The sequence below is a fragment of the Prunus persica genome, chromosome G3, assembly GCF_000346465.2.
Source record: "Prunus persica cultivar Lovell chromosome G3, Prunus_persica_NCBIv2, whole genome shotgun sequence".
NCBI classification, from domain to species: Eukaryota; Viridiplantae; Streptophyta; class Magnoliopsida; order Rosales; family Rosaceae; genus Prunus; species Prunus persica.
In genome coordinates this window covers 11,147,251-11,291,429 of record NC_034011.1, presented here as the reverse complement: position 1 = coordinate 11,291,429, position 144,179 = coordinate 11,147,251, and the positions used below count along the sequence as shown (strand labels likewise).

At 38.3% G+C, this 144,179-nt stretch overlaps 8 protein-coding genes and 1 pseudogene across 17 annotated transcripts; 7 read left to right on the top strand and 2 right to left on the bottom strand.

The window, feature by feature from the left end:
• On the bottom strand, nt 11,960-13,093 carry LOC109948015. The gene has a single exon (XM_020559908.1). The coding sequence runs from the start codon at nt 13,091-13,093 to the stop codon at nt 11,960-11,962; it is 1,134 nt and encodes a 377-aa protein (XP_020415497.1).
• LOC18779603 (transcription factor GTE4) lies at nt 51,190-57,661 on the top strand. 5 transcript variants are annotated; one of them, XR_002270662.1, is made up of 6 exons: nt 51,223-53,855; nt 53,942-53,987; nt 54,078-54,194; nt 54,324-54,397; nt 56,249-56,357; nt 57,208-57,661. XR_002270662.1 is itself a non-coding variant. In XM_007211299.2 (5 exons), the coding sequence occupies exons 1-4, from the start codon at nt 52,026-52,028 to the stop codon at nt 54,380-54,382; spliced, it is 2,049 nt and encodes a 682-aa protein (XP_007211361.1). In that variant the 5' UTR covers nt 51,190-52,025; the 3' UTR covers nt 54,383-54,397; nt 57,208-57,661. The 5 variants fall into 5 exon arrangements, 2 of the variants coding, with proteins under 2 accessions (XP_007211361.1, XP_020414883.1); XR_002270661.1 differs by having other exon boundaries at nt 56,249-56,368; XR_002270663.1 differs by lacking the exon at nt 56,249-56,357 and adding an exon at nt 54,940-55,152.
• On the top strand, nt 65,080-68,939 carry LOC18779715 (uncharacterized protein HI_0077). Of its 5 annotated transcripts, XM_020561118.1 has the most exons (8): nt 65,085-65,549; nt 65,729-65,970; nt 66,049-66,145; nt 67,624-67,807; nt 67,916-67,997; nt 68,194-68,260; nt 68,369-68,474; nt 68,578-68,883. In XM_020561118.1, exons 1-7 carry the CDS (start codon nt 65,109-65,111, stop codon nt 68,432-68,434), a joined length of 1,179 nt encoding a protein of 392 aa, XP_020416707.1. In that variant the 5' UTR covers nt 65,085-65,108; the 3' UTR covers nt 68,435-68,474; nt 68,578-68,883. The 5 variants fall into 5 exon arrangements, 3 of the variants coding, with proteins under 3 accessions (XP_007211493.1, XP_020416708.1, XP_020416707.1); XR_002270991.1 differs by lacking the exon at nt 68,578-68,883 and having other exon boundaries at nt 65,081-65,549; nt 67,916-68,034; nt 68,369-68,391; XR_002270992.1 differs by lacking the exon at nt 67,916-67,997 and having other exon boundaries at nt 65,083-65,549.
• LOC18778294 lies at nt 70,321-73,021 on the top strand. 2 transcript variants are annotated; one of them, XR_002270545.1, is made up of 3 exons: nt 70,321-70,644; nt 70,898-72,916; nt 73,007-73,021. XR_002270545.1 is itself a non-coding variant. In XM_007213069.2 (2 exons), the coding sequence occupies exons 1-2, from the start codon at nt 70,535-70,537 to the stop codon at nt 71,019-71,021; spliced, it is 234 nt and encodes a 77-aa protein (XP_007213131.1). In that variant the 5' UTR covers nt 70,393-70,534; the 3' UTR covers nt 71,022-71,198. The 2 variants fall into 2 exon arrangements, 1 of the variants encoding a protein (XP_007213131.1); XM_007213069.2 differs by lacking the exon at nt 73,007-73,021 and having other exon boundaries at nt 70,393-70,644; nt 70,898-71,198.
• LOC18779881 lies at nt 79,086-82,821 on the top strand (annotated as a pseudogene).
• On the top strand, nt 86,214-86,834 carry LOC109948014. The gene has a single exon (XM_020559907.1). It carries the CDS (start codon nt 86,214-86,216, stop codon nt 86,832-86,834), a length of 621 nt encoding a protein of 206 aa, XP_020415496.1.
• On the top strand, nt 120,256-121,479 carry LOC18780502 (receptor kinase-like protein Xa21). Its single transcript, XM_020559906.1, has 2 exons — nt 120,256-120,632; nt 120,789-121,479. The coding sequence occupies exons 1-2, from the start codon at nt 120,256-120,258 to the stop codon at nt 121,477-121,479; spliced, it is 1,068 nt and encodes a 355-aa protein (XP_020415495.1).
• On the top strand, nt 124,229-130,284 carry LOC109948013. The gene is made up of 4 exons (XM_020559905.1): nt 124,229-126,169; nt 129,241-129,470; nt 129,655-129,927; nt 129,991-130,284. Exons 1-4 carry the CDS (start codon nt 125,155-125,157, stop codon nt 130,282-130,284), a joined length of 1,812 nt encoding a protein of 603 aa, XP_020415494.1. The 5' UTR covers nt 124,229-125,154.
• Nucleotides 137,485-138,852, bottom strand: LOC109948012 (bromodomain adjacent to zinc finger domain protein 1A-like). The gene is made up of 3 exons (XM_020559904.1): nt 138,334-138,852; nt 138,086-138,217; nt 137,485-137,847 (listed from the first exon to the last, which is right to left on the bottom strand). The coding sequence occupies exons 1-3, from the start codon at nt 138,850-138,852 to the stop codon at nt 137,485-137,487; spliced, it is 1,014 nt and encodes a 337-aa protein (XP_020415493.1).

The window sequence follows — 144,179 nt, the reverse complement described above, 5'->3', positions numbered from 1 at the left end:
TAAATTAAAACGTCAGTCCATGAAAAAAACCGTCATTTATTTGACATCAGAGATAAAAACACTTAACCAAAATATTTAGGGAAATATGCTGATATAATCAGTTTTCACAAGTGGTGTTCTGAAATGATCAGGTTACAAATTGTGTTCTGATATAATCACTTGTGAACGTGAAATGACCAAACTGCCCTCCATATAAAAGCACATGTATTGGGGAGCTCTCTGTCATGGTTCTCTTCCTCTCTCGGCAGTTTCTGTGTCCATCGACCACCACCACTCTATTTCTCCCGCTGTCACGAAAACCTAAGCAGCACTCTGTCGTTCTCTCTCTGCAGGCAATGTTAGGGTTTGGTGAGGGGGTTCTTGACGGTGTCTCAGTTCCCTCTAGTTTCGAGTCTTGAATCGACGTCGGTCTCTTCTCCTCTGCTCCTTCTAGGCCTAAAAAAACCCTAAATTTTGGTTTCGGTTATGACTTTGTTCACAACGTCCTCCTCCTTCTCAATCCTGTGACAGACAAAAGTCGCGATTTGCTGTAGGTGTTGCTGGGATTTCGAATTGGGTTCTGTGCAGAGAAGGAGTGATTCTAAGGTGGGTTTTGTATTTGTTATTGACTAGTTTGTGTTTTTGTATGGTTATCATTTGAGAAGGAAAATTTCACTAACTTGTGACTGAATTTGTGAAGTTTAGTAATTAGAGAGATTGCAATAATAATGTAATTTAACTGTGAATTAGATCATGCTGGGATCAAACTTGTATTGGTGTATTGAGTTTGCTCTATGGACGATGAAGTGCCTCAAATTGCTATTTGTCATCTAGGATTGGTTCGTTTGTGATGCTTGGACTTCCATTTTATGAGTCATATTTAGTGTGGGAAAATATTCTGGTGGCAATGGCTATTCCATTATAACACACCATTACCTCAGTAGGCCTTGAATTAGCTGTTGAGTAATAATGCAGAAGTAAAATTGTTGGTATCATTGGTGTTTCAGCACGTAGTAGCATATTTTGCACCCTTCCAGTGTTAATGGTTAATTATGTGATTTTGAAATACTAAAGTTAGTTGGCGTGGAAATTTTCTCTTCACTGTGGTATAAAACCTGCTAAATTGTGTTGTTATTCCTTGCTTGCAGCTTGTGATATATGTCTGAAAATGGTATTTTATGGGGCTTCAGTATCTGTTTAGAAATTGCATGTTCATCCATCTAGGTTTAGCAGTTGCAGTTGCAGTAACATTTTGACGTGTCTAGTTTGCACACAGTCCATAACTGTGAATACTGATGTTCCATGTGTGGTACTGTATTGCATATGACTAGACATGTATATAACTATGGTCATGAGTAGATTGTAGTAGGCATTGATGCATTTGGAGTAATTATTGTAGCCATTTCGCCCAAACCCTGTATGAAGTGGATCCGTGGTTGATGAAATTGTTTTCAGACTTGGTGGTATTTGGTTTTTGGATGGAATGGGATGTACATTTGGTAGAAGGGAATGTAGATAAGAGGAGAGTGTGGAGAGAGTTGGAGAGTAGAAAAGAGGCTTACAAACATTTATGGTTTTGTCATATGTATATACATATATCAAAATGGGTTGAAAGTATTAGTTTGAGTAATGTACGTATGAAATATGGGTAACCAATGATCCATATGTATGATGTTGTTGTGCAGGGAACTTGAGAATGGCTTGTAAAGCAAAGCTTATGATTCCTGAGGATGAGAAGTACGAAGGAAAGCCATTTGCCCTTTCACACACAAGGACCGCCATTACAACAATAAAGGCGAAGTTCAATACGCAGCAGTTACAGAGGTTCGAGGGAAGTTGTTTTGGTCATCTATTACTGATAGAGGACCTCAAGTGGAATTCACAAATTGTCCACGGCCTGTTGATGAGGAAGGCTGATCCTAAGACAGTTACACAGGTGAACGGGATAAAATTCATTGTGGGTAACAAGTTGATACAATTCACAGCCCAACAATTTTGCCTCATCACGGGGCTAAGGTTCGGACAGCTCCCTTTCATTCCGAAGGCGACAAATGAAAATTGCTCGTTGAAGCGAAAATACTTCAGCAGCAATAAACCTGCCACCCTTTCGGACCTACACACCGTCTTCATCGAGTGCACAGATGATGAGGATGCGTTAAAGCTTGGAATGGTCTATTTTGCCATTTTTGTTCTATTGGGTAGTGAAAAGCATGTGCTTATTGACATGCGCTATTTGAAGTTGGCTGAAGACCTAGAGGAGTTTGACAAGTATCCATGGGGCGCAGTGTCATATGCAATGACAAATGCTTCACTGTTGAGGGCAGTTTGTGCTGAATACCAACGAGTGAAAGTGCCCCAAAAAAGAAAAATGCCCAAACAAAGTGGAAAGAGAGCGCAGACAAGAATGCGAAGTGGTAGACCAAGAGAGTACATCATAAGGGGGTTTGGCTTCGCTCTTCAGGTGAACACATATCTAGCAATTAACTATTTTATGTAAATACATTTACAGATATTGATGTTTCATTGTTGTGAACAGATTTGGGCTTTTGAAGTGTTCCCAGCATTGGAAGCATTACATTTCACGGTCCATGAAGACAATAGTCACATCCCTCGAATATTACATTGGAGGAGCAACACGGTGGCCCGTTTTCGGGAGGTTATGAGTCAGGTTTTTGAAAACTTTGAGGTTAGATCTGTTTGTATTAGTCACGTTATGATTAGAAAAAAGTACAAAGTTCACTGATTTTTTTTTTTATGTGTTTCAATTGGAGGTTGATGTGCAACTTCTCCGGCCAACAGATATTGAGAAGCAACAACCTTACTGGAGTTGGGGTGATGATGACAACGAAGAAGAAATTGTTGAATTATTTGGGGATGAGGCCGAAGAAAAAACTGGCACTTCTAGTGAAGAAAAAGACGCGGATGTTGAGGAAACAGCTACCCTTCCCTCCTCTTCTAAGGTGAGCATGACCTCTTTCCAATGTTGTGAAAATATTACGAATACGATAGGAATGAAGTGGAAATAGTTTCCTGGTTTTTTGTAAGCTTTCTAACTGTTGCAGTATAACTGTATGCAGGGCAAAAGGTCTGTTAATGACGTTCGCAGTTTGAAGCATCAATTACGAAGCACTAAGGATAAGTTGGAAAAGCTACATAGTTCAAATCGGGGGCTTAGGAACAGAGTTCGTGACTTGGAAGCTATTGTACAGAAGAACTGTTTCAAGCATGAGAACGAGTGTGACAGAAATAAAAACGCTATTCGGGATTTGACCCTAAAAATTGCTTCAGTCGAACATTATTTTAAGTTGGAGATGGAGGAGTTAAAAAAAAATTATGGTGGAGAAGGGCATGAGGAAGTCTGTACTGCTCAGATGAATGAAGGAGGGCAGAATGAAGTGTCACCCTTCAATGAACCTACTAGTCCGACTACAGCAGCACCTAAAATGGACACTCAAGTTCCAGCTGATGGAGTAGAAGCCTTCCCAGGCATGCATACAGAACGGGGTGAAATGGAAGCAGCAGTCTGTGGTGATGGAGTGGAAGGCTTTCCAGCCATGCATATAGAAGGGGCTGCAAGGGAAGCGGAAGTCCCTGCTGATGGAGTGGAACCCTTCCCAGCCATGGAAGTCATAGACACTGAAATTGAAACTTCAGTTCGTGAGAGGCAAGTGGACCAACAACCTTACAAGGTTCCTACCTCTGAAGATGTGAAGCTTCCTAGTGTTGAAGATGCCCTCCTTCCTACTCCGGAAGATGGGAATGGGTATAGAGTTATTTGTAAAACAATGTTACATTTGTTAGAGGATTGGAAGAAGACAGAAATTGAGGGGGTGGGATGCAAGGTCAGGCCTCCCATGAAATGTAACATAAGTCTGGTTGGTGATGAAGGGGACAACGAGGCTACTGCCACGGTTCGGAAACCAGATGCTGAAGGCAAAGGGTGCAAACTTAAGCGGGCTGCGACACCATTGTTGAGTCCATTCACCGACCCCTCCAGGAAAAAGAGGAAGGTTACTGATTTGCATGCACAGACACCTCAGCCCCGTTTTGATCCGACAAAACTCGTGGCCATGGACGATGTGAAGGCTATCATACAAGTTTGCAGGGCTTGGAAAACTGATATCAGGTTAGGATTTGTATCTTGGCAAAACCAATATACTTGTTTTTTGATGTATGCAAACAATTTATACGCAGCTATACTATACATGTGTGTGTCATTGTCATATTATACAAGGTGTTCCACTTGTCTATTATATTTCAATTTACCTTTGCAAGTGTTGTTTTTGTAGTGCGGAGTTGGAGCTCGAACCATTTGAAGTTGGGGCAGATTTTTTTTACAAACTGATAGATGAAACTGCATGGATGAGCTCGAGGGTAACAATTTGAACCCGGCTTTATTTCGATCAATCTCTTATTTGATGACATTGACTATGTGTCATTTGTTGTCATCTTGACACCGTTGTTGTGTTCTGAAATAGCAGCACCTTGACATGGCTATGTTTCTAATACGCAAAAGACAACTCTCTCATCCTCAACTATTTGGAAGGGAGTGGACAACTGCCGAGTTTTGTCTGCAGGTATGATTGTATCCATATTATGTGTCACTGCAGTTCTTGCATTGGTAGGAGTCATGTAGATCTCTCCTTTTGGTGCTTTGGTTCGGGTTTATGTAACGTGTCTTTCACACTTGGTTGCAGCAATTTTTACAGCCGTTTGCAATGCCAAGTGGCAAACGAGTCACGAGGAAACAATATGCTTCAACGACCGTTGACCCTCCACCTAACTACCTCAAAAATGTACACCACTTTGTCAATGGGTCATGGCACCATGGGTATGCGCAAGCATGGACGAAAGTGCGCAAGGTCTATCTCCCGTATAATGTTCGACAGTCCCATTGGGTGGCAGTAGAAGTCGACTTTGTGCGACATACTGTCACTGTCTATGACTCGCATTCTGATTTTACCTCCAACAGTATGCTTGTCCAATTCATGGAGCCTATTACCCATACGCTTGCAAAGGTGCTGCATGAAATGAGGTTTTATGAGAAATTGGAGGTTGAAGCGGTGAAGAGAAAGGGGACTGACATGTCAAACTTTAACCCATTCACAATTTGCAGAATTTCCGATGTTCCTCAACAAAGTGATGGGTAAGCTGTGTTCTTTTAAAGCACTATAATCGGATGTTATCAATATGTGCACTTCTAACTTGTCTACTGCTCGGGTGGACAGTACTTCATGTGGCATTATGACAATCAAATATATTGAGTACCTTAGTGCTGGCATTCCTTTACATACCATTGACCCATCGAAGTTTGGCTACTACCGATTGAAGCTTGCAATCGAGGCTTTCAGCGGGGAGGCCTATGTATGAGGTAAAAGTCCTAATCTGACCTCATTGCTGCTTTATTGTTAACTATTGCCTTTGGAATTGCGTTGTTATTTACTTCATTGTAGTTACGTCGTACGTACTCACCTGTGACGTCAGTGTTCATTTAAGATAACTTACATTATGTTCGGAACTTGTCCAACTGTGATGAATAAAAATGGCTACTTTTGTGCATCAAAGTTTAGGGTATTGGGGATTTGAACACTATAGATGGTAATGTCAATGTTTCGCAACTGGCATCTGATTTACGTATGTCATATGTTCTAAACTCCGATTGTGTCTAATCCAAAACTTGTTTCATGTTCTTTATGAAAGGTTCAAACAATTACTTCTTCAAATTGAACATGTCTTATGACATCTCATTTTCCCTTTATATGAATGCTGAAGTGGCACATATGTCCTCCTTCTGCAGGTGGTCCTTCGAGCTTCATACCCATATTGACATCTCAGATTCTGTACACATATGTGAAAGAAGTTGTAGGCTGTTTTGTCGTATTGTGAATTTTGAAACTGAATATGAGTTTTTGCGTAACATGGCACAATTTTTGACATTTTGCTCACCACGCGATAAAGTGGGGTGATTTTGTAGTTTGTTGCAGGGTGTTCATTTATGTAACGGAATTCAACTGTACTTGTCTTCCATGGTAGAAGGGCTGTATTCACTTTCCTTTGTTACAACTAATTGTTGACATTCTGTGCTTAACAGAGATTGTAAATCCATCATTTGGCACAAGTTGCAGCGAAATGCAATTTTTTGGGGCCACCCACATTGTAGCCTTTTTTCATTATTTTATCACCACTATAGCGAAATATTCGACTCTCATTTGGCAATATATTAGGGTGTTCATTTTCGTGACAGTTGAAAGTATATATTGGGTGGCTATGTCATGGACCTGTAAACATGAGACGACAGTGCATTGTCGACTGTTTAGTTTAGTTTAGTTAGGTTGAATACTTTGTTTTGTATATGCATTTTTTAAATCCGATCCGCACGAAAATGTCGGGGTTGGTTAGCACAAACATTTTCATTAACGCTCGGCTGGGCCAATTAGAAGCTCAAATTTGACGTCATTGAGTTGTAGTTTTGGGAGGTCCCTCACCGTCAAATATTTAGTTCTTTCTCATGTTTTACGTGGAATAATTGGTCTGACGATTGAGGCTGCATAAGAGTTGATACCAAAATACCTGAGCCTGGGGTTATTGGCTATACCTTTTGTGTTTGCCTTTTCAACCCAATATGAAATAGAAAACGACCATGTCTGCCATCACTGATTTATAATAAATCAAACCTGTTCCATTACATCCATAACCTAACCAACTTTAACCTGCCAACTGTAGATGACCAGGAGTCCTATTACATTTGGAAAACAACAAATAAATGACCATTCCAACCAAGAAAACAGAGACCCAAAACCATGGGTTTTTCATCTTCCCTTTTCCAGCGTTTTGTTCTTCTTCCAAGCAGTTTATTTTCCTAAGCAAGCCTGGAATGATGTGCTTCGATCTGTCACACATCTCTGGGTCAGCCCATTCCCAAAATGTACATCCATTCCTCTGCAGAAACGGAATCAATGTTTTCAAACAAAGACAGCCAGCATCAGATTTGGAATACAGACAATTCCCAAATGTCAGCTCAAACTTACACAGAAATAAACTTACCCTTGCACATACTTGAAACCTCCTTCCAGGATGAGCAACCGTCCACGATGTATGCGTTTTGACAACGTTCCCACAGTAGCACAGCCGTGAACACACTGAACTTGCGGCTTCCATTTCCTAGCGAGATCTTGAAGTCGCCTCTTGACCGGGCAACCGAGACGTCACTGACTCACCCTCACCGGTACGGAGGCTCCTCCTACTCATCTTCTTGTTTTGGAAGGTATGAATTGTTGTTCACGTTGTGCGATATTTAGGGTGCTGAAGAGGGTCATCCCAAATTCAAAGGGTTACACTTGCATGTGCACAATGTTTCAGTTACATGGTGTGAGTGCACAAACATGAAACCTGGACTTAATGGGGTGTTTTACCATTGCCTACAGTAAGTATATATTGGGCCTAATGTTATTCATAGCCTTGGTTTATGACAGATACGGCATGGTATACACTTGCATATACAGTAGATGCCATTCTTCGTTGTCTATATATTGGTGTATGATTGACGTATTGATAGAATAGTGGCACTATATTGGTATCGTATTGCACATTTATTGTATCGATATTGATTTGTATTGGTTTTATAATGCCCGATATTGGTGTTATATTGGCATTCCAATGTAACCTATGCATGATCTGCAATTGGTACAGCTATTATAAATGTTTTTATATTGTCTTACGTATTGGTTTTGCATTGTCATTTAACAAGTCTACAAATCTGAACTATGCGGAAGGTAATTACGTTATATCGAATATGAAATGAATGCAGCCAAACTACATCAACTGCAATTATCAAACCTCATGCATACAACACAAAAGAAAGGCACCTGAAACATACATATAATACGAAGGCCACCTCAACCTGGCAGCATACAAAATAAAATAACAAGCCAGGTGAAACTTACTAAAGACAAAATTTACAAAGAGGTGACCTCAAACTTACATAATACAATATTAACAAAGACGGCACCTGCAGCTTACATTATACATATGTACGAACGAGGCCCCCTCAAACTTACAGAAAACAAACGAAATAAATAAAAAGGGCACCTCATACGTATATATTACAAAAAGAGGGCACGTCAAAAATTCCACTGTACTGGGTTTGTCCCCAATAGTAGCCATGGTAATATTACAAGGCAAACCCTCTGGTTGTGGCCGAATTTCGAGTTGCATACCCATCAAATGCAGCGACTGCGACCTATTAAGTTCATGACCCCTCCCACAGTGATGTCCCACTTTCCTTCTGCATCCACAATTTGTGCATACTTCCTAAATAGTTCGAAGCCGGATTCTAGTTGTTGTTGCTTCAGCTGAGCCATTTCGTCTGATTTTTTGAATGCAATAACTGCACCGGCAGGGGCATTTTCAATTCTAGCTCTGACAGCCTTCATATGTAGGAGATGCATTCGGGCTTGATAACGCGCCCGAATTGTGCGTTTTTTTATGACACCCCACCTAGCTTGGCCCTCTTTAATTTTGCTAACTATGTCTGCATGGAGATTTTTCCAGAACATGGTATTGGCTCGACATTGCTGCAGTCCATGGACCCAGTCTTCAGTGTCTTCTGTTGCTGCTTTGGCAGGTGTTTTAGTGTCCCTTCCTTCAGTAATGGCAAGGGTTGGGTTTGGTGTGGGGTTGGGGTCCATGGGTGTTGGGTATTTACTGTGGGTTGGTGTGGCCATTAGTTTGCCCAAACTGCCATTCATTGTGATGTAGGTGAAATAGCTGCGCAGGCAGGGGGGTTTGGTTGCAGTAAGTGTGATGGAAATGTTGGGTGGATGCAGCTGGGTTACAATTAAATAGTAGGAGGTATTAATGACCAGGAGTAAATGACTGTGATGAAGAGGCGGGAGTTATTGGCGGCAGTTGTTGGGTCCAATTTTAGGCGGGAGTTATTGGCGGGAGTTGTTGGGCAACACGTTTGACTTGGGCTTTGCATGATAACAGCTGTATATAACTATCATTTACCATTGGTTGGTGGTTGTTGTATGGGACCCTTGTTGAATTTGCAATTGATTCCTTTTGTCATCTTTCCCCAATTTCCGTCCTGTACCAAAACTACAAATTGTCCCAAATATATTAGTACAGTAATTTGACAATGAATGGGCCAATTACAAAAATGGACCATGAAACTATTTGTGTTTCCAATTTCCTTTTTGCTGTCTTCTAAATTCCTTCATATGAGTTCCATTTTTGTATATAACGGTGAATTCCTAACTCTGATTTTTTTCCATTTGCAAATATTTGTAGGTGTATTCATCCCACCTGACGTTTTATTCGCCTTAACATTTTGGTCGGGACTGTATATGACTGATTTGGTGGTATTAATTTGTTTTTAGATGGACTTGCCTATTGTCGTCATTTGTAGGGGATACTTTCTCATTTATGAACAAGTCTGTACAGTTGGTAAAATGAGTTCATGAGGAACTTGCTACTAAGCTATTATTCATATGGCAGCACCTTCAATATTAATATAGTATAGAATTGTGATGAAGATTGTGTGTAATTTGTGTAGTCACTGTTGTTCAGGTGTGTATATTGGTACGGCTGAGTATTCCAACGTTGACAGGTGTGTATATTCGTATTTGGTCCGACTGTAATGGGCATATTACAATGCTGTCAGTGACAGAGAGGAGTAATGACTGAGGACTGATTTTGTAATGTAGTCATTGAAAGCAATATAAAACACACAACTTCCTCTATATAAGAGGGTCTAACCTACTCATTCAATTCTATATATATTAGACACGATAGCTGTACTAAAGCTCACCCTATTGTTGGTAACGAAAACGATGCTCCAGATTCAACCTAACGTTAACTGTTTTTCAGGGTGCATGTGTGCATTATCCCCATTTGAAGTTGAAGATGTCAGACGTAATCCCTCCAAACGAGGTTGTTAGTTACCCAGGAGACCAGCCATGGCATGTCCCTTTCCCATCTCCACCTGGGACTCCAAATAACGATCCCACGTCATCCGGAAGTGAGGCTGACAACATTGATCCGCTAAAGAAAATAGCTGAAGTGAAGCATCACCTCCAATATTTGTGTACGGCAATGGATTGGTGAGAAACCAAATGCGATATTCATGGTCAGGTGATGGGCAACTTGACGAACAAGCTGAACAAAGCATTTGCTAGAGAAGTTAAGCAAACAATGAAAGCCCAAAGTCGAAGCGCGAAGTTAGCCTCGTTGACGTTACAATTGGAAGAAACAAAGAAAGATGCTGTCCAAAAATTCACTGAATCTGAAGAATTTAACCATGAACTGGTTGAATGTTTTAACAATGGGTTCGAGATGTTCTGGGATTATGCTTCCATCGTGTCACCTGACTACAATTGGAGCAAAATAGATGTTGGTGGTGTCTGGCAGGTGCTGAATAAGGGTGGCCAGGGAATGGCTGATCATAGCCTTGTGCATGCAGCGAGGAAGAAGACCAAAGAATTGGATCTATTCATGGACCTGTAAACATGGTGATTTTGTGGAAGGGTTTCTGTAGCTGGGTCAGGGTAAGTACTGGTGGAATCATTTTGTATGTATTTGGTGGCTTTTGTATGAATGTGGTGCCTTGTTTACGCCTTCCTCTTATTCTCACCGTCGAGTGGGAAATTACTTAGTTTGTATAAATTTGAAGTGCTGTAACGTGGAGGTGTGCTTATTAAACGTTTATTGGCCTCATATTAGAAGCATTAAGCATGTATATTGTGTTTGTATTGTATAATTATTGACTCATATTGCAATCGTATTGTGCTTATAGTATGGTTTTATTGCTGCTTTATGGATATACACCTCATATAATAGCCTCTACATCTGAGTAATGATAAACAGTGACTCTAGCAACAGTCGTATATATGGAGGGTTTCGGACAGATCGATGGTTATGACGCACGGAATATCCATGGAAATATGGGACATATATCGATACCTTAAGGCAATTGGATACAAACCACGGACACTGTAAAAACATGAAATTTTTTACTAACAAGACAAATAAAGTTATGAAAGCAATAATAATAAATGCCCCAAAAAAAAGGATTATAGACATTTAATTAATGAAGTAACAATTTGAAGGGATAGGTGGTAATATTCAGTACTGATTTAAGTTTAGTAGTTAGTCATTTCAGTACTTATAATGAACATTGGAATTAAATAAGCAATAACAAGAAATGGAGTGAATAATTAAGTATTTGAAAAGTCCATATCACGATAGTAGTGATGTGTTCACCATGTGTAGCTGCATGGATTGTTTCCCAAAAACTATATATAGTTTGGTCTATGGCAATCAGAACGATGAGAAATCATGAAGTACAATGACGCTCCCAGTAATTGCGTAACATTTGCATTTGAAGGAGTTTTACGTACGAGATTACATTTTAGTTAGCCTTCTAGGCCATTTCATTTTGGACACAAACCTTTTTAATTACACTACCAATAGCAGTGCAACAAAGGTACAATACAATACCAATACGAGGGCAATGAAGGTACAATACAATACCAATACGGCGCAACAAAGTCACAATACAATACCAATACGGTGAATATAAAGACAGGACAAAACGTTGTGTAGGAAAGGAAACCAAGTGATGCCAACGTGACTACAATCACAGTTCACAACACCAAATCGAATACAATTTAAATTAAAATAAATAAAAGGTACATCACAAATGAATAGAAATGCTAATGTGTAAGACACATTGGCCAGTGGAACACTGTTAAATAACAGCTGGTTTCCTTTTCACAGGTGGAAGTGTAAGTTCACAAATTTGTACTAATAATAGGCTCTCATTGCAAGGAACTTGTTACTTTGTTCCATATGCTTCACATGACCGTTTAATTGACGGACTTCCATCCCTGCAGCATCACCGAACCTATTCATGAACTTCACAGTTGATGACAACTGAGGTACAAACTGAACAACTGTACAATATGCGCAAATAGACACTTCAGTTCTTGAGAGGGACAGATTGTTTGCATGTATTTCGGTAGTGGCCCTTCACACCACACCTTGAGCATTTTTTTTGCCGGGAGTCCTCTCCTTTGTAAGGTACTCTTTGCATTTTGCGACGGCCTGGCATAACCTTACAAATAGGAGGAAGGATTTTGACATTGTTCAAATGTTCGGGAATAACCCATGTGCCTTTAGGTGGTACAGGATAAATAGATTCAGCATATGCAGCTGCCCATGTAGCTCGTGTATAATAAGAAGAGGCAAAGGAGTAGGGGTTCAAATTCAAGTGCCGACATACCGCAATAGCATGCTTGCACGGGAGTTGCTCCAAGTCAAACTTCCTGCATGTACAACTACGATTTGCCAAGTGCACCAGACCGTTCAAATCACCATCCAGAACATTATACTCGACATCATTGATTTTGACCACATTCATCCTTGATGCAGCGTCTAACCTCTTCCTTAACTTCTGTTCACCCAAATCAGGGCACAATGTAGAATGACATTTCATTGCTAAATCTCGACGTTGACTAAACCAAGTGAGAAGTAAATTTGTGATTTCATCGATCAAGTGTAGGATCGGAAGCATCCTTGCAAAATGAAGAAATGAATTAATGGACTCCACAATATTCATTGTCATCACATTATAGCGTCGTCCATCACAGTGGGCCCGAGACCACTTCTGAACGCCTGCACATAGTAGATAAGTTCTCACTCGCTCATTGTTTATCATCGAGAAGTGACGATTGAACTCCGCTAGACCATAAGACTTCGCTGCCCTTACAAAATACCCCAGTATCGGATCCCATTGCTTCAAGTGAAATGAGGCTTTCATATTGCCCTTCAAGTGATAAAAGCAAATACCATGGCTTGCCCCAGGAAAAACTCTACGCAACCCATGTTGTATGCTAACATTGCGATCAGATATGACAACAAGATTCGAGCAATCACCAATTGCACAATGTAATTTTCTCAAAAACCACTCCCATGCTGCATCCGTCTCCAAATCTCCAATCCCAAAGGCAACAGGATATATGTTGCGATTTCCGTCAAATGCGGTCGCAACAAACAAAACACCTTTATACTTGCACTTCAAATGGGTAGCATCAACAGCAATCACGGGCCGCATTGACGACTTAAATCCTCGTATGCATGCACCAATTGACATAAAAAAATATAATAAGTGGTCGGCTGCATCAGTCTGAATGTATGTCAAAGTTCCCGAATTTGTATGCTCCAATTCATAACAATAGGAAGGGAGAAGGGAATACGACTCTTCTGCAGACCCTCTCATTGTTTTGAAAGCTAACTCTCGACTTCTCCAAGCTGTAGAGTAGCTTATGCTGACACCAATTTTTTTTTCACATCTGTCTTTATATCAGCTGCAGTGTAAATGCTGCGCGAATCCTGAAATCTCCATTTAACACAGTCAGACACCAATTCGGCCGTAGCTTGAGGATGGTGACTACTTACAAACTTCAGATCACATTCATGAAGTGGATCGTATTTAACAACCTTAAACTCATGTAATCCAACTTTATATGCCCGAAGTTTCCAAGGGCAAGGCACCTGCCAACAGCGAACACAAAACCGACGCTTCCCAGATTGGACTGTTCTGAACCGAAAGTGGCCTCTAATTGCTGCTAAACTGATGGTTTTTAAAAGGGCAATCTTATTTGGATAAACTCGGCCAACCTTCAAATTTGCTTCCCAATTTATGCACGAAAGGCCTCCACCATAACGAATATATTCCACACTCTCACCATGCTTCGAATCAACCCGAATTGTGTGCATTTCACTCGAACTTGATTGCCAGGGAGGTTTAGATTGCACCTGTCTACACTGCACAGTGGAGGGTTCCGCATTGCTGTCCTCAGGAGGATGCACAATTGGTGCAGAGTACGGTTCCTCTTCATTGCTAGGTTGATACAAATCAGCAACTATGTTTTCACCGCTTTCAAAATGAACTTCTTCAACCCAATCACTCCAATTAAAACCATTCCCACCATTTTCAGTTTCATTGTGCGAAATTACCACATTTCTTCGTTCCACAACAAAGGTAGCAGGAGCATTGCTACTCTCAACGCTTACAATGCCATTGCACCCTTCAATACCATGACCTTCGATATTTTTCAAGCTTGCTACTAAAGGGGTTACCTTAGAGGCCATAACATCTGTGTTGTACTTGAGAAAATACTGAACATCATCATTGTCTTCAACCCTTTTGTGCTTACTGACAGATGCGGATACAGGAACTGAATACTTCAATGTGACACTATATTTCGTGGGCTCTGCATCCATGATCTTATAAATGCGTTCAACAAGTTCGGAAAACGTTACGTTCCGTGACACTATTATGCCTTTAGCCTCCCCACCTTCATAACTCTTAATGTTATCCTTCTTAACCCAACTTCCATTGTAGCATACCAAAATTCCAACTGTATCCATTTCTGCAAATAACATAAATAATTACTACACAGATTCATAACACTAAAAAATAAAAAATAGATGAATAAAAACATGCACAACAGTCATTCCACTACACATATCATCTTCTAAATCCTCAAATCTTCAAACTCAAATTGTAGTTGCTTCAACAAGTAACTTTTATTCCTTTTTGTTTTTTCTCTGATTTTGTACATATCTGTGGGTTCCAAGTTATTAACAAACTAACATACACATACAATGGCAGAAATATGAACCCTCTAACCCTCCAAGGCTTTTGCACAAATGTAAACACCTTCAACAAAAGGATCAGGTTGTGATAGAAAACGTATAATGTAGTACAAGCTCAATTACCAAATTCGAAACCAAAACACACAAACTATACTTCTTATTACCAAAACAAACCTAGAATGCCAATAAATTCCCCACATTAGCATCTAAATTGAGCCTAACACTAGTCGTATTTACAAATTTTTAGGCCAGATAAAGTTAACATATGATTTTTCTGTGTGCTGTTATTTTCACCATTATCAAACGCATTGCACTACATTATACACGCATTCAGTCAATTTTAAACAAAATTCAAGTTCACCAGACAGATCCCACTGCAGATAATATCACAAACTATGAATTTCAACATATCATAACTCCTTCAAACTGAAAATTTAAACTTTTATCTCTCTGTGGTGAAAAGGGGCTGAACGATTTCATAATACACATACACTACCAAACCAATATCACAACTCACATCCGTTCACAACGACACCGGAAGTCGCCACTTTCCCTTCTCTGTGGACTCGCAGCAGTCACCTCGATCTGGAGGTCAACAATGGAGGCCGTGCCTTCCGGCTTCGCTGCGCCCAAGCTAGGGTCCCAAATTTGAGGACATCTGGGTTATGACGATGGATGGGTTGCGAACTGGATTGCTCAGTGGGAACATGTCTCGCAACCTGGAGTTTCCCCAATTTTTGCCAACCTTCCAACACAGAGGAGAGAGAGTTTTAGGAGTTCAGACAAGTTCCCTTTCAGAAAAGGGGTGGCAAAGGGTTGCTACATGTGCTTTTATATGGAGGGCAGTTTGGTCATTTCACGTTCACAAGTGATTATATCAGAACACAATTTGTAACCTGATCATTTCAGAACACCACTTGTGAAAACTGATTATATCAGCATATTTTCCAAATATTTATTGATCCAGAAATAGTGTACAAACAAATTGCAGAGAAATAAAGAGGGAGAGAGAGTGTGTGTGAGTGTGAATATGAAGAAAGTTCAAAATTTAATTTAAAAAACCTAACACAGAAATACAAAACCGTCGTTGTAATTCAATACAGACGTCGGTTTCATAAAAATACTGACGTTATAACTTTTTTAATAGGCCGTATATAAAAACCATTGTGGGGTTTCATGTCTAACGACGATTACTAAAAAGATCAACGTCTGAATGAAAAATAAAACCTATGTTTAACAAGTTTAGAACAGAGTCAGTGAGACTTACGATGAATTTTGCAACCTTTGGATCGAGGATGTTTCCCTGTTTATCTTCTCTTTCCTTCTTCCACAACAGAGATCAATTGATTTCTTCACCAGGCATGGTTTCTTCCAATTGATCCTCCAAACCAATGCACCCTTTTCGAGACAACCAATTGTTGTACTCGCATTTCTCCCTTCTCTTTGACTGCTCAAAATGCACAGCCTCAAAATCTGGGGATAACCTTGAAGCTACAAAAACATCCCATTGCGATTTCTCTATGAAGTTATAAAGCTGAGTGGGCTCTTTTAACCTCCCCTACTCATTTGCGAATGGAAGGATAAACTGCGTAGTTAAGGTAGACTTAAAATCCTTCCATTTTTTGGCAGCAAACATAGCACCATCTTCTTGTCCCCTTCCCCAACAACATAAGCCATTTGAACAGCTTCCCAAATCTGCTCCTTCACGTCCTTGGGCAATTGAATCCATTTCTTGTCCACAAGAGGGACTCTGGTGCGTGCCAAAACACCAATGTAACTCTGCATCTCAATAGCAGCCTTGCCATGTGGTCTGCCACTTTTATTGTACTCAACCACAAGCTTAATCTTCTGGATTTTTCTCTTCACAACACGGCTCATTGTGTTGATATCGCGAGTCAATTTCATCACTTCATCAAATGTCGCAAAGCTTGGGTCTTTCTCGGAGGATGAAGTAAATCTCATCTTCTTTGCGAGATTGCTTCAAACAGATTTGGACTCACCCATGTGTGCTTTTAAAACTACAATGTCCTTGCACTACAACATTTAGTCGCACAAATTTCAGTGTGACAAAATATTCGTCGCGCACAATCCTTCACGCAAAGAGCGTGAAGAAAGACTTTGCGCGACCAAGTTTTTGCATTGGTCGCGCAAAACTGAGCGATGGGGTTAACCATCGTTGCACCAAAGGTTTAGGGACGACACAGTTGTTCGTCGCACAAACATTTGCGTAATGAAAACATATTCGTCGCAGGTATATTTGAGCGACGAAGAGTATTGCGTGATGAAACATTTATTCGTCGAGCAAAATGTTTTCGCGAGACGAATATCTTCGTCGCACAAGAATAAATATATGTAATTAAAATGTTGTTTTTAGTTTTTTAATTTTGTGAAATGTGAATTTGCATTTTTTTTATTTTGTAAAAAAATAATTTTGGTTTTTTATTTTTTGGTAAAAAAATGAAATTGCAATCACAAAATGAATTGAAGAGAACAAAAAATTATATAAAATAAAATAAATGTGTTACAAGAGAAATGTTTAAAATATAATTATAAAAATAAAAAAACTAATCAAATTATGTTCCAAAATCTGCTTGGTCGTCAGGCATATGCAGCTCGGAGATCTAGGGGTCCATAGGGGCAGTGGTCTAGCGGGCATGCTCGAGGTGGACGGGCTCGGAGGTCGACGCATCAAATTGCTGGACTAGAATGTCGGACCGCGGGAGGGACTGCAGAATTACCGACATCTTACCCTGAAGCGCGGCCACCTGTGCTGTCAAAGCAGTCACCTGACTGTTTGACTGCGCTGATGAACGGGGTCTAGGTTCCCTCTACTGGGCATTCCCCATCTCTCGACAATATGTCCCCTGCGTCCTCCTGAGAGTTCGGTCCAACGTCTCCGTCAAGATCTGAAATCCAGCATCCTGTGGAGGATCCACAGACTCGATCGGAGTCTCGGGAGGAAGTTGGGAGGCGGACTCCTGAAAAACCAACTAGCTCCTATCCACCATCGTCGTCTGTTTAACATAACATAAAATATAAATTAAAACATGCATATAATTGAATGCGTAACATAAGAATTAAAATTAAATAATACTTACATGAAGGGACTCAGCCAACTCATTCCCAGGTTGAACATAAACGTCACCAAAGACGTCGATCTCTGGGAATTTGGACCCCCAACCTCCCCTCCCAAATTGAACAAGAGAAGAAAAATATTAGTATGAAAAAAATAAATTAAAAATAATGACATATTAAAAATTAAATATAAATTATTTTATTATTACCCGTCGCCGTGCATCCATCCTATATGAGAAGGGCCTGGAACTGGAATGGTGGAGAATAGTCTTCTTCTTCCTATTGCCCTTATTGACTTGGGCTTTATTATGTTATACAAAAAATAAAACGTATTTGTTGAAATAGAAAAAATTAAATAAACATTAGTAAGAAAGATGAAATAATTAAACAAATATTATTAAAAAATACCACATAATCGGGAGCCTGAAAATGAGTGCAGAGCCATGCCCAACTATCTTCCCGCCCCTCATGCTCCTTCGGGCAACCCTCCTGAAGAGCGACTTGCGGATCATCAAACGCCTCAAAATGGTAGTGCAAGTCGCTCTTCCACTGCTTGTACCTCTCAGCGAAAAGTCTGTTGACGTACGCCAACGACTCGTCGTCGAGGTCCTCTAAGTTGTAGTTCGTCTGCAATAAATTAATTACATATATTAAGTAATTGAAAGAAAAATAATTAACAGGTAGGATATGTACCGACAACTGGCCGTGAACCTCCATCCTAATCTCGTCAGGAATGACCTTCCAAGACTTCCATTGCATCGGGCAATGGGTCCGAACGACGTGGCCAATGTCGTAGGCCAAGGAGCTATGCAACTCTGCCATCAGTGCAGTCCGATAGCACTCGTCGTATCCGATGCTGATACGATTGTTGGTCACCCGGGTGACCTTCGTCGTCTTCAGCTGCCGACACGGCCCTCGAGTGTTCTTCTTGGCTGCAAAGAAATATGACGTTAATGTTAAATAAATAACAAATTTAACTATAAAATTCACAATACAAAAAATAAAAAAAATGAACTAGAGTTGAAGGAAATCTATGCCTGGCTGTGACCCCGAGGCACCAGTACCGTCGGTCGATGTGGTGTCGGTGGTGCTGGTGGGCCAATGCCGCCGCCACGAATGAAACTGATGATGCAGGCGCCTGGGACCCCCCGGGACCAACTGACACGTGGTTCATCAGTGCTGGAGCAGTGGTAGCAAATGCCGGCTGAGCCAAGGGCTCCAAACTTGCTGCAGTCGTCACCGACCTATAACTTTAATCAGGTCTGACATATGCACAATTTCATTAATACACTCACAAATTAATCAAATTTACGAATATCTAAGTGCAAGCACATACAATTTCATTAAAAAATTTAACTAATTAATTCAAAGCATAGCTTGACCTAAGGTTTGCGATTTCAGAGTATCCGGGACTCCGATTCACGATCCATCAAATCCTACACAATCCTAGAAATACAAGGTACAACATACGTGAGTTTGAGTTCAATCCAATCAGAACATATCAAACCTGGAAATTGCACAATAGACGAAATCCTTTCGAGACTCAAATGGTAACCAAATTCAAATTCGAGCACACCTATGCGCTCGTGACAAATAGGGGATTGCACTGGGACCCAATGCCCCACTGCCACAGTCTCCCACGCGCCACCACACTGGTCGAGAGCTCGTGGGTGTCCAAAGCGATAACAATCGCCGGAAAATTCTAAAAACTAAGGGCCAAGGTTTCCTACCCTAGGTTCAAAACATCAATTGGAGCCACTTTTGTTCTCGGCCGGAATTTAAATTCAAAAACCGGCCAAAAGCTAGGGTTTAAATTCCAGAAACTTATTGCGACAATTAACCAAATCCTACCCAACCATCAGCTAGAGCACGAAAAATAGTCCAGAAACCATACCTCAGATGTCGGATTTGGTGGCCGAAGGAGAGAGAACGACGCCCGTGAAGAATCTGTCAAACCCAGCAATTTCCAGGGCAGGCTCGACGATGACGGCGAGGGAAGGTCTGGGCTTCGAAGGTTGTGGCGGCCTAGTCCCTTTTTCGGCAGAGCAATGGGCTGAGGTGACGGCGGAGAGAGAGACAGTTTAGGGCAGAGAGAAGAAGTGAGGAAGAAAAGAGGCTGTCGCGATTTTCCTGAAAATATAACGGATCTTACGCGACGAAGGACACAATACGTCGCGCAAGGTATGTTTAATAAACCTTGCGCGACGGAAAAAAAAATAATCACGTCGTGCAAGGTAGTTTTCCACCCAAAATTTCCTTACATTGCGCGATGAATAAAAAAAACCGTCGCGCAAGGTGCTTATTCCGCTGAAAATTTTGTCACCTTGCGCGACGAGTGGACGAAACCGTCGCGAAGGTTGTTATTTCGCCAGAAATTTTTGGGTTTAGGGTTTAGTGAAGGGTCTGATCATTTTGCGCAACGAAAAGACTCTATCGTCACGCAAGATTGTGTCAAACACTAAACCCTAAACCCTAAATTAATAAACCTTGCGCGACGTAGAAGATATTGTGCGTCGCACAAACCTCTGGCAAAGTAATATTTTAAATTTAAATTTAAATTTTTTTTATACATTCTTATGGTGTTATTATTTTTTAAAAATAAAAATGCCCGGAAAAATTTGCTAGTTGTGCCCAGTTAGATTTCTCATAAATGCCCAGTTCACCTTTAGCCTTCTCTTTACCAAAACTTAGAGCATTAAAAACTTGGATAGAACCAAAAGAAATGCAAAACCAAAATTGGGCAAGAGTCTTAATATATGCCTTAAAAATTAAAAATTAAAAAATTTAGCCTTTTTTAAAAAATAAGGCCGTGCACTTGTATGACTTAATATATGCCTTATCCTTTTCCTATAAAAAAAACCCTAAATTTTTTATTTTAAAAAATAATAATATATATATACTCTATTAAAAAATAATAAACACCATAAGAATGTTTTAAATTTTTTTTATACAAGGAAAAATACTCTATTAAAATAATAAACACCTTTGTACAAGAGAAAATCACAATGATCAAACTTTAATTAACAAATCAACTACCAATAATAAAAGTGATCTCAAGTTCAAGTTATAAAACAAAGGGTTAATACTTTTTTAGTTATTTTCAGACTCCAATCTCACTCACATGATCTTATCTCATCTCAAAGGCTTCTCTTCCGTGAACACGTAGCCTCACTCAACCCACTTGAACCCAAGAGTAACCACCATTGATTTGAACTACTACAACCTCCACTGCTTCAATCAAACCCATTCTCTCACATCGCAGAAACCTCATCGACTCGATTACACTTGGATACTCACATAACTTGATCTAGTAACTGAACCTAATCCAAGTTAATTGAGTACACCTTTATGTAGACAATTATATTAAACTTATATTTTAAATTTAAATTGTATATCCGTTTTTTAAATATATTCGAATGTCACTTATTATTATTCTAATATACCAATTTTATTTTATTTTAAAAATGCCTCTTGGAATGTGGATGAAATGTGGGTTAAATCACAAATAAGGTCAACACTTTATTTATGAAATTGTGATTTATAAATATGTTTTGCGCGACGAATAACTATAATTTCGTAGTGTAAAGAAGTGTTGCGCGACGATACGAATACTTCATTGCGCAAGGTTGTATTTTCACTGGGAAATTATCGCAACTTGCGCGACATAAATGTTAACTTCGTTGCGCGAAGCAGTGTTGTGCGACGAAGTATGTCTTTCGTTGCACACCTGGCGCAACGTACAAACTGCAGTGACGTCGTGCAAACCATTCGCTTTCTCGCACGACGAAAATATTCGTCGCGCAATTTTTAAACTATAAATTAAATATCACGATTTCTAGTATATTAGGACAACTTGCGCGACGTGGATATTCTCATTACGTCACGCAAACCTCTGGCAATGTTTTTTTTTTAAATTAATTTTTTTATTTTCTTTATTTTAAATAATTATTATAAAAATTACACATGTTACCTTAATGAACTTAAGTTTCATATGAATTACGAAAACAATTCAAAGATTTCGGTACAATTGAAAAGTTAAATGTTTATATTTTAAATTTGAATTATTATTTTATTCTCCGATGTGAGACTTAATTTACACATTATAGTTTGCATAATAGTTTAATGCTTGATGAAATCATTAAATAAGACGAGGTTGTGAGACCTAAGGGCCCGATTCTTGATTTATTTTTTTTCAATTTTTTTTATTCATTCAATTTGAAGATTTTAAACACAAAAAAGAGAAAACCATAATTCTTATATTCATAAAGACCACTGAAAATCAAATAGACAGATTTAAATCTGTTTTCAAATTTAGGTATATATCTAAATTTAAATTTATATATTATATGTTGTAATTTAATTTGTGATTGCAAATTTTGTGTGCAACTTGATTTTAATTTGTCATTGCCATATTTACACTACCATAATTAAATTACAACAAATTTCATTTACTATGTTTTACATGGGTAGTCGCTAATAAATTGCATTATTCATCATCTGAACTATAATAACCTTTGTTATCCTCGCTATCATCACTTTCGGTCTCCCAATCCTCCTCCTCATCACTTTCATTGTTCGGGCCCACTGTAACTTCGTATCGCGGAAGATCACCGAGGTCAATTGTAATTGACTAAATCGGTATTTCGATTGAAGACACTCCTTGAAGCTGAAACGGTTCTTGTATAACATTTGTATCTCGAAGTGTTTCTGCATCATTTTCCATGGAAGATTCCAACCGTTGGTTAGTGATGTTGTCGACATCGTTGTCAGTTGGGTCTAGTTATGGTATAGCATACACGTTCCTTTGATCCATCTGCTGAGCAACTTTCCAACCGCTTCCGGCTTTAGAGTCATCTAGATACACAATCTGTCTTGCCATGTTTGCCAAAATGTAAGGGTCGTCATCATACCAAGTTCTGTTAATGTTCACTGAGAGTAAGCCATGGTATATTTTAACACTTCCCTGCCTATTTGGGTTTGTATCAAACCATCGACACTTAAACATGATCACTTGGTATCGGTCTTTGTAAAACAATTGCATGACAGTTGTGAGTTTGTCATAGAAATTAATGTCTGTACTTTCGCCTCCACTGGGACATGGACACCGCTATTTTGCGTACACAACTTGTCATCTCGTGCAGTCCCCAAAAACTTGACGCCATTAACATGGCAACCCAAAAATAATTCAGTGCGAATCGGGCCGAACGCCAAGTTATATAACTCTTCACTGTAAGAAGGTGAATTCGATGATTTCAACTTATTGACCTAATATTATACAAAAACATTCACATGTTAGTTTGATAACATTAAATAATACAATACATACATACACATATATATATCAAATACAAAACACTTATAACTTACATATTCCAAAAACCATTGTGGAAACAAATCACGATGTTTCTTGGCATACAAATATGATGGATGTTCTTACTTCATCATCTCTTCATGCTCATCTAAGTATGTCATTATCTCATCACAATTGCTAAGTACGAACCAATGCGCTACCTCCATGTCATTTCTGGAAAACGACTCTCCTCGTACAGGATCTCCAAAGGGTCGTGCGCTTTGGGAAAAAACAGAAAGTTTCTCATTTCTCATACATCCGTCATTATTGCGCTGAGGACGATTGAAAGCTGTGTCCACATCTTTTAAATACATTCCACAGAAAGTAAGCGACTCATATTGAACCCAAGCCTCTATAATTGATCCTTTGGGCTTCGAGCTTCGTCATGTTGCGTAAAGTTTTTTTCAGCTCCCCGAGAAGCCTGCCAAAATAAAACGAAACGATACAAATTAGCGAGCATGAGATAAGGATGCATAAACAAAATGATAAGGATTATATACCTTTTTATTGGATACATCCAGTGATAGTTAATAGGACCAGCAAGCAATGCCTCTTATGTCAAGTGAACCATCACGTGGATCACATGTGTGAAGAAAGCTGGACTTGGACAATGTCATGGCCCAATTTATTAATGTCTGTTTTTCGCAATGTTTTGCCGTCAGTTGGGAAAAAAATCTGGACAACAACATGATTGGTTTCACTACATCTTCTGGCAAAAGGTGTCGAATACCCACATGAAGTAGGCGTTGCATAAACACATGGCAGTCATGGCTCTTTAGTCCAGTAAATTTACCCCCATCAACATTCACGCAACACGCGATATTAGAAGCATACCCATTGGGAAACTTTACAGACGATACAAACTTTAGAAAATCTTTTTTGTCATTCAGTTTCATGGAAAAAAATGACATATCCCTTCTAGCTTTATCACCATCCCTGTTCATCCATAAACCTCTTCGTATGCCCATTCTTTCCAAATCAAGACGAGCTTTGATCGTGTCCTTTGTCTTACCCTCAATATCTAGAATCGTGCCCATCAACGTGTCAAAGACATTTTTCTCAACATGCATAACGTCGAGATTGTGCCTCAATTTTAGTTTCAACCAATATGGGAGCTCAAAAAATATAGGCTTGTGTGTCAAGTTCAAATGTGTAGAAGGTCTGGTCCGAGTAACTGTTTTCCCGAACGGAGAAAAATTCAAACGGTTAAGCTGTTCCAAGATCTCATCACCGGACCATTCTCTAGGTCTGAGGCGATGCTTTGTGTTCCCGTCAAACTCATTATCCTTTTCCCGCCACTCGTAGTCCCATGGCAACCATCTCCGATGACCAAGATAACAAATTTTTGTGCTCTACCCAGAAACCAGAAGTTACATCTTTCTTGCATACCGGGCATGCCATATAACACTTTGTGCTCTACCCAGAAACCATTGCATATGCGGAAAAATCATTCACAATCTACATAATGCTGCCCGCAAAGTGAACATCTTCCCAGTGGATTTATCGTACGTGCACACACCGTTTGTCCATAAATCCCTGAGCTCATCAACCAACGGCCTTAAGTAAACATCGATTGACCTGCCAGGATCCTCAGTTATCAAAACAGTCATCATCATGTATTCTTTTTCATGCATTTCCAAGGTGGAAAATTATATGGGAATACTAAAATTTAGAACCCCGTTCGAATTGAATCCGTCAGTGGCAAGTCTCAATCTAACATTTCGGGGATCAGCAGCAACTCGGGGAATGTTCGATCGAATTCTTTCCATACCTCCCCATCTACAGGATACCGCATCACATCGTCGTCTACCCATTTTTCCTTATGCCATCTCATGTTTGTGGCAGTATGAGTCGACATATACAATCGATGTAGCCTAGGTTTCAGGGACAGATAACACATGACTTTTTGTGGGATCTTAGTCGTTCTATTCTGAGATGTCATCCTGAACCTCAACTCTTTGCATATAGGGCATATATCCAATGTTTCATACTCTTTGTAGAATAACATGCAATTATTTTTGCAAGCATGAATTTTTTCATAACCCAATCCAAGACCATTCAACACCTTTTGTGCGTTTCTATGGTCTTTCGGCAAATAATTGTCCGTCGGAAGCATTCTCATGAAAACCCTCAAAAAGTAATCGAAACACAGGTTCGACATACGATACTTTATTTTTTCGTGCATTAGCTCCACAATGACCTTGAGAACGGAAAAGCTCTCGCACCCTGGATATAACTCTTGGTTTGCATTTTTTAACAGTTGTTCATATTGTTCGAACTCTGCACTATCCATTGGGGTAGGCACGTCATCTTCCCCTTCCTAATTGATGTTAGTCGATGCAAATGGAAAAACATCATTTATAATATCCATGACTTGTTCATTAGGATCCACAATAGGTTCAACATTGTCCACCCTTGTGGCATTTGAAGACGAAGCATTGTCTAATTGTTCTCCGTGAAGGTTTCAAATGCTATATGTCTCAATCATTCCATTCCTTACTAAATGAAATCCAACATTTTCAATTGTCTCCCACAATGTGTTGTTACACCTCTTATAAGGACAACGGATTCTAGTTGCACCCGAGTTGTGTCTACGTGCAAACTCAATAAAATCTTCGATTCCATCCACGTATTCATCCCTACATCTATTCGGGTTCTGTATCCACCTTTTGCTCATAATTCCTGAAACCACAATCACAACACAACAATCACAACAACTTCATACGAAGTTATAATGTCACCTTATGCCTCCGGTAAGGGCCCTATCCCGTTTGGGAATGCATAGTCCTGTCACGTAACCTACGGCTACATGAGATTAGATTTCGACATGGATGAATTTGGGCAGCATCTCGATACAGTTCTTGAGGTGGGCATAGGTATAAATACCTACGTACTACCCCAAGAACGTACCAAGATGACACCTAATCCTGTAGCCGTAGATTACGTAAAAACACTATGCATTACCAAACTTTCCAAATAATGGGACAATTCAAGAATTAATTGGACTGCAGTCATACTTTACGCATCCATGGACGAAATCCAACTAATCTCGAACGGGAAACTAAGTGTTACTAAAAAATAATAATAAAAGTACGAAGTTAATTTCAATTAACTTCGTACATCACAACACATCGTGCTACGTCACGCACAATTTAACAACATAATACAAACATAATTTCACAACAAAAAATATAAATATAACAAACTAAGCTCAACATAATGTAATTAATTAAATATAAAATAAATAAAATACCTTCTCAATCATTCTCCACAATCACTAATTACAAATATCTATAATGAGAACAAAATTAATAGCGTTAGTATGAATTTACATTAATACTTTTAAACAAATAACAAATAATACTTACCCAATGAGCGTATTGAATTCCCAGCAGAGGCAGCAGCACAGACAGAGATAGGTTCCAAATTTTTTTTGCATTCTACCTCAGCAATGGCAGAATCCAGAGATGCAGACGAAGGATTTTGCTTTACAAAAATATATTTTCGTCGCGCAAAACCTTTTTTTCGTCGCATAAAATAACTTTTTTCGTCGCGCAAGACCTTTTTTTCGTCACATAAAATAACTTTTTTCGTCGCGCAAACACGTGTCAACATCGGGCTTTTGCGCGACGAAATTTCCGATTCATCGTGCAAAATCTAAACGACGTCGCGCATACGCAAATTTCCGTCGCACAAGAACATTGCAACATCAAACGTTACGCGACGAATTGTATTTCCACCGGGCAAGTATTTGGCACCAAAAAAAAGATATCGCACGTTTTTCTATCCACCTTTACGTGATGAAATTCAAAACCATTGCGCCAAGATATCTTTCGCGACGATCAATATCATTGCGCAAATGTTTGGCGCCAAAAAAAATAAACCTGGGTTTTTCTTCCCACTTTGCGTGACGACTCATTTGTTTGTCGTGCTAAGTTTCTTTGCGCGACCAAAAGTTTCGTCGCGCATGTTTTCGTCTGTTTGCGCGACGAATTTGTGTTTTCGTCGCTGGAGTGTATTCGTCGCAAAAATAGTAGAATGTAGTAGTGTTGCCTTGACCTTTTGACGCTTGAGCCTTCTTACTTTGAGATTTCGAAATCATGTTTAGAGAGAAATACAAACTGCAAGAAAAACAACGACGGTTAGGTAAAATCCAGACATAAAATGAAAGTTCAGACGACGTCAAAAAAACAAAACCGTCGTGCTAATCTATAGAAACGTGGATGTGCTAATACATCGTGGTCATTAACTTAAAACGACGGTAATTAAATAAAACCATCATCGTATTATAAGTTCATAAATAAATAAAAAATCGCCCAGTTTTCTCTCTCTCACGTTCGTTTCAAATCAAACGACGGTTTTTCTCTTCCAAACGTCGTGTTTATTAACACACCACGTCGGTTATTATGAACAGATGTGTTATTGAAATAGCACGAATTTAATTACCCTCGTGGTGTGTCAACAAAAACGTCAAATATGAGAAAAACCCGTCGTCCTCACATGACCTGTGAGTGGGAACAATGAAAGATTTGGCCTATTCAAACCTGAGTCTTGTTTCAAACATCAGTGGGACTCGTTCTTTAAAAAAAAAAAAACCTTCAAATGATAGGGAAACTGAAGAAAAAAAAACGGAGTGAGAAAATACCTTTGGCTTGCAAAAAAGTTTTTTTCGGAATCAAATTTTGGAGACTAAGACGAGGAAGAACGTAAAAGAGAGGGAAACTGAGAATCTGAAACGCAGCTTTTCGGAAATGGGAGGGAAACTGAGAGAAAACTGAAAATTTTAGAGAAAACGTAAAAGTTTAGGTAAGGTGACCAAAAAGTTTATATAGCATCCCAAAGATAAATACGACGGTAGTAATAAAAACCACCCTAGTATGCACTTACCATGACAATAAAATAACATCAATTGACGTGGTTAGTAATAAAGCCATTTGACTTTTTGTATTCTGAAAACGACGTGGTTAATTGGGGGCTACACGTCAAAAGTTTACTTTTGAAGAAGTGATATTACAAGTTACCACGTTGTTTTTATATTTGGAACCGATGTTGTTTGTCTAAACCTTGTTGCCTTTAGTTTAATGACTGACGTTGTTTGTCTTAACCTCGTTTGTTTTATACATCTTTCATGTTTTAAGAACCGACGTAGATTTATGTTGTTACACGTCGGTTAGTGTAACATAACCAACGTTGATGTGAATATTATTTTATAAATTGAGTTTTTTTCACACGTTCTTTCAGTTTCAGTTTTCAATTAGGGTTCCAACTTCTTCTTGTCCTTGGCTCTGTCTCACCTCTTAGGAGGCAATTGTTTGGATGTTCATGTGTGTATTCGTTTGTGTATCTGAAAGACACAAACACACACACATCATCAACTTCCAAAAAATTGTCTCTCTGAATGCAAATCTGTGGCTATCATTGTCAAATTTTGGAGGCAATTGTTTGGATGTGGATGTGTGTGTGCGTTTGTGTATCTGAAAGACACGAACACACACACATCATCAACTTCTAAAAAGTTGTCTCTCTGAATGCAAATCTGTGGTTGTCGTCGTCAAATTTTAGATGTAATTGTTTGGATGTTAATGAGTGTGTGTGTTTGTATATCTAAAAGACACAAGCACACACACATCATCAACTTCCAAAAAATTGTCTTTCTCTCACATTGGTGGTCTGATTATGATGAGGAACAGAGTTCCCTCTGATAAGATTTTGTATCTCTTGGGATCTCAGAACAATCTGATTCTATCGGCGGTTTTCTATATAAACTGTCGTGGTTATTATCAATTCTTGTCATTAAGTTGATCTACTGTCGTAGGATAGCAAAATCCAAGAAATAAATAGTAAAAAAATATTAATATTAAGATGACGGTTTAGATATAATGTTAGACGTATAAAGTGAATGATTAAGAAGGTAATTTTAACTTTATGAAGTGGTAAATTTTATTATACGGCGTTAATTGAACAAACCAACATGGTTAGAGTTATAGATACCGTCGTAGTACGCTACAAAAAATAAGTCAATAAATTTATCTTTACCGTCATTGTACATTTATTTAATACAGCGGCATTTTGTAATATACCGACGTGGATTTTTTTGAAATTATACGGCCCCGAATACGAAAACTTGGTCATGTTTATTACTGAGCAAAAACGGCTGCTGTTGTTGTACATAGTCGTCTTTACTTTCTACGTCGGTGGATTCATACCTTCTGCCGTTGTTTGTGGGCTCAGAGTTTACCTCTGAGGAAAACCTTTTCAATAAGACGACACTTTTTAATTTGGTGCAGCCAGCTACAACTAATGTGAGACAACCAGTTCAAAACTATAGCTTTAAAACTATAGTGAACAGTATGAATAATAAAATTCACAAGAAAGAACCTACTCTCAATGATCTTCAGTGCGAAGTTCATGATGTGAAAGAAGAACTTAGAGAGTTAAAAAATAGGATCAGAATTCTAGAACTCAATCGCCCATTTTCGGAAAAAGATATAGAGGAAAAATCGGAGCAATTAGAATTTGAAAATCTAATGGAAGAATTTCAAGAGAAAATAGAACCTGTGAAAGAATCCCTACAAGAAGAACAGGTTAGTACCATGAAATTTGTCAATAGTATAGATAGAGTGATAGCTCAGAAATGGTATGCGATGATAATTGTTGTGGTTGATAGAACCTATAAATTTACAATTGAAGGGCTAATAGCTACAGGGGCCAATCTTAACTGTATAAATGAGTGAGTGGTACCCACTAGGTATTTCAAGAAGACTACCCAGGTTCTACATACAACCGTTAATAGCCAAAAAATGGGAATTCAATTTAAATTATCTAACGCTGCTATGCTCAATCAGGGTATTTGTTTTGAAACTCCTTTTGTTCTGGTGAAAGGTTTAAACCAGTCTCTTATATTAGAAACACCATTCATTAAAATGCTTTACCCTTTTTCTGTCTCTGAAGAAGGAATTAGAACTGAGGTAGAAGGTCAACCAATAATCTTTAAGTTTTCTCAACCACCAAAGCATAAGTATATTAATGAAATCCAAGAAAAAATAATAAGGAAGGAAAACTATCTATACCATTTGAAAGAATAAATGCAGCATAAGAGAATAGAAGAGCAGCTGCAAAATAGCAAGATAAAAGAAAAAATTGATGAAATCCAAAAGATGTTCGAAAGCCAAGTTTGTGCTGAAATACCCAATCCCTTCTGGAACAGAAAGAGGCACATAATTGAATTACCCTATGAGCCTGATTTTGATGAAAAGAAAATCTCAACCAAAGCCAGGCCAATTCAAATGAACGCTAGGCTAATGAAAATTTGTAAATCTAAAATACAAGATTTATTAAATAAGAAGTTAATTAGGAAAGCTCATCTCCATGGAGCTGTTCCGGATTTTATGTTGAAAATGCAGCTGAATTAGAAAGAGGAGTACTCAGATTGGTGATAAATTACAAACCTCTAAAGAAAGCCTTAAAATGGGTTAGATATCCAATACCTAATAAGAAAGATCTTTTGGACCGACTAAATAAGGCAGTTATCTTTCCTAAATTTGACATGAAATTGGGACATTGGCAAATCCAGATCACTGAAAATGACAGGTACAAAACAGCTTTTAATGTCCCTTTTGGACATTACGAATGGAACGTTTTCTACCTTTTGGATTGAAAAATGCCCCTTCTGAATTTCAAAAGATTATGAATTATATATTTAATCCTTACACTGCTTTCACCATTGTTTATATTGATGATGTTTTAGTCTATTCTGATTCTTTGGAACAGCACTTTAAACATCTGAATATTTTCTTGAAAGTTGTGAAACATGCGGGATTAGTGGTATTGGCAAAGAAAATGAAACTATTTTCCTCAAAAGTTCACTTTTTGGGACATAATATTAATAAGGGACTAATCGTTCCGATTGATAGAGCAATATCCTTTGCTGATAAGTTCCCTGATGAAATTAGGGATAAGCAACAGTTACAAAGATTCTTAGGAAGTCTTAATTACATAAAGGATTTTTATAAAGATTTAGCTCAGGACTCAAAATTATTATATCAAAGGTTGAAAAAGAACCTGGTTTCTTGGTCTGATGAACACACTAAGGCTGTTAGGAGATTGAAAGTTAATGCTAAAGAACTTCCTTGTTTAGCCTTAGCCAACCTTGAAGCCTTTAAAATCATAGAAACCGATGCTTCAGAAATAGGGCATGGGGGAATCTTAAAACAGAGGGTTGATAACTCGGAACAATTAGTTAGGTTCACCTCTAGAGTTTGGAAACTAACTCAAAAGAATTATTCCACTGTTAAGAAAGAAATGTTAGCCATCGTCCATGCTATCTCTAAATTTGAAAGTGATCTAGATTGCAAGGCGGCCAAAGACATTTTGTTCAAGGATGTTAAAAACCTAGCATCTAAACAATTTTTTGCAAGATGGCAAGGAATTATTTCTGCTTTCGATTTTGATATTGAATTTATTAAAGGTGAAACTAACACACTCCCGGACTTTTTAACTCGAGAATTTTTGCAAGGTGCGAACCATAAGTTCAGGACAGATGACTCCAAGTAAGGGCTCTTCTGCTCTTACTAAGTCATCCTCTAATTATCCAAAGCCACTGATGTCTTCTTCTCCATATAATAAGGGTAAGGAGAAGCAGATTGCTGAAAATCCATTCCGTGAATATATGAATATGTCTGTAGCAATCATTGAAATGAATGATCTAGATAAACACCCAAATTTTCTAGCTGAAAAATATTTAGGGGATAATCTTCCTCCCTTGAATAAGCCTCATATTTTCTATGAAACTCTTTTAATTGAAACTAACTCTGTTAATATCGTTCATCGTCATAGAGGTGAAAATGCCAACACCATAGCATTCTTCAAAATCCAAATCCTAAATGTCATTTTCTTGGAAGAATGGGGCCCTAGCCCTGAAAGGGCCAAAAGATTTATCCATCCTGAAATTAGGCCATATTCCTATAATTTGTGTACCTTCCTCCTGAAATTAAGGAATCTTTTCAAATGAAATTTTGCAAATGGAATAAAAACCATCCTGATCAAAGGACCTTATTCATGTAGTTCATGATAATGTATGAACTACCATGGATATTAAAATGGGAATATGTTATTTCAGAGGATGTTGATGAGGAATGGACTTATATTCCAAATTTAGTCCGAAGTATCTTAATCAGATGGTGGGATAAATTCACTAGGGATCACCTGGCTCCCACCAAGATTGCCCTAGCTCTTATCCCATCCCCCGACTCTGCTGCTGCTCAACCTTTGGTCACTTCTTCTAATCTGAGTGTTTTCCAAAGGTTGCAACTGTTGATAGACCAGCCAGGATCATCATCTTCTAAAGAAGACTTGAAAAAGAAAATCCTTAAGATTCTCGATCTTGATGACGAATCGATGGCTTCAGCATCTGCCACCAAGCCTGAAGATGAGGTGGACCCTTTTGCTAATGAAGACATGCTAGACAATTTCCATCTGGAGCTTTATGATGGGCCTCAGTAATATCCTGTTTGATAAGAGACAATTTGTAAAATTGTAATTTTTTCTTTCTTGTCGTTTTACTTTACTTTTCCTCTGGTTAAATCAAGATTCTTCTGCTTTAACTCTGCTTTCACTTTTGTAAAAGTTTGTTTTTTCTTTTTGGCTGTTTGTGGGAAAGTTCAACGAGAATCCTCAAAGTGAAGATGCCGCTCTACTGTAGGCTACTTTGTGACTTCTTGTCTATTTGACACGACAACAGCCCCGAGGCTTTAAAATGAGGACCTTTCCTCAGTTGCAAATCATCGAAAAAATTATCGCCTCCATAAATAAACTTTGTACTTTTGAGTGCTTGAGTGTTTGAGTGTTTGAGTGTTTTTATATTCCAAGTGCTACTTCTGTGAAGCTTCTATTAAGCACTACTGCCCTTCTGCTTTTATGTAAGTTTGATAAATATTAATGTTATCGTTTATATCGTTTTTTATTTCGTTATATTCTTATCCCTGGTTTTGGCTTTGTATGTTTAAATTTCTGATAATTATTCTGTTTATTTTTTACGTTTCTACACTACCTTCCGCGCATAAACTTAAGCAAAAAATTGATTAAAAATTTTCTCTTAAGAGGCCGGGCATAGATACATATGTCACTAATCCAAACAATCTATTTTGTATATATATATATACATACATACTGGTGATTGATTCAGATTCAAAGGAGTTATGGGGAATAAAGGGTGACTCAGAGAATTCTAAAACTTTAACACTTGACTCAACTTCTTCTTTATCTTTTCTTTTGGTTGGCGTTAATTCTTCTAACATTTTCTTAATTTTTGTCATTGTATCTTTTGTTTTAAAAGTTGGACTAGACTTTAAATCTTGGAAAGTAACTAAAGGTTTCTGATCATGGGGCTTAGAAGCAGTTTCTTTTGGTAATAAATGGTCAACTTTTGTTTCTATTTTATCTAATTGTTTTCCTATGACAATTAAGCTCTGGTTGGTGTAATTATTTTGTTCAACTATCATTTTGTTTTCTAAATCAAGGATCTTAAAAGGACTGGCAATGACTTGTGATTTCTGGTGTTCGTTAACTATAGATTCTACAAGGGGGTGACTAGCAAGAACCTTAGTATGATATATTTTTTCCCAATTTTTCTGAGTTAAGGTTTTTAAATCATTAGGCAAATGTCGGCTTTCTACAAAGTCAAGATAATAAATTTCAACTTTAGCAGTGCACATGTATTCTTTCCATTCATTAAATATTTGTTGTCTTTTGACTATATCGGGGATTACTGAGTGGTAATTGTTTCTTCTAGCTTGGTTCTCAGGAGCATGTAGATAACTTTCTAGTCTTTTTCAGTTAATTTCAAATTTTTTATTAAGCGCTCTTAGCTGGTTATTGATTTTGAAACCGGCTTCGACAAAATCATATTGAGTAGGCGAATCAGGGGACTCAGATTTGTTGTCTTCTGGAGGTTTTCCATACACAGGATGAGTAACTTGGGAGGTTTTTCTCAACGATTCTAATTTTAAATCAATTAAAGCTTTCTCTCACTACTACAAAAAAGAAAAAAGACGACGGTAAATCACCGTCGTGTATTCTGTTTTTCAATGGTCGTGGAATCCACCGTCATCTTTTTCCTCATAAACCACGACGCTAAATCACCGTCGTTGTTAAAATATACAACGTCATCAACAAATACAAAACGACGTCTTTGTACTGCAAAAAGATCTAAAAAAGCAGTCGATGATGAGAATAGACGACCAACTCTCTAAAAAAACGGTCGTTAAAAAGGAAAAATATGACACATATTAACAGAACAAGGCCGCAAGATAGACATACAACGACGAAAATTAAAACAAGACGCCGTTAAATATCATTTTCACGACAATAAAAAATATGACGTCTTTAAATACATTAGAAGACGACGTTATTGATACCTACTACGTCGCCTATATAAAAACAGCCGTCGTAAAATAAATTTTCCACTTCGATTTTTCTATAAAAGATGACGTGGAAATAGTTGTCAGTGTCATTATTTACGACGTATGTATTTATAAAGTAGACGTTGAACAACGAAACAACGTCGGTTACAAATATATGAGAGTCGTATTACAAAATTTATACGTCCTATTTTCAGAAATAAACAACGACGATAAATATTAGACATTGTTAAATACAACAACGTCGAAAACAAATAAAAATAGACGTGTTTAGTCTGCTAAAGTTCTAAAAAATAGTCGAGGATGAGAATAGACGACCAACTCAAACAAATCACCGTCGTTAAAAGGGAAAAATATGACACATATTAAAAGAACAAGGCCGCAAGATAGACATACAACGACGACAACTAAAACACTATGCCGTTAAATATAATTTTTACGACAAGAAAAAATATGACGTCTTTAAATACATGAGAAGACGACGTTATTGAAATCTACTACGTCTCTTATTTACAAACAACCGTCGTGAAATAAATTTTCCACTTCGATTTTTCTAAAAAAGATGACGTGGAAATAGTTGTCAGTGTCATTATTTACGACGTATGTATTTATATAGTTGACGTTGAAATGGGAAACAACGTCGGTGGCCTTTATATAGTCGACGTTGTATTTATATGTATTCATTACTCACGACGCACTTATTAATATAGACGACGCTGAACTTCTAAACAACGTCGGTTCCAAATAAATGAGAGCCGTATTACAGAACATATAGACGGCATTAATTATGATGAGAGCCGTATTACAAATAACGTCGTTTAATTGATATTAGACGGCGGTTATAATGAATTACCGTCGGAATTCATTTCGTTCCTCTTCGTTTATAAAAGAACTTGCGACGTGGAAAATGTATGATGACGTCGTATTTTTTAACGTTCAGATTATATATCTCGTTTTTTAGACGTCAGTATTATGGGATTGGAGTCGTGTTATTTTGAATTACATGGCGGTTCTTAATCCTTCCCCGACGTGATATCCTGAATAATTGCTTCACAATAGCGTCGTGGTTCTTCATTGTTACGTTGCTTTAAGACGTCGGTAAATATGCTGAATAACTGGTTCACAATAACGTCGTGTTTTATTTGAACGTAGAAAGTGAAGAAATCACATTACAATATATTACAAAATTAATGTCATACACTGCCAATTACATAAGCATCATTCAATCCATATATCTTCACACCCATCTCGAATATTTTGACCACCTAACTCACCCTCCAGTTCATCAAATATGTCAACATTTGGCATCCCTCTAGTAAATGGCTCACACTCAATTATCACATCACCTAAGACTTCATCACCAATAACATCATTATATTCTCTATTAGGCATTGATAACACTACCGACCAACCACGATGCATCGGGTCGTCAACAAAAAATATTTGTTTGACTTGAGAAGCCAAAACAAATTGGTCATTCCTATGTCCAATTTTACTCAAATCTACAAGGGTAAATCCAAGTTCGTCGACTACAAGACCAGAACTATCTATCCAATCACACCTAAAGACTGGGATTGTAAACTTTTGGTAGTCAAGGTCCCAAATTTCTTGAATGACACCATAGAAACCCATATTTGAGAGAATTGGGTTTTTATCCTTGGCACTAGCAACTTGCATGGTATGTGCAAGTAAATAAACTCCACTATTTTGAGTTGTCCGCACATCATCTTGTGCCTTGATATTGAATTTAATACCTTTAATAAGATAGCTCCTATATAATGGCACTGCCATGTTTGGACCAGCTGCTAGCCACCTTAAATTTTCTGATACGCCATGATTGTCTTCCTCAAGTTCACTTTAAACCTGCAAATTAATCATATCTTAATTCAATCTAACATAGAAATAAGAAGAAAATTAAAAGAAAAATATGTTATTCAACAACATATACCTTGAAGCGTAGCCATTGAATGAAAGTGCTATTGTGCTTATCCTGCAGCCACTTTGTTCTCTTTCTAAATTTTGGATAAGCAGTCTTGATGTGGATCATATGTTGCCTACATGACACGAAAAATTCAAGCATTACGGTCCCAAATATAGAAGATAAACATAAGAAATAATTTAAAATGGAAACTTAAAGAATAAAACTCATACGTACTCGATATAAGGTAGGACTTCCTCCGTATTCTCCAAGACATATAGATGTGCTTGATTCAACAGGTCCTGATCAACTACGCTCACTGTGCAACCTGATAATGGCTTTGAAAGTCCCATCTTTTGGCTTGAAGGCACTCCAACTGTACTAACATCAGATAAATGCTGAGTACAAAACTCTACCGCTTCTTCAGCTATATACCGCTCAGCAATGCAACCTTCGGGACGAGTACGATTCTGAACATACCCCTTCAGAACTTTCATATATCTTTCGAACGGATACATCCACCTAAAATATACTGGCCCACATAGACGAACTTCTCTGACAAGATGTACTACTAGATGAACCATGATATCAAAGAATGAAGGGGGAAAGTACTTCTCAAGCAAACACAGAGTAACTACTACATCTTCTTCCAACTTATCTAGCTTGGAAACATCAACAGTCTTTGCACATATAGCATTGAAGAAGAAGCACAAACGAGTTATTGCATACCTTGCAGGCTTCTCCAAAACAGAACGAATTGCCACAGGGAGCAATTGTTGCATTAAGGTATGACAATCATGTGATTTAAGGCCAAGAAGTCTTGAATCTTGTAAAGATACAAGATTTTTAATATTTGAAGAATAACCTTCAGGGACCTTCATACCATAGAAAGAATTGCAAACCTCTCTCTTCTCTGCTCTTGACAAATTCCAAGGCCCAGGAGGCAAACGAGTACGTCTTTCTCCATACTCGGGTTGCAAATCAGTTTTGACCCCCATGTTCAATAAATCTAATCGAGCAGCAATCCCATCTTTATTTTTTCCAGGGATCTCCAGCAATGTACCAATGATACTATCGCAAACATTCTTCTCAATGTGCATAACATCTAGGGCATGCCTCACAGGAAGGTATTTCCAATACTCGAGATCAAAGAATATTGATTTCTTCTTCCAACAAACTCTGTCACCATTTTCAACCATATGCAGCACTTCTTCTCCGGTTAATGGCTCGGGAGGTATGCCATATTCAGGTTTCCCATTAAAAGCTGCACGTTGCTTCCTATATGGATGATTGATTGGTAACCATTTTCTATGCCCAATGTAACAAATTTTGTGGCCATTTTTCAACCTGTGACTAGGTGTATCATCGCCGCATATTGGACAAGCTTTATATCCTTTAACAACACAACCAGATAAGTTTCCATAAGCGGGAAAATCATTAATTGTCCACATTAATGCAGCTCTGAGTGTAAAGTATTCTCCATTATGTGCATCATACACTCCTCTAATCCCATCCCACAAAGATTTTAAATCATCAATCAAAGGCTCCAAGTAGACGTCTATATCATTTCCGGGTTGTTTAGGACCGGAAATCAATAAGGTTAACATCATGAACTTTCGTTTCATGCACAGCCATGGAGGGAGATTATATGTAACTAAGATAACCGGCCAACAACTATATCAGCTACTTAGAGAACTGTGGGGATTGAATCCATCAGATGAAAGAGCCAATCTCAAGTTTCTCGGCTCATTACTAAACTCAGGCCATTTATCATCAAGAAGTTTCCAAGACGGCGAATCCGCCGGATGAGACATCTGACCGTCAATTGATTTTCTAGCAGCATGCCAAGTCAAACTCTTAGCTGTCTCATGTGATTGAAACATCCTTTTAAACCTTGGAATTGGAGGAAAATACCACACCACCTTCGCTGGCACACCCTCTTTCAAGATTGAATCTTTGCCTTCCTTCCACCTTGAGATACCACAAGTAGGACAATTAGTTGAATCCTCATACTCCTTCTTATACAAGTTGCAATCATTGGGGCATGCGTGCATTTTCTCATAACTCAGCCCCAATGCACACAAAGTCTTTTTAGCCTCATACATAGAGGTTGATATTGTATTTCCTTCTGGAAGCAAATCGCCTTGAAGTATCAATAATTCTGTAAAACAGACATCACTCATCCCATGTTTTGCCTTCAAATTATACAACTTCACTAATGCCGATAACTTCGTGTACTTTCTACAACCAGGGTACACTGGTTGATCTCCATCCCCAATCACATTGGCAAACTCATACGGATCGGAACCAAAATCACCAAAATCATTATCATCCATATCAATTTCTTCAGACACAAAACTGTACCTACTATGGCCATCATCTTCTTCAACATTTCTACTAGCATTAGTAGTTGCTTCCCAAGGTTCTCCGTGAAATGTCCAATTCTTGTAGCTTTGGTCAATTCCATTAAAGTATAAGTGATCCCTTATAATTCCAACCCCAAACAACTTCAAATTAACACATTTAACACATGGACAACGGATATGTGTTGTAGTTAGAAGATTTTCTACAGCAAAGTTCAAAAATGCTTCCACCCCAAACTCATATGCCTTCGATCTTCTATCCGAGTGCATCCATGACTTATCCATCTCCGACACTATAACCTATTATTTATAATAAAGTGAAAATACAGGCAATGACCATCACTATAGCAGATTATACAAAGATCTAATAGCAAGTAATACACAACAGAGACGGCGGGTTTTAAACAAAAACAGATGTATTTGGCATATATAGACGACGGATTTTCAACAGACGTCGTCTAATATAAGTAATACAAACGACGGTTTATGAAAAAACCGTCGTTGTATACAACGACGGTTTTTTCATAAACCATCGTGTAATCGTCGTCGTATGCCTAAAAAGGCATCGTGTCTCAGTTTGTTTTCAAGAACCCAAAATCCATTAAGAACACAACATATATATGAAACCAAGCAAGAAACCAACATATACATGAAACCAAGCATGAAAACAATAAATCCATTCCCAATTCAACATAACATAGGGTGATTAAAAGATCCGACAAAATTAAATCCATTCCCAATTCAACATAACAGATAATGTAATCCATGAAATCATTAAACAGAAAATCCATGAACCCATACCTATAAGCACATTATTAACAGATCGCAAAGCATATACCTAAAACCCTTTAACAAAACAACCTAATATCATTCAATGAATTTACAAGGGGAAGATAGGGTTTGTACTTACAGGTTGGACGAGCTCACAGATTCGACGGAGCCTGGAGAGTGCAACTTTTAATTAGAGCAGAAGTGAGAGAGCGAAATGTTATGTTGCGCGAAATCTGAAAATTTTAGGGTTCAGGGTTAGAAGTATAAGAATAAGAGCCAAATCTAAAAAATTTAGGGCGCGCGAAAATTTTTAGAGAGCGCGCTCTTTAAAACGTCAAAAGAAAAACCATGGCGAAAGTTCTACAAGAACCGACGTAAATGTAATATTCCACGACGGAAACATTGAACGTAACGCCGTTTATTTTGACGCTTCATTTTTCGGATTAATTTTAAATTTATTTTGAATATTTTGATATAAAGACGACTGAAAAACCACGTCGGGGTTAAGAAATTGAAAACGTTGTAAATTATAATAGACGACTTACATATTAAAATGACATCGTTTAAAGTATAAACCATGTCGGATATTTTACTGCACGACGTAACATATGTATTCCACGACTCAACCACCGTCGTTAAAAATTAATACCCTAAACCCTTAAAACTAAATTATATAATTTTAAAAATTAAGTTTATAAAAGGGTTTATGGTTTTACAGCCTAATATATACCCTAGACTACCCAAAAATTATACTTTAAAAATAAACCCCAATAAATAACAACCCTAATCTCTAAACCCTAGACTCTAAACCATAAACCATAAAACTAGAAGTGATTTTATGACTCATCAAAACAATTTTGTTTTGGATGGTCATTTTAAATTTTTGTTATTCAAAATGAATTTTTTCAAGGTTTAGGGGAAAGAAAATATATCAATGACTTCATAGGAGTTGACTTTGCATTTTTCTGATTTATTTTAAATTTATTTTAAATATTTTGATATAAAAATAATAAAATATTCTTATCACAACAACAAACCACGTCGGTGTTAATAAATTGTAGACGTTGTAAATTGTAATAGACGACTAAGTTGTTAAAATGACGTCGTTTAAATGAGAAACCATGGCGGATATTTAACTATCCGACGTAAAATATATATTCCACGACTTAACCGCTGTCGTTACAAAGTACTACCCTGAACCCTTAAGAAATTGAAGACGTTGTAAACCATAAACGACTCAATTGTTCAAAGAACGTCGTCTAAATATCCTTTTACGTCGGATTTTTTTAAAACGAAACAACAAAAAACGACGATTTTTGACTTTATTAGGTCGTTGGAAAAGTATTACACGTCGGTTAAGCAATTTGTATGTTTGTTTTTTTTTTTAATTTAAGAAAACCTCAACAAATTTTTACATTATATATTATAGACAAAATTTGTACATTATACATAAATATCAAGTGTTCAATAATTCCCCTATTCCAGGTGAAGGCAAACAAACTCTGCCCATTCATTCCGGACTTCATCAATTGCTTCTTGGGGGTATGGCGCTTCCTGTTTTCCCTTGGCATACTGCATAAACAATGACTATTAGGGTTTATAAATAAAGAGAAATTCAATCACAGACGATGATATTTTTCATAACCGACGTAGTATATCTATTCAACGACGGTAATTTTACATGACCGTCGTTGATAATACAAAAAACGACGTAAAATGTATGAAGGTAATTTCTTCTTACCTTCTTCTCAAACGCCAAGGAAGGATCCATGATGATGTCCCTCATGAAGCGCATCACATAATACCCGCATTCGACACTGCTGGGTTGCTTTGGTGTGCCTGACAGAGTTTTCCAAATTACTGCCTTACGGCCTGATCTGGCTATGTGAGAATTATAAATTTTTATAGCACTGTTCACGATGTTTTTGGCCTCTTCATCGACCACACGATTTCCGGACAGAGGATCCAAAAAATAGACGGTTTCCCTCTTTGCTCTCACAATCAGCAAGATCCAATGACGGCTGCACAAAATTAATATAAAAACGACGGTTATTTACAAAAACGACGTATTATAATATTTCACACGACGAAATAAAGTAGCAATCGACGACATTATATATTTATCACGACGATAAATAACTACCGACGTGGTTAGTAGTTTCAAACGACTCAATAAAATAAAACACCGACGTGGTTAGTTTATACGCTGTCATTTATTGAAAATCATAAAAACAAAATCCTGTTAAGGAGACTAACCCTGGATTGTAAGGCATCATGAAAATCTGTTCACCGTCAGTCCTCTGAAGTCGAGCTGCTACCAGTCGTGATCTGTCAGCTATTGTGCCAGAGTTGGCATTAACTGTAGCAGGGTCGATAAAGCCAACCATGCTGCACATATTTGCTTGTTTCAAAAGATCGTGTAAGTACCTAAATATATAAAATAATATAAACAAGTCAGCACAAAAAAACACACGACGATTATGTATAACAAAACGACGTATTATAAAATTTCACACGACATACTGAAATAGACAACGACGTTATAATATATTTATCACGACGGTACATACTAACGACGTGGTTAGTTAGTTAAGACGACGCAATAACGACGGTACATACTAACGACGTGGTTATTTTAGAATGACAAACCTCATATATACAGCAATGACCGTAGCTCCTATTTCTTCCATGCCTGCAAATTGTGTAATATCTTCAGGCAGGAGGAAGGTATCGCGTTCTAGACCAAACACCTCCTTATCAATTGTAAAGTTCAGGGTCTTATCCTGAGGCACGAGTGTCGTTTCCACATAACGACAAAGGGATTTTAAAGAAGATGGCGCCTCCATATTTGAATAATCAACAACTTCAAAAACTTGTTTAAAGAAATAAAAAAAATGACGTGGTAATTCAATAAAAACGACGGTTTAAGGAATAAAACGTCGTCTGAAAAGAATTTAAACGACGGTGAAAAAACCGTCGTGGTCAATAATTTATTACGTCTTAGAAAAAAATTCCGCCGTCTAAGTTGTAAACAAACGACGGTTTAAAGAAAAATATCGACGTCTGAAATTTTGAAAAACAAATAAAAAAGGCAAAGTTATGTGAACATACCTGGTCGTCATGCTTTTCTTCATCTTCTTTCTCCTTTTCATCTTGTTTTTCTTCTTTCTTCTCTTCATCTATTACGTCGGGAATGACTAACCCCGTCGTCTAAAAATTACAAAGTTTTAGAAATAACGACGTTTAATGGCGTGTAAAACAAGTAAACTAAATACGACGTGGTATTGAAATACAAACGACGGTTTATTTTTAAAATCGTCGTGGTATGTATTTCAAACGACGGTTTTATTAATAATAACGACGTCTAATAGTTTTAAAAAAAACAGAGAATTCAAAGTTCAGATATGTTACCTTTTCTTCTTGATGTTTCCCATTTTTGGCAATATCATCCTCAAAATGTAGGGATCTCACATCACCTCCAGAGCAGCTTGCTTTGTCAGACATTGGATTTTTGGGACTTTAGCTAATTCTTGGTTTAAGCATGCTTGGATCAAAATTGGGAATTAATTGAGAAAGCTGACTCAGGAAATGCTCCCTCTCAGCCTCTACCAATTGTTTGGTTCTAGCCTCCATCCTTAAAGCCTCTTCCCTTGCCTTAGCTTCCATCTTTTTATTCTCTTCTTGAAGGAGAACTCTTAAACTGTCCTTTAAACGGTCGTCAAAGCTCATCCTCTGTGGTTTGGGTAAATTGAAATATTGCCTTGGGGAAATCCCAGCACCTACCCCTCTCACTCTGCCTGGATGCTCGGGGCCCAAAGCCATGGTTAGCACATCATTGCTGCCAGATACAGTGACTTTGCCTTCCGAGACTTGTTTTTGCAATTCATCCTAAAATAAAGATATATAAAAAAGTAAGAACAAAAAACACACGACAGTTATTTATATACAAACGACGTATTATATAATTTCAGACGACGCAATAACATATAAATCGACGTTATTATAATTTATCATGACGGTAGTTATACCGACGTGGTTAGTTTTTTAAAACGACGAAATGAATAAACCACCGACGTCTTATGCTTTATTTACAGATAACAGAGGGATGATTCAATATTCACACCTTTAACGACCTTGTTTAAAACATTTCGACGTAGTAATTTAATACAAACGACGCGAAAATGAACCACCGACATCTTATGCTATAATTACAGAAAACAGAGTAGTGATTCCTGATTTAGACCTTTAACGACGTTTTAAAAAAAATTTCGACGTGGTAATATCATTCGCGCGACGCAAAATATAACATAAGTCGTAATAAGAATTATTCACAGTTTAATAAAAATTTAAAACAGAGTGAGTAGGCTTACAATTAATTTTGCTTTCTCTGCCACCTTTGGATCCGGGATGTTACCATATTTGTCCTGTCTAGCTCTCTTCCATAAGGTAGATCGATCAATTTCTACCCCAGGCATGGTTTCCTCCAATTGATCCTCCAAACCAGCATATCCTTTTCGAGACAATCGATGATTGTACTCAAGTTTCTCCCTAATCTGTGCATGTTGAGAATGCACAGACTCAAAATCTTTGGATAACCTTGAAGCTACAAAGGCATCCCATTGTGCTTTCTCTATGAATTTATATGTTTCAGGGGGTTGGCTTAATCTCTCCCTGTCATTGGTGTATGGAAGGATATAATGCCTCGTTAGTGTAGACTTGAAATCCTTCCATTTCTTGGCGGCAGAAGCTAACACAGAGTTCTTGCCCCCTTGACCTACAACAAAAGCAATGTCAACTGCTTCCCAAATCTGCTCCTTTATATCCTTGGGGATTTGAGCCCATTTCATGTCCACAAGTGGAACTCTGGAGCGTGCCAACACACCAATGTAGGACTGCATCTCACTATGTGCTTGGCCAATTCCTTTCCCCATTTTATTGTACTCAACAATTGGCCTGAGTTTCTGAAGTTTTCTCTTCACAACACGAGGCATTGTGCTCATACCTCGACCAGACTTTGAATCATCAGAGATTGTTGTCGTGCTGGTTGGTTCTGTCTCAGCAGATGATGAAGCAAACTTCATCTTCTTCGAAGACTTCATCTTCTTCGAAGACTTCTCTTGAGGAGTTACCATTCCAAGCTCCTTACCTCCATTTTTCTTGGAGCCAGAGTCCTTACTTTGGTCATGGTGAGAAACTATTTTTACAGACAAAACTGCAAGTGAAAATATTTCAGGAAAAGATTAAGAACACAAACGACGGTTATTAATAAAATACGACGTATGATATGATTTTAAACGACGCAATGAAATAATCTCAGACGTAATAAATGTTTAAAACCAAGGTAATTAAACAACGACGAAATAATATAAAATAAGACATAATAATAACTTATTACGTCGATATTTACCGGACGACGTGATAATTAACTATAAACGACGAAATATTTATATAACGTCGTGGTATTGATGTTCACACGACGTCAATAGTAATATACCGTCGTCTATATAAGGATCCAAAACCCTTCTTTCTTTCTCTGTGAATGTTTGATTGCAGATTTGATTTTTCTGAACCATGGTTTTTGTTTTCTAATTTGATAAAATACAAGGCCAAGAAAGAAAGTTTTGGAATCTTATATAGACGACGGTATTTTAATATGACGTCGTGGTATTAACATTCACACGACGTAAAACAATAAGATAATGTCGTCTATATTAGATACCAACCCTACTTTCTTTTTCTTTATATTTTATCAAATTAGGGAAAAACAAAAACCATTGTTCAGAGAAATCAAACCTGCAATTAAACAAGCAAATAAAAAAAAGACTATAATTTTAAAAACAACTTTGTCAATTTTCAGACGACGCTAGAACGACTGACGAACCGTCGTGGTCTACATATTTAACCACGTAAATAAGAAGCTACCGTCGTCTTATTTAGTTGAGGTAGTTGTCTTCAAAGTTGGAAACTTTCCCTCTTTGTCTGTATATTTTATCGAACTTGGAAAGAAGTAAAATGATTTTGGCCAGAAAAAAGGTAAAAAGATTTTTCAAACAAAAAACGTATGAGCATGCAAAACAGCAACCAAAATAGTGAAAATGAAAGCTTACCTTTTGCGTGCAATGAAAGCAAGAGGAAGACGATGTTTAAGTTCAGAGACGACGAAGAAGACGAGAGGAAGACGATGAGATACTCTGACAGTGCTCTGACAAGGAAAAAAGTCTAAAAGTTTTCTCTGGGAGATTGAAATTTTTAATCGGGTTTGGAAACAGTGCATGTGTAAGTCAGGTAGACGAAAAGTTGCTTACATATAAAACCATTTCAAAAAAATAATACGGCGGTTACATATAACTACGACGTATAAATTACAAAATACGACAGTACATTTAACTTCGGACGTGGTAAATAAATACGACAGTAGTGTTGTAGGTACCGTCGTAGTAAACTCAAAAATTAAAGTACATAAGTAATAACTCGCGTCATGGTAGATTATTTAACACGTCATTTTTATTAATGTACCGACGTGGATTTCTGTAATATACGTCGGTTATACCGACGTTGATTTTACAATTTAAACGGCGATTTTTTTATAAGGACCGCCGTTGGTTTTAAAAATTTATTCTATAAATTTGTCGCTTTCATTCATTTTCGGTTTACATTTAGGGTTCCAAGTTCTTCCTCTCTCAGAGACACTGTCTCTCACGTCTCAAAGACAATAATTTGGATGTCTTTCTCAAAGAGAAATTGAGCTTACTCGCATCAAATATATGTCCACAAGAAGAAGCTTGTCAACTAGCCTTCTCACTTCCTTGATCAAGCCTGATAGGACACTTAGTGCTTCTAAATACTCCTTGCTTTCCATCAAAAGAGATGCAAGACTGGCCTCCACTCGCTGTCGAAGGAAAGTTCACTTCTCAGGGAAATCTGAAGATCAGATGTGCCTGATCCTCTGCTTGATTTTCTTGGCTAAGAAGATCCGTCAGATTTGTGATAGCCTCTTCCTTTATCCGTAGAGCTTCAGAAGAAGAAGATGGGTTTCAAGAATGCGATAAAGAATAGAAATGGCTTCAGATGGCCTCTAAAGCATGAGCAATCGAATCAGTAGTTGCTTTGAACTATACAAGTCCTGCAGAAAGATAAAGGACCAAACTGTTAAAGAAACTGAAACAACGGCGGTTTTCTGTTCTACCGTCGTCTTTTTTCGTCGTCTATATTAAGGTAAGATGGCGGTAGATTTATAATTACCGACGTAGATTATTTTGTTAAACGTCGTTAAGTGTACTACAACCGACGTGGATTTTATTTTTAAATTATAAATAGAGTTTTTTTTCCCGAATTCTTTCAGTTTTAGTTTTCAATTACAAAGCGTGATAAATAGATTTTTCTTTCCCGAGGAAATTTAAAATGAGGAAAATTAATGTTCTAGAATTTGTAAACTAACACGACGCAATATTACTAACCCGAGGAAATTATAAATAGATTTTGCTTTTCCGAAGAAATTTTAAATTAATTCAGTTTGAAACAACGACGGTTTTTTGTTATGCCGTCGTTTTTAACTAACACGACGCAATATTTGTTTTGCGACGTGGAATCTTTTTATTTAACGTCGTTAGGTTTAATATAACCGACGTGGATTTGAATTTTTAAATTATGAATAGAATTTTTTTTCCCATGACCTTTCAGTTTATTTTTCAATTACAGTGCGTTATAAATAGAGTTTTTTTTTCCGGAGGAAATTTAAAATGAAGGAAATTAATGTTCTGGAATATGTAAAGTTTCTTTTTTGGATGACAGATTTAAATAAAATAAGAATATAAAAACAACGACTGTTTTTGTGTTACTGTCGTCGTTTTTCGTCGTCTTAAGTAAGACTAAGACGACGTAATATATTTGTTGAGCGACGTTGATTTGTTTTTTAAACGTCGTTAGGTATAATATAACCGTCGTTGAAAATTGTCTCTCTGATTGCAAATTTGCAACGACGTTAGGTATAATATTTGTAGATACACAAACGCACACACATCATCAACTTCCAAAAAATTGTCTCTCTGATTGCAAATATATGTCATCTGTTAAGATTATGATGTGGAACAGAGTTCCATCTGGTAAGATTTCGTAACCCTTGGGATCTCAGACAAATCTGATTATGTCGGCGGTTTTCTATATAAACCGTCGTGGTTATTTCAATTCTTGTCATTAAGTAGATCTACCGACGTAGGATAAGAAAATCAAAGAAAAAAATTGTTAACAAAAATTCTTATTAAGACGACGGTTTAAATTAAAGGTACGACGTATAAAATTAATAAATACGACATTAAATTTTATAGTACGATTTAAAGATAACGTCGTAGAACTATACGAGAATGACGTCGATATATTTATATTTTCCGTCGTTGTACATTAATTTAATACGGCGATATTTTGTATTTTAAAGCCGTGGATTTGTTTGTAATTATACGGCATCTTATACGAAAACCTCGTCGTGTTATTTTATGAGTAAAAACGGCGATTTTTATTGAAATCGTCGTCTTTACTTTCTACGTCGGTCGATTCATAACTTCTGCCTTTCTTTGTTGGCTTTGATTTTACACTGCGGAAATCTGTTTCAAATAGACGTCGGTTGTTTAATTAGGTACGTCGTTGTTTTTGAACAGCCATTTGAATCTCCATTTTTTTAGTTGTCTAAGGTTGTATTACACGACGGTGTTTTTAGAACCGTCGTCTTTTTAAAAACCACGACGGTTTTCACTTAGACCGTCGTTGTTTTCTGGTCGTCTTTTTCACTTTTTGTAGTAGTGTCTAACTCTAGGTCTCGTTCTAGGGTAGAGGAAGAGGCTGCAAAGGAATGCCTTGCAGGAATATGTCTCTGGGATTGACCAAGTGTTGATAACTGTTGTAACTGGACTGTTGATTTTTGAGGAGTTTGATGACCAAAATTAATTTTTACAGTACCATCTAAATATTGTTGTATGTAATCTAAATCATTTAGACTACGTTGGATGGGGACTGGAGGAATCTCAGTGGTTAGGGTCCAATCAACAGGAAGGGTGACATTTGACCATTTGATAGAGTGAGGAACTCTAACAGTAGCATCAGGCGTATGACTTTGGATTAACAATGTTTGACTCTTTGGGCTCTTTTTTAAGGCTTGGAAATTCATATTGGTACTTGTAACTTTATAATAAATTCTATAGACTAATGCTAAGGGTTGGCTTCCTGGCAAGACCTCATAACCCTCAGTTTTAATATTTAAAGTAAGAGTTTTTGAGATGTGTGTATCACTCAGGCTAACAGTGAAATCTGGGTAACAATCAAAATGAATTGGGTCATTAACAAGACTAGACTCAATAACTCCTAACGTACTATCGTTGAAATTAGTAAATCTAGCATCACGCAAACAGAGAAAGATTGAAGCTTTTAATCCTAATCTAGTTAATGGTAAAACAAACTCAAGAGTAATAGTCACCTGTTCGTAATTGAGTCCAAATATAATTCTATTACCAACCCAATCACCATTGCTAAATCTTACTTTCCACCAAACAGTCATTTCATTCCCCCAGCACCATTTAAGAATCTGAAATACTACAGAGACATCCTCCATGAGACCCATTCTATCACCATTAAGCCAATCAAAGACAGAGATAATCCCCACATCATCCTTTATCATTCCCTTTACATTCACCAAATAATCAGTGAAAATGAGTGGAGTAGTCATCCCTATGATCTCAAAGTTCCCCAATCAGAACTTCAATATAGTTATTATGATTATATCGAAGCATGGTATTCTATCTTAGTTCACTAAACAGTTGATTTCAGTCATTCATGGTTTCTAAATTTTGATAGCAAATTCAAGAGTCCCTTTCCTTATTGGTTCAATCACTGGTGGGAAAAACATGGCCCGGTCATTGATCTATTTCCTCCACCAATGCAAGATTTAGTTAATTATTTTACTAACAAAAATAAGTTCAAAGAATCTGAGTTGTTATTTCCCAACTTTCTCCATTTTGTTGCCAAGTACAAAGTCCCTTGGATCCTCAAATGGTCTTATCAGGTTAATTGGGAACCCAGAGTTCTATTTCGCCATATTTCAATCAAATGGTGGGATAAATTTAAACTTGAGCGTATTGCAGATTATATTTATGCTGATTTTCCTCCAATCAGGAATCCTCAGCCTGAGAAAAAGACATTTCCTGCCACCTCACATGCTTCTCTCCCAATCGAGGGAAAATCCAAGTCTGAGTTACAAGAAATTGCTAGCCAGCTAATGCTTCAAGCCTCACAGATGAATGATGATGGAGATAATGATGCCTCTCCCAAGTCACAGTCATCTACAAGTCAGCCAAAGCCATCCAGTCAAAAGGCTCCAACCCCTAAAATGCGGTGGAGTGATTATCCTAATGATCCAATCCATGAGCAATATCCAATCCATGGTCAAGACCCCTATGATTTCGGTCCTTTCAACCTAGGAGATGATTAAAAGTTGCCCAACATCATGAGCCCTGAGACAAAGCATCTGGACCCGTGCATTCAACAGTCTGAAAGCCTGAGTTCCTTTTGAGATTCCCCAGACAAAGTAAAAGTTGCAGCACTCAGTAAAAGCAAAAGCTTTCGCATGCTCCTACAGTTACTCTTCGCAAGCATCCAAAGTTGCCAACTCATCAATAGTTATCTGAGTCTGTTTTATTTGCTTATTTAAGAAGGCATCGGTCTCAGTTTTTATCAGAATGTAATTTAGTACACTATAATTTTCTCAATTTCAAAGTTCTATCAGTATCAATGCTCTGAAGAACTAAGTGGTGAAACTAGGATCTTTGTAAGTGTTTTACATTCTAAAAGTTAACAATATAATTGAGATATTTTGAATATTGACTATTTTGATTAATGTTTATTTTCATTGCATCTATTTTCATCTATTCATTAATTTGCTTCATGCATAAACTGTGTCTGTTCCATAATCTCTGTGTTTATACTTTTCTTAGTTCTTTTTCCTTCTCTCACTGGTTCTAGACCCCTTAGTAGGGCTAACTCTGTTTGTTAATCTTTGTACCTATGGATTATTTTCAAGCTCAAGATTTCTAAACGCATTTTGATATTCTACTTTAAACTATGGGAAGCGAATTTGATCTCGGGTGTAGAGTAAATAGCACATCAGCTCTAGTCAACTTAGCTAAACCCATGTATGCCATCTATCTTTATATATATTGAATATATGTCATATAAAACAAACAGTAAATAATTAACCAGTAAAGCCTTTTTTTTTTTTAGGATTTTTCATATTGAAAGGGGCGATAGCATATTAAACTCACACACACAACACGGATGCTAGGACTCGAACTCAGAACCTTGTCTGAGGGAATAAATACTTCAAACCACTACACTAGTAGGTCCTTTGCAATAAAGCCTTTTCTTAATTTTAGGATGGCTTCTATAATGAGGAGCTATATAGAGGGGTTACAGTGAGGGGGTCTAATCCAGTAGTCCAATAATAACTCTGCACTAAATCAGACGGCTATTAAGAAACTCCTCATTATAACTTACTTTTACTCCTCATTATAGTCTCCCTGTTATTTGAGTTCATTGAAATTGGGCTTGAATCTGGTTTTCAACGACTGAAGCCCATTAAAAGCCCACATTAATAGTTAGCTGGGACCTCAAACCAGCAAAGCAAACGGCAAAATCCCAGCAACGAGAACCAACCGACATAATATAAAACTTGAGGCATCTGGCCGGAGAGAGACTCCACCAACACACCAAATCAAAAACACATCCCCCACAATATCCGAAACTGAACCACACGCGCCCTCTTATCGCCTGTGGAATCTCTCCAAATATTCGCAAAACCCAACTCCCCGCCACATAATCCCCCATAAGCTCCACCCTCACGTGAACCTGACGCTCGCTCTCCCTATTATACTGGCCTTCCCATTGGTCCGTAAGACGTCACTCCCTTACATGGCGCGTGAGTCAATCACCCCCCACCCATGCTATGAAACTTCCCGGGCACGACTCTTTTGGTGCACCCACACGCTTCGTTTACTTCACCGCTCCCTCACGAACCCTTCCCTCGCCGTACACCTGTAAGATAAGGATACAGAGAGAGAGAAGAGAGAGAAACTTGGTGAGAGAGAGACTGTGAAGCGTTTTAGAGAGAGAAACTAGAGAGAGAAGGAGCGAGATCTGGTCGAAGAGAAAGGCAAACGAAGCTCGAAAAGCTCAAAAAGCTCGAAGCTTCCCCCTACTGTTGGTTGTTGGTGTTGTTGATGTTGTAAGCCCTAACTTTCTCTCTTTGTTTTGTAGTCTTTTGGTGGGAAACCCTAATTTGATTTTTGTGTCTGTATGTGGGTGTGTGAGATTTGGGGGAAATACTAGGGTTTTGTCAATTTTTTTTTTGTTCCCTTTTGTGGAGAGAGGGAAAGCGGAAAAAAAAACCCTAGGAATCTTGGATCTTTGCGAGAGGGGAAAAAGTGGGGGTTAGGGTTTTGGGAGGTACATGTATGGCTTCGGAGCCTATAGTAGGAGAAGGTGATGGAGCCAGAGAGAAGCAGAGGTACACGGAGAGCAAGGTATATACTCGAAAGGCTTTCAAAGGCCCCAAGAAGAAGAGCATCGACAACAACACCACCAAACCCACAGAGGCCAACCCAACAGCCACAACCGCCACCGCCACAACCACCACCGCCGTAACCGCCCCCTCCGTCACCACAACCACCACCGCCGACGACAATAACATCAACAAGAACGACAACCACCACCACGAGAAAGACAACAACATCAACCAGAACGACAACAACAAGAGCGACAAGCAGGATAATAACAAGAAGAATGATGAGAATGAGAATTCGTCCCAGCCTCCTCCGCCTCAGACCATTGCGTCTGAGGAGGGGAATTCCGCTCAGCAGCAGCAGCTCCTTCCGCCGCCTGATGCTGCTGCCTCTGGCGATTCCTCCAGCCTGAACCGGCAAGAGGTGGCCGTGGCAGTGGTGGAACCTGAAAGTCGGGATCCACCTGTGGAAAATGGGCTGGCGAAGGAGGGGCCGGAGAACCGAATGAAGATTAATTTGGCTTCAAGGTCGAAGCAGGAGATGCGTGAGCTTCGGAGGAAGCTTGAGAGTGAGCTTGATATGGTGCGGAGTTTGGTGAAGAGGATTGAGGCCAAACAGGGGCAGATTGGTGGGTTTAATCTCTCCCTTGTAACGAATGAGGGGGTCAATAATAGTAGTGCAGTGCTGAGACGGGTTCACTCTGAGGTTGCTTCGGTTGGTGTTCCCCGTGAAGTTACTAGGCCTTTGCATCAGCTGAGTATCTCAGTGTTGGAGAATAGTCAGGGAATGAGTGATATTGTGGAGAAAGAGAAGAGAACCCCCAAGGCGAACCAGTTCTATCATAATTCTGAGTTTTTGTTGGCTAAGGATAAGTTTCCGCCTGCTGAGAGTAATAAGAAGTCGAAATTGAATGGGAAGAAGCATGGTGGAGGAGATTTAGGGCAAGGGTATGGCATGGGAAGCAAGTTTTTCAAGAGTTGCAGTTCTTTGCTTGAAAAATTGATGAAACACAAGCATGGTTGGGTGTTTAATGAACCTGTTGATGCTGCCAAGCTTGGTTTGCACGATTATCACATCATTATCAAGCACCCAATGGACTTGGGTACCATTAAGTCGAGGCTGAACAAGAATTGGTACAAATCTCCGAAAGAATTTGCAGAGGATGTGAGACTTACATTTCACAATGCCATGACTTATAACCCACAAGGGCAGGATGTTCATGTTATGGCAGAGCAGCTATCCAGGATATTTGAGGACAGGTGGGCTATCATAGAGTCAGATTATAATCGTGAGATGAGGTTTGGATATGATTATGGGGCTAGTCTTCCTACACCTACATCAAGAAAGGCACCTCCACTGCCACCACCTCCTCTTGACATGCGAAGGATTTTGGACAGGTCTGAGTCTATCTCTCATCATGTTGATCCCAAGCCAAAGCCCATGACTATTACTCCTAGAACCCCCGCTCCAAAGAAGCCTAAGGCTAAAGATCCTCATAAAAGGGACATGACTTATGAGGAAAAACAAAAGCTTAGCACAAGCCTCCAGAGTCTACCTTCAGAGAAGCTGGATTCCATTGTACAGATTATTAAGAGGAGGAATTCTGACCTATTCCAGCATGATGATGAAATTGAAGTGGACATTGATAGCGTTGATGTTGAGACCCTGTGGGAGCTTGATAGGTTTGTAACCAACTACAAGAAGAGTTTGAGCAAACACAAGCGGAAAGCTGAAATGGCTATGCAAGCCAGAGCAGAAACTGAGCAGAATGTCCAGCAGCAGGTAATGCTTTGACTCATACCTTATGACATCTGGCTTTTTGGTGGCTTTTGTTGGTAAATGATTTTTTCTTCTTTGTTTCTTTACAGATCCAGGACCCCATTGTGGCAGAGGTGCCCAAAGAAACCAAAACAGGTTAGGTATTTCAGAATGTGAGATTTGATGGCATTGAAATCAGTGATTTCCTGAAGAAACTGATAAGTTGAAACTCGTTCTTTATGTCAGCAGATGAAAAGATTATTTCTTCTTCAACACCCATTCAAGGGGATAACCAGGGTGATAATAGGAGTAGGTCAAGTAGTTCAAGCAGCTCTAGCAGTGATTCTGGATCTTCCTCTAGTGGTACTGTGACACAGATCTCTGTTTGTGGATAATGAATTTTTTCATGGATTGTTGGGCATACAGTAATTCAATGATGCAATATCTTGTTTAGTCGGGCATTTTCTTTTTCTTACATATGTGTTTCTGCAGACTCAGATAGTGATAGTTCGTCAGCATCTGGATCAGATGCGGGGTCGCCGAGGACTTAACGATTTAATTTTGAGGTAAGATCCGTCAACATGATTTTGTCCCCTGCCAACTTGATCTTGTTCCAAGCATTTTGTAGTTTTTGTGCTTCTATAGTGTTAAGTTGGGGTTATATCGTACTTGAATTAAATAAACTGCAAGTGAAATGCGGTAGCACCCTAATAATTTTAAATTGTCTGCCTTGGAGACACATGTTGAGGTTCTTACATTACTTATGAGCCATGAGGTTCTTACATTACTTACGAGCCATGAGGTTCTTACATTACTTACGAGCCAAACTATTTTATAGAGGTTGTGGCATGATTCATCTAGTAGATGTGATGTCATGAGAATTATCGGTCAACCACTATAATTGTTTATTTGACAAACCTTGGCAAGTTTGTTACTCCTTATTATTGATTATAGTGAAGGGCTTTGAATGGTGGAAAATTTGTTGTAAAAATACTGTAGATACTGCAGAAAATGAAACTTATGCAGTGGGTTGTGTATTATTTTCTTGTTATTATATGAGGCTGTTGGTTGGGGTTATAGTTGTGATGTTATGCTGGTTTCTTTATAGGTATATTTGGAGGTTATTTGGTCGCATAATGCTTTACATAGAATGAATATGGATAATGGTTTGGTTGTTTAGACTTCAAGAGTGTGGATAGTTATAGGAAAACTGGTGAATCCGACACTTGGACTCAGCACCCACATCTGGTAACCATAACCCATGTAACACAGGCTACAATTTCTCCATCTTGGCGGCGCATGCCAAGCCTGCTGTATCAAGGTAGCCTTAGCTTCTTAAGATAGCAAGCCCTTTATTTTTACCACTGACTATTAATTTTTGTACAACCTATCAAATCTGGTGTTAATGTTCATTTCATATAATTACCAATCTTGGCAAAGTTGTCATCCATCCATTCCCCTGCTTTTTTGTTATCCTCTCTCCCCCTTCCTCTTCTTCTCTAAGAATCTCAAGGGATTTATCATAACAGTCCTTGTCCCTGGAAAAGTATGGATATTACTCAGCAATAATGTTTTAGGTACTTTAATTTATTTTTTGGCGCTGATTCTTCTAGTTGTCTTTTTTCCCTTTTCGAACGGGAAAAAAAAAATATCTGGCCAGTGAGAACGTTTCCATTGGAATTTGGTGCAATATGATTCAAAGTTGACTGGAATTATTGAACAATTTTCCCTTGCATTATGAAAATCCCTTGGTTGTTGTCTATCCTATTCCATTATTGGGGCTGGATATGTTGATTGTAGAGTGGGCTGACCAATGCGTCAGCCACCAAAGTATGCTGGTTAGTCCTGTTTCCCTGTTAGGGAAGGATTATTTTAAGTGAGTAAGATGGAAAAGACTAGTGGATGTTTCTTTCAAATGATTTCTGTTGGATTATGGAATTGCAGTGATTTGTTTCTCAATGGAGACTTGCTTTCTTGTTTTCTGTTTTCCTGTCTTTGTATAGTGCATGTGTACTCGGCTCAGGCCAGTTTAATCTGTCATTTTTTTGTTCATTTTTGTTGATTCTTTCTTTGCAAGAATTTCAAAGCAAATCACGTAAGAAATAACCTGTCTTTCTCGTGTGAGGGTGTTTGGATTTGGTCAGTTAAGTGAGCAAGTCAGAGTTAATGAACATTATGTTGGCCTTTGATAATTTGGTCACATCTAATCTTTAGTATACTGGCATGTTGCTTAGATTTCTTACTTTATGGGCCATGTGTATACCTTACTTGGCCTTATGTCTTAGACAATAAAATAAAGGCCATCTTCAAACCATACTTTTTTTGACGCAAGTTTTGGCTTTATTTGTGGCTTTGGGCATATTTCTAGTTTTAGTGCACATATATACTTGAAGCAAATTTTTTATATCTTGAATTAGTTGAAAGGAGTGCTATCCTGCTTTTTGCTCGGGCGTTGATGGAGGGCTGGGAACACAATTACATTCTTGAGGTGCAGGGAATAGAACTTGAAGATGTGGTATCTTTCAGGTGGAATACAAGTCAGTTTTGTTCCAATAAGATCAAGGATCTGATTAGTTAATCAATAGTAGATTTTCTGCATGCAATACCACTAAGATGTTTCTGGTAGGTTTTTTTATGCTGGAAAATTATTGGACTATTTGATTCAGAATCGACAAAGCCAAAATAGGGCATTTGGCCATCCATAAAGGCACACCATGTAGAGTAGTATAAAAGTACTGGTTTTGACTTGTGTTCGCCTGCTTTGGTCCATTAGATAGTAGAGTTTCATTCTCAATCAGTTTGGTTCTGCTTTTTCTCTTATGTAAGGATCAGCTTGGTGTAAATCAAATCCTAAATCCGACCAGTGTACCATGCTGTGTAGCCAGTGAAAATAGTGCATAACAAGATTTCCTGAAAGAGTTAGAAGGATATCTCTAGAAATAGCTGAGAGCGATAGCTTGGAGCAAGGAAAAATGCTCTGTCAATGTTAAAATCCTAGTGTGGTTTGAAGTTGTGGTGATGTAGTTTTTTATGAATGTATGAGATCGGTGTGTGTAACTGAATTTGTTTACCTTATAACCTGGTTACTCTCTTTTCTTTCTTTTCTTTTCATTATTAGTGGGTTCCCTCCTTTCATACCAAATGTTGGAGCATAAATGATTGCTATGAGTAAATTTCAATTTCGAACAGAATAATTTCCATGTTAAAGGGTCGCTAAATAAATGTGTTTCCCCCCTTGCCCCTCTTGTGGTATGCTATGCCATAATGAGTCTTTGGATTTGGAATGATTTAATGACAGTAATTATGTAATTGACTGGTTCCTTTTTTTTACCAGAGATGATCTGCAAATGCTAATTACGATTTTCTTAAATGGCAGATGTCTGAAAATTAGGGTAGATGGTGATTTTGCTGCATGGTGATTGGAAGCTTTTCAGACGATGGATTTGAATCTACAATTGGTGTATAGTGGAAATTTTCTCCATGGGCTCCAACCATCCTGCAAGTATAGAATGGGGTTGTCACTTTTGGGTTAATTGATTCCTCAATGCCTGCAAGCGGCCCCCATTGGTCTGGTCAGAATCATAATTTGTATAATATTGGTAGAATGTGGTGATAATTAGTTTCTCATAGCACGTGTACATTTTGCTAAGTACTGCTACCCGTCTAAATTCCGGTGACTTGGTTTCGGTTTCGTGCTGACAGATTCAGGATGCTTTGGTTTTACACAATAGATAGATAGTCTGTAATCCAAGTTGATCGAGTCAAATTGCTCCATATGAATTTTCTTGTGTTTTCATGAAATGGATATGTTGGTAGATTTGTATGCACTAGTAGTAGTCTCAATCTCAACAAGATCAGCTTAATCGTTGCTGGAGACGAAACTCGATTTTATGCTCTGTTTTGGTTGGAAAAAAAAATCAAAAGATTTGAAAGAATTGTTCTTGGTTATGCAGCTATATGGAAGAGCTCACAAAAGTATGTATTGATTGTGAGGCTGGCTTAAACCTCCGTACAATCGTTTACTATGTTAGGGTTAGCAGGTTTTATTTTAATTACACTTTCTTTAGACTGTTTCAACAGCTAAAATAAAATAAAATATCAGTTGAAATAAAGGTCTTTTTGGGTCAACGAAATAGAGGTCTTGAAAACGGAAATATTGTCCAATGGTACCATTTGGAGTACGTAGAGATCACGGAGAAGGTGGGGGAAAGGGGTTGGGGTAAGTTAGTTTTTTGTTATATTATTTTTCTGAAAGTTTTTATGCTTATTTACTATAATACCTCTTGAAATTTCGGTTAAATCTTACTTTACTTCTCTCCTTCCTGCCTCTTAAAAGTTAAAGTAACTCACTTAACCCCCTTGATCGTGATTTCGTGTTCCACTTTACCTCTACTGTTATCTCCATTAATAATTCTGTCAATTTTGATGATGTGATAGTGCTATTTTAGTCTTTTTATCACAAATGATGATGTATCATGTGAATGGCCCACTTTTTTTTTTGTTTAAATTGAATTAAATATAAAATAATGTAATTACTTGTTTAATTAAAAATTATATAGAAAAATTAATAAATAAAAATCTTTCTTTTCTATGCTTTAAAAAATAAATAAAATATTTTAAAAAAACCGTTCCCAGATCAAGATTGTAGTAAATTAACAAAACAAATGAAAAACAAAAGAATAAAAAATTATTTTTTAAAAAAACAGTAAAGCTAAAATAAAAATAAAAATAAAAAAAATAAAGAAAGCAGTGCAGCCCCACCCCTGGTCCAGCAACCACCATCTTCCTTATTGCACCATCCACACCAGCACACCCCCACACTCCACCAAACCATCACCAAGTCAACCACACTCCCCCCGCCCCAAATCATCTAAGCCCCGAGCCACAACACACCAACCCAGCCACCAAACCATCACCCAAGCCATCCACACTCCCCCGACCCCCAATCATTTGAAACCGACACCATACACCGAGCTGCCCCCTGAACTTCCTTGACCCCAAATCCCCCACCCCCAACGAAGAGAGAACATCTGCCATTAAAAAAGTTTTTAATGTTTCAGTTAGTCACTAATTCCTCTATAGGGGAATCACGGCAATTGCAATGGATGCCAAATTCATGGTCATAATCTTTGGGGATTGGGTGGGTATGGCTAGTGGGGGGTGTGGGTGGATGTGGTTGGTGGTGGGTTTGGGTGTTTATGGATGATGGTGCGATGGTTTGTTGCAGAGAAAGGAGAAAGGAGAAAGGAGAAAGGATGATGCCATTTTTGGGGAGGGATCTTTGGCGAGAATTGGATCTGGGTAGGTTTTTAATTTTTTAATTTTTTTATTTTTAAAGAATAGAGAAGCAATATTTTTATTTATTAATTTTGCTATTTTTTAATATAATTTTTTTAATTAAACAAGTAATTACATTTGGTAAAAAGACTAAAATAGCCCTGCCACGTCATCAAAACTAATAGAGTTATTAATGGAGATAACGGTGGGGTAAAGTGGCACACGAAATCACGGTTAAGGGGGTTAAGTGGATTATTTTAACTTGGGTGAGGTAAAGTGAGATTTGACCGAAATTTCAGGAGGCAATATAGTAAATAACCAAGTTTTTATTACTAAAAATCCAAGTATATGGCATGTGCGTGTCACGTGCCATTTTTTGGATGGAAAACTAGATGGCGTTAAGGTCCCTTGTCTAGAAACAGGCATTGAGTGCCAAATAGGACGGTTAGGTTTGGCTGGTTTTTTCTTTTTTGAAATTCGGCAAATAAACCAAATCAGATTAGTTCAACAATTACAACTATTCAATTCCGATCTCTTGGATCACAAGAGTCCAAGAGATTGTGGTCACCCCATCGTTGGATATTAATCCAATGATTTTAAAAAGTTTCTTAAAAGGAGTGTAAAAGTGAGTGAACCGTTGAATTTACATCCAACAGTAAATGACCACAAATCTCTTAAACCCCAATAATCCAAAAGATCAGGACTGTACAACTATTATCCATAAATTATCAATTCACCGAACCAAACCTAATTGACGATATTCAAAAAACCAAAAACGAATTAAAGTACATAATTGTAGGCTACCATGCACCCACATCGCTTTGAATTTCAACCCACTAAAAAAAATCGTAGCCTCTCTCTCTCTCTCTCTCTCTCTCTCTCTCTCTCTCTCTCTCTCTCTCTCTCTCATTTTCATTTTGCGTAGGCTTTTCGTCTTGGTGGCCTTCTTCCTCGTTGATCTCGCCTCTATCCTAGCTCCACCTTGTAGGACTTGCAGCCAACTCAGTCAATGATCACTGCTCCTTCGCCTCATGCCTCATTGAAACCAACCGAACCAAGATGTAAATCTTGGTGGACATACGTGCTTGATGACGTCTCATCTCAGGTCGACGTTGGTCCAACGATCTTTATAGTCAACATGGTCGGTTGGGTGATGAGTTTAAAGGCGAAACTAAGAAAAGGGCTCGTTGTAGCATGGTGCTAAGTTTCTAATTTAAGCTTCAATGTATAAACAAATATATTATAATTAAATATTAGCCCACTAGCACCACACAACACTTTATTTTTTCTCAACCCACACAAAGGAATAAGGCCAAACAAAAGTACCTTTACAGCAAGATTAAAAAAGAGAGGAAAGGAATATGAAACTTCTATTTTTTTTTCCCAACCCATGCATGCTGCTCTTGTTCGGTGGGTTCATCAATTAGGGCAACAATCATTAAAATGTTAGCATATCATTAAACCTCCCAAAAAACAAGAGGGCTTCAAAACAATAAAAAAAATCACGACAACAATAGTAAACCCCAAAAAGAAGAGGGCTTCGAAACAAAGTATTGGTAGGTTTGTCTCTTTCTTCTTATTTAATTCTAAATTTGAATTGTTACTGTTAAATTTTTAAGGTTTGAGAGTTAAATTTTAGGAATTCTTAGAGCAACAAGAAAAGAGACAACAATATTTATATATGCAAGATTTCAATTGATAAATGTTCTATTTCATAGAGTAATTAAGTTGTTATTGTTTATATGCATTGATTATAGATGTATTTTTGGTTCTCACTGTAAGAATATATATATATATATATATGATTGTTGGTGTATAATATTTTTTTTGTTAGGATATAATGTTACATGATGATAATAGACCGGCGAAGAGAGGAAAGACTATTCATTCATTCTTTGGAAAAAGTGGTAATGATAATGAGAATACACCTTCTGCATCTAATCTTGATACTAAGAATACATCTTTTGCATCTAATATTGATACTTCAATTCAATTTGACACTAGTTCTTTAAAACGAGATCCAAGGAAACATATTCCAATTTGTGAACACCCCATTAATCAGTGTGATGAGATTCGAAGGGTTTATGCCAAATTAGGGCCTTATCAACCTAAATTTTTTGAGTATCCAAGGACTTTATTCGGTCAACAAAGACGTCGATTTCAATATTCTTGGTTCTCACAATTTTCATAGTTAGTATTCTCCTATAACATATAAGATATATTGTTTACCATGCTTTGTGTTTGAAAAGAATCCAGGAAAATGGGTCTTCACTAATTACTGAAGGGTTCAATAATTGGAAAAGAGTGAATGATGGAAAGAAATGTGCATTTTTGCAACATGTTAGAGGTCCATCTTCACCACATAATACTTGTGTAAGATGTGATGAAGATTTAATGAAATCATCTCAAAACATTGAGAAAGTTATTTACAAACAACCAAAAGAGCAAATTTGGAAGAATCAGTTACAGCTAAAGGCATGTGCTTTTAGAGGTCATGATGAATCCATAGACTCAATTAATCGAGGAAATTTCATTGAATTGATAAAAAAAATATATAGCACATTGGAATGATAAAGTTGCTGAAGTTATTTTAGAGAATGCCCTAAGAAATGCTAAATATACCTCACTATTTATTCAAAATGAGATTTTGCATATTCTCGCTGACAAAGCGAGAACTAAAATTTGCAAGTAAGTTGGGGAATCGACTTATTGTATTCTTGTTGATGAAGCAATAGATACATCTAAGGGCAAGTGTAGCGCACAAGCCCTGCCAAGGCAACAGGCCCCCGGCCAGCCCAAATCCAACTCCAGCGTAGGAAAATGAGCCCAAGCAAGCCCTGGGTCCCACCAGCCCGGGCAAGCCAACGGGCAGATCTTGCCTGGGCTTTTGTCCGAAGGTGCTGACGTCAGCGTGACGTCACCATTGACAGGCCCCAATGGGAATATGCCACGTGGTGCTTCCTGGATGCTCCGATGCAATTTTTTCCAGAAATCCTACAGCCTTGATTTTTTTGGCTAAAACAATTGCAAAAAAATTCGAAAAAAATACTCAAAAATTCTGAATTTTTTTTATAAATACCTAACAATTTTATTCACTTTCCACACCAAATCTTCAGACAAACCCATCTCCTTCCAATATTTTCACTTTCCACACCAAAATTTCTACTACAAAATTTCATATGTGCAAAAATAAATATGACCACTTACATCAAAGCCGGAGGGTCGTGGCCAAATGTTCGAAGAGGTCAAAATCTTGGCAACGAGTTAAAAAAAATTAATTTCCGTTTTATTCAATTCAATGTCTTTTTATATATATATATATTTTTTTTTCTTGTATTTCCAATTTCATTTTTTTAATAGATTAGTCAAGGCAAAACAAAAATCCTCAAGTGAACAATGCCCGCAGTCCATTCCAGTGGTATGTTCTGTCTGAAATAATGGCACTATTACGTCCTCTGAAGAAAAATACTCCCCCGCGTCGTGATCCGGTGGAACCGCCTCCGCCAATGATTGAGTCGTTCTTATACTTCATTGTCGGACTATGAGGACCGAGAATATTTCAATTGTATGATGAGTGAGTAGGTATTTCAATTGTATGATGAGTGAGATGTGAATTCTACCATAAATATGGACACGTGGCAACTGAAAATTTTATCCGAAAAATGTTATCTGAAATTTTAAGTGAGAATTTTATAATAAATAGTGACATGTGACAACCGAAAATATTATCTAAAAAGCTTATCAAAATTAATGGTTTAAGTATAAAAAATAGAAAATAAAGTAAAATGAATAGTATTTGTCATTGCTCTTGCCCTTTGGGGTGGAACCAAAAAAGGCAAGGTTGACACCATTCACGTGAATAGTGTCTGCCCTTACCTTGCCCTTTCCTTTTGGGGTGGAGGTGCTCTAACAGAGAGCAAATGGTCACTGTTTTAAGATTTGTTGATAGAGATGGTTTTGTATGAGAACTTTTTTTTGAGATTGTGAGGGTTGAAGACACTAGTTCTTCAACACTTAAAAAAGAGATATCTCGAGTCCTAATTAATTGTGATCTCCAAATTGATAAAATGCGAGGTCAAAGATATTATGGTGCTAGCAATATGCTAGGTGCATGGAATGGATTACAAGCATTATTTCTTAGAGATTGCTCTTATGCATATTATGTACATTGTTTTGCTCACAAACTATAGTTAACATTAGTTGCAGCAACAAAAGATGTTACTCTTATTTGGCTATTCTTTTCAACCTTGAATTCTATTATCAATCTTATTACTGCTTCTCCTAAGTGCCATGGCGAGTTACAATCTACTCAAGCAACTGATATTGCACATATGCTGGATATTGGTGAACGTGACATAAGTAGAGGGGCTAATCGAATTGGTACCTTGCTTCGGCTTGGAGCTACTTGTTGGGGTTCTCATTAAGATTCTATTGCGGACTTGGTATATATGTATAATGCATCTTGTTTAGTGGTTGAGACCTTAACTAAGGATGGAGCCACTAACTCTATACGCAAGGAAGCTACTAGTACTTTCAAAGTGATGATATCTTTTAAGTTCATATTTGTCTTGCATTTGTTGGAAAAAATGATGGGAGTTACTAATGGCCTTTGCCGAGCACTACAAAATAAATTTCAAGATATCTTGACTACTATGAATTTAGTTCGTAGTACAAAAGATGTTCTTAAGAAATTAAGATTGAGTGGTTGGGATATTTTCTTTGAGGAAGTGGAATCATTTTGCAAAAAACATGACATTGATATGCCATATATGAATGCTCTTTACAAAATTGGTACACATCGTTCTTGTAAAAAACGTGATGATATTACAATTGAACATCACTACCAGGTTGATTTATTCAATGATACCATAGATTATCAATTGGAAGAGTTAAACACTAGATTCAGTAATGGAACAATAGAACTTCTTACTCTTAGCTCTGCTTTGGACCCTAGCAATGATTTTAAAGCATTTAAAATTGATGATATTTCTAAGCTTGCAGAGAAATTTTATCCAAGAGATTTCACTTCAAAAGACTTACATTTATTGAGGTATCAACTAGAACTTTTTTAGTCTAAAGTACATCTTGATATCTTTCAAAATATGTCTACTCTTTCTGAACTATATCAATGATGAACTCAAACAAATAGAGCACAGACATATTATTTGATTGATATGTTGATTTGTTTAGTGTTAACTCTTCCAGTTTTTAGGGCGACTACAGAACGAACATTTTCAACTATGAAACATATTAAAATTGTACTTCGCAACAAGATGGAGGATGAGTACTTGATAGATTCCCTTATTGTCTACATTAAGAAAGAACTTTCTATGGATATTGATTTAGATTCAATAATCACAGATTTTGAGAAACTCAAATAGCTTAGAGTTCTACTTCACTTGGATGTTTGGCAATATGTGTTTAATTTGATGTTTGACAATGTGTTTAATTTGATGTGTGACCATGTGTTTAATTTGATGTTTTACATATATTATGTACTTCTTTGCATTATATTTGTTCGGTATGTGAATGAACTTGATTGTTTTAAGAACAATAAGTAATATAACATATCTCCCATAAGAAAAACAAAAACAAAAACAGCCCACCCCTACAAAAATTTCTAGTTTCACCCAACACTAAACCAAACGACGTCGTGCCCAACCCTAGTGCAAACAAAATTCTTGTGACTTTGCATCAATTCTTTTTTTAATGAATACGAGCGATATTGAGGGGTGATTGTAATATAGAATCTTGGGTGCAATGGTAACTGCTCTTAACCACTTGAACCACAAATCTCATGACATGCGACTTTACATCATTAACTAAATAAGAGACGAAAAAAATTAAACAATTATGGGCTTTGGGCGATAGAAAACCAATCCCAGCAAATAAAAATGCCAAAACCAGGCCCAAACAAACAGACCAGAAAGTTCATCAACAAGCATCAAACGGACCTATAAGAATGGGAGGTCAGCACCAGCGGCATTCACATGAAATGAAATGCAGCGTCTGAAACTGAAACCCATGCTTTCTCCAACATTACAACGCTCCTTGTGCTCCCATGTCCCTTTCTTATTCTGCCTCAAAATCAACTCCTTTTCTTCTTCTTCTTCTTCTTCTTCTTCCTTGCAATGTTCACCTTGGACAGGTCTGCAAACCTGGAGAGAGTCCCCACTCAATGAGAATCGTTGCTGGGGACCCAAAGGCCCAAAACCTCAGCCGCTGCAGTCACAGCCGTCTTCTCTTAACAGCGATGACTGTCCAATGGTGTCATCAGTTTCCTCTCTTGCAGAGCTTGGTGCTCTGGTTCTCTCCACCAGTGACCCTCTCGCCAAATCCAAGCTTTCCCATCTTGCTTTTTCCAGGTGGCGCCTAGAGAACCTTCCAATTGGCTCGTGTGAACCCCCTCCTCGACCCGCTCGCCCTCTCAAACCTCAACTGGTTTGTTTCTCTGTTCCTTAAAAATACATTTTTTTGGGTATTGCATATTTTTTCATGGAAATTTCCTGTTTCCAGTGTTTTAATTTATATTAATTTTTTCTGAACAAACTATAAAGATGTATACAATGCTTATGCACATCTGTGGGCACTCATTTTTGCCATGTACTATGTGAATTCAGGTTTCCCCGAAAGAAATTCCAGCTCCCAAGAACTCGGGTTTGCCTCTTAATGCTTATATGCTTCATAATCTTGCTCATGTTGAGCTCAATGCGATTGACTTGGCTTGGGATACTGTTGTTCGTTTTTCACCTTTTAGTGAGACTCTAGGGGAGGGATTTTTTGCTGACTTTTCTCATGTCGCTGACGATGAGAGTCGCCATTTTGCTTGGTGTTCTCAGAGACTTGCTGAACTTGGTTTCAAGTGAGGAGAGTAGTTAATTTGGGTACATAATTGGTTGTTGTTTCTTAGGTTGACTTGTAATTTTGCTTTTGTGACAAGTTATGGAGACATGCCTGCTCATAATCTGCTTTGGAGGGAGTGTGAGAAATCATCTGAAAATGTTGCTGCCCGTTTGGCAGTGATCCCTCTAGTCCAGGTAATATCCATAAACCCTATGTTATGTCTAATATTTAAAAAAACAACATTTTTCTCAGCCAATAGATCAGACATAAACAAGCTGAGATGCATGTCATTGCATCTTAGGTATCCATATATAATGTAACTGTTGAGAAAAATGTCCTTATTAAAACTTCTTGAAGAAAAAATATGTTGTTTTTTCCATGCGATAACAATCTGTGACATCCCTCAATACCAATGTTATGTGTTGACTATTGTCTGGTGATTGGCAACATCTCCAATTGCAGTGTTGCATAGTTTAAAATCTTCACATGTGTGCAATGTATATGCAATCAGTTTCTCTTGCTTTGTTGTGTAACATGTTGTTATCTTGTCAGACTATCAATCAGGATAGTTTAATTGGTTAAGTTGTGTCTGAATCTGCAGTCTTGATTTGCTAGACATTCTGGAAAGAGATCATCCTATATATATATATATATAATATGTATGTAGTATTTGAAAACTTTTATTTGAATGTATTTATCGATAATATTCACATGTTTTGTGTATAATTTCTCTCAAAATTATTATGTTCTTCTCCAAATAAAGAGAGCTTTATGACCTTTGTATATATTTGTATGGAATGTTGAGGAAGTGTAAGCCTATACGGTTGATACTACATGGGATCAAGTTGTAAAAGTTCGTGGTTTTTAGAACAATGGCTGCTCCAAAAATTGAAAATAAATAAATTGGAATAATGAATTTTTTGAATCTGTAGAACTTTTGTCAAATTATGGTGAGGTCTAGAGGATTGTTGAGCTAAATTATAGGAAGAAAGCGCGAGAAGCCTAGATTAGTGCTGTAACAGTTGACTGATTTATTATATAAACTCTTCTGCTGCTTGTTCTACCTTTAGCTACTATGACCAAATTTTGGATTTCTAGTGATGCACATCGGACACACAAACAAATGATTTTGTGATAATGTTTGGTGTCGCATAACTGTGTTGCATCTACTTGCCTTTACTGCAGGCAGGATTGGCATTGTCTTGAACTCTTAGTTTTCCTTCAATTAATTTACCTGACACGTACTTCTTGAGGCTATTTTTTAACATTGATAACTCGTTAAGAATGATGGGCATTTGCTTCTTTAAAAGCTAAGATTTTGTGCTGTTTATAATACCAAGAAAAATTGGAGATGGTTGATTGATTGCAAGATAATTTCCTCATCAGTCACTCCATGAACATCTGGATATATAGTTAATTTGAGGATGGATGACTTAAGAAACATTAGTTTTTTCCCCCAACATTTTAGCATGTTGTTATTAACCAATTTAAGGGCAGACTCCTTGGTAAGAAAGGGAAGAAAAGAATGCACACATGTGTACATGTGTTCTGCACACACATTAAAAAAAGGACAAAGAGAAAGCAAGAAAGAAAAGAAAAGAAAAGAATTTAATCTTTGTTTCGTCCAGATTTATTCTCTTTAGCTTATATTTGTTGTAATCCTTGGTTTTAGGAAGCTCGAGGACTAGATGCTGGACCACGACTTGTGCAAAAATTGGTTGGCTTTGGAGATCTCAGGACATCAGACATTGTAGCTAGAATTGCTGATGAAGAAGTTGCACATGTGGCTGTTGGAGTCCATTGGTTTGTTGATGTCTGTCAGAAAATGGATTGTACCCCATCTTCCGCATTTAAAGGTTTGGCTCTCCCTTCATATTTCCTGTGTATATATTCTCATCTATTGTCCTACTACATTCTTAGAGCAAGGTTGATCATTATACGGATTTTTTACAATAACCATGCAGACTTGTTAAAAGAGTATAATGTGGAGTTGAGAGGGCCCTTCAATTATTCTGCTCGTGATGAGGCTGGAATTCCTCGTGATTGGTGGGCAAATTGTATTTCTTGGCAGTTCTTTGGATTGGTATTAATTAGGAAGAGTTTTTGTACAAAATGTCACTATTAATATCAAGTTCAACTTTGTTATATCTTTTTGAAAAATGACTTAAATTCTCGTTCTAGTCTGCATGTGTAAAAATATATGTTCATGGAATCATAACAATTTGCTTCATCTCCTCTACAGGTATGACTTACCTACAAATGACCAGGATAAGAATAAGAAAAAGGATAAAACTGGGAAGCTTACGGAGGTATGTGATCCTAGCATTACATGCTCCGTGGAACTAATTTCAGAACTTTATTATTTATCTTTTATCCTTTGGCAAATGGATACTCTTAACATCTCAACTATCATTCAGGTTTATGATAGGCTTGCTTCCATAATTTCCATAGAGAGTGAGAACTCAAGTTTGAACAGGCCTTAGTTGTTTTGCTTCAGCAAATGTTTTCGTCTCCGAGCAATTGGTATGAAGCATATCCTCGTATATGGTTGCACACTTTCTTTCTTTCATGTGTGTTAGCAAGAAGCATTACAACCCAGTTGCCTATCTTGCTGATTTTTCTTCAGGGCATCACCTAATTTGGCATGTTTAGAGAAGAGAGAAAGCGACATCATACCAGATCTAGAAAAGTGCACATACTTTTGAGTTATTATCTTTACCCTCATCTTCAATTTCTTTCTTTTTCTGCTCAACAGAAAAATTCAAGTACAAAAGCTGTTGTCAAATTCTTGTCTACTTCTGGGTCACAGTTGTAGTTTTTTTTTTCTTTCTTGTTTTTGTTAAGATGCTTCACCATTATAGTTTTTTCTTGTAAATTTTGTACATTCATTTGTTATATGTACGATTATAGAAGTTCTCTCTCCTTTTCTTTTCTGGCATCCAAGCCGGTCAAAGAAATTGGCCAAAATAATGAGAATCGGAATTAAAACGTGGTGGGATGCATAGTGTAGCACATGGCTCACATAGCCATAGGAGATGCAAATATTGCAATCACCTCTCGCATCGCTACCTACACGCGTAGGCGACTTCTCTTCTGAAACTTGCTTTGCACATCTGTTCTTCATTTAATACGACACGCTAAGGAATCATGGGCTCACCGCCACACTAGCTTTGTTGACAAAACATCTCATAAGTCTTTTTCTTTGGCACCACACAAAAATGTCTATTTGAGAATATGAAAAAAGAATATAAAAAAAAGGTCATATAGACATCTATTTAACTACAACCTACTTTTCCAGGTGGCAGCCCATATGGACATCTTTCAGTTCACCTGGCACATCGTCATTGCTGTGAAATTATTTGCTACGTCAAAATACTACGAGCCACAGTAACACGCGGATTCTCTCGCTTTTGATGATTGTAGTCAGGGATAAGGCGCAGTCTCCCCCCCCAATTTGTCGAGGTTCGCATTATTAACTTCATATATCGAAGAAGACGGGATTAAGTTAGTGGAAAAAGAAATTAACTTTTAAATTGATGGTCTTAGATTTAAATTTCATGACACTTTGATAGGGATGATAACATAACGGTTTGGGGTCGAATATGACAATATTATCCTCGTCTCAACTCCTTATATGTGCCCCCGTGCCTCATCCCCAATAATATTTTTCGGGGAATCCTCCTCCTCGTCCTGTCGAGAGGCTTTCTCTCAAACCCGGCTTGAATTCCATATATTTTTTATAAAAAAAATATTTATCCTACATTATAACATTTATTTCAACTTAAACTATCAATCACATTTAATTAACCTATAAAATTCAATAAAACTGCTCACAATCATCTCAATTTAATTTTAGAAAACTAAATAAATATTAAATTATATATTTATTGATTATATTATAATAATACATAGTAATCTTATATGTAAATTATTCTGGTATGGGGATAACAATATCATTCCGGCCTATACCTGATCGGGAATTTTTAAAATTCGGGGATCTTCGTGCCCGGGCCCAATTTTTCCTCAAAATCTTCTCTTGTTAGGGTTGAGGACCCGACAAGGGTATTTTCCATCCTTAGTAATGTGTGTGTGAAAAACTGTTCATCCCCTTATAATTTAGACTATCACTTATATTAAAAAGAAAAAAACTCCATATTTCTTGTTACAAAATATGAGTGGATAATTTTTTTTAAAAACATAATAATAGTCACTCTTTTTATTATTTAAAAATACATGGTTTAGAAAGTAAAACTTTATTCCGAAAGTATATAGGGTAAATGTAAAAGATTCCTGTTAGGAAAAGAAAAGGTAAAAGATTCGATGCTTTAGATATGTTTTTAAATATTTAAATATTTTTTAATTGAAAACCAATACAGATTTTTCGTAATCATGCATATCCCACTGGTTGCGTTGGTAAAAGAAAATAGAAAAGCACAAGAAACTTCCAACAATACAACACACAACGTGTGCCGTCTCCCATTACTTAACAAGTCTCTCTCCATTCTCCTCTCTCAACTCTCAAGCAGTTGCTGCTGAAGAACCAAAATCCCAGAAAAAAAGAAGAAGAAAGAAAGTGAGAGAAAATGTGCTCTTCAGAAGGTGATTGCAGGCCTCTGGGCTTTCTGCTCGGCCTTCCTTTTGCTCTCCTCTCCCTCGTCCTCTCCATCGTCGGCATCGTTATCTGGATCGTCGGGTACAATTCCTTCTGCCTTTCTCAATTCAATTGATTTTCAGGCATATGGGTCATCTGGGCAATCTCTAATTTTCTTGGTTCTTAACTTGTTATGCGGTTTCATTCAATTTGATTATATGGGTTTTTGAAATTATGTGATTTTTATGCAATCTGATAGTTCGTAGTGCCTGGAGCTTGTTGATTTTGAAGTTTGGATCTGATTGGTTTTTTTGTTTTTAATTTTGGGTGGGGGTAATTTTCTTTTTGGGTGTAGATTGTTGCTGACTTGCATATGCCCGTGCTGTTTGTGCGTGACGGTGGTCGTGGAGTTGGCTCTGGAGTTGGTCAAAGCCCCAATTCATGTGATGGAGTGGTTCACTTCTCAAATCCCCTGCTAATCTCATCTCATTCAGATTGTTTAAATTTTTTTATTTTTATTTTTTTTATTTTTAGTTTAGTTTTATCACTGAGTTTGGTGTTTTATATTCATCATCACACTGTGTTTACTGTGTACTGTTTATGTATTCCATGGAGGTGAATATGTAGAATTCTATGTGAATTTGAGTGGAAAAAAACCCATCAAAACCCCACAGCAACTCATCAAAACCCATAAAAAAAATCAGAGTAAAAAAAAAATGATCATCACCATTCTGAAACTTAACCATTATACTCAAAACAGCAATTCAATTCACATTATATTACAATAACATTCAATCCCTAATTCAAAAATCATCAAGTAACTGCCTTGATATCAGTGAAGGATGGCTTTGGTGAGGCTCTGGCTGTTATCTGCCTTTGGGTGGAGGTGCGTGAATGGAGTGGGGTAGCTAGCTGTGTGGGGGAGGTGGGTGGCTGTGGGATTGGTGGGCGTACATTTTTACGGCACATCCACACCTCCAAGGGGATCAAAACCAGCTCTTCCATGGGGATTTTCCAATTTTCAGATCCCCCTTTGCCCCGAGGAATTAGCTGCTGTTCATGTGCTGCAGCCGGCTTTGGGTGGCTGCTGTGAGTTCTTTGTTTTAAAACCAATGCTGTAGAGGTAGCGGTGCCTTTGCGTCTGCCTGCTCTGCCCGTGTCTTAAACCATGGCTGCTGGTTTCATGTTTGCCCTTGTTCTATAATTTGGTCAAACTAATATAATGTGCATAAGAATTCCTTTTATGGTTAAAAAAAACTCATTAACACAACTTTTTCCTGCGAAACTCTTTTTTTCCTTGGAAGCCACAACTGGAAGCGAAAACAAAACTGAAAACAGAGCGAATGGACTACGAAAAACCCATCTTTTGTGTTCTTGATGCTCTAACCTACGTGAGCTTCTGGATTCTCAAAGGATTGCTTGGTAGAGGTTTTCACAGCCCACGCATCCAGAAGAATGGGAAGCTTTTGGACATTTTTCGCATGTTTTCTTTTTTCTTTCTTTAGGTTTAGGTTTTGAGAATCTGAGTTATTTGATAAAGGGTTTGATGCAGGGGAAACAAAAATTCAAAAGAGAATTAGGGAGATGGAGAAAGTAGAAGAGAGGTTGTAAGTGTTTGTTGTGGACTACCAGCATTCTTTTGGCATTGAAGGGTTGCTCTGCTATGTTCTGTTGTTTAGATAGTCCAAATATGATCAGTGGCGAATCTAGGAATATTTCTTCCCCTCCGGGGTCTCAAAAAAATTTAGACAAAAAATACCCGTAAAAATGAAACTCATTAGTATTGTCAACATGATTCATGAAAGAAAGTCTCATTACCATACAAATTTTTCTTAACAGTTTTTGGTTGAAGTATTACCTTTGAGTATGTTTAATTTCTGAGTTGTAACACATACATACCCAAGCTAGTAAGATCATCCTTCACTTGAAATTGAAAGAACTTTTGTCATGATAATTTGTTAAGCTAAAGATAAAAGGGGAATTTACTGATTGGCTTCTCATAAATATATTTTCAATCCCTTCTGCTAGCAAGTATAAAATCCGACTGTCCATTGTATGTTTGGCCCACATACGCTTCTTGTATGTGTGACATTTATTTATTTTTTGTTCAAAGGAGGCAAACTTGCAGATAACAAACAAGAGCTGCTTATGAAACAAAACTTGCTCAAGCCAAATCACAGGATGAAGGTAGTCACTCATGATACAAAAGAGATCAGAAAAACATAAAAAATGGGGCTGGGAATTGAGGTTTGAAATTGAATTTGTTTGTGGGGTTGTCAGGCTGGGAATAGGATCGACATAGTTTTGATCGCTTATTCGGATCGGATGCCTTCATGTTGAGCTTTATATACAATTTCTCTAAATGGAAGTATGGGTAAGTTCTATCAACAATTTGTGTCTAAATGAAAATACTGGAAACTGATGATGATTCCCTTCAATGATACAAAATCTTTTAATTTTTTAGGGTGAATAAAGGGCAACGGAGTTGGTCCCCGGTTGGCCGGCGATAGGTGGGGGTTATTGGCCGGCAGCAGGCATAGTGGCGGCTGGCCGGAAGGTGGATTGCCGGAGGTGGACATGTGGCATAAGAGCATGTACAGCGCCAGGGGTTGGCCCAGGCAAAAGGCAAAAATCAGCCCAAGTCCAGCTCCAGCGCGAGCAATGCAGCCCGGGCAAGCTGCGGGTCCCACGAGCCCGGGCAGGCCCAAGGGCGAAAATTGACTGGGCTCGAGCCCGAGTTCAGCTGACGTCAGCACCAACGGTTACCTGCCACGTGTCGGCACCGGGTGGCTCCGATTGGATTTTTTTTCAGAAATCCTACGGTTTTAAAAAAAATCCGAAAAAATTCGAAAAAATTCTGAAATTTTTTTAAAAAAAATACGAAAAATGTATGTATTTTTTCCCTATAAATACCTAACCATTTTATCTACTTTCAACACCAAATCTTCATACAATTTCTTCTCCATACAATATTTTCTACTCTCCACTCACATAATTCATTTTCCACACCAAATCTCCATACAAACTCATCCCCTTCCAATATTTTTTACTCTATGCTCATATTTTCCACTTTCCACACCAATTCCATACAAACTCTTCTCCTTCCAATATTTTTTACTATCCACTCACATTTTTGTACTACTTTCCATTTGTAGAAAATAAACAAATGGCATCTTCTGTTGAAATCGGAGGCTCGTGGTCAACCCAGGAAGATATTGCGTTGTGCCAGTCTTGGGTGAACGTTAGTCATGAACCTATCACGGGCAATGAGATGAAGTTCCATCATATGTGGAGCAAAATTCATGGAGAATTTTGTCAAAGATCGGGTTCCATTCGGACCGAAATGGCTTTGTCTAGTAGATGGAAAATTCTAAACAAAGAGTTAGGGAAATGGAGAAATGCCTTGACAAAAACAAAGGGGAACATTCGGAGCGGTGCGAATCTTTCCGATGAGGTAAAATATTTTTAATTGCCATTTTAATCAATTTGGGATAACTTTTTTTTATTGCATATTCTATTTCTTTTTTGTTGCACAATGTTTTTTTTATTTTTGTATTTTCTAATTGGCTTTATTTATTTACATAATCAATTTTATTCTTGCATTTCAAAATAGTTTATAATTTCATGCATAATCTTTATTTTTGTTTTTGCATTTTCAATTTGTCTATATTTATTTACATAATCAATTTTATTCTTGCATTTCAAAATAGTTTATAATTTATTGCATTGTATATTTTTTTAATGCACTTCCAATTATTTATTTTGAATAGATCATACAAGCACAAATGTGGTTCGGTGCCACGGGGTAAGGGAAAAAAAGTTTTGTGCATTTCCAATGTTGGGAAATTGTCAAGGATTGTTCCAGATTCAAAATTATTCCTACCGCACCCCCGGTTGTGTTGCATGAGACGCCGCTCCACGAATCGCCATCAACCGATTCGCCATTAGACTCCCCAATGGAAACGGAGTCACCACTCCCACGTCCGCCGAGACCTATTGGGAGAAAGGCGGCAAAGGCCAAGAGAGGGGCCACTTCGAACATTGATTGTGTTCAAATATTCGAGCAAATAGCTAAGAACAACTCTCTAAGATTGGAGAGAGACTTGAGGAGAGATGAAGCGGACAAGGCACGATTGGAAGCCTTTGCAATTGAAAAGCAACATGCAAAAGAAAAAGACGACGATGAAAGAGAGATGAAAATGATGGCCATGGATACGAGCCATATGTCTTCTGAAACAAAGGCCTATTGGAAGCATAAACGAAGGGATGTGATGAGAAGAAAACTTTTCCATGACTACGGACCTAGCAATACGGATTGGCTAAATGATGAAAACCATTAGATTGTATTGTTGTATTTTTTTATAATTGTTGTATTTTTTTTAAATTGTTGTATTATCCTTTAATTTGTTGTATTGTTTCTTTTTTATTCAATCAAAAAAGCATTCTCTAATGTTGTATTATTAAAAATATTTGAGCATTCCTCACAAAGATTAATTAAAAACAAACCTTCATTTATTGCAAACAACACACAAAACAAACCATACATAAAAGCATAATAATAAAAAAGACCTTGCAATAATTCCACAAAACACAACACACAAAAACAAAGCATAATTAAAAACAAAGCATAATTCCAAACAAAGCACGAATCTAGCCTTCATCCATTGTGATTGCCTTTCATCTGCCACAAGTGCTCGATCAAGTCAACTTGACGTCTTTCGTGAACATATGAAGATTGCATTTCTTGATAACGATCAATCATGGGGTTGTTGAATCGACCATCCTGAACTAACGGTTCGGGCTCCATTGGTAGTCCATTTGGTCCCATCGGCCTTTCATATATTCTTGTCAATACCATGTTCATAGGATCGGGTTCAAACACCTCTGGAGCATCGTAGTCATACTCATCCTCCACAATCATGTTGTGGAGGATGATGCAAGTCATCATAATACTCCTCAGCACCTCCTCGTCTAGTATCCGAGCAGCACCCCTGATAATTGCCCAACGAGCTTGCAAGATACCAAAACACCTTTCCACGTCTTTCCTGTAACCTTCTTGAAAGGAAGCAAAGCTTCTTTCCTTCTCGGATTGGGGATTCGGAATTGTTTTCACAAATGTCGTCCACCTAGGATAAATTCCGTCGGCAAGGTAGTACGCACCAGAGTATACGGTATTGTTGATTTGGTATGTGACCTGAGGGGAATGACCTCGCAATACCTCGTCGAACACCGGGGATTGACCAAGGACATTGAGGTCATTCTGAGATCCGGCAACCACAAAAAAGGCATGCCAAACCCAAGTGTCGAATGAAGCTACGGCCTCCAAAATGATACTTTTTTGGCCCTTCCAATTCCCATACTCTCCTTGCCACGTAGTAGGACAATTCTTCCACTGCCAATACATGCAATCGATGCTTCCGATCATTCCTGGGAAACCTCGAGCCTCGCCTTTTTGTAGAAGCCTTTGCAGGTCCCTCGGAGTGGGTTTGCGAAGGTACTCCCTCGTGTACAAATTTTTCACTGCATCACAGAATCTCACCAGGCACTCTAGGATAGTAGATTTTCCCATCCTTGCAATCTCATCCACGTGCTCTGCAGATGCCCCATAAGCAAGCATCTGCAAAGCAGCTGTAAGTTTTTGCTCCGGGATAAGACCTAAAACTCCAACAGCATCATGCTTTTGAATGAAGTATGTGTCGTAATTACAAATATCATGCATGATTTTTTGGAACAAATGTGGCTGCATTCTATATCTCTCTCGAAACTTATGAGCAGGATATAACGAATTTGGGATAAAGTAATCCTCCAAGAGATTCTTACCCCGAGACTCTCTGTGTCTGTCCACATTCGGGGCACGACGACGATGGTGTTGGCTTGATTGATTCATCATACACACCGCCGCTACTTCAAGCATTTCTTCCTCTTCTTCATCGGCGTCCCGATCTTCTTCCTCACGTCTACGCCGGATTTCTTCCCATTCTTTCTGTTGCCTCTCCAACACCCTCCTGAAGTTTGACATTGAGAGTATAATGTGTTTTGTAAAATCTGAGAAATGAAGGAATAAATCAGAGATGGTGTGAGAGGAGTGGTGTTGATGGTGTAGTTATATAGAGGGATTCAGAAGATAGAGATGACACGTGGCACAATTTTAGAGGGTGAAAATCTTATCTGAAATCTGAGATCACTATTTGTAAAAAAAAATCTGAAAATCTTATCAGACATGGGACACGTGGCACAATTTTAGAGGGTGAAAATCTTATCTGAAATATGAGATTATAATTTTTTAAAAATATCTGAAAATCTTATCTGACATGGGACACGTGGCACAATTTTAGAGGGTGAAAATTTTATCGGAAATCTGAGATTATAATTTTTATTAATGAATATCCGAAAATTTTATCTAGAATAAGACACGTGGCAACCGAGATTCACATCCGAAAATCTTATCCGAAAATTTAATTACAAAAGATTATCAAAATTAATGATTTAAAGTATAAAAAAATAGGAAATAAAGTACAATGAATAGTAATTGCCCTAGATTTGCCCTAGACTTTGCCCTTGTGGGTGGAACCACAAATGGCAAGGCTGACACTATTCATGTGAATAGTGTCAGCCCTTGCTTGCCCTTGCCTTAGACTTTGCCCTAAGGGGTGGAGTTGCTCTAATGTGCTTTCCTTAGAAGAAGTGGCATTGTGTGTAATTTTGATGTAATTTTGAAGTGGCATTGTAATTTTCATCAAGCGATTTTGGAACGGTTTGTGTGCTGTTGTTGGAGAGTTTAGAAGCTCCGCAATGATGTGCTCTACGGAAAGGAAGTTCATGGGCTTACTGAGGTCGTTGAATGGACCATGGAGTTTTTGGAGCAGTTCAAAATTCATAATGCTCACACTAAGCCAGCAAGGGTGCCACATTTTATTAGGTATTAAACCTCATTCTTCTCTTTTGTTATTGAGTTGTGATGGAGCTCTTGGAAAAGAAGGTTGTAATTGAGGGGTTGGTGGTGTCTTAAGGGACTCTGAGGGTAATTTTATTTTGGGGTTTGCAGATAAGGTTCCAGCAGGTTTGGATGTTTTGGCTACTGAATGTGTTGATATACACAAGGTTTGATGAAGGCTGTCGAGTTGGGACTATCTAGTTTTTTGGTAGCATCCGACTTGCAAGAAATGGTGGCTTTACTGAAGGGTGATGGTGAGCTATGGAGTAATTTGGGAAATATTGTGGACGACACTAGAAGGTTGATGGTGCAGTTGCGTATTGTTGATGTTTGTTTTCAACCGCGATTGGGGAATTGAGTAGCCCATTCTATGGCGCAATTTGGATTGCGAGAACAACGTCCATCTTTCTAGGATGGTTTAGCTCCTTACTAGCTAGTATCAATGTTGGTAATAGACATGGAGGGTGGGTAGTTTTATTACTTTCGGATGTTGTGGTACTCTTTTTTTCTTGATCGGATTTCCTCTATTGGGGGTTTTTTATGACAAGGTTTTAATGATGCCATTTCTTTTTTGCATCCTGTTTTGTTTGCAAATTGTACCTTTGTTGGTTGGAATGAAAGTTTCTTACTCTTTGATTTTTTTTTTTTAAAAAAAAAATGAAAGCTTCCTAAATTTTATACCCTAATTGCCAATTGATGATAATATATGCGAAATTATGGTTTGTTTTATTGGATGAGATTTGTGTTTTGATTAAAGTTTATTGATAGCATTTTTTTTTCATTAATTGATTAAGGCTTATGTTTTAATTAATTGATTTTAGGATTTTGTGTTTTGATCAATTGATTAGGAATGAAAGTGCTATTTTTAATTTTTCAATGTTATTTTCTTCTATAAAAATGTCTGAATTTTTACAATGTGACTCATGATGGCCTAAGAATTTGATCGGCTTCATATGACAGCATTTGAGATTTGACATGGTAGAGCGCGACGCAGGTAGTAAATTGATTGAGGGGAGAGATCTTGAAGGGGATTTGGTGGTTTGGGAAGTATTTATTCAAATATTTTCTTGTGGAATGTTAGTAATCTTCTCTCTAACTTCTCTTTTGGATCTTCTCCATTCTTCTCATGATAAGTGTCACTTTCCTTACACTTAAAACAATGTCATTAATGCATCACACAACTAGTTTTTGTTTTCCAAATTTACCTTTATTGAATGTATTAACTCTTTTTTAAAAACAAGCTAATTTTTTTTACAACTTTCTCACTACCTTGTTAAAAAATTAAATAAAAAAATAAAAATTGAAAGTTAAATTTTTTTTTTTCCCAATGATGATATCACTTTCATGATAAGAATGTCTAAAAAAGAGGTTCCTAACATTCCTATATTTCCTTTGGTATAAAGGGAGGACCGCCCAACAAAATGAATATTCTCTGGTATAAAGGTGGGACGGTCCAACAAAATGTATATCTTTGGGTTTTTGGGTATATCTTCGGGATAACCAGAACATCCAATCCGACAATAACTCTCTCCGTACTGTGGCTTCCAAGGAAACTTGATTGACACGACAAATCGTTCAAATTCAGACGAAAAATAAAATATCGTTCAAATTTACCATCAGTCGTTTCATTTCACCAGGGATAAGATATGCACAATTTGAGGAGAGAGAGAGAGAGAGAGTCCTGCAATTTGACCGCCCTGCTACCAAAACACTAGTAAATATAGTAGCAGTAGTGTTTTTTCCTCTAGAGAAAGAAAGTGAGCGAAAACAAGTAAGAAAGTGATGGTGAAGCGGAGGAGGAGGAGCGAAGCGCATCTGAGCAAGGATTAGAAGGTCGAAGTTTGTAGCAACGAAGAGGGTTAACTTACAGAGGTGCATGGTTCCCAGCCTTCTTCATTTTCTTCTTTGTTGAGGGATCTGAGGGTCTGCAGTACGAGACTCTGGCCTCGGACGATGACCCAAACAAGCCACATATTGAGCTCGTTCACGCGCGCTCCATCCGCCCAGTGCCTCCTCCTACTGACAATCCTGACCAGCCCTTTGAGCCTGCCGACGTCATAGACGCCTCTTACATTGATGTTTGGTGGGTCGGGGTTGTAATGAGGTGTGAGGATGACAAGTCTGATCTGCTTGAGTTAAAGCGCTCTGAGCTGCGCCCTCATTGGGATTTTCTCAAAGGCAAATGGGCTCGACCCCGGAAGAAGGTACTAGTGGGTTCTACATTTTAATAATTGTTATGCTTGTGGGTTTGTTTTTTTAATACAGGATTTGTACTTGGTTTATGCTTGCAAGTTACATGGGCTTTCTTTTGTTTATTTATGAATTTTCTTTGGATCTTGACCATTGGTTTTCATGATTTAAGAACATGGAGGTTGTTTATTGTACATTGGCCTGGTCCTTGTTCTGCTTTTAGATTCTTCTTTTTTTCCTTAAAAAGATTTCTATTTTCCTGAAAAGATAAATCTTTTTATGTTGTTGCACTCAAAGGATCTTTCTTTCATGTCTTCTCTTTGTGTTTTGTATCTCAAATTAGGATCTTGTGATTTTATAGAGTTTTAAATTTGGATTTATTGAGGTCTTTACTTATATGTTTGCAAGTTCATGCCTTTCCAGTTCATTTGCAATTTTGAGGGACGATAGAAATTGCTTCTAATTCTAATAGAAAGAAAACTGATATTTCTCACTAATTGTTCAAAGAGGATGGTGGGATCAGTTTTCAGCCCTGGGACAGCAGTGGAATTGAATCTCAGCAAAGAACATATATTCGGTGCTTGGCTCCCAGCAATTTATCTTGGCGAACTAGGGGACAACTCTACAATGGTCATATCAAACAAAGGCTAGCGGTATAAGACCTTCTCCGGCCTGGGAAAAGTAGCGAACTCTAGAAGCTAGGGCTTTGTTCGCCTTTGGACACGAACACTATTCCGTTCTCAGCGGAAACCCGCCATAGAGATTGAACGTCGACTTATCTTATTGCCGTTCAACAGTAGCAGAATCTACACTTGGTAAAACCAAAAGTTAGTGTGTTTCTTTAATGGCAAAATCATTGTTTCTTAATTATGTTTCAACATCTCTATTTACTGAGCCTTCCAAATTCATTTTCCTAAACATCCATCCAAATGTTGTAGTTGACTTGTATATTTTTCATCACAAAAAAAATATAGAACACCAATAAAAAACATATTAGGGAAGAAGAGGCTAGGAGCCATCAAATTAAATTGCACATGAGTTCCTCTTATTCTTTTTACATAAACGAAAGGTTTTTCCTGGTTGTGATGTACCATACAATTCTCATTCACAACTTGAGTCTTAGTCAATTCAACTTGAGCAACAACTACAGTTCCAAAACGACATCGATATATCCTTGAAATATCCCTAAATTGAAGGCCCAATAATATCTATATTGCAGATATTTTCATCCTTGGTGTGAGGGAGCTACAATTAAATCCCTTAATATGTTTCTATTGTTAAAATTAGTCTATAAGAAATGTACAACATATTGGTAGGTGAATAGGAAATAAAAGGGATTTACATATCCTTCTCACTATTTTCCCTGTTGGTAGTTATTGTTTAATCCTATTTATTGTTATCCAGTATAGTGCAAAATTCATACCTTTCTTAAAATTACAGGTTATGAAGATGCAATGGTCGAAGCAGAAATTGAAGATTCTGCAATGGATATTGAGACGATAATAGAGGGCTCAAGTAAGCTATTGTGAAAGTTTTCAAAGCATTGTTTTGGTTATGGTTCGTTTGATTAACATCAAGGTTTCTTTTTGGTAACCCTGCTGGGATTTCCAACAAACAAAATGAGGTCGGTGGAAGACAGGTTGAAACTGGTGTAACGGGTGAGACTGAGCAACAAGACAGTCCACTTTGCTGTTCTGAAATGTTCTCCAGTTGGGAAAAAAATTGAAACCATGGATGTATAAAAAGATGTTAGACTTACTAGGGATATGCTTGTCCTTTTTCTTGTTTTTTCCTCTTTCGAAGCACTTGCTTATCCTATTCACTTTTATATCTTGTGTTGTCTAAAATTTCATCTTTCTTAAATTTGCAGGTTCTGAAGAAATGACGAGAGAGACAGAAACTGTGGATTCTGCAATGGATTACTTGACAAAAGAAGTTCAGGTGGCTGTGACTGGAATATCTGCAACGGCATCCGCCCATGATCAACCTTTATCACTGTGCATAGATGAAATGCATTCTGTAAAAGCCATAGAGTGCTCAAGTAAGCTATTGTGAAAATTTTCAATGGATTCCTTTGGCTGTAGTTAGTTTGACTAAGATCATGATTGTGTTCTCTAGGTAACCCTGCTGGGACTGCCAAGCAACAAAATGAGGATGGAGGAACACAAGTTGGGCAACCACATTTGCCTTTTGTGAGAAATTTTCCATTATGGGAAAATATTGAATCCATGGATGTATTCAAAAGATTTCCGCAAAAGCCACATTTTCATCCACTATTGAAGTGTAAAGAGGTCTGTCGTGAAGGATCAGCCCTTGGAAAGATGGTAAACTTTGCCTTTATGGTGGAGAAGACTTCCAAGTTGCAAGTTTTGGCAATCCTAGAGACTTATTTGATAGCATTTTGGAGGCACTAGCTGACTTGGAAATGTTGGGCTTTGATGTCACGGCAGTATGGGATTGTCTGAAGGAATTGCTTGAAATTAAAGTTAAGTTGGGGCAGCTTCAGAACCGATCACAAGAAGTTGACATTCAGATCACAGCGTATGCTCATGACAGAACCAGAAACAATGAAACAATCAGTCGGATTGATAAGGATATTAAGGACTTGCAGGAAAAACGGGCGATGCTGATGTCAATTGATGCGGCCAAAGGTTCTGAAATTTGCAAGTTGCAATCAAAAGCAAATGCTATAACTGAAGGCATTCAGAGCATCCATTGTGATTTTGAGAAATTAGATGTTGCAGCATGGTGATTCTTATGATTATGATGGATGACTCTTTAGATTACCACTGTTTTTGCTAACCTTTGCAGCATTGTGATGGATGACCCTTCAGATTACCCTTTTGAATGTAGTAATTGAAGTGATACCAAACTGTTATGTAGTGCTATTTTGTTATAACAGCCATTAGCCCTAGATGTTGGTAACAATTATCTGTACTGCTATAAAACTTACCTGAAGCTACTTCTGATCAGCAATCCACCTCTGTATCCCAGGCCACTTAATATGCTGCCAGTTGTAAGTAAATTTGATTTGCTTTTCTTGTTCCTTTCTGTACTATATACCTTGATCTACTTTGCCTCTTTGAACTTGGGTTTTGATATAAACGGCAAACATCTTTATTAACTTAAGAACTTAATATTATTGGTTTTATCTGAAAAATGTTCATCAAACGTTACTTTCTAACTCATAAATTTAAAAGAAGTTGGGTTAATTTTAATTTAGGATCCTGAGTTTTTCACTAAATAGCATGGTAATACGGTGTTTTCAATTTGAATTGTCATTAGACTGATTATCAAGAAGAATTAATTGATGACGAATCTAACTAGGAACCCACCTGTGGTTTTTTTCATTCTTGTTTTCGAATTATTAGATTGACCCCTTCAAGTTCAACCCTTTCCCTTTCAATTCTCGTGCAAGTGTTCTTTTTTATGCTATCAGCTATTCAGCGTCTTTGTAGCAGTTTTATTTCTTGTTCTTGGAACTGGGTCCCTCGAGGGGCAAACCGAGCAGCGGATGCTGCAGCTCAGCGAGCTAGGCGGAGGATGTGCGATGAAGTTTGGGCTTCCAGCCCTCCATCCTCTCTGGTTTTTGTGTTGCAAGCTGATGGTCTTCCTTGCCCCCTGCGGTGCTAGGGAGTTTTGTGCTGGAGGCGGACGGGCTCCCCTTTTGGAGGCGTCATAGTAACTGGTCTCTAGCCTTGTTTTCTTCTAGCAGTTGTGCGTTTTCTTGCTGTTGCTGTTGTTGTTTCCTTCTCTTTCTACCTTTGGTTTTGTCTGTTTCTCCCAGTCTGTCTTTCGTGTTTGAATGAAAGTTTCTATTGACCAAAAAAAAAAAAAAAAAAGTTAACTTGACCAATTCTTCCTTTCAAATCATATTTTGAATTGACAGAAAAAATGAAAATGGTTAAAGAATGGGGATTTCATGGGTGAAAATGAGGTCTAAAGGGAAGAATTGGCGGAATTAACTATGGACCCTTGAATTTCATGGCCCCTTTTTTTATAAAAAAAAAAAAAAAAAAGAATAAACAAACTTGACGGAAGGGTAAATTTGATATTTTTTGAACCATTTTCATTTTCACCCCAAATTCGAAAATTCGAGAACAAGAAAGAAAGAAAGAAAGAAAAAAAAAACCCTAGGGTGGGTTCCTAGTTAGATTTGTCATCAATTAATTCTTCTTGATAATCAATCTAATGACAATTCAAGTTGAAAACACCGTATTACAATTAACCCAACTTTTAAATTTAAGAGTTAGAAAGTAAATCTTGATGAACGTTTTAAGATAAAGCGGATAGTATTAAGTTTTTAAGTTAATAAAAATGTTCGATGTTTGTATATTAAAATCCAAGTTCAAATGGGCAAAGTTGATCAAGGTATATAGTACGGAAGGGAATAGGAAAAGCAAATCAAAATTACTTACAACTGGCAGCATTAAGTGGTTTGGGATATAGAGGTGGATTGCTGATCAGGGTAGCTTCAGGTAAGTTTTATAGCAGTATAGATAATTGTTACCAGCATTCTAGGGCTAATGGCTGTTATAACAAAAAAGTACTACATAACAGTTTGGTATCACTTCCATTACTACATTCAAAAGGGTAATCTGACATCATGCTGCAGCAGCTAATTTCTCAAAATCACGATAGATGCTCTGAATGTCTTCAGTTATGGCATTTTCTTTTGATTGCAGCTTGCTAATTTTAGAACCTTTGGCCACATCAATTGACATCATCATCGCCCCTTTTTCATGCAAGTCCTTAATCTCCTTTATCAATCACTGATTGTTTCATTGTTAACAAGTTCTGTCATGAGCACACGCCGGATGGGGAACATAAGCATTTAAAATAATTTCCCCAAGGAAAAATTATTTATTTTAAAGCTACCCATGCCACGTAAGCGAAATTAACGATTTTGTTACGAAAATTAACGGAATTGGCCAACTTTGGTCACAAAATGGAAGTTAATAAGGGATATTGAGTCATTTAAAACATTATGAGGCAAACTAAGACAATTTGGAAATCACAGGGAGTATTTCAACAAACTACTGAAATTAATTAGGGCTTTGATTTTAAGAAATTCATTTGTACCGTAGAGTTTAGCATGTAAATTTTGCCCAACCACCTTTCAAATCTTATATTTGCCACCCTTTGTTTATTAAGTGTTAATAACTTCATTACATAAATTTACATGTTTTTTTTTATCCCCCACTTACAAAATTATGGGTCTGCCACTATCGAGAGCTTGGCATAGTGCAAAAGTTTCAGCTTGTAGAACATAAGTTGCACCTATCGATAGTGGAGAACATAGACTAAAAGGGATGATGGGCAGTGGCGGAGGTGTACTTAGGCCTGCAAGGGCCTTGGCCCTCCCAAAATTCTGAAATACTATACATATTGGCTTTGCATGGGAGAACTTATGATAATATATATATATATATATATATATATATTAAAATAATACTTGTGGCCCCCCACAATAAAGAGAATGAGGTATTTACATTTCCCCCTCCAACTAAAAGGCTCTTTCCTTAGTAATATGGCTAAGTTACTCATGGATACCACCAACATAATTAATAAAAATTAAAAGAAAAAGCCAAAAAAGAAACAGCCAATCTAATCTTTCTTTCACAAGTATATTTAAGAAAATAGGAAATTAAAGATAATCGGTTATTTATTTATTACAAGCTTAATACTGGGAAAGGAATCAACCCTAAACCCTAATATATTGCGGCCCCCTCCCCTCCTTATAAAATCCTGGCTCCGTCACTGGTGATGGGGAACTTCAATCTAACCATGGTCTAAAAGAAACTACCACAAGGGGTTTTTATTCAAAATGCCTCAGTGGACTTATTTACTAACTTAAAAGGAAAAGACGAGAAGAGAGGAGGGGGAGGAGGGGCAGTGTTAACGCAGCTTTCCTTTCCTAGCCTACACGGAAGTCAACTTCACAATCTCCTCCTAGAAATTAGCATTTTATGCTATAAATCGGATTATATTCATGTCTATATTATTTCCTACCTTAAGTAGATATCCTGTACTAGTATAAATAGGGACTTTGTGTAATCTGTTAAATACAAGGAAATATATTCTCTACATGGTATCAGCCTAACCTAGGGTTTTCTCCTTCTCCCTTATTCGATCCTCTTCTCCTTTAGGTCCACCTCATGGCTTCATCTGAATCCACCATCTCCCTCCCAAGCCCTAACTCTTTTCATTTTATCAAGCTTACTGACTCCAACTATCTTCTTTGGCTCCGCCAACTCAAACCCTTTTTAGTCGGTCATGACCTCTGGAAATTTATCGATGGCACTCATAAACAACCTTCTGCCCACACCTCCACCTCTACCACCGTAACACCCATAACCACAACCACCACCACCACCACCACCACTCTTACCCAAACCAATCCGGCCCATGCTCAGTGGCACCAACAAGACCAACTCATTGTTAGCTACATCACCAGTACACTCTCTAAGTCCATTCTCTCTCTCATTGTTGGTTGCACATGTGCGATCTCTGGGAGTGTCTCCAACGCCACTTCTCTCAATCCCTTATGGCCAGTGAATCTGCTCTTCGTTTTCAACTCATGGATTTGCAAAAAGGCTCTCAACCCATTGATACTTACCTTCGTCATGCTAAGTCCCTTGCGGATTCATTGGCTGCCATCAATGAACCTGTCTCCCCAAAAGAACTTGTCACTGCTGTGCTTCAGGGTTTAGGATCCGATTACAAAATGCTCGTCAAGGCAATTCTCAATTTTCCTCCACTTCCTGACTTTGCTAATCTTCGTGCTCGTTTGTTAGCTTTTGACGCACAGGCTCCTCGAATCTCTCATGATCAAAACACAGTGCTAATGGCCACCCAATCCTCTCCACACACCACCGGTCATACTTCCTTCCCTTCTCATCGTGGTGGTGGCTCTTCCAGCAACATGTGCGGTGGCTGGCACGGTCGTGGCCGTTGTGGCTGGAGCAACTTCTCATCTTCCTGGAGCAACCCGTGGAATGGCTTCCAGCAGCCCAAATGGCCTAATCAACCGTGGCCTTCTTTTGCTCCAAGTTCTGGATCTCAAAGTAGCTGGCCTTCCATTCAGCCTCCTTGGGCCCAATCTGCCGCTTCTAGCAAACACTCTGCACGACCCAACTCAGCTCCGGGTGTCTTAGGAACCGCTTAGTGCACCACCTGCAATACCAATCAACATACTATTGCAACATGTCCCCATCGCTACAATGGCCCATAATCCTTTCCTTCCTTTGCTGGGGCTCAATTCATGCAGCCACCTGACTCTCCTTGGTACTCTGACACAGGTGCCACTCATCACATGACTGGCAGTCCTTCTAATCTCCAAAATCAACAGCCATATCAGGGTAATAATTATGTATTTCTTGGTAATGGAGATTCTCTCTCTATCTCTTATACTGGCTCTCTTCCTCTTCCTTTAGGTTCTCACAAATTTTATCTTCAAAATGTCTTTTGTCTTCCATCTCTTCGTACTAATCTTTTTTTTGTTGCCCGTTTTACTTGTGATAATTTAGTATTCTTTGTCTTTACTCCTGACTTTTATCAAACCTATGACTTACGTACTGGTACATTACTCTTTCAGGGCACTTCTAAAGATGGTCTTTACCCACTTTCCCTCTCATCTCACTTATCCACAGTCCCTCGTGCCCTTACCACCGTTCACTCTTCTGCTTGGCATCGTCGCCTTGGCCATCCATCCCATCCTGTGCTCTCTCATTTAGTGCCATCTTTTGGCTTTCAAGTTTCTCATGCAACCAACCCATCAACTTCTCCAGAGCACATGTTTATTGCTCCTAATGGTAAGCAGGCGTAGTCCCATAAGATTATTTGAAATATGTTAATAGAAACACAAATGAATTGTTGGAGTATTTTGTGAGACAATATTCTAGTTTTTCTAAACTCAACAATATTCTAGTTTTAATAAACTTTATTTATCTTTTTATTTGTGTTATTTTATGACTTAAATTTGGTATTTATTTGCATGAAGTTATTTATTAATTTGTAGCAAATAACACTGTTTTTAGAACAAATATTCCTTTAACAGAAGACTACTGGTTCTTCTAAATATCTTCCAAAGTCGATTTCTGAATTTGTTTTACAACCGACTCACTGCAAAATTTCCGTTTTAATTGAAATTTCCAAATACTCTGATTTTGGATTAAACTCCCCTAGGATGCTCTAGAGAAAACCCTAGAGAGCGCTAGAGAGAATTTTTTATGTATCGCTTTTTAAAACCACAAAAGAACAAAATTAAACTCATAACCCAAATACACAATTATTTGCGTAAAAAAAAAATAGTGATGTTTTGATGCATTTACCAAGTGTACACGTATAGTTTGGTCGGAAAGTTAATTAGTTCCGATGGCAAATTGTCTTGAACAGTACTCATAGCAACCATTAAAAACCATTGGCCATGAAAGGTAATAATTTTACATATAGATTTCAATAATTAATTATATCAAAATCTCATGCATGCATACATGTGACCAAGATGGTGCATTGAGGCCCATTCCCACTTTTGAACATATAAGGAATATATAGTGAAATGTAAAAATAGAGGCACCTTATTTGTGAACAAGTTATGGTTTGATAACATAATTAAGTAATATATATAAGGGAAGGTTAGCAATTGCAATAAAAAGTGGCTCCTTTTCGAAGGAAATTTTGATTTGAACAGAAACAAGTTCTTGAATTCACTACACTTGGGTAACTACTAAATTTATATACCATGGGATATTTTTTTGTTTTTGTTTTTTTATTTTCCCTGTATTGTACTTTTTAAAAAGTAACTGTTTCATTTTACTAATTCTTCTATTTCTATCGCAAATGGTTGCTGAAGTTCTTGAAACTATTATCTTTTGTCCTCTCTTTTTTTTGTTTTTGTTTTTGTTTTTGTTTTTGTTTTTATTTTTTTGTTTTGTTTTGTTTTTAAAAAGGGACAAAAATGTCATTTTAAGTTCGGGAAGAAATTTGGAAATTTCGATTATACTGTTGCGTAGAGCATATCGAGATGAGTCCGTAGACACATAGTAGGCTCAGATCCAAGTTGTAACGAGAGAAATACGATTAAAATTCAAGTAGGGGCAAAATCGTAACTGTGCCAAACTGATTTTTTAAAAACCAGAATCTCTCTCTCTCTCTCTCTCTCTCTCTCCCCACGATCAGACCCCCCCCCGTGCTGTTACTATTCATCCAACCCTTCTTTCGGTAGCAACCGCCGCTACCGGCCACCGTTTTAGGTGGCACCGGTCCCAAAAGAACCAATCCACCTCCCTCTTCAGATCCCGACCAACCTCACCCGCTGGAACCACCGGTGCTGGCCGGAAAATGCAAAAATCCTAGCTGCTTTTGATAGTTTTTGACAGATTTTCTCAAGCTTCGTTCGAACGATTTCAGGCACCAAATCTTGCGATCCAGGTATGCTTTTCCATATATTTTTCGAGCTCTAGCTGATAGTTGGGTAGGATTTAATCGTTTTGTATCACAGAGAATCCGAAATACGAATTGCAATTTGGCCGGATTTCGTGATGAGATTCCGACCACTTCTGCTCGTTTTTTGGGGTATGCCCAAGAACAAAAGTGACTCCAAATGAGGTTTTACCCCTACGGTAGGAGTTTGGGCTGACGGTTTGGAGTATTTCCGGTCGCCGGAATTTGATCAAGCCACCCACGCGCTGCCGGCACTTATGGCGGCGCGTGGGAAGCCTGGGGAGGTCACTCTCAGTCCTAATATGATCCTCGTGTTGTCACGAGCGCATAGGAATTCGCGGATCTCAATTCGGACAACGTTTGAGCCCCGATCGGATCTCGCATATTGTGCGATTTCTAGGTTTGATATGTTTGAACCGTTGGATCATAGTTATTCTCGTATATGTCGATCTAGATAATTCCAGGATTGTGTAGAAATTGACGGATCGTGAATCGCAGTCCCGGATACTCTGAAAAGGCCAACCCTAGGGCTAAGTTTATAGTAACCTCAATCGTGCGATCGTGATGAATCCCACCTTCCGATCAAGGCCAGACTTTCGGGACATGTGTCCTAGGTATACTGGAATCTTAAGGGACTTTTGGATTGGAATTTCGAGGTCGCGGACCCCACGGGGTCCCGAGTTGACTTTTTGGGACTTATCGGTTTTTGAGTCTGGAGGCACTTCTAGACTGTTCTAATCATTGGAAAGGTGTACATAGGCTTAAGAATGACTTCAATACAACGCACGCACGTCTAGGAGCCTAGGCCCAGGACTTTGGATTAAATAATGAGGATGAACTCCATGTGTTATGTGTGAGCCTTTAGAAAGCTCATGCGCGTGCGAATGTTCACTTAGTTTAGTTGTAGTTCTAATTTCATGATTTTATGTGATTTCGAGATGAGTATTGAATTATCTGTTTATTTATCGCATGTTTATATATGTTCATAAGGTAAATTGTGTGGTAGGAGTAGAAATATAATATTTGAATGGTATGCTAAGCAGAGATTGAGATAGTTAACAAACTAGCCAAGTGTTTAGTGTATATATATATATATATATATATTCAGTAGTTGAAAAGAATGAACCTTAGCTTTTGGCTTTTATCAGATTATGATATATATATATATGCCCAGAGTTAAAGCAGAAGTTAATTTCAAAAGTCTTTTTGTCTTCTTCTGAATACCAAGTCTTTAAGTAGAAGCCCCAAGTCATTTGCAATCGGAAGCTTTTCCTTCCAGTCTTCTTTGTAATTTTTCAGTTTTAAAAGAACTTCAGCTAGAGTGCAAGTGTTCAGTAGAAGTGTGAGTGTCCTGCGTGGCATTGCTTTCTGTAAATTTTATTTTCATGTTTTCCAAGTTTTCCTAAGTCAATAAAATTATCAAGTTAATCTTAAGTTAATCCTATTTTCGTTCCTAAACATTAATTTAAATGAGTAGTTACATTTTCATTCATGCAATCTGTGAGTTAAGAATCTTATGTATTTACGCTTTAATTAAATTTTACTTTGATTTATTTCAAATCTGTTTTTTAAGTCTTGGTCTCCTCTGAGCCTTTCTGTTCTTCTTTTGTATCCCCCCCCCCCCCCCCCCCCTTCTGGTATTAGAGCCGTAAGAGTTACGGTTGAGTCTGGGTTTGCTACTCATATCGCCCAAGTGGCTGATTTAGGTTTTCTGAGTTAGCAAGTTCTTCAGTCATTCTTAACAGTTTTCTTAGAATTATCTATTCCCCTAGGTTCACTCTCTCAAAAGAAACACAGTAAGACCTATAGCTGAACAGTAAGTCCCGCAGTAGAGGCCTGAGAGGTGCGGCACGAGTGTGAGAGAGAGGTTGCCTTAGGTTCTAGGTAATTATGAGTTAACTTTCAAGAGTGCCTATAGATCTTCTACCTTTTAAAACTTTGAGTCAAACACTTGTAAAAATGAGTCGTTTTCTTAGAATCAACTCAGTAAGTTCTTCCAGTTCTAGAACCAGTTTGGGTCGAGTGCCAGACATAGTTAATGAAGAACAATTAGACTATGAGTCTACAAGTAGTGAGTTACACTGTAATGATTGGAATATACCTAAAGTTCCTAGTAAAGAAATCTATAAGCATAAATGGTCAATTAATGCATTCAAGACAACCACGCATATTAAGACAGTAGAACAAGTCTATGCCTTAGGTAAAGAACATTAGACATGCCAATTACTTAATCTTGAATCAATTAAGAAGCATAGAAAAGAAGGTATAATTTCCTGCATATAGGATTAGTTCAAGTCGCAATTAAACCCTTAACCAAGTTAGGATTAAAAGCAGCAATTCTTTTAAGTTTAAGAGATGCTAGATTTAACGATTTTCAGGATGAAGTTTTAGGAATCATTGAGTCAAGCCTGTGCCATGGTCCAGTCCACTTTGATTGTTACCTATATTTCACAGTTAGCCTAAGTGATCCCCATATATTACAAGTTTTAACTTTAAATATTAAAACACATGGTTATACATTTTACCCGGTAGTCAGCCATTAGCTTTAATTTATAGAATTTATTACAAGGTCACAGGTACAAATATGAATTTCCAAGCTCTTAGTAAAAGCCCCAAAAACCAAACTCTTTTAATTCCGAGTCATACTGCTAACGCCAATGTCACAGTACCTCAAATGATTAGATGGTCTGATATTAAGTTACCCCAAGATTGGTATCTAACAACAGAATGCCCTCCAAAGCCGATTCAAGGAAGTCTAAACGATTTAGATTATATTCAACCTTACTTAGATGGCACTGTTAAAATTAGCTTCGACAGACCAGTAAAATCCATAGTCTAACTAGAACAATTACCAACCCCTAGTCAATCCTTTAAAATTCCTGCTAGACATTCGTCTGCTGAGTCATCTTCAATAACAGAACGTGATTTAGAAGCTGATAGAGCCCTAATTGATTTCAAAATTAATGAATTAAGAAAGCAAAAACAAGTAGTCCAACCTAGTTACGGAAAAGCCCCTGCTGAGCTAGTTTTGCCAGTCCAGCCTGAGTCACCTACAAGAACAGATTTTGAAGGTTCCACCTTTGAAGTTTGTGATGCCCAATTAAGAACTCTTAATAAACCATTTAAAATTCATTGGTCAAAATTAGATGCCCATTTCCAAGCCCCAGAAAATGAATCCAGAAAAGCCAATTATCATGCCTCTTTCCTCAAAATTCAAAGAAAAGAAAGTTTCAATGAATGGAAAGAATATTTAAAAAAGACTAGGTCAGAGTCACCTTATCTTGATTACGTAGAAAGCAAATATATGAGTCAAAAGTTAGTCACTTTAACTCAAGAAAAATGGGAAAGCCGACAATACTAAAGTTATCAGTACTCACCCCCCGGTTGAATCAATAGTAATCAGTCATAAGAATGCCAAAGTCATTGCTAGCCCCTACAAGATTGCTAAGTCAAAAGATGATTTAGATAAAAGAGTAATAGAACAAAATAATTACACCAACACGAGTCTAATAGTCATATGTAAACAATTAGATAAGATTGAAACAAAAATTGATAAGTTAACCCCTAATGAGATTACTTTAAAACCTAAGAAAGAAAAACCTTTAGTCAAATTCAATGAGTTAAAACCCGAGTCTTCCCTCAAAGTAAATACCACCATGAAGAAAATTGAAGAAATGTTTCAAGAGTTAACCCCAGTCAAAACAAAATCAAATAAAGACAAAGACAAAGGAAAAGAAGAAGAAACTTCAGTAAATGTTTTACAGTTTAAAGTTAATTCCGATAGTGAGTCAGCCATGTCCTTAAATTCTATTTCCAGTCAAGAGTCTAAAACCAGTAACATTTCTAAGATTGAACAAGCCTTTAGTAACCTACAAGTTAACCAGGATTCCCAAAGTTTTAAAGTTAGCCGTTTAACAGGAAAAGTCAATCCTACAAGTCTTACAAAAAATTGGTATCCTAAGCCTACGCCTCCAGATATCCAGTTTGAAGAAAGAACCCAGAGTCAATTCTCAGTATCTTCTGATAAGCTATACGAGTGGAATATCGATGGCTTGTCCGAACAGGAGATACTCAACAAATTACAACATATGTCAATGGTAGCCAATAGTTATGCCACCAATCACCAGTTAAAACAATAAGAAATAGTTCCCCTTTTACAAACAGGCTTTACAGGAACACTTCGTTTTTTTGTGGGATAAACATCTCACAGAAGACGCAAAATTAAGAATAATCCATGCCTATAAAACAAATGATGATGGTTACCCTATTTTTGATGAACGAATAGGAACAAGCATCGAAGATGGAGTTAATGTCCTTTTATATACAATAATTGAACATTTTATTGGTATACCTAGTAGCACAACAGCCAGGATCCATGACCAGTTAAGCAATTTAAGATGCCCTAAGCTAAGTGATTTTAGATAGTACAAAGATGTCTTTCTTTCTAGAGTTATGTTAAGAGATGACAATAATCAATCATTCTGGAAAGAAAAGTTCATTAACAGTCTTCCTAATTTGTTTGCTCACAAAATTAGAACAGTCCTAAGTAATGAGTCAGGTCAAATTAATTATGATGAATTAACATATGGCAATATAATTAGCACAATTAATCAAGTTGGAATGAAAATGTGTGTAGATTTAAAAATTAGCAAATCAGTTCAAGCCGATAGGAAAAATGCTAAATATGAATTAGGAAATTTCTGTGAACAATATGGTCTAGTCCCAGTTCCCCCGTCTAGACAAATTAAGAGAAGTAATGATCGACGCTTTAGTAAAAGTAAATATTATTCCGGTAAAAGACATTTCTTTAAACCAAATGATGAGTTTTATAGTAAAAAGAAGTTTACCCCTAAGAAAGGTAAAAAGTCAAAAGGCTACTCAAAAGATTACCGACAAAGTAAAAAGAATCAATTTAAGAAAAGTTCAGATAAAACAAAAGTTAAGTGCTTGAAATGTGAAAGATTCGGTCATTTTGCTAATGAGTGCCGAGTTAAAGATACTGTTTGGGCCTAAAAACAGCACGCCAAAGTTCAAAAGACAGGCCCATGGTAAAATTACCTGCCCAGCCCGAAAACTTGAGGATAACAAGATTAGGATCCAGACAGGTTGGGCTTCACGCCAGGATGTCGAAAACAAAGCCCCAGCCCAAGAAAGACCAACGTGGAAACTGTCATTTGGGCTTCAAGGATCAGCCCATAAATTTTGTTAGGTTCAAACCCAAGGGATTAAAAACACACCCACGTGACTACCTCAGCTTTGAAAAGTCAGCAATTCCAACTAAGTTTAAAATGTGAGAGGGACATCTCTGAAACACTGCCAACAGAAGATCAAAACCCATCTGTGTTCGAGATTTTTCTCCAAATCAATACACCATCTTCCAAAGAATTCACGGGTCACGCTTTCTAAGTTAGAACGGGAAACAAGGAGTTGTTCAGAAAATACAAAAGAAAACCAACCGCCATAACATTTAGCCCACACAGACGGTGGCGGTGGTTGAAATAGAAAGCTGCCACCCAGGAAACCAGGGAAGGGACTGCTTTAGGAGGTGACTACTGAGAGCCTATCTGCCATGATTGATAAAATCCCTTTTACTTTACATTATAGGAGATCTTTTTACCGCCCATTATTAAAATTTAAACAAAAACCACCTCCCTAAGAGGGTCTCTTATAAAAAACAGAAATAAGCAAGGAAGAAGGACACTCAATTCATCAATCAATCAAAAAACAACAACAAGAAAACAACCAAAAGTTCACTTGGATTCCAAGAGAAACTAGCTTTAGATCAGAATTCCAAAGTTCAGACTTAGAAAGTAAGTCTTCTAAAACGAGATCTCTCTCGTTACAAATTTGGTTCAGCAAAGGTCAAGGCAAACAGAGTTTGAGTTTTCACAAACATGGAGACCTCAGCGAACTTGTGAAGAGTCCTGCTCAAGCAGAACAACGCTCGTAGTGCAATCCCTAGCCTACCAAACCCTCGAGAATAGCCACTTCTGCCCCTTCAAACTGAAGAAGCTGCAATTCTGCCCACTCAAAGGCCTCACGAAGCGTGAAGCAAACATAAAGCTCTGCCAAAATCGAACTTTGGTATCGATTTATTGCTCAGCCTAGCATCTGAAATCACGAAGCAGTACGGACCGGCCCAGGCGCGTCCAGTCCAGCCCAAACCAGAGCCTTCCATCCAAGCAGAAACGGAGTTCCGACCATCTTTTAACCCTCCTAGCGTTGATATGCATATTTATTGTTTTGTAAAAGGCAGTTCTGCCTAAAGCAGCCCAACTTCTATCGAATATTTCTGGCCAGAACAGCCATTTGATACTGAGATAAATTATGAAAGTCCTCCCCACTCTGAGGCAAGGAAAGAACTTACTTGGGAGATATTCCTCACCCAAATTCACAATCATTTGTTTTAGAAGTCAGTAACTTGGGGCGCAAGTTATCCACTCTAAAAAGAAGTCTGCTAGGATTTACATTGCTAGCAGTCGCACGCTCACACACCAAAGAAAGCTGACTTGTCGACCAACAAATGGTCTCCAAGCCAGTGGGGAACTTCGCCCTTCCATCTCAAGAGTAAACACAAAACGGGTGAACAATTTGGCACGCCCAGTGGGACTTCTCAGTATACATACTCTGACAGAATCATTCACGGATTTATAAATACCGAAAGCTCTAGCCGGAACCCGCACCAGATACGGAGATAAACCAGATGGCTCTCAGGGAAGGCCTCGAATCAGAAGAAAGCGATGCTAGGCAATCAGCCCACGGCAGTACAGGAAGTAGACGTTCCAGGACTGGCTCCAGAACGTTGAATCAAATACAGGAGTCAGTACTCCGACAAGAAATCACAGTACAAAGTAAACAGGACACTCTCAATAACATGACAGCCATGATGCAATGGCAGGTTAACAGACAGTTCCGGAAGGACCGAGAATCCGCCATGGCCAGAATCCCAAACCCGGATGCTGTAGTCCAGCAGTTAGATCTCCCTTATGGCCCTCCGCCAGGACTAGCATGGCCGTACCATGAAAACCCCCTAGTTGCACAGATGGCTGGAGTACCAGACCACAGAGAAATTCAGGCTGGTCCGAGGGAAGGAGCCCTTCCTAATCAAGAACACGAAGCCCTAGCCCGACCAGATGACCTTGCACTAGCTCAGCAGAACCAGCCAGAACCTCAGCCCATTCCACCTCATGTGGCCCCGCATGATCAACCTTTGGCACTTCTGCCTGAACCACCAGCAGTATTGCCATATAGACCCAGAAGGATGGACCCTAATCCATTCCCTCCACCCGCAAGAGAGAGAAGAGGCAGAGGGGGAAATAACCTTTTTGCTAATCATGACAGGAATTTCCGGGGGCAAACGGGAGGAATCACCCAGACATCGAAGAGTAGGAAGGGCGCAGAGAGGAAGCTCCACCCAAACCATACAGAGCGGAGCCTAGGATCGATTACGTCCAGCCAGAACAGGGACAAAATCTTCCCCCCGTCAGTGCTTTGAATGACATGGGAGCATTGCAAAGAATGATCAGAGAAATCATGGAGCCCGAGGCTAGGAGAGGGGAAAGGCCTACTTACAGAAAGCCATACCCAGCCTATATTGATCAAATACTGCTGTCTCCAGGTTTCAAAGTACCAAACTTCACCTTGTTCAATGGGAAGGACCCCCATGCTTCCTCAGTTGAACATATAGGCAGGTTCTCCGTCCAATGCATAGCTATTGAAAACAACCCTCTGTTGAAATTAAGGCTTTTCGGCAATTCTCTCTCTGGACAAGCTTTCACCTGGTACACCAGCCTGCCAGCTAATTATGTTCAAACTTGGGAGCAGATGGAAAATGTCTTCCATGACTACTATTACAGGATTCAGCCAGAAGTCACCATCAGTGATCTAGCTGCCCTCAAGCAAAGTGAAGATGAACCAGCTCAAGATTTCATAACTAGGTTCAGAAAGCTCAAAATGAAGTGTCGAATCCCTATGGAAGAAAGACACTTCATCCAGATGGCCCAAGCTGCCCTTAAAATCTCTCTCAGGAAGAGGTTCGACGGAATGTTGTTCGGGGACCTGGCAGAACTGGTTGATAAGGCATCCAAATATGAGGAATTACTCAGGGAAGAACAGCAAAGGAGGAACTCCTCCAAAGGTACATACTACAAAAGCCCTTATTCTTCAGTCCACCTGATTGAGGTGGACTCACAGGAAGATGCAGAAGAATCAGAAGAGAGAGAGGTTTCAGTGGCAGAAATGGCAAAACTAAAACATTTCATTAGTTGCAAAGCCCTTACAAAGCCACCTAAAGAGCAAAAGCCCCCACCATTCACAGGAGGATTCGTTCCCAACAAGCCAACGCAAAACAAGGTCTACTCTTTTGATTTAACCAAGGTTGATGCTTTGTTCGATGAAATGCTGCTGCAAAAGGCAATAGAAACGCCCCACAGAATACCCAAACCGGAAGAACTCAAGGGCAGACAGTACTGCAGGTGGCACAACTCTTGGAACCATTCTACCAATAGTTGTGTTGTTTTCAGGGACATAATACAAGAAGGGATAACGGCAGGAAGGTTGAAACTGGCAGAAAAACCTTCATCAGTCACGACAGATCCTTTCCCTCAGCGACAAGTCAATATGGTCAACTTGAATTGGCCAGAACAGAGGGAAACTGAGCCAATGACAGATGCTGGTTGCAGCAGAGGCAGAAGAATTATAAGGGAAACCAGTCAAATACCAAGAGCGACCATCTCGGCTGGGGTGGTGCTCTGTAGCAGGTGCAAATGTGAAACAGAGCTAGAGGTGGTTCTAGACAGACAAAATCAGCCCACACCTAGTGTCTTCGACAGGATTGGAACCTCATCCCGAGACAAAATAAGGCAGAAGAGCGGTCTTAGGCCTACACAATACAGCGAAAGGAGGACGGAGCAACCCAGGAAGGAAATACCAGTCAAGACACCCGGAAATGAAAAGCCCTTGGCAACGATCATAGAGGGTAGATGGTACTCCGTAGGAAAAAGCGGTAGACCAACTCTGGAGCTAACCAGAACTCAGAAAAGAAGAATCCAAAGGCAATACTGCACATATCTTAAGAGCCAGGATAATACGCAAGTACATCCAGAGACCAATTCTGCCAGGAAAGGAAAAAATCCTGAAACACTTCCCCAGACAGAACAGAAAGCTTGCCAGTCAAGGGAACTGCTAAAAACAGAACCTCCAGCCAGATCTCCTTGCCATCTAGCCTCGTCATCCCGACACCATACAGGCACCAGAGAAATCCGAGTCTACCCCGCTACAAGGAGAAGACGACTACACTGAGGAATATGAAGAAGAGCAATTGGACTACGAACCATCTGCAGATGATCGGAATGAGCCCCTCGGAGCTGTAGAGCCGAATGACTGGACGGAAGAATACGGGGAAGAACTAATGGAATTTGGTGAAGAATTGGACGCAGAAACAGAAGCTTTTGGCGCAGAGTTGGAAGACCTGCTACAGGGTGATCTGGGAATTAACATGGTATTCATCCTATCAGGGAAATTCAGGGCCGCCGAGGGACAAGAAAGCACTTTGAAAGGAGATGTTTTCTCTCAGGAAAGCTTTGAATGTAGATTAACAGAAGTAAAGGAGCCACCAGAACGGCAAGCAGACAACCCTAGGACAGGCGGAACAGCCAATAGCCCAGCTACAGAGCCACTTTGTTTCTCCAAACCGACCAGAGAAATGGCAAATCACCTCAGGCCTTTGGTTATAACGGCAAATCTTGGAGGTATTCCTATTTCCAAGATCATGGTAGATGGAGGTGCAGCCATTAATCTATTACCCCACAGAATGCTGACCAAGATAGGCAGAATAGAGAAGGATTTGATTCCAACACGTTTGACCGTCACCAACTTCGCTGGGGGCATCACAAAAATTCATGGCATCTTAGACGTGGATGTCATAGTCGGAAGCAAAGAGTTGAAAATAGCATTCTTTGTGATAGACACTACTTCCACCACCTACAATGCACTACTTGGCAGGGATTGGATTCACTAGAGCCTTTGTATTCATTCCACCCTCCACTAGTAGTTAGCACTATGGAATGAAGAAGGCTGCATGGAGATTGTAGAGGCCGATCCACGGCCATTCCTACCCTCTGCCATGTGCTTTGAAGCAAGGTATTATCATGATGACCTCGGTCCTTTCACTTTCCTTGGAGTCAACCAGAATGGCCGCCCCCATGGTGTCACGGCCCAAAGGCTCATTGAAGAAGGTTTAGCCAGTTCTCTAGAGGACTGGAATAAACCTTTTTGTGCTAAACTACCAGAACTCTGATGTTTAGTCCCAATCAACTGGACAAGGATCGAGCTGCAACAATCCGATCCATCACAAAAAGATTGTTGATATACTAGGAAGAAAGGAAGCTTTTCATGCAGAATCCAGCCATCAATATGGCAGAATTCACCCACGAAAGCATAGAGGAACAAGAAGAGGAAATTTTACAGAATGAAGTATTAGATTTTGCACCAGCAGCACTGGATGACGCCCTGCCAGAAGTGGAGGATCCTCTACAGGAAATAAACTTAGGGACAGAAGAAGATCTGAGGCCTACTTTCATCAGCACACTTTTGAAGGAACCACTCAAGACTGAACTCATGGCACTTTTGCAGGAGTTCAGAGATTGTTTTGCCTGGCATTACCACGAGATGCCAGGATTAGACAGGCAGTTAGTGGAGCACAAGCTGCCAATCAAAGATGGCTACCTTCCAGTTAAACAGGCCAGAAGAAGAATGTCTATGGACACAGAACTAAAGGTCAAAGAAGAGATAGAAAAGCTGCTCAAGGCAGGATTCATCAGGCTAGCCATCTATGCCGATTGGTTAGCAAATATTGTACCTGTTCTCAAAAGAAAAACAAGGGCAGTTAGAATCTGTGTGGATTACAGAAATCTAAATAAAGCATCTCCCAAGGACGAATATCCTATGCCAATGACAGACATGCTAGTAGATGAAGCTGCTCATAACCAGATGCTATCTTTCATGGACGGCAATGCAGGTTATAACCAGATTATGATGGCAGAATAAGACATCCACAAGACAACCTTCATGTGCCCAGGACATATAGGTGTTTTTGAATATACTGTAATGCCTTTCGGTTTGAGAAATGCGGGGGCCACCTACCAAAGGGCAATGAATTCCATTTTTCATGATATGATAGGACATTCCTTGGAAGTATACATAGATGACGTAGTGATTAAATCCCCCGAGGAAGGAAACCACTAGCAAGTTTGAGAAAGGCATTCCTAAGAATGAGGCAGCACAAACTAAAAATGAACCCCAAAAAATGTGTTTTTGGAGTCCAAGCAGGAAATTTCTTAGGATTCTTGGTTCACCAGAGAGGCATAGAGGTTGACAGAAATAAAGCAAAATCCATCATAGAAGCCTACCACCTCGGAACAAGAAGGAACTTCAGAGTCTCCTAGGAAAAATCAAATTTCTAAGGAGATTCATATCCAATTCTGCAGGAAAAATCCAACCTTTTTCTTCCCTGTTAAGGCTGAAGCAGGAACAAACATTCAAGTGGGAAGAACAGCACCAGCAGGCTTTCTAGGAAATAAAGCATTACCTCTCAAATCCACCAGTTCTGTCCCCACCAAAAAGAGGCAGACCACTCAAGCTCTATGTATCTGCATCAGAAGTATCCATTGGAAGTCTGCTAGTTCCAGATAACAAAGAAGGAAAGGAACAAGCAGTCTACTATCTAAGCAGAACATTAATAGACGTGGAAAGAAGGTATTCCGCAATAGAAAGGCTTTGCCTGGCCTTGTATTTCACTGCTGTAAAACTTAGACACTACATGCTGCCACACACTATCTACATCATTGCCAAGACAGACTTAATCAAATACATGCTAACGAGACCAATGCTGAGGGGCAGAATTGGGAAATAGACTTTGGCTTTGACAGAATTCACCTTCAGGTATGTCCCCCAGAAAGCTGTCAAAGGGCAAGCTGTGGCAGACTTCCTAGCAGATCACCCAAGAGAGGAAATTGAAAACATGGACTCTTTGGACATAGCAAATGCGGATCTGCTAACTAGAGCTCATGTTTGCTTTAACAATCCAATCTATTCGATTCATCTCACACCTTGGAAACTATATTTTGATGGATCAAAGACAGATAAGGCTTCAGGAGCCGGGATTGTTCTGGAAGAACCATTGGGGGTCAGACATTGCTATTCCTTCCAGTTAGATTTTCAGTGCACCAACAACAGGGCCGAGTATGAAGCTTTGATTATAGGGCTTGAGATGTTGGTAGAATTAGGAATCCAATCCGTGGAGATCTTGGGAGATTCCATGCTTGTCCTAAAACAGATTGCTGGAGAGTACAAGTGTCTAAATCCTTCTATGGCTGTATATCTAGTAGCGGCTAGAAATCTATTGACAGAATTTAGAGAAGCTACTTGGGAACACATCCCAAGGGAGGAAAACTTTGCAGCCAATGAACTGGCTCAGGTGGCATCAGGCATACAAATGCCCGAAGACTGCGTCCAGAGGATCATCAAGATAGGAAGGAAAAGTCTGCCATCTGTTTTGACTAGAGGGATGGAGATAGAAGTCAATTCTGCCTTAATCACTGAAGATGATTGGAGGGAGCCTATCATGACTTACTTACAGTATCCCACTCTGCCCTCTAAGAAAAGAGTCAGAATCATGGCTACAAACTACCTCATGTGGAATGAAGATTTGGTCCGAAAAAGTAAGGATGAGGTGCTATTAAGGTGCCTCGGGAAGACAGAATATATGAAAGTCATGGGAGAAACCCATGAGGGGATCTGTGGAGCTCACCAAGGGGAAGAAAGATGTGTTGGTTAATCAGAAGGTATGGCTACTTCTGGCCAACCATGATGAAGGATTGCATCGACTATTCCAAGGGATGTGAAGCCTGTCAAAGGCACGCCCCAATCCAGCAGGCTCCTTCGGTTTCCATGAATCCAGTGGTAAAACCATGGCCTTTTAGGGGATGGGCAATGGATCTCATTGACAAAATCTATCCAGCCAGCAGCCAGCAGCACTGTTTTATTATTGTTGCCACAGACCATTTCACCAAGTGGGTAGAGGCCAAGCCAGTAAAAACCACAACATCTCAAGAGATCATCACCTTTATAGAAGAACAGATCATACAAAGGTTTGGCATTCCAGAATCAGTCACAACGGATAGGGGTTCTTCTTTCATATCTAGGGATATGCTAGATATGGCAGAAACATTCAAGTTCAAACTGCTTCAATCTACTCCTTACTATGCTCAAGCTAATGGATAGGCAGAATCAAGTAACAAGGTGATTATCAATATCATCAGAAAGATGCTGGAGAAGAATCCAAAGCAGTGGCATGAGAAGTTATCAGAGACTTTGTGGGCATACAGAACTTCAAAAAAAGAAGCAACTAGCATGACCCCCTATGCGCTAACCTACGGCCATGATGCAATTCTTCCCATGGAGATAGCAGTCCAGTCTCTTAGAATTGCTCACCAGCACGGTCTCACTGGAGAAGACTACTCTCAAGCCATGTTGCTGGAATTGGAAGAATTGGATGCAAGTAGGATTGACACCCTCAACAAACTCTTAGCAGGACAACAGGCTATGTCGAGGGCCTACAACAAAAGAGTCAGAAACAAGAGTTTTGAAGAGGGAGAAATAGTCTGGAAGGCAATTCTGCCCCTTGGAGCACACATAGCTGGATATGGGAAATGGTCACCTACATGGGAAGGCCCTTTTATAATTAACCAGATCCTCGGAATGGGGGCATATAGGTTGCAGGACCGAGATGGAGTTATTCATACTGCCCCAATCAATGGCAAATGGTTAAAGAAATTCTATCGAACCATGTGGGATTCGCAGGCTGTACAGACAGACCCTGGGATAGAAAAGGAACAAGACTGACCCTTTTTCGTTTTTTGAAAAATTTTGTTTGGATCTATTTTTGCTTTAAAGTTATTTTGTTTTTACTTTCAATACTGTGTCCGGTTGTTGCATCAAGAGTAAATGAAAAGTAGTAAAATGCTATTTAAGGGCAACAAATAAATAAGCTTATATAAAAAATAGCCACCCTCGCGGCAAATTACTCAAACAATAAAGAAACTAAAATTAGAAAAGACTAAAACCCTAGTTTTCTAAGGGTTTCCTGCAGGTTTCGCCTTCTTGACAGAGAGTTCTTTCTGGAGCAGCACCCCCTGGTGAATTGAAGCCTCTGCAATTTCCAAGGCTGGCCTGGAAGCTGCAACCATGCTTTGCACAAGGAAGGTAGCCTTGGTCTTAGAACTCAGTCCAGCCCCAAGCCTGCTCTGCACCTCCCTGCACTCTGCCAGTTATTTTTGGAGCTCTTCAATTTGCTTCTCCAGCTTGTCTGCGGTAACCCTGGCTTCCTTGTATCCTACCACCATCTGGTCCAGTTCTGCTTTCTGCTTTGCAAAATCAGCCAGGTTGGCTTCATGAGTGGCCTTGTAGAACTCAAAAGTCTTGAAGGTGGGCCTAAGATCCTCATAACGATCATGCAAGTTGATCACATCTCTGGCCAAGCTTAGGCCCATCTCAAGAATCGGCTTCGGAGCCATGTTCTGTCTGTGTAGCAGGTCCAAGTCCTTCATCAGCTGATCAAAGGCTTCCTTATCTTGGTCAAGCTCCAACTCAGTGGATTGCCAGATTTTCAATCTCTCCATGGCCTCCACCACTGCCCTAGATTTTGCCCTGCCTGGAGGAGAGCTGAGTTTCTCCAACCTATCCAATTGAGCATCCAGATCCATGGCTTCAAACTCCTCCAGTTCTGGATCAGCAAAAGAAGCCGTGGTAGATGATCCTAGAAAGGAATGAATAGGCATCTGTAGAAGAAAGCATAAATTAAGACCAGGCAGAAAATGGAAAACAAGGGGCCTAAAAGTTATAAAAGCTTACAACAACAATAGGAGGCTTCAGGGGGCTGGTCACCGCTGCCAGGGCACCAACGGCTTTAGGCACTTCTACTTAGAAAGGCTACAACAGTTAAAAAGGGAGAACAAAGCAAAATTGCAGGAAAATATGGACAGATAAGGAGAAAAATTACCACAACCACAGGAACAGCAGCAGTTGTTTCCACCTCAGCCTCTGGGACTACAACAGATAGTTCTGCCTGATCCACAAGCTCTGATGCAGACCGCTCCGCCTGATCCTCAGCCGCTGGAGCGGCAGTAGAGTGCTCTGCCTCAGCATCCTCAAATAGGGTCAGTTCTGAGCTAGTCAGCTCAGCCCTTGGACCCCCTTGTTGCTTCTGCGCCAAAGCAATGCTCTCTGCAATCACCTCAGCAGGGATCTCCTCCTACAGAACAGGGGTCAGAACAGAAGGAATGGGGCGAAAGGGGAACTGATTCAAATCACAGAAATGAAACTCACCTCTTCTTCCACCATTGCTGCTTTTTCCTGAGGCACTCCTTCCAACTCTTCCAGCTCTTTTTCCTGCTCCATCTCCTCAAAAGCCTCTCGCAGCTCATCCGTCCCAGAAGTAGTGGTAGGGACTGCTGCGGTTTCTTCTGTGGCAACATACTCCACTTCACTCCTCTTTTTAAGTTTTTTCAACTTAGTAGGAGGAGGGGAAGGACTTGTAGCTGGACAGAACAAAAAGCAAAGATTAGAAAAAAGAAGGCAAGTCAGAATAAATTTGAAAGGAATAGCTGGAACATCACGAGCTTAACTGAAATGCCAGGCCGCGTGGTATTGTCCGGAGGAGGGGCAGGTCCTTTTCTTTTTCTTCTGCCAGAAAGAGTGGCCTCGGTAGGGGTTTGTTCTACCTGAACCTCATCTTCTTCATCTGTAGAAGGAAGCTCCAAGTCCCCGGCGGCAATAACAGAAGAGACTGCACCAGGAAGTTAGAGATTAGAAACCAATCCAGCAGGAAAAGACAGAAGAAACAAATTAAAAGGAAACTTACCGATCACTTCTCCAGCCTGAACAGACTGCCTACCTACGTTGGTTGTCAGAGAAGGATCTGATATAGGCAGAACAGACATTAGAAATCAATCATCAAGACAGAACAAATCCCAGACAGAATCAGAAATCTACCTCCTATGATTTGTGCATTGATGTCTTTGATGGTCTGGATCATGTGCGTTTTGGCGTCCCCATCCGCAAAAATGAGCCAGTTTTCCCAACCATCAAAAAGCACCTTGAGGGCAGTGACAGAAGCAGGCAGACCTTGGAATCTGGCTTTCCACCAGGCGTCAAAGTCAGCGGAACTGCAGGAATTCAGCTCCCACGAGGGATAGAGGGCATCCGTGCTGTTGTTGATTTTGTTCACTGCATACCAGGCATCCTTGTGCACCTCCAGATCATCTGCATCCCTCTAAGAGGAGGCCCGATTGCAACTCCGATACGATTTCAGCGGAATGAGCTGAGGACAGCCAAGCTACCTTGCACAGAAGTTGGGATGATAGACTTCTGCTCCCAGATGATAATTTGGAGGTTTGCCACCACCGTGGGGTAGATCTCTGGGCGGAGTAATGCTCAGAAATTTCCTCCTGAAGTCTGTTCTGGCAGCCTCGTCTTCTGGCTCCTTCTCGAACAATCGAAATCCGGTCTGGAACCAAGGATAGGTCCTTCTGATCACCACTTGCCACTGAGCTGCCGACCTTTTTGTACAAAGCCTGAAGAACATCAAGTACTCCTCAATAGAACGCTTGGGCACTTCTGCCGATATCAGAGGAAGGGCCAGGACTTGGTCTTCAGGCAGAACTATGTCTGGGAACCTTAGCTCTGGAAAATAAACCTGCAGCCAGATCTGGATCATTCAGAATGCGCCAGGGGCCGACAGGTTCAGTGGATTCTCTAGGGTGGCAGTGTGCAGATTCTTGAAAAGGTGAGCCAGAACTGTAGGCCCAAGCCCCACATCAGTGTGATTGTGAAGTGCTTCTGCCAGATGTCTGTACTCAAGCAGAACTGCAGAAGACCGATTGGGGAAAACGAACCGGTTCAGCCAATACAGAAGGAACAACATGTGTTGCTGATCCTTGTCCTTCTCAGCACTAAATTTCTTCAGATAATTGGAGAACGAGCAGTTCTGATTGATCGTGGTTGAAGAGATAGTGAAAAGAGTGGCCACTTTCTCTTGGTTTTTCCGCCTGTGATAATCTCCAACAGCATCAACGGGCCTACCATGGGGCCTGAACCCAAAGATCTGGGCCATATCCAGCAGGGTTGGGGCCATAGGACCCACACGGAAATCAAATGTGTTGCTAGCAGAATTCCAAAAGCACAAAGCAGCGGCAAGCAGGTTCTCATCTCTGTTAATCAACTGCTTGGACAGGAGAATGGCATCATAAATCCCGGCTCTCCTCCAGTGACCCCATATCTCGAGAGAAGTCTGTCAATCCAGTCTGCCCATTTGACCGGACTGTTCCTCACCTCGCTAGACGGGAAAGATCGGCTCAAATTCTTGCTAAACCAAGAATAAGAAGCCAGGGCAGAAGTACTCTCAAAGCACAAAGGAGCCTCAGCATCCTTTTTCAGCAATTCTGCCATCTCGGCTGGAACAGGACCAAACCAGTGAGGCCCTAACACCAGGGTGTTCTCGAACAAATGAAGGACATTCTCGTCCAGGTTCTTTTGGGCAAAGGGATGAAGCTTGCTCCTGACTTCTATCGCATGAGCATCAATCCCGGTCCCAGTAATGTAATCGGGAGGAACTGGAGCTGAAGAAGACTGAGCACGAGACCTTGGGAAGACATTTCTGATTCGAGGGAAGAAGCAGAGAGAGAGTAAAAAAGAAAAGAGAGGTCCGAAGGAAACAATGGAAATCCCGAAGAAAAGCTTGGAGGAACGGAGTTGGAAGGGCTAGGTTTTCAGAAGCGGTGGATTTGAATTCCTTTTAAAAGAGAAGCTCGAAAACGTGGGAAGAAGAAGATGGAACGGCACTTGATGATTATTAGCTAGTAACTAGCTAATAACTAGCCGTTTTCCCACGAACTCCAGTTCGTAGTAGGAGGACGTGGCAGACGTGGGCTAAAAAACGGAAAAGACTGGCGCGCGAATTAATGGCAAAAACATTAAGTCTGAAACCGTTCCAAAATGATTCAGACTTAGGGGGCATTGTTTGGGCCTAAAAACAGCACGCCAAAGTTCAAAAGACAGGCCCATGGTAAAATTACTTGCCCAGCTCGAAAACTTGAGGATAACAAGATTAGGATCCAGACAGGTTGGGCTTCGCGCCAGGATGTCGAAAACAAAGCCCCAGCCCAAGAAAGACCAACGTGGAAACTGTCATTTGGGCTTCAAGGATCAGCCCATAAATTTTGTTAGGTTCAAACCCAAGGGATTAAAAACACACCCACGTGACTACCTCAGCTTTGAAAAGTCAGCAATTCCAACTAAGTTTAAAATGTGAGAGGGACATCTCTGAAACACTGCCAACAGAAGATCAAAACCCATCTGTGTTCGAGATTTTTCTCCAAATCAATACACCATCTTCCAAAGAATTCACGGGTCACGCTTTCTAAGTTAGAACGGGAAACAAGGAGTTGTTCAGAAAATACAAAAGAAAACCAACCGCCATAACATTTAGCCCACACAGACGGTGGCGGTGGTTGAAATAGAAAGCTGCCACCCAGGAAACCAGGGAAGGGACTGCTTAGGAGGTGACTACTGAGAGCCTATCTGCCATGATTGATAAAATCCCTTTTACTTTACATTATAGGAGATCTTTTTACCGCCAATTATTAAAATTTAAACAAAAACCACCTCCCTAAGAGGGTCTCTTATAAAAAACAGAAATAAGCAAGGAAGAAGGACACTCAATTCATCAATCAATCAAAAAACAACAACAAGAAAACAACCAAAAGTTCACTTGGATTCCAAGAGAAACCAGCTTTAGATCAGAATTCCAAAGTTCAGACTTAGAAAGTAAGTCTTCTAAAACGAGATCTCTCTCGTTACAAATTTGGTTCAGCAAAGGCCAAGGCAAGCAGAGTTTGAGTTTTCACAAATATGGAGACCTCAGCGAACTTATGAAGAGTCCTGCTCAAGCAGAACAACGCTCGTAGTGCAATCCCTAGCCTACCAAACCCTCGAGAATAGCCACTTCTGCCCCTTCAAACTGAAGAAGCTGCAATTCTGCCCACTCAAAGGCCTCACGAAGCGTGAAGCAAACATAAAGCTCTGCCAAAATCGAACTTTGGTATCGATTTATAGCTCAGCCTAGCATCTGAAATCACGAAGCAGTACGGACCGGCCCAGGCGCGTCCAGTCCAGCCCAAACCAGAGCCTTCCATCCAAGCAGAAACGGAGTTCCGACCATCTTTTAACCTTCCTAGCGTTGATATGCATATTTATTATTTTGTAAAAGGCAGTTCTGCCTAAAACAGCCCAACTTCTATCGAATATTTCTGGCCAGAACAGCCATTTGATACTGAGATAAATTATGAAAGTCCTCACCAGTCTGAGGCAAGGAAAGAACTTACTTGGGAGATATTCCTCACCCAAATTCACAATCATTTGTTTTAGAAGTCAGTAACTTGGGGCGCAAGTTATCTACTCTAAAAAGAAGTCTGCTAGGATTTACATTGCTAGCAGTCGCACGCTCACACATCAAAGAAAGCTAACTTGTCGACCAATAAATGGTCTCCAAGCCAGTGGGGAACTTCGCCCTTCCATCTCAGGAGTAAACACAAAACGGGTGAACAGAGACAATTAAACAGTTAAAGTTAAAATCGGAAGATGAAGCCAATTTAATTAAAGTCCTTGAGTTAGTAGATACTGAGTCAGATCCTATGTCTTCAGCCAGCTGTGTTAATTACAGTTCAGAAAGTTCCCAGTCCAGTTCACCAAGGGTCCAGGTAGGTTGTAAAGATAAGTGTTGCAAAATCTTAAGTAAATCAATTGGTGTCTTAACTAAGCAAGAAGAAGCAAGAAGAACAAGAGGAATTATTAATTGATTTAATCAGTAAAATAGAAAATCCAAAATTAAAAGCTGATTATTTAAGAAAACTCAGGAAAGTCATAAGTCAAGAAGACCCCAGTCCTAGCCAAGTCCCTACTATTAGTCTCAATACTACCCTAGAACAGTTTAATAGAAAAAACGAAGTCACCCTTCAGGATCTCTAGTTAGAAGTTAAAACAATTAAAAAGGAAATTTTATGTTTAAGACAAGATAGTCAAAAATTACAAACTGAGAATTACGAAATAAAAAAAGATTTAATTAAATTATTAGAATCCAAAGCAGAGTCTAGTAATCCTTTTGGTAAACCTAGTTTCGAGTCTGAACCTGAGTCTTCCGATAGTAACAAAAGTAACAAAGTCATCAAATTAATTAAGCAGATTGATTTTAGAAAATGGTATTCCCAAGTTAGTATTTTTATTAATGAATTTGAACTAAACACAATTGCTTTATTTAATTCAGGAGCCGATTTAAATTGTATTCAAGAAGGTCTAGTTCCAACCCAGTTTTACAAAAAGTCAAAAGAAGTTTTAGGAACAGCATCCGAAAAAGCTTTAAAGTTAAATTATGAATTTCCCAAAGCCCATGTATGTCAAAACAAAATATGCTTTAAAACATCTTTTGTTTTAATTCAAAATATCACAGATGAAGTTATTTTAGGTTTACCCTTTATCTCTCTACTTTACCCCTTCCAAGTAGAATATGATGGAGTTACGTCTAGTCACCTAGGTGAAAGAGTTAAATTTGAGTTCTTAACCAAATCAGAGTTACACTGTCTCAAGTCACTACAAAAGTCAGCAGTTTCTAAATCAGTTAAATTAATTCAGAATAAAACAAAACAAGTTAATTTTCTTAAAAATTAAATTAAATTCAAGAGAGTCGAACAACAGTTAGCCGACAAGTCACTTTAGTCTCAAATAATTACGTTTGAAGAAAAGTTAAAAAATGAAGTTTGTTCTGATTTACCTAATGCCTTTTGGTACCGAAAGCAACCTGTAGTTACTTTACCTTATGTTAAAACATTTAGTGAAAAGAATATTCCCACTAAAGCCCGTCCAATCCAGATGAGTCAAGAGTTAATGGAATTATGTAAACAGGAAGTCACCGAGTTAGTCCAAAACAGAATCGTTAGAAGAAGCAAGTCACCTTGGTCATGCCCAGCCTTTTATGTTCAGAAAAATGCAGAATTAGAAAGAGGAGCCCTTCGCCTAGTAATAAATTACAAGCCCCTTAATGCAGTACTTGAGTGGATTAGGTATCCAATCCCTAACAAAAGAGATTTAGTTAATAGATTAGAAAAAGCAGTTATCTTTAGTAAATTTGATATGAAAAGTGATTTCTGGCAAATTCAAATCAAAGAATCAGATAGATATAAAACTGCCTTCGTAACCCCTTTCGGTAATTATGAATGGAATGTCATGCCCTTTGGATTAAAAATGCTCCTAGTGAATTCCAGAATATTATGAATGAAATTTTCAATTAATACAGTCATTTTCCATAGTTTATATTGATGATGTCTTGATTTTCTCTGAGTCAATTGAGCAACATTGGAAACATTTGAATAAATTCCTCCAAATAGTCAAACAAAATGGTCTAGTTATCTCAGCTACGAAAATCAAATTGTTTCAAACCAATGTCAGATTTTTAGGTTTTAATATTGGACAGTCTCAAATAAGCCCAATCAATAGAGTCATCCAGTTTGCTGATAAATTTCCAGATCAAATCCTTGATAAGAATCAATTACATCAGTTTTTAGGATCCTTGAATTATGTTTTTTATTTTTATCAAAATTTAAGACAGTTATGTGAGCCCCTGTTTGATCGTCTCCAAAGCAATCCTCCTGCTTGGACTCCGAGTCATACATAAATAGTTAAACAAATCAAAGTTCATGTTAAGTCACTTCCATGCCTTGGTATTCCTTCAATTAATTCTGTTAAAATTGTTGAAACAAATGCTTCTGAGTCTGGTTACGGTGGTATGCTAAAGCAAAGAATTTCCCCTGAGTCACCTGAGCAAATTGTTCGTTTTCATTATGGAGTTTGGAGTCAATCTCAAGCTAATTTAAGTACTATTAAAAAGGAAATTTTATCTGTAGTATTATGCATTAGTAAATTTCAAGATGATTTATTAAATCAGATTTTTTTGGTCCGAGTTGATTGCAAGTCCACGAAACATGTTTTGGAAAAAAATGTTAAAAATATAGCTAGTAAACAAATTTTTGCATGTTGGCAAGCCATTCTGAGTGTTTTTTATTGAGTTAGAATATTTGAGAGGCAGTGAAAACAGTATCCCTGATTTTCTTACAAGAGAGTTCTTGCAGGACAAACAAGTAGAATCATGTCCAGCAAAGAAAAAGACAAGCAAAAAAATGCAATATGGTCAACCGAGTCAACCCAGAATCCTCCTAGCTACCCTGATGTCAATCAAACAAGAGTCATCTTCTCCAAATACGCCTTCTCACATTGTGCCCTTCCAATGTCATTTTTCAATTCCAGTAAATAATAGGTTTAATCCCTTGAGTCAACCTTCTCTGCACCCTAATTATCAGTTAGCATTAACTTCCAATTATGATCCTTTCGTTATTAATCCTCATGCTTCAGTTCCTTTGTAGAGCCAAAGCCAGTTAAAAGGTCAAATTATGTCACCCGAAGTCATTATCATCTTTTCACAGTCGAGTCTTATCTTGAAGAACTTGGTGACCCAGTCAAAATTGCCCAGAAGTTCTTCCCTCCTAATCTTCATTATTTTTCGAGTCATCCTTCCGAGTCCATCAAGTTCTATAGGGATATTCTTTATGAAACTCAGTCAATAGATATTATGCCCATTAAAGATAAAGAAACAAATGCCACAATGTTCCATTCTCTTTATATACGCCAAATTCTTATGCCTCAAGTTTGGAGTCGTAATCCTTATGGTTAAAAGCCCCTCCAGTCAGGACTTACTTATAATTATGGTGATTATATTGATGCCTGGTACACAATTCTTTATCATCAGCACCCTGATTTCAGCCACTCATGGTTTATTAATTTTGATGCCAAATTCGAAGTTCAGTTTCCGTTCTAGTTCCTCCAATGGTGGAATATCCATGGCCTCATTTGGAAATCATTCTAGTCAATCTCCAGAAATTAGTTAATTACTTTGGTTAGAAGCACAAGTTAACAAAGTCAGAAAAGTTTTTCCCTACACTCCTTCATTATGTCGCCAAATACAAAGTCCCATGGATCATGAAATGGAATTATCAAGTTAATTGGGATTCCAGAGTTTTATTTCGTCATTTTGCTGTCAAATGGCGGGATAAATTTGGAGTCGACCGAATTATTCACCAAGTTAATTCAGAATTTCCACTCCTTCAGACTCCAGTCCACCCAATCAAAGATGCTTCCCCCAGTAGTTCCAATGCTTCTCTCAAAGGAAAATCAAAGAAAGAGTTAAAAGAGTTAGCTGAGCAAATCCTTGCCCAAGTTACCCAGATGAATGATGAAGATAGTGATGACGCCAGTCCAAGGTCTGAATCTTCCTCCAGTCAGCAGCCTAGTCAACTTCCTTTCAGTCAAAAGCCAAAGCCCAGATGGTCAGACTATGCCCCTGATAGTCATGATCCTTATGATTTAAATGAAGACTAGGCCTTTCTACAAAGTGGCCGAAAGTAAAGATGCCCAGAGTTAAAGTAAAGATGCCAGAGTTAAAGCAAAGGTGCCAGAGTTAAAGTAAAGATGCCCGAGTTAAAGCAGAAGTTAATTTCAAGTGTTTTTTTGTCTTCTTCTGAATACCAAGTCTTTTAAGTAGAAGCCCCAAGTCATTTGCAATCGGAAGCTTTTCCTTCCAGTCTTCTTTGTTATTTTTCAGTTATAAAAGAACTTCAGCGAGAGTGCGAGTGTTCAGTAGAAGTGTGAGTGTCCTGCGTGGCATTGCTTTCTATAAGTTTTATTTTCATGTTTTCCAAGTTTTCCTAAGTCAATAAAATTATCAAGCTAATCTTATGTTAATCCTATTTTTGTTCCTAAACATTAATTTAAATGATTAGTTACATTTTCATTCATGCAATCTGTGAGTTAAGAATCTTATGTATTTACGCTTTAATTAAATTTTACTTTGATTTATTTCAAATCTGTTTTTTAAGTCTTGGTCTCCTCTGAGCCCTTTTGTTCTTCTTTTGTGTCTCCCAGGGGGAAAATGAGATGACAGGTGAAAATTTTGAGAAATGAGTAAATTACAGGGGAAACTCTGCCAAATGTTTGGTAGAAGATAATCTTATTTTAAAAAGTGGATTTTTAGTTAGAATGGCAGTTTGGTCTTTGTGCCCAACATTAGCCAGATGTCAGACACTCACAAGGTTCGGCTCGGATTCCAAAGTGGAATTTGGGTCGGATCCTGTCATGTTTTTTGTTTTTTTATTTTCACTGTATTGTAATGAAAAATAAGTAACTGTTTCATTTCACTAGTTCTTCTATCTTTATCGCAAATGGTTCATGTGGTTCGCGAAATTATCATCTTAACACACACACACACACACACACACACACATATATATGGGGACGGATCCGTAGCACTATATTTTTGACACAAGTTTTGACACAAATTTTCAACCATTAGATTAGAATGGATCGAATGGCTAAGATTAACTAAATTAATTATATATTTTTAAGAAAAATATGTATTAAAAATAATTATTAATTGACTTTCTCTTTCTTATTTCTCTATTGTCAATCAATGTTTTATAAAATCTTCTTATTTCATATCCTCTAGAATTCTTCATTTAATGACTTTCCCATCCTCCTCCTCTTTCTTCTAAAAGCTTTACAGGTTTCTGATTCTTTTTCTTCTCTATCCCTAACTTTGTGTTTTGCTTTTTTACTGCTTAGTTTTTGGATTGTTACAGTTATACATAGATTATGACTCTCAAAGTAAAGGCTTGAGGATAACACCCCATCCACACACACAATGAACTGCACAGCAAACTGTCTTTTGCCATATATTTTTTAAAGTTACTATTAATCATAATGAATAAAAGCTTGTAAGCCATTAAGATTTTAGGAAAAAAAACAGAAAGAGAGAAAGAGAGTTAGATCAACCAAACGGTGGAGAAGAAATATTGCAACAAATTTGGGCCTTTTCTTTTAAATATTAATATCTTATTTTCTCTTCAATATTGGTAGCTTGAGACAGATTTTCTATGTCGTGGAAGAATGCTCGGTTGGTGTAGATGACAATGGCAAGGGGAAGATAATGGTGAGGTTTCGCAGGTTATTAATTGAGAAGATCATGATAAGAAAACAAAAAGGGGAAAGATAATTGAGTGATTTTTGGGATTATCATAATTAATAAATAAAAATGAAATTTACTTGGCATTAGAGATTTAATTTAATTTAAGTAATTAATGAAACATAATCTCAGCCATTCAATCCAAGACTTATATATATAATAGATGCTATGGAGACCCTCAAAGTCTCCGTTGCATATGTATTAATTTTCAAACTTTCAAGACTTATATTTGGATATCTAAGATTTTCACATCTAAAAGAGTATATAGTGCGGTGGATGTTAGTCGTTGTCCAGGAAAGGAGCCACTTGATGAGAGCAGGCTTTGACACCACACACAAAACCAAAAATTGTGAGACTCTTGATTGATATATGCTTTTTATGTGCTTAAACTTGTCACGTTATATATAGAGACTAGACTAGAGAACTCTTATCTTGCGTTGTTTGAAATTTGAGGGTGGGACAACATTTGATGTAAACACCATTTTACATTTGGCATTTGATTTAATTTTTCTACTACATGTTTCACTTACCACTAAAAAATAAAAATAAAACTGAATACCCATTTGTGTCAAAATAGCATAAATAAAAGTGAATATTTGGCTATAACAGCATCATGAGTACTGAAGAAAACATTGTGGCTCTGTTAGGTTTCATGCATAATACGATATCAACCATAAAAAAAAAAAGTGGTAAAGCAATTTCTGAATCTTCTATTGTAACTTGTGGAAATTGTGCCAAGTCGGGTTTCATGCATATAATTCCATGTACCTGATTGGACTTGCAAACTTGCAAAATGCGTTAAGGACTCGGAATGTTGTGTATCCTCAATCCTTTTCTTTTGCGGTGTCACCTCGTGTGTGTCCGCCGGGGCATTTGTTTGGTACTGACATGTGATGGAGACTAGAAAGCCCCCTCGCTCACGTTCTTTGTCATTTCAAGGTGGGCCAGCACAGATAGTAATGTCAATTGACATAGTGCACTGCAGAGACAGAGAGAACCATGGCTAGAATTTGCCGAACTGACCAATTATTTCTCAATGCCGATTAATTGTGTTTCAATTTTATATAGATTCCAAGGATTTAATGGGTCAGTTTTTTTTTCTTATTTTAATAAAAAAGTAATTAAAAGTTTGGTGTAATTACTGTCATATGGTTTAAGGGTTAATCATTTTATTAGTTCCTGAATTTAGACCCGATTTGCATTTGAGTACCTCAATTTCTAAAATGATTCTCGTAATCCTTTAACTTCACTTTCATTAGGACAAATTGTCCTACCGTCAATTTTGTTAACTTTTTCTGTTAAATGCAGAGGCAAAATAGTAATTGTATATTAAAACCAAAATAATGAATAAAAAAAATCATATCTTTAAAATAATAATAAAAAAATCAAATAAAAAACCAAATAAATAAATAAGTTTCGGGTGTAGAAATTGGGATAGAGGGGGAGAGAGAGAGTTTAAATTTAATTTTTTAGTTTTTTAATTTTTTAATTCATATTTTAATCAATTTTGATACAAAAATATCATTTTGCCCTTGTATTTAATAGAAAAGTTAACAAAATTAACGGTAGGAGCATTTGTTCTAATGAAAGTGAAGTTGAAGGACCACGTGAACTATTTTGAAAATTGAGGTACTCAAATACAAATCGGGTCTAAGTTCAGAGACTAATAAAACGATTAACCCTATGGTTTAAATATACTCGTTCTTCCTATAAAAGACAAGAATATACTTGGGGTTTTTTTTTTCTTTTTCAAATTTGACTACTTGATCATTTAGTATTTTAATTTTCAAAATTAATAGCTTATTTATTTCCTTTTATTTATACCAGTTTAATAATTAATATAGTTTGAAATTAATTTATTCAAAGGGAAATAACATGTTGCTCTCTATAGGTCTTGACCCCTATGTGTTTAGGTACATGAATTTACCTACATTTTTTCATAGCAACCTATGCCTCTAGGTACGTATGTAAATTAATATACAACAAACTAAGGTAAATCCATAGGAAAAAAAAATATGGATAAATAATTTATCTATACGCATTTATATGTATATTGTTAAATAATTTACCTATACTTATTTATAAGTATATATTATATATATTGTAGGTATATTGAACCTCGCACATTTATAGGTATATTTCAAAATTAATTATCTATATATATATAAAGCAAAAGGCAGAGAATGGTGAAACATTCAAAATACCAGAAAATGTCCTTTGTTAATTCAAACATTAAGAATTGAAATTATTAATTAAATGAGGATAATATCGTAAATTCACATTTTTTAATATTAAAAAAATTAAAATTAAAAACAAAATAAGATAATAGGTCCTACTTTTATGGAACATAACTACTCCGTTATTTTTTCTTAATTCTAAAAAAAAAAAAAAAAAAAAAAAAAAACCAATTGGCACATGCGTGAGCATGTGTCAAGGGGCTAGTACTTATAATACAAAAAAGTTAAAGTATTGTCCTTTAAAAGTGGCACAATTTTTGTGTGCATTACGGACATAACATCAAAAAGACATAACGGAGACGGACCTATTTTCTGACCCAATTTTTGTGTGCATAAATAGTATACCTATATATAAATACATTTATTTATTTTTATAAATAATGTACCTATGTTTTCTATAAATTATTATGTATCTATTTTTAATTTATGAAAATTCCAATTACAAAGTAACTAACTTAGTTAAATTTTTTTTTTTGTTGTAAATAATATACTTATATTTTTTTTAACGTATATATACATATAAGTTTGAAATTGGGTTTTACACATAGATTTATAGAGTGATGAGTATATGTCTAGGAAGGAGAAAATGCAAGGACCAAAGGTCTTTTTTTTATATAGAAATTCTATGATTGCATTCATAATTCAGCCAAAAAAATCACTAGCCACAAAGAGCCAATACAAACTAGCCACAAAAGGGCCATTACAATAACGGAGCGGTCTAATATCAAAATTAAGAAAATCAGGTATGTCTCCACCAACGATCAGACAAGATCGAAGAAATTCTGGCATAGGCATCCCAACTAAGATTGCAAACTTGGAATAATAAAAAAGAGATAAAGCTTGAAAAAACCAAGCCATAACAATACTAAAACTTTCACCAATGAGAGATGAAAAGCTCTCACAAAGGAGAGATGAAAAACTCTCACAAAAGGAGAGGTGAAAACTACACAGAGAAACCAAAGAGTCTCTGCAACTTATTTCAAACATAAAGAAATTGCAAAAAAGATGGTGGTGGAGGTCCGACGCCGAAATACAGGTGAAGATTCGACGCTGAGCCGCAGTCGCCAATAATGGTTGGATGAAAATCATAACAAAACTAAGACAAATAGGGAAAACCCTTTGTCTTTGAAAATGGAGGAAGAGGTGAAAGGAGGAAGAGAGGAAGAGAAGAGAGGAGAGGGGGGAAGAACAATGGCTTCTTCCCCCCTCAAAGTGAAAAAAGCTCGAAGAGTGTTTTTTTGGGAGAAAGGGGGCTAGGATTTTTTTTTTACTAAACTTGTAGCTTAAGTGATTAAAAATATTTTTTCTGCACCCGCAAGGACCAAAGGTCTAGATAGTAATGTACATTGATATAGTGAAAGTGAAGAGAGAGAACCGTTCGTGCAGCAAACAAAAAGTAGAAAATCTGAAGATAAATAATCAGTTTCAGGGTGTAAATACAAACCCTTTGGCATTACATTTTTCTTTTTTCTTCTACATCTACTTACCACAATAAATTAAATTCAGGACCTGGACCGTTGATTTTGGGTTTCATTTTTACACTCGCTAGCAAGCAGCCTTGTATAAATGCATCGTCGAGTCCACTTCTTGTGTGCTCATCTTCATCAAATTCAGAAAACTTGATTCCAAAAAAAATGAAAATCCATCACCTGATCAATATTTCTCACTATTTGCTCCTTTCGTTGTGCTTATTGGGTATTCGACTTGCAACCAGTACTGCTGTGAAGGCGAAATCAATATGCATTGAGGAAGAAAGGAAAGCACTTGCGAGCTTCAAACAAGATCTTACTGATCCCTCTGTTAGGCTTTCTTCTTGGGTGGGTCATGATTGCTGCAACTAGGAAGGGATTTCATGCAACAACCGCACAGGTCATGTTTCCCAAATGGATCTCCGCAATCCATATCTAGATTCCACGACTGATGAAGAGTGGGATGAGTTGGCTTATAACAAGTCTTGTTTGGGGGGTAAGATAAATCCTTCTTTGCTTAGCTTGAAACACTTGCATTACCTGGACTTAAGTTGCAATGGTTTTGAAGGGATCCACATTCCTAACTTCTTTGGAGAGCTTAAAACTCTGAGGTATCTCAATATCTCCTTTGCAGATTTTGTAAGAATATTTTATAAATATTCTTTGTGGCCCACATGAAATGACCTATGTGGTAAATAAATTGTTTAATTGGTTTAATAAATATTATTTAGAATAATTATATTGGTCAAATAAAGAAAAGTAGTTTCCTATTATTACCGTGATGGGTGGTAGTTGATTATGGGCTTCACTAGGAAACGGGTCCCCTCTCTGTCTATACTAGTGCACATATCCATCTTATGTGTACGCTGATGATGAAGACACGTATTAAGGTTTTCTAAACGTGCAAAAGGCTAGAGAGAGAAATCTATTTCCTCCACACTGACGGCTCGCCTACGGATCGCTCAAGACAAATATCTTGATATGGTAGAAGACTAATCATTCAAGGTATGTGTGTAATTTAAGTCTAATTGAATTTCCGCCTAATGCTATTTTGAAAATCATGAAGTTCAAGATCTTGGGTCATGGATTGGGTTCTTATGGTTTTACCCAATATTAAGTTTACAGATTTTGCAGGAACTATCTTGATGCCGGTGGTTCATATCTCTCTTCCAAAAACTTAAATTGGCTTTCTCATCTCTCTTCCCTAAAATACCTCAATCTCAATGGAGTGGATCTTCATAGCAACACAAATTGGCTGCATGTTGTTAACATGCTTCCTTCCTTACTGGAGTTACACTTATCTTTTTGCTGAATAGTAAGCCTTCCACTATCTCTACAGAGGATTAACTTCACCTCACCTTCGGTCCTTGATCTTTCAACTAATGATTTCAATACTTCTTCATTTCCCAGCTGGATTTTCAATCTTACTAGCCTCAAAAGACTTGATCTAAGAGGGAATTCTTTCACTAATCATTTTCCAGATGAACTTGGAAACTTATGCAAGCTAAAGACATTAAGTCTTGGGGGAAACAATTTTGATGGTGGGGGGATTGAAGAGTTTTGGGGGAGGTTGTCAAATTGTCTAAATAATACACTAGTATTAAAGTCACTAGATTTGTCTAGTTGCGGGTTGGAAGGCCAATTGCCGGCCTCCTTAGGAATGTTAAAAAGTTTGCAGTATTTGGACCTCTCTCATAATCAAATGAACGGGTCCATTCCACAAAGTCTAGGACAACTCTCCGCGCTAGTTGAACTCCGTCTGTTTGGGAATTCTTGGGAAGGCAATATAACGGAAGCCCATTTCATTAATCTCACCAACTTGAAAAGTCTTTCAATGGGCAACAATTTGGATAACATACAAAAGCCCATGTCCCTCGTTTTCAACGTGTTTATGATTGGGTTCCTCCTTTCAAGCTCCACAAAATTGAGATTATAAACTACAAAGTAGGTCCTCGTTTTGGGGTATGGCTTCAATCTCAGACTGAAATGGTAGATGTCCGTCTTTATAGAACTGGAATATCAGATTCCATACCAGAGGAATGGTTGTTGAAGTTATCTTCCCAACTTGAATACCTGGATTTTATCTTAAAACCAATTCTGAGGTAGACTTTCATCAAACAAATTGATAAGATTTTCGAATTTAGAAAGAATAAGTTTGGATCATAATCAATTTGAGGGCCGCTATGGTCCACTAATGCATCTTACTTTGATCTCGAAAGCAATTTATTTTTCGGGCCAATCCCCTCCAATTTTGACAAGTTGATGCCCAAATTGGAAGAATTGTATCTTTCGGAGAATCATTTGAATGGTACTATTCCACCTTCTATTTGCAACATGCAAGACCTGACAATCCTTTTCCTGAAGAGCAATCATTTTTCTGGAGAATTCCCTCTCGCATGGAGTTCGGGGAGCCATATACGGATTGTAGATGCTGCCTACAACAATCTCTTTGGTAATATTCCCGCTACAATGGGAGTATTAAGTTTTCTTGAAATATTGAAGCTCAACAACAACAATTTTGGTGGTAAGATTCCCCATTCTTTGCACAATTGCTCTTTTTTGAAAAGTATTGATCTTGGAAGCAACAAATTATCTAGGAGCATACCTCCACGGATAGGAGGATCAAATGTATCTGTGCTGTACATGCTACGATTGCGATCCAACTTTTTTACTGGACATATTCCCTGAAAATTGTGCAATCTTGGCTACTTTCACATCCTCGACCTTAGCCACAACAACTTTTCAGGTACTATTCCAAAATGTTTCAATAATTTGACTTCTCTCATCAATGTTAGTTACGGGACATCCGAATATGTCAATGAGGAGCCAACCATGCTAACATTAAAAGGACAAGAACTCGTGTATAACACCACTTTGATGTTGGTAAAGAGCATTGATCTTTCATCAAATTTTTTGGAAGGTGAAATCCCCCAAGAGATATGTAGCCTCACTTTATTGGGTACCTTGAACTTGTCAAGGAATCAGTTGACTAGTAACATCCCCTCAATTGTTGGAAGTATGCATATGCTCGAAACTCTTGATCTCTCACACAACCATCTTTCAGGACATATTCCTCAAAGCCTTGCTTCCTTAACATTTTTGTCCCACTTGAATTTGTCTTATAACAACTTGGTGGGAAGAATTCCTTTGGGCAGCCAACTTCAAACACTCAGTGATTCCTCCATTTATATGGACAATCCATCACTGTGTGGGGTTCCTCTTCCAAAGTGTCTGGGTGATGACACTTTCATTGCTACAAATGCAAAACATAGTAATGAAGATGGAAATGATAATGGAGCATTGTGGTTCTATGTCAGCATGATCCTTGGCTTTATTGTTGGCTTTTGGGGTGTTTGTGGCACATTACTCTTGAAGAAATCATGGAGGTATGCTTATTTTCGATTTTTTGACGACACCAAAGATAAGGTAACACTAGCAATTGCGTTGAAAGTGGCTCGTTTGCAAAGAAAGTTTCATCATGTTTAGTAGTGTATTATAATTTGACCCAGTAAAACGGTGTAATGCATTCTATACACATGTTTGTTTTTCTTGGGAAAATTTGGATTAAATACCAATTTGATTTTTTATTTTGACAAAATAATAGTCCATCAATCATTTTTGACAAAGTAGGCCCTATAAGAATGTCCCTCAAATAAGCTTATTTATAATTATACAGGGTACCAGTCAAAAGCCCATATATTTATAATTGGTCACAAGCTCACCAACAAACCTCTACTATTAGCAACCGCCTTGGGGTCTAGTAGGATCACGTCCCACTAATTATCTGGTTACCACACTTTAATTAGTTTGAATTAGTCCTGGATTAGCCCGTATATTGAACCTCGCACATTTTTCAAATACAACAATCTCTCATACAAACAATAATAATTATGTTTTGGTTCTGCTATATGTTAGCATGGCACCTTATTTGTGAACAAGTTGCGGTTTGATAACATAAGGAATATATATAAGGGAAGGCTAGCAATTGCAATAAAAAAAGTGGTTCCTTTTCAAAATAGCATTTGTGTCGAAATAGCATAAATAAAAGGGAATATTTGGGCATAATATAGTAGCAGCATCATGAGTATTAAAGAAAACATTGTGGCTCTGTCAAGGAGAAATAAAGAATATAATCACGCAGAAGGAAGAAGCCAGCGAACCATGCATTTGGAGACCATTTCTCCGAAATCGAATTACAATTTGAATAGCCAAAAGGTTGAGTACAGTTTATACGTGCATGATTGGACTTGGAAACTTGCAAAATGGGTTTAGAAGACCTGAACTTGGAAACTTGTGCAACTTCAATCCCTTTCTATCAAAGAAAGGATGACAAGGAAATATAGCAATAGAAACACTAATGAATTGTTGGAGTATTTTGTGAGACAATATTCTAGTTTTTATAAACTTTATTTATCTTTTTATTTGTGTTATTTTATGACTTAAATTTGGTATTATTTGCATGAAGTTATTTATTAATTTTTAGCAAATAACACTGTTTTTAGAACAAATATTCCTTTAACACTTATCACCTGGTTTACATACCATGCATGCAAGTTGTTGTGCCGGGTAGGATCGAAAAAATTTCCTTCCGGCAACAACGGAGAGCCAAAATTTTCTCCGTCTGTCATAATTAAAGGTCTTGTATATGGAGCTTTTGTGTCCTTGTATTCTGTCACGTTATGGTGATATTAACAGCATCAAGAAAATGCATTTAACTCCATCTGCTGATTGGACTTGCAAACTTACAAAATGGGTTGAGGACCGTTTATTTTGGGTTCGATTTTCACATGACCTTAATGAGACTCAAAGCTTAATTTAGTCTAGCTTTTTATTGGGATTCATTTGAACCCTGGTTTGAATTTGTTGCCACCGCCTACGTTGGTATTGCCTTACCTACTGTCGTGCTCATAGAGTTTTTGTGTTCTGCCTTATCTACTGTCGTGCTCACAGAGTTTTTTTGTTCTGCCTTACCTACTGCCATGCTCACAGGGTTTCTGTGTTATGCCTTATCTACTACCGTGCTCATAGGTTTCTATGTTCTGCCTTACCTATTGCTGTGCTCACAGGATTTTTGTGTTCTGCCTTACCTACTGCCATGCTCACAGGGTTTCTGTGTTATGCCCTTATCTACTACCTACTGCCATGCTCATAGGTTTCTATGTTCTGCCTTACCTATTGCCGTGCTCACAGGGTTTCTGTGTTATGCCTTATCTGCCTTACCTACTGCTATGCTCATAGGTTTCTATGTTCTGCCTTACCTATTGCCGTGCTCACAGGGTTTCTGTGTTATGCCTTATCTACTACCGTGCTCATAGGTTTCTATGTTATGCCTTACCTATTATCGTGCTCACAGGGTTTCTGTGTTATGCCTTATCTGCCTTACCTACTGCCATGCTCATAGGGTTTCTGTGTTATGCCTTATCTACTACCGTGCTCATAGGTTTCTGTGTTCTGCCTTACCTATTGCCGTGCTCACAGGGTTTCTGTGTTCTGGCTTACCTATTGTCGTGCTCACATGATTTCTGTGTTCAGCTATGTGCCCTATTTTTTAGGATTTGCTCTTGTGTTTCTGCTACGAACTTTGCTTTAGTTTGTCACTTGTTTCACTCGTGGTTGACGAAAAGACCTTCTCTACAATTGGTGCTTCTCAAGTATGGTGTTCTGCGACTAGCTTGTCAAGTTGGGCGTGCGAAATATCTTTGCCCCAACTTGAGGGGGAGTGTTGGTGAGTCCTTACTTAGTTAGGATTTTGGTTCCTTATTTCATTAGAATTTTGGTTACTTACCAATTATTATTTAGTCCTATTGTCTAAGTAATAGAGATTTACTTCATATTATAATTTAGATATATTTCCTATTTTATTTAGGGTTAACACATCTTTGTACTTGTATAAATAATACAAAATTAGTGAAATACCCAATCCTAGACATGAAACTATAAATATACCCTATACCATTTAAAAACTATAAACACACCCAAAATAAACTCAAAAATCGACTGTCGATTTTTGGATTTATTTTATATGTTAGATTACGGTTTTGACCCTTTGGTTCGAATTTTTTGAAACAAGCCCAAAAATTGCCAGCTAGGATAGGAATTTCTTCAAATTTACGTTGGTGACCTCATAACTGAAACCTATTTGGCAGCCTCAGTAGATCGAATATCCCAAACGAGCTTCGTTCACTTCTTCGAACGAAGAGAGCTTCATTCATCTCTTCGAACGAAGCTCAGTATGATGTGGTTCCAGATCTCCTTTTTCGATTCTTCTGAGCTTGATGTTTGGTGTAAGGTTAGATTGGAGTTCTATTGCTTCAATTTTTTGTTCTTTCTTCTTTGATTTGGTAATTTTTGGATTGATATTGTGCTGCGTGAGACTCGATTGGAGCTTGGTGTGATCTTTGATCTTCGATTTTGAGGTAATCGATTTTGTCTTGTGAATTCATATTCATTTTTTGAGGTATTCGATTTTATTGTAGTCTGATTTTTGGTGATTTCATGTTCGATTAATTAAATTGTTGATTAGGTTTTCGTTTTTAATTTTTGCAGTCTTGGAGTTTAAATTTGAAATGCTTCTCCAATTCTTCTTGATTTTATCTGTTTATTTTTGTTATTGCTGATTTGGAGGTAAGCTATTTGATTTTCTGATTTCGTTCTAATTTGTAGTTAGATATTCGTTTGGGTTTTAAATTGTGATTTTAATTTTTTTTTTATAATTTGGATTAATTTCAGATTCGTTTTGATTGTGGATTTGCTCTTGTGTTTTGGTTTGAGGTGTGGTGAAAATTTTGTGATATTCGATTTGGTTTTCATATTAATTGAGGTATGCTTTTTCAGTTGAATCTGAGTATATTCGTGTTTTTTCTGTTTATGCACTATTGATTTTTGAGTCGACTATAATTCACTCGGCATCCACTGTTATTGCTAGTAGTCATTTTTGTTTTGTTTGTTATTTTTTGTAGAGATATGGATGATTCAAGAGTGGCGAAGTGCACCTATGGTGCTGGAACTTTAATGTTTATTTTGTCTTCAACTACTACTTTTGATTGGGTGTCCAACGAGTTGTGTAGTAGGTTTAAGCTTAAGTTAGGTGATTTTGAGTTGAGGTACTCTTTTACGGATTGCTCCAATTGTTTATTGGAATAGGATGATGATTTGAAAATCATGTTTATGGTATGTGGACTGATGAAGGATCAATTAATTCACATTGCAAATGTTAGGGATAAGGCTGTAGTGAATCATGTTCAAACTGTTCATACGAACATAATTGCTTCTCCTTTTTTGTTGGAGGCTGTTCCTAACAATGACAGTTTTGCACAAGATGAGGATACATGTAAAGATTCAAGTCAAACTGGTAGTATTGTTGATTCAAGTGCAGCTTCTTCTTCTTGTTTGAGTATGGATTTTGATGGTATTAGTAGTGAGTTTGGAAATGAATATTTAGGCAAATATGGTAGTTGTGGAGGTCGTAAGTATTTGTCTACTGATTGGGAGGGTTATATTACTCATGAGGGTCAGAAGTTTGAGGGTGGAGTTTGTGAATTCTGTGATAAGTTGGCTAAGTACACGATTGAGAATGGTTTTAGGATGAAGTATTTGAAAAATGAGCCTCTTCATGTTACTGCCGTGTATGCTAAGAAGGAATCAAATGGCTGTGAGTGGCATGTGCATGTTGTTAAGTCTAATGTAAATGGATTCTTTTATATTAAGAATTTAAATAACGTACACAGTTGCAGTAGTTTGATCCGTGAGAAGAGAAATAAGGCAATGGGGTCTCGTTTGGTGTCTTCAATTGTCAAAGATAAAGTTCGTAGCAATCCTTTGGTAAGGCCTATTGAGCTGATTACTGATTTGAAGGAAAATTATGGATTGGATATCCCTTATCATGTTGCATGGTATAGGAAGGAGTCGGCTACTAAGGATTTACATGGTGATGAGGAGTTGTCTTATGCTCACCTGCCTTGGTATGTGGATGTTTTGAAGGCCAGCAATGTCGGATCTCATTGTGTGCTTGACTGTGGCGAGGATGGTTCTCGTTTCCAGCGGATCTTTATATGTTTTAAGGCCTCTATTGATGGTTTTCTATGGTGTAGGCCTATGCTGTTCATTGATGGTACTTTTATCACAAACAAGTACAAGGGTACTCTTTTAGGAGCTACTGCAAAGAATGGAAATAGAGGTATGCAATGTTTTTCTTTTCACTGCTGCTGTAGTTGTTGACTTCCATTGAGTGGTATGAACAGTATAGTTATGCAAATGTAAATGCTGTAGTTGTTGACTTCCATTGAGTGGCATGAACAGTATAGTTATGCAAATGTAAATGCTGTAGTTGTTGACTTTCCATTGAGTGGCATGAACAATATGGTTATGCAAATGTAAATTGACAGGACCCGATCCAAATTCCACTTTGGAATCCGAGCCAGACCCTGTGTGTGTCCGACACCTGGCGAATGTCAGGCACAAATGACCTATTTGCCCTTCTATACAAAACATGATAAAAATAACAAGGTTGACTTCTACCGAAAAACCGGCAGAGTTTCCCTTGTATCTGGCTCAATACCAAAATCTTTACACCTGTCAGAACAAGTATATATATATACAACCAACTGCCAGCATATGTATATATACATTCCAAGAGATCAAACTCAATCTTGGGCAAAACATCAGAGCGACTGCTAAGAATTTACAAAAGAGTGAATCGTTGTACAAAATACAAATCCTACATCAAAGAAAGGCACGGAAGATGGGAAGTGGCCCGGTGGTGGATTCCTGTGCACGTCTACTGCCTGGGGGCGCAAAACAACAAGAAGGGTGAGTGCACCCAAAAACAAAGTTTAGAAAATACTATATGAACATACTAACCCCACTGTATAAACAGTTATACAAACTAACTTATTTTCTTTATTTCTGAAATCAATGCATGTATATAACTATACATTTGAAAACAGTTGAAAACTATCACCTAGGTGTACCCCTATTTCCGTCAAATCCTTATATCCGTCAATTCCTTGCATCACCATGGGTGACACATACTCGCAGGTCTCAGTGACACGAAGTCAGTCCGAGCCGCAACTCGCAGGATTCAGGGGACCGTAGTCCACCTTTATCCGCATTACTCGCTCCACACGAGTTCGAGTACCAAGGAACTCGTGGGGCAACTGTCAAGCATGCTGACTAAACCGAAGGTAACAAATATAAACCGAAGGCAATATTTAATAACTGGGTACAAGGTGATTTAAGAAAATATAAAGTTTCTGAAGAAAAGTTGTTGAAGAATTCACTTTCTGTAACCTTTAAAATTCTGCTGCCATTTATCTGATAATTAACGAGAATATCTGTTCATACAAGCTTTAAAGGAAATTGCACTCGGCAGCATGCAACATAAAATAGTTAACAGCATAAAACAGCTTATAACTGAACTGCTTAAATTCATTTATTAAAACAAAGAGTCCACTCACTGATGGTCCGAGCTAATTGGACCCTTCGAAGGTCCTTCCTACAGGTCGACTGGACCTCTGGTGCCTGATTATCCATGAATAATAAATCAATAAACTGCTGAATAAAAAGAATCAAATTAAACACCCTGCCCCCGGCTCCTAGGAATACGTGCACTCATTTTAAAGTTATTCTTATTCTTATGCCCACATTAGCTTTTTAGACAGTTAGAACGACCTTAAGAGACCCGAAGCCTTACTAAGCGATATACTGCCAGATCGGCCGATCCCGGACCCCGTGGGTCCACGGTCTCCGATGGCCAATCTGGGCTCCTCTGAAGGTTCCTTACAGAGAAGGAACCATGTTCTGCGAGTTTGGTCCCAAAATGGACGGTCGGATTAGCCAAAATCGCGTTATCGCTTAAAATCCAAACCCTAGCCCCAGGGTTCGCGATTTCGGAGTATCCGGGACTCCGATTCGTAATCCGTCAAATCCTACACGATCCTGAAATCATGTAGACCGACATATCCGAAATTCAGCGCGATCCGACGATTTGACGACACTGCACCCAAGGATCGCGCGATATGGAAAATCCGTTCGGGGCTCAAACGGACTCCGAATCGAGATCCGCGAAATCCTACGCGCTCGTGATGACATGAGGATCTCAAAACTGCCCAGATTTACTCCACCACCCTCGCCCACGCGCCCCAGCACGAGCGGGCAGATTTGGGTGTCTTAAGCGATTTCGGGTGGTTGAAAAATCGCGGAACCAGGACTCCAAACTCCTATCCTAGGTAAAACACCCCATTTGGAGTCACTTTTATTCTTGGACCTACCCCAAAAAGTGATCGAAAACAGTAGATCACGGCGGCCGAAGTTTCGGCCAATTTTCAAGTCGAAAATCAAACCCTTTAGAGCTAAAATCGATCGAAACCCATACATCCATTGGCTAGAACACGAAAACTAGCTGAGAAACCATACCTTACTCGATCGATTTGGTGGAGAATTGAAGGAGAAAATCGAGCTCAAAGTTCAAACTGAAAATCCGGCGAAAATGGAGTTTTCCGGCGAGCGCCGGCCATGGAAACTCCGGCGAAGAGTCAAGAAACGTCGGCGGTCGAGTGATGGTTCGTTTGGTACCAACGGCGGAGATCGGTTCCAAGTGTGGCGGCTGTGGCGTCAAGGAGAAGGAGGAAAGGTCGGGCGGCTAGATCAAAAATTGGGAGGAGAGAGAAATGAGGAGAGAGAGAGAGAAAGAGAAGCTGAGGTTTTTATAAAAATTCTGATTTCCTATTTACCATTTTGCCCCTCGTGATATTTTAATCGTATTTTCTTCGTTAAAACTCCGATTCGAGCTTACTTCGTGTCTATGAACTCGTGTCGTCGTGCTCTACGCAACGGTGTATATGGAATTGTCAAATTCCTTTTCGGTCAAAAAGTCAACTTTGAGTTCATAATTTAGTCAAAGGGCAAAATTGTCTTTCCACATCATAAATTACTTATTAAATATGAATTTTAGGTTTGGGTCATTACATAAATGCTGTAGTTGTTGACTTCCATTGAGTGGTATGAACAGTATGGGTCATTACATAAATGCTGTAGTTGTTGACTTCCATTGAGTGGTATGAACAGTATGGGTCATTACATAAATGCTGTAGTTGTTGACTTCCATTGAGTGGTATGAACAGTTTTCTATACTGTTCATACCCCGCATCTGAGTATTTTTATGCATTGTAGTTTTACTCTGCTTATGTGGTAACACTGTTAGCTCATGCAATGTTCAAACTAACTAATATAGTTCTCTGTTTCTTGTAGAAGTATTCCCTTTTGCCTTTGGAATTGTATCCGGTGAGACTGTAGACAATTGGAGGTGGTTTCTGCAAAGGATATCTGAAGTCTTGGTGGATGAAGGTAGGCAACTTGCATTCATTTCTGATAGGCATGGTGCTATTATCGATGCTGTTAGGACTGTTTTTCCTGCTTCTGCCTATGGTTTTTGTCTATATCATTTGAAAGAGAACTTGAAAAAGAAGTATCCGCATTCTGTTGGTTCCTCTTTGAAGGATCATATTTTATGGCTTTTTTGTAAGTTGTTGTATGCACCGACTGTTGAGGAATATCAAGATACGTTGAAAAAAATTAAGAGATGATGGCGGTTCAATAATAATTGATAAGTTTTTGGCTGATTTCCCTGTCCAAAATTTTGCTAATGCATTTTTTCCGGGAAAGAGGTATGGGGAGGTTAGTAATGCCTTGTTCGAGTCGTTTAATTCATGGGTTAAGGATGTGAGTAGGCTTCCAATTTATGAGATGATTGACATTGTTAAGGTCAAAATGATGGAGATGATTTCTAGGAGGAAGCTTGCATCCGAGAAATGGTGTAGTGTTTTGTGTCCAGTTATTGAGGATGAGTTGAAGAATTTAGCTGCAAAGGGTCATCATTGGAGGATATGTCACGCGAGTGAATCTATATTTGAAATTCATGCTGATTTGAGTGTTATGGTCAATTTGGACGAGAGGTTTTGCTCCTGTTATTAGTGGCAATTGCTTGGATTTCTGTGTCAGCATGCGATTCAAGTTATCCAACATTCTGGGTTATGTTTGTACAACTTTGTTAATGAGTATTACAAGGCAGACTTTTATAGGGCTACTTATGCAACCCCTATATTTCCCATACCTGATATTGAGAAGCCTCCTACTAGAGATGTTTTTCTTCTACCTCCTCATACAAGAAAGCCTCCAGGACGATCTCCAACAAAGCGCTTCAAGTCAAGCAGTGAAACTAAAGGGCAGGTGAAGTGCAAGAGATGCGGTTGTTGTGATCGTCATAATAAGAGGACTTGCAAGGCTCTTATTTGATGTAAGGGTTCTGGAGTATAAAGACTTGAATGAGAGTAGTTAGTTTTTAACTAGTTAAAGTGCTATGTGATTGATTAATGACAATCATAGTTGAAAGGAATAGAAATTGATATGCAAGTTGTTAATACGGTAAAATAGCAGTTACTGCATATGAATACTCTTTGAATTTTGGTATTAATACATAATATTTACCATTTTTGGTAATTTTCAAATTTTGGTTTTGAAGTTTGATATGAATTAAGCATTACTGCTGTTTGAATGATCTGTAAATTAACGAACACTGTTTAATGCGTGCTGTTTACGTCATTGTTGAAATTAAAAGATAGTTCTATGACATGGTATTAACAATTTATTTCTATCAAATAGCATTAACATTGTTTTTAGAGTGTGTTGTTATTTGTTGGAGTTCACCTTTTAAGTTGTTTTAGTGTTATGGAGACCATTATATCAGGTTACATAAAATGTTAATTCACGTAAATAAACTGATTTTTGAATAAGTACATAACTTGACTTTTAAAATCACTTTACTTCAATGTTCTAAACCTACACATGTCCTAAGAAACTACAATATAAGCAAGAATTTTGGCAAAATATTTGATTACAACTTCATTCTTTTGCATTTCTATCTTCTCTTTCTTTGATGGAAATCCAACTTCTTTCATTGCTCATAATTTTCATGAGGACTTCTTTTCTCATTTCCCAGACCTTTTCTTTGTTAAAATCTGATTCTATTTGTTGGTCTTTGGAAAGCTGCTTCATGAAGTGCATGACAAAGACGCCACAATCATTGCTGCATAATAAAGATACGCATGTAGGAGTTAGTTCAGTATTTTTTTAGTTGAAGAGGATTAAAGTTTCACTATTATTGCGTAACTTACGAATTGTTTGCTTGTTGGGGACATTCTCTGTTCTCAGTTAGCTTGAAGTTAGTAGTATCATGACGAATCAGATACTTCAATGTCTGAGCATATTCTGGTGTAAGTTTGATGCTGGCAAGTATTTTTGCTATCATTTTAGCTGAAGCTTCATTCAGCCCTCTCGGCTTCTTGGCAACAAAATCAGGAATTTGGACGAGTTTTGTTTTCAGTGATGCTGCAGCACATTCCTTAAGAAGACAGAGGAATATATTTGCTGTCTCAACCTGCATCATAGTCAAGTATGTGCTTATTTCCTTTAAATTTAGTGTCCTATGTATTGACAGTGTTAATCACCAGTCTTACCAAAACAATTGCCTTCTTGTGATAATATTGGAGAGTTTGTTCTGATGTCCCCCTGAATGAGTTGAAGTGTGTCCATTTTACTGCACGGTGTCAAAGACAAGCAGTGTATGGTGGTTCTCATCTGTAATTGGTATGAACACTCTATCAACTCTTCCAATATTTTCTAGGAGTGGCATATAGAAAGCATGATATGTCAGCTTGTATGAAGCACCTCGCAAAAACATCTGCAAAAGTCATGTGTTGGTGATTAGTGAGCATGTTAATGATATAAAATTGATGTATTAGATGTGATCTTACATAGTTATTGGCAGACAAATATGCATTTTTTTGTTTATGAGGGTTCTGCTTCGCATCATCATCGAGCGTCTCTCCATAAGCATCGATGATTAGTGCATAAATTGGATCATCTCCCATCAGCTTTTCAATGTTATGTTTGTACAATATTGTCCTATTATGTAGATAAAAAGCATCCCTGCAACAATAATGTTGTTTAAATAGTAATTCAGCAAATAATAATCTCATAACAGTTTAATAACAAGATAGTTCTACGACATAGTATTAACAGTGTAATTCTATGACAGTTCTACGACATAGCATTAACAGTGTAATTCTATGACAGATTGGCTTACTCATCAGAATCAGATGCAGATTTCCAATAATTTTCCAACTTCTTCTTTGATATTTCATCCAGCCTGTTGTAGACTTCATACATGTGCAACTGAAGGTATGCATCTTTGTCCTCCTTTTTTTTGTTGGTTGCTTCATCTTCGCTTTGGCTTGATCGTTTTCGGGCTTTCTTATGTTCTTTTGGGTATGTGTAATCAGGTCTCTTTGCAGGCTTTCTGTCTTTTCTGTCTTTGATTATTTTGATGCCAGACGTAACTGCCGTGTTCCTACTTCTTTTGCTTGCATGATAACTGACTTTTCAGGAGTTTTTTCATCGGTATTCTCATCTTCATCATTAGGAGTTTCTTGCATCTCCAATTCACTTTCTTATACTATTCTTTCATCTTTTTTCTCCTTATCAGCTTGCTTTTTCATTGGAATTTTTTCTTGTTCACCTTGTTTGAAATTTTTTCCCATCACATATTTGAAAGAGGCAATAACAGTGTCTTTTTGTTTCATGCTCTCAATGCATGACAACTTTTCCCCTTCAAGTAGTTCATGTTGTTCCTGTAGCTGTCTCCTGTTTGATTTGAGTGCATGAAGTTCCCCTTGTAATTTTGCACTTTTTTTTTTCTCACGCTCAAGCTGCTTTTTCAGTATTTCAATTTGTTGCTCCAACTCTTCTTTTTCAGCCCATATTTGTTGAATGAATGAATTTTTCTTTATGCAGGATTCTATAGCAGTCTGCATCATATCCCTTCGAGTATCTGCCTTTTCAATCCAATAGTCGACTGCTTCTTTCAGTTGTTGGATTTTCTCATGGGTAGGGACTATTTCATGCTTGTAGTACTCTGGGATTGAACCCACTATGTCCTCAAAAATGTTGTTGAAGTCTTATTCCTGGCTGTCAAGTTCTGGATGCTGTTGCTGGACATTAACAGTGTTCTCCTCCGTCATTGAGTTTGCACTAAGGTCAACTGCTTGTTCTTCAATTTCATCATCTGCTTTGCATCCCAATGATTGTGCTGGTGGTTCTTCAATTTCATCATCTACTTTGCATCCCAATGATTGTGCATTGTCTTCATTTTGCTCCTGTTGTGGAGTTTTTGTCTGGGTTGCACTTTGGTCCACATTTTCATGGAAGCTGAAGTTCTGTTTCTGGGTAATAATAGTCTGCTTTTTTCCTTTTTGTGTTTGACTCTTTAACTGTCACAAATATTAGAAAGGAAAAAAAGAGTATTAGCAAATTTATATATATGTATATGTGTTTGTACACCATTAATTCAGTTTTGAAATATAAATGTTGGATCATTGTAGGTTATCTTACCCAATCTTTAAGTGTGATAACAAAGTCATCATCCTCTTCATTTTCTTCTTGTTCTTCATGGTCTGCATGATCAGTCTTTGTTGCTTCTTCTTCTTTTTCATTGTCAACAGCTTTTATCTGTTGAATTATTGGAGTCAGTAATAATTATGGTGTACTAACATTATATATGTTTATGGAAGTAAGAAAAATGCCTTCATGTTTTCATATTTTGCAATATTCAGCTTCATATTGAGCTCCGGAAGGCTCCATTTGACAGTCGCTAGTTTGTGATTCTCTCTTCTAGGAATTGGACTGATCAGGTTAGTTCTTTCACACAGCCAATATTGCAAACATGTTTTTCAATATAAAGTGTTAATGCACATGAAAACAAATAATATAATAGGATTAACAAATGGATGTAGTTTCTTATCAGGATTAGCGCAAGGCAACCATTGACACTTGGTTGATTTGTCTTGTCCTTTTTATCTTTTATGGCTTGGTCCAGTCCAAAATGCATGTAATCTAAGACTCATTGTGCCCGGTTGTAGCTGTTCATTGCTTCTAAGGTGTCAATCATAGTCAAAAAGGTCCAAGCCATTGTCGCCCCAGAGTTGCAAAAGAGATTTGTGATGAAGAGCTCTAGGATTAACAACCTCACAACATCCATTGAATTCTTGTTTCTGTCATCTGCTATTGCTGTGTTCAAACACCTATCAACCTCAGTTTTTGTGATTTTTTTTGAATTCTTGAAGTAATTGTTTTCAAAATCCAAATTTGTTCTTGTGGAAGTTGTTGTGCTTGACAACTTGTTTGGCAATCCAAAGATGTCTGACACATCGTTGCTTGTAATTTCACACTCGTTGCCTTCACTGAATTTGAATTTTTTGGTTGCGGGATTGTAGAGTTTGATTAATCCAATTATTTGATAATTAGACTTCTGGCATTCTGCCTTGGTGAACTGACCTTCCATGTAAGCCTTCCATGTAGGATCTTGAGGACATCCTTTCTTGCTGCAAGCTCGCCTTTTACCGTTTGCAATATGTTGTCAAATGTGAGCATGTTGCTCTTGATTTGCACAGAATTTGGGTTATTGCGTCTGTTTGGTTGAGGTTTTTGTGTTTGGGATGGTGTTTTTTTGGTCTTCGTTGTTTTCTTTGGTTTCAGTGTGTTTGTGAATTTGGGTGTCGATGGTTTAGCTTTTGCTGTTGTTGGTGGTGTTTCTTATGTGTTTGTTGATTTTGTTTTGTGCTTTTCTTGGCATGAGATCCTTTTGTATGCTTTTTTTTTAAAAAAATTTCAACCCGGTTTCCTTTTTCCATATGACCACCTGCAAAGTGAAACAAATAGGTTACTTCAACTGAACAAAAGAGAGATGAAACATAAGTATTAATACTTCTATGACATGGTATTAACCATTTACTTCTATGCATTTGAATCTCATGCTTCTTTTTATAGTGCGATTTTTTTTTCATATGCATTTCTAGTGCATGTTGCACTAGAAGAGCAAGATGCATAGAAGTCCCAGGTTTTGATTAACAAAGGATGCTACATATTTTGATCTTCAAGTGCACTGCGAAGCAGTGCACTAGAAAAGCAAGATACTTAGCAGTCCTAGATTTTGATTAACAAAGCATACCATATATTTTGATTTTCGAGTGCACTGGAGAGAAAGATGCATAGCAGCGTGCAGTAGAAGAGAAAGATAACAAAGGATGCTATGTATTTCTGGTCAAATTAGATTAGGGCTTTTTTTCTGTATTTTGCGATTGCTTGCTTGATTTTGTTTTGGGCTTTATTTCGTTTCTCAACTTGGGCTGGGCTTTTTGAAAGTCATTGTTAATACGCATTTCCCATTGTTAATGCGCAGTTTGAAATTTAGAAAACGCTACACAGTAACAATTTTTTACATTTGAATCTCACTACATAGTAACTATTTGACATTTGAAAGTCAAGAAGCAGCAAAAGATTTTGTTTAGAAGCTACATATTAACAATTTGACATTTGGACGTTAGAAGCCGGACATTTACTATTTTATAGTTCTAAATTTTGTGAAATCCATGCTTTCATCCTTCATTCCCTTTTGTGAAATACCAACTTTTTTCACTTTCCATTGCCTTCAATAAAACTTCTTTTCTCATTTCCCACACATGCTCTGTACTCAAGCTTTCTTCAATTTGTTTTTCTTGTGACAACTGCTGCATGTAGTACATGACAAATACTCCACAATTGAATCTGTAAATTCATACATAGATACATTTAGTGAATCATAGTTTAATTTGAATTGGGGGAAGAAAAGTGTTATTGCACTTATGACTTTGCAGGTTGTTGGGCGCATTCCCATGTCCTCCTTAAAGTTGAATTTGGTGGGATCATGTTTCATCAGATATTGTATTGTTTGAGCAATTGCTGGTGTAACTTTCAGGTTAGGAAGAAGTTTTGCAATCTCGTCGGTGAACTCTTCATTGTAGACGGGCTTCTTGAACTCAAGAAGTGTGAAGCTGTTTTTTTCTAAAATTGTTGGAGCACATTCCTTGACACTATTGAGGAAGACATTTGATGCGCATGCCTGCATTGTAGGCAAGTATGTTGTTAGCTTCACTGATTTTTGTTAAACTATTTTGTTCATGCCTTGTATTAACAGTTCATAGTAGGAGTCTGTCTTACCAAAATTATTGCCTTTTTGTTGTAGCATTCAACGGTTTGCTCAGTTTCCCCTCTCAATGAGTTGTAGTGCGTCCATTGCAATGAATTGGTGTCAAAGACAAGCAGGGTGTGGTGTCCGCCATCCGTTATTGGTATGAACACCTTTGAAGTTTTTCCTATGCATTCAAGGAGTTTGACAAAATACTCATCGAATGTTCTTGGGTGCATTTTACCTGTTAGATACCTCTGCAATGCAAGATTAATAGTTTCGGCATTAGAGAGAATGTGAAAAGTATAGGAAGATGAATAATTTGTGATTTTTACTAGAAGTAAGGGGTAGCTATGATCTTACGTATGCGTAGCACGTGATGTATGCATTCTGTTGTCTTTTAGGGTCCTTCTTTTCATCATGATGAAGTATCTTGGCATACGCATCTATGATTTGTCCATAAATTTCAGTATCTCTTAATAAGCTTTGTATGTCATTTTTGAATAAAATGCTTGTCCCTTGCCAAAAAGTAGTGCTGTAACAGTATTTGTAGTTAGAAAAAATGTCAATAAAAGTGAAAGAACTGTTCAATAAAGTTCCAGTATAGGGTAATAATACTGCTTGTTTCCTCAAAAACCTTTTTCTAATGCTTGTCTATCACTGTAATGTTCCAGTATAGGGTAATAACACTGCTAGATTCCTCTGAAATCCTATATCTAATGCAAAGTTCCAGTATAGGGTAATAATAGCATCTTGCATTGAAAATGAATGAAACACATTGCCTTACCCATCAACTGAATTTTTTCAGTAATTTCTCAACTTTTCTTGTGAGAGTTCATCCAGCATGCTGTAGACTTGATATGTATTCCATTGCAGGAATGAACCTTTGGCCCTCTTCTTGGATTTGGCTGGTTGTTGAGGTTTTTTTTGTGCCTTTCTCTTTTGTGCTCTCGTCTCTGCTTTAGGGAATGATGAATTTGGTTTTTCTGATTTTATCTTTTATGCTTCACCTTCTTTCTTTTCTCCTTTATCGTCTTCACTCTGCATTTCTTGCGCTAATTTTTGATCTCTCAACAAGGCAATAATAGCTTTCTTTTCATTAATAATATCCAAGTAGGAAATCTTCTCTGCAAGAAGTTGATCATTTTCTAGCTGTAGCTTTGTTACGTAGGATTTTTCCTCATAAACATCAAGTTGTATGGCATTCTTGTGATATGCTGCTTGCTTAACCATCTTCTGCAATTGCTGTTGTTGCTTCCTTAATTCTTATTTTTCATTGTACAGCATTTGAATCAATTTATTCATTTTTATGCAAGATGCTATTGCATCATGGATCTTTTGATGCTTTCCTTTCTTTGTCCAATGTTCAGCAGCATTATTGATCGCCATCATATAGTCTTTTGTAAGCTGTTTCCATCCTCCTTGTATTTTGGGATTTATCTAACAATTTCCTCAAACAATGTTGAATTCCGGTATTCTGGGATTTCAGTTTGGAGGTCTTCTTGTAGCTGGTGGTGTTGCTGGACTTGATGTTCAGCAGCATCATCATGCTCTTCATTCACTTCAGTATCCTCCTCCTCTTCATTTTCTTCTTCAGCAGCATCACCATGCTCTTCATTGACCTCTTCAGTAACATCATCCTTCTCTTCATTTTCTTCTTCAGCAGCATCATCATGCTCTTCATTCACTTCTTCAGCATCATCATCCTCCTCTTCATTCTCTTCTTCAGAATCGTCAGCATTCTCTTCATTCTCTTCTTCAGAATCATCATCCGGCTCTTGAGCTTTAGTGCTTTTTATCTGTTTGTTGAGTAGAGTTAGTATTAAGAGTGTACTTTTATGACATGGTTTTTAAGAATGTAATTCTATGACACGGTTTTAATAGTGTACTTCTTCTATGAAATGGTATTCATAGTTTACCTCTATGACATGGTATTCATAGTTTACTTCTATGACATGGTATTAAGAATGTATGTCTATGACATGGTATTAACAATGTTGTCATATCAGCTGCAGATTATTTGAAAGGAAAGAGTACCTTTATCTGGTTGTTCTTTAGATGATTAAGCTTCGCGCTGAGTTCTAGAAGACTCCATTTGACAGCCGCTGGTGTCATTTCTTCTCTTCTAGGAATTGGAGTGAGCAGGTTAGATCTTTGACACAGCCAATACTGCACAATATTTTTTTGCAATATCATGTGTCAATTCATATCATTAGAATAATGCTACAAATTTGCAGTTTGGAGATTTGTGTTCTTACCGGTATTAGGATTAGGCAGCCACTCACGCTTGGCTGCTTTTTTTTGTCCTTCTTGTTCTTCTTTGCTTGTTCTAATCCAAAATACATGTAGTCCAAAACTCCTTGAGCCCAATTATATTTCCCCATCTCTTCTAAGGTGTCTATTGTGGTTGTATATGTCAAAGCAAGTGTACAACCAGAGTTGCAGAAAAGATTGGTCATGAAGAGTTGTAGGATTATCAATCTTGTTACATCCATAGCACCCTCTTCTGTTTCATCTTCAAGTGCTAAGTTCAAGCACTTATCAATTGAAGTCTTTGTTATCTTCTTATAACCCGTGAAGTATTTCTTTACAAATTGCAAATCTGGCCTTGTTGAGGTTGTTGTGTTTGGTAGCTTCTTGCCTCTGTTTGGCAAGCCTAAAATTTCAGCCACATCTTGGCTTTTCATCTCACTGTCACCATCATTAAACTTGAACTTCTTTGTCTTTGTGTCATAAACTTGTATGAGTCTCACGATGTCATAGTTAGACTTCATGCACTCTACCCTTGTTAACCTTCTCTGCATATATGCATCTATCAATGTCCAAAAAGGTGTCTTTGATAGCAGTGTTAAGACATCGTTCTGAGTTCAAGTGTTTGTCTGATGTTGTCAATTGTTGTTGCAAAGGAGAGCATGTTGCTCTTGATTTGCACATAATTTGGGTCTTCCCATCTGCTTGGCTTCTTGTTTGTTTTTGTTTTGGATGATGACTGTTGTCCTTTTAGTTTGGAGGTTCTTTTGGTTTGTTCTTTCTTCATCTTTTAATTGGTATACCTGCATTAGAAATAGGAACATGACAATAAAGTATCAATGTTAATACCCTATACTGGAACTTGCAGTGGTAGAAATGCACCAGAAATAGGATTTTATAGGGAACTAGGAGTGTTATTACCCTATACTGGAACTTGACAGTGGTAGACAAGCATTACAAAAGGGATTTCATAGGAAACAAGTAGTGTTATTACCCTATACTAGAACTTTATAGTGGCAGGTATGCATTAGAAATAGGATTTCATAGGGAACTAGGAGTGTTATTACCCTATACTAGAATTTGACAGTGGTAGACGAGCATTACAAAGGGGATTTCATAGGAAACAAGTAGTACCCTATACTGGAACTTTATAGCCATTAATCAACATGATAGTAAACCAACGACTAAATTAGTGACTAGAATAATGGTCCTACGCATTCAGTCCAACAGTGAAATCCAATATAGTTTCAACATTTTGTCCTTCATTCGAATCTACAATACTATTGTTACCCTAGACTGGATCTTTATAGCAAATAATCAATATTACAGTAAAGGTTTGGTTTGTAAATGTCTTACCTTTGAAGCGTTTTTCTTGTTGAAATTGTTCTCTAAAATTTTGTCTTGGTTTTGAAGGTGGACGTCAGTGTCTGGTGTTTGTTTTTGAAAGTAGATGAAGGTTGGTGGTGGTTATGGAGTCTCGGTTTTGCAAACGATTTGGTGAAGACGATTGGATGAAGACACTGAGTGAAGAGACGTTTTGCAGGGATGACTTAATGAAGGCGTGCTTGCTGGAAGTTAAGTTACGGTTTACTTTTTTTTTTTTTTTTTTTGAAAGTTATGGTTTACTTTTTTTTTTTGGGACGAAAGTTATGGTTTGGGCTTGTTTATAATTTTGGGCTGGGGTTGTTTTGGGTACTTTTTGAGTTTTTTTCTGTTGGGTATAATAGTGGCAGTGCTGTAATTTATTGGAACTTCAACACTAATTTGTTATTTAATAAATGGGTTTTGAGTGTTTTTATAAAGTGTTTTTCATGTAGGGTTTTTTTTATAATTTCAGACCCTATTTTGGGTATATTAGTGAAGTTCCCTATAAATAACTCCATATTGGAGAAGAACAATAAGATGAGCGTATCTAAGCATATTTGAATATTTGCCCTACTTTATATGACATAAAGTGATTCTGTCAATTATATTGAGAGACATTTTAGTTTATATAAACTAGCCATTTTATTTTATTTTATTTTTCAAAACATATCCAACATGTTTTTATGAACCAAGAAACAAACAAATTGGCATATGATTTTTGTCTCGGTTAAATAAATTCCAACCTGATGAAATAGGAACATGTGGAGTTTAGGCTGAATGCTCAAGTAACTCAAATTCAACCCGAATATAAGAACAACACCTAAACGCAAGCATATCTAACTGTTGGAGGAGGATTTCTTTCAAGAAGAAATACCTCCACAGGTTCTTGACTGAAGTCCGCATGCTTCCTTGGTCGAAAGAGAACTTCGGACTTTATTCCCGAGGTCGAACAATGGAAGAGGGGTGAGTACCTGCAAAAGTCACTCCGACACTCAAGTCAGTATTTGCACAGCGTACTCTTAGTGTTTAATTCCATTTTTGTCCCCTTTGGCTGGAGGTCTAGCTGGGTTTTTATAGCGTTTCGAGTTCTTGGGTTTGGCCATGCTTTCCTAGCCTTGCGCATCCCGTCCCCCACTTTATGGTAGTGGGATCAGATGAGTTGTAGTGGGATTAGATGAGTGATTTGCGTCTCCCTCGCTCCGCACTTCTCTAGTGGGAGGGAAGCTCGATCATCCCACGTCTTTTGGTTGTGGCATATGGGTTAAGCCACAACAAATGAGATTTGGTCCCCACAGTGCCCCCCCTTTTTTCCTCTCTACACGCTTCGCGGGTGGAGAGGGAAAAATGATCTAAGTGGGATTTTGGAATAGGGTTTCTTCTGGTTGAGCACATGTCATCCGGATGGGCTCATGGCTGAGCCTAAGTAGGCCATACCTTTTCCCTTGGGCTTGCTGGTCAAGCCCAAAAACATGATTCCTATTGGCTTATCACTAACCCATGCATGTTGCTTTCGCACCTTGCATGTGAAATATTCAAATGTGGACTTTCATGCACATTGCTAACTTTTCAAGTTCCAACTATGGACTGTTACCCCTATGTGGTGTATCCAAGTGCGGACAGCCGATCCCATATGCAAGTGGGCCCTTTTATTTATTTTGGATTTCTGCGCCTTTGCTGATCTGGTGGGCCCCTGCGCATTTTCCTCTTGGCTAACCGACCCCAGTTCTGGTGCGCTTGGTTTTGAGCTGTTGCCAACGCGATGGGCCCATACTTCTTGGTTTCTCTCTCCTGGCTGATCCCATCCCCTTGGTTTTGAGTTTTTACCAATTCGGTGGGTCCCATAATTCTTGGTTTCTCTCTCCTGGCTGATCCTATCCCCAGGTGTCATGTGCTTTAGTTTCTCTCTCCAGGCTGATCCATCCCCAGGTGTCATGTGCTTTAATTTCTCTCTCCTAGCCGATCCCATCCCCTTATCTTTGAGTTTTTGCCAATTCGGTGGGTCCCATAATTCTTGGTTTCTTTCTCCTGGCTGATCCCATCCCCAGGTATCATGTGCTTTAGTTTCTCTCTCTTGGCCGATCCCATCCCCAAGTGTCATGTGTTTTAGTTTCTCTCTCCTGGCTGATCCCATCCCCATGGCTTTGAGTTTTTGCCAATTCGGTGGGTCCCATAATTCTTGGTTTCTCTCTCCTAGCTGATCCCATCCTCAGGTGTTATGTCCATTAGTTTCTTTCTCCTGGCCGATCCCATCCCCTTGACTTTGAGTTTTTGCTAATCCGGTGGGCCCCGTGCTCTTTCTTTTCTCTTTGCTAGCCGATCTCAAATGGATTCCAATATTCATTAGCTCACCTTCTGAACCCATGCGCCTTTGGTTCTTCAATTGATCCAAGGTGTCCATGCACTTTTTTTTTTTTTTTTTGGTTTTCTTCTTCTCTTTTTCTCTTGCGTTTGAGTCGTTCGGGCGAGCCCAAAACCCCTTAGCTGTCCTTCTGGAACCGTGCACCTTCGGTTTCTCGACCGACCAAAGGTGTACATGCACTTTTTTTTTCTTATTCTTTTTTTTCCTTGCCTTTGAGCCGCCTGCGCGAGCCTAAAAAACCCTTAGCTATCCTTCCAGACCCGTGCACCTCCGGTTTCTCAACCGACCCAAGGTGTTCATGATGATTTTTTGTTTTTTGTTTTTTTTTTTGCGCGCTTGAGCTGTCCCTACGGGCCCCAAAAACCCCTTAGTTGTCCTTCCGAACTCGTGGGCCTTCGGTTTCTCAATTGACCCCAGGTGTTCACAGACTTTTTTTTTTTTTTGCCGACTCCCAAACGGTCCACGATCTAGTTTTTGCATGAGGGGTTGAACAAACCTAGCTCCGTAGGTGTACTTACTACTTTGCATCACTCATTGCTCACATCTGTTGCTCTCACTTGTCTTTTGTTGAAGCGCATGCGCTGGGTAAAAATAATTTCGATTGGTCATGTCAAGCCAGGCTTTGTTGCCATAGCCTAAGGCAAATATCTGAGCCGTCCGTGCGAACCTTATCTTTGCTTTTGAAAAACCTCTTCCCGTGACTTCTGTGAATTATTTTCCCAATTTTTCCCCTGTTATAAAAAGGTTGATCGATAGAGATGCACTCACCTGTAAAACCGTCTACACTTTGCTTTTGTTCTTCACATATAAGCTCTAGGCGCGAAGGGAGAAGAAAGTGTTCTGTGTGTTTGAGAACTCCGCCGAAGGGTTCTTGTTCTTGCCACTACCTAGTAAGTAATATTTTCATCTTTGATATTTTCATGTCGAACCACGATATTTGGCCCAAGTCCGGTGGTGTCCCACCGAACTACGAGATACTTAAGGCTCGCACTAAAGGATGTGTTCCCGATAACGTGGGGATCGATCCTCTGCCTTTGGGGTCAGATATGTACACCGATGCCGGTATCCCTAGGGGTTTCATTCCACCCCCTTTTTCATATGCTCCTGTTCTTCCTAGGCCTTTACCCCATGCAGCTGAACCCGAATTCTTACCTTCTCATATATGGGTTTCTAGCCGTCGGTTTGAAATGGGGTGTGTCCCTTAACTTTAAGGATTTCATTTACCTTTATGACTTGGCTTGTGTTAGGGGGGAAAGTCACTACTTTTTTACGTCCGGGTCTGGTAAAAAGGTATTTACTTGTAAGCCCATTTTCACCAAGTACTGGAAAAACCAACCTCTCTTAATCACTGGGGAGTGAACGGCGCCTGAGATGTCTAACATGCCTATCCCGTTTGAGTTTGGCCGAAAACCTGGTATACATATTTATGTCTTTGAAATACAGCTTATTGTCTTTTTGCAGGTCTAACTAACCTCTTTTTTGCAATACTTCCGTCGGACAAAAAGTGTCTCCTTTCTGAGGACCAGATCGCTTGGTTGGAGGAGAACTTAGCTGGTCGAGGGTGGGATATCACACGCTTTCTCGACCCTACTACTCTTATCCGTCTCTCCACTGCTTGTCGTTCGACGAATTACCTCTCATTCAGTTTAGCTGAGCCAAGCCTACGTGGAATAAACTTGTTCAAAGACATTTGCTCCGTCGACGTTGACCTTTGTTGCACTAAGGATTCAGCGTCTCGTATCTGGGCCAGCTTTCAAGAAAGGGAGGTTGAGTTAGCTTAACACAGCAGCTCCGAGGACTGGGTATCCAGGCCTGAGCCTGATCAGTCAGATATGTCAGCGCCACGCTCATTGTCGGTCCCGGGGCGTAGGAAAAAGAAACCAGGAAAAGAGCCCGAGCTCTTCGGGTCTGCGAAGAAATCTCGCCATGCTTCACAGGTCATCTTGGGTTTGGGCTCACCCAATGTATCTGCTTCTAGTACTCCGTCCTAGCCTCAGCAAGTCCCTCATGCCCCCACTCCCGCTAGCTCACTAGGCGAGAACGATTTCACGACCATGACTGATGGATAGATGTGGGGCTACCAATCACAGTGCTTGAACGTGGTACGTTTAGGATTTGTGCTGGTGTTATCCAATTGCCATGCCCTATCATAGTTGC

What these genes read in the sequence shown, in the direction of transcription:
- LOC109948015 (XM_020559908.1), bottom strand. Translation starts at nt 13,093, where the DNA reads ATGCGGCCCGTGATTGCTGTTGATGCTACCCATTTGAAGTGCAAGTAT.
- LOC18779603 (XM_020559294.1), top strand. Translation starts at nt 52,026, where the DNA reads ATGGCTTCGGAGCCTATAGTAGGAGAAGGTGATGGAGCCAGAGAGAAG. An exon ending in GCCCAAAGAAACCAAAACAG is followed by an intron (nt 53,988 to 54,077) that starts GTTAGGTATTTC and finishes TCTTTATGTCAG; the next exon opens with CAGATGAAAAGATTATTTCT. An exon ending in TTCTGGATCTTCCTCTAGTG is followed by an intron (nt 54,195 to 54,323) that starts GTACTGTGACAC and finishes GTGTTTCTGCAG; the next exon opens with ACTCAGATAGTGATAGTTCG.
- LOC18779715 (XM_020561118.1), top strand. Translation starts at nt 65,109, where the DNA reads ATGCAGCGTCTGAAACTGAAACCCATGCTTTCTCCAACATTACAACGC. An exon ending in GCCCTCTCAAACCTCAACTG is followed by an intron (nt 65,550 to 65,728) that starts GTTTGTTTCTCT and finishes ATGTGAATTCAG; the next exon opens with GTTTCCCCGAAAGAAATTCC. An exon ending in GCTGGAATTCCTCGTGATTG is followed by an intron (nt 67,998 to 68,193) that starts GTGGGCAAATTG and finishes TCTCCTCTACAG; the next exon opens with GTATGACTTACCTACAAATG.
- LOC18778294 (XM_007213069.2), top strand. Translation starts at nt 70,535, where the DNA reads ATGTGCTCTTCAGAAGGTGATTGCAGGCCTCTGGGCTTTCTGCTCGGC. An exon ending in ATCGTTATCTGGATCGTCGG is followed by an intron (nt 70,645 to 70,897) that starts GTACAATTCCTT and finishes TTTTGGGTGTAG; the next exon opens with ATTGTTGCTGACTTGCATAT.
- LOC109948014 (XM_020559907.1), top strand. Translation starts at nt 86,214, where the DNA reads ATGGCCAGTGAATCTGCTCTTCGTTTTCAACTCATGGATTTGCAAAAA.
- LOC18780502 (XM_020559906.1), top strand. Translation starts at nt 120,256, where the DNA reads ATGCCCAAATTGGAAGAATTGTATCTTTCGGAGAATCATTTGAATGGT. An exon ending in GGATCAAATGTATCTGTGCT is followed by an intron (nt 120,633 to 120,788) that starts GTACATGCTACG and finishes CATCAATGTTAG; the next exon opens with TTACGGGACATCCGAATATG.
- LOC109948013 (XM_020559905.1), top strand. Translation starts at nt 125,155, where the DNA reads ATGTTTATGGTATGTGGACTGATGAAGGATCAATTAATTCACATTGCA. An exon ending in TGCAAAGAATGGAAATAGAG is followed by an intron (nt 126,170 to 129,240) that starts GTATGCAATGTT and finishes TGTTTCTTGTAG; the next exon opens with AAGTATTCCCTTTTGCCTTT. An exon ending in ATGCTGATTTGAGTGTTATG is followed by an intron (nt 129,928 to 129,990) that starts GTCAATTTGGAC and finishes TTTCTGTGTCAG; the next exon opens with CATGCGATTCAAGTTATCCA.
- LOC109948012 (XM_020559904.1), bottom strand. Translation starts at nt 138,852, where the DNA reads ATGCAGAGAAGGTTAACAAGGGTAGAGTGCATGAAGTCTAACTATGAC. An exon ending in ACAAAAAAAAGCAGCCAAGC is followed by an intron (nt 138,218 to 138,333) that starts GTGAGTGGCTGC and finishes AATATTGTGCAG; the next exon opens with TATTGGCTGTGTCAAAGATC. An exon ending in TAAAGAACAACCAGATAAAG is followed by an intron (nt 137,848 to 138,085) that starts GTACTCTTTCCT and finishes CTCAACAAACAG; the next exon opens with ATAAAAAGCACTAAAGCTCA.